We start from the raw sequence: 126086 nt of genomic DNA, 5'->3' as shown, positions 1-126086 counted from the left end.
GCAGTAGTGACCTCTGCCCTTGGCATTTACTTTTTCTTCCAAGAGACTTAAGATGTATTTGCTCTAAAACTGTATTAGAGACATGTTCAGCTCATGGTTCCCTAATTTTAAAACAAAAAAAAATATTTTTTAATGTAAATAAGGTTATTCTGAACTTTTTTTAAAATTCAGTTATACAGAACAAGGAACCCTGTTTTCACAGGGTTTGCCTTCTAATAAGAGGCTAAATAATTGACTTGTCTTCTCAGATAAGGTTGGGTACTGATGACTTCTTCCTAAACAAAATTGTGTTTGGTTTCTTTCCACAAAGGCTTTTTCAGGATATCTGATACAACTTTCTGAACCTTTTCTTCTGTTATGTTTTAGTTGATGTTGGCAATTTAATGACAAATAATTTCCTTATTCATGACCATCCATTCACTTTGGGAAAAAAACTTACAAAGACCTTTCATTAAATCATTCAATCCTCTCTCCCTAACAATCAAATTATTTTACTAAATCCTTCTCATGAGTGTATAGCCAAATTAATTGTTCAAAGAAAAACAAATTTTCGCTATTGACTGTGTTAAGTAAATGAAGTTAGCATGTTTGTTCCTGGAACCGTTACTATGCTGCTGCTGTGGCTTAGTCGCCTCAGTCATGTCTGACTCTGTGCGACCCTATGGTCTGCAGCCTGGCAGGCTCCACTGTCCCTGTGATTCTCTAGGCAAGAGTACTGGAATGGGTGGCCATGCCCTCCCCCAGAGGATCTTCTTGACCTAAGGATCGAACGTGGGTCTCCTGCTTTGCAGGCAGATTTGTTACTGCTGAGCCACCAGAGAAGCCTGCCATTAAGTAGACACAGTAATAATATATACTGAGGTTATTGTTGCTATTCAGTGAGCAGTCATCTCATGTCACCTGTTCTAAGCACTTCACATACTGTATCTTATTTAATTCCCACCTCAATCCCTCAATAATTATATAATGGTTGTAACATTTCACCTTTTTCGGCAAAGGAAGAAAGTTGTGGAACCAAAAGTGAAACCTAGATCTATCCAACTGCAAAGTCACATTCTTAACCCAAGTTGTCTCTTTCCCATAGATAGGGAAAAACAGATTGTTCCAATAACAGAGACCTGATCTTTAAGAGAGGCTTCCCAGGTAACTTAGTGCTTAAAGAATCCATCTGCAATGTAGGAGACACAGGAGATGAGGGTTCGATGCTTGGGTTGAGAAGATTCCCTAGAGAAGGAAATGGCAACTCACTCCAGTATTCTTGCCTGAGGAATCTCATGGATAGAAGAGCCTGGGGTTTACAGCACATGGGATCACTAAGCGTTGGACACAACTGAAGCGCCTGAGCATGCGCACATGCAGCTTTAAGAAACAACACTTTCACTTCGCATTTTCAAGAGCAATTTTTTAGTCATTTAAGCTGTATTTCAATTACAGCAGATAAATAACATTTTTATTTTGTCAGTAAGGACATTTTAAAGTTATAATTTACAGATAGCTTTAAGATTCACATACATTTTATCTGTTTCTCATGATGAGCAACAGGAAAAGAGCAGACAGTTAGGGTCCATATGGTGACTCTAACGCACTTGAATAATCACTTTTTGAATGGGCTTTTTTCCCAGTAAGTAGGAAAATTGAACAATTTCATTCTGACCTCTGCCTGACCCTGTTAGTTCTTGGTAAAATTCCTGACACATCAGTTAAATGACTGAATAAAAGCAGCAGGCAGGAGGAAGGCAAAAGCAGAGACTCTGAAATTCTGACAAATCAGTACATAGATTTTTTTAAGAGTTCAGAATGGCCTTTGTCAAGATTAACTAGAAATGTCTATCCAAATACCTTGAAAAATTTTTTTAATTGAGTTATTTGTCTTTTTATTATCAAGTTGTAAGGCTTCTTCATATTCCAGATACTAGTGCCTTATCAGATGTATAATTGGCAAACTTACTTTATATTTGGAAAAACTCCAACTTATCTATTTTTTTTTTAATCTGTCGTTTTGTGTTTTGAGTATTGTATCTAAGAAACCATTGCCTAATACAAAGTCATGGGGTCTTATTTATTTATTTTTTTGAGTTTTGTAGTTCTGCCTCTAACATGTAGGCATTTGACCCATTTTGTATTAAGTTTTGCATATGATGTGAAGAAGGGGTCCAGCTTATTCTTTTACATGTAGACATTTAGTTGTCCCAGCCCCATTTGTTGAAATTTCCCCATTGAATGATCTCAGCATCATGTCTATATCAATTAACTATGTTATTGTTGTTCAGTCACTAAGCTGTGTCTAACTCTTTGTGAACCCATGGACTGTAGCATGCCAAGCTTCCTTGTCTTTCACTATCTCTCAGAGTTTACTCAAACTCATGACCATTGAGTTGGTCATGTTATCTAACCATCTCATTCTCTACTGCCTTCTCCTTTTGCCTTCAATCTTTCACAGCATCAGGGTCTTTTCCTGTGAGTTGGCTCTTCACATCAGGCGGCCAAAGTATTGGAGCTGGAGCTGCAGCTTCACCATCAGTCCTTCCAGTGAATGTTCAGGGCTGATTTCCTTTAGGATGGACTGGTTTGATCTCTTTGCAGTGCAAGGGACCCTCCTTGCCATCTTCTCCAGCTGCTGCTGCTGCTAAGTCACTTCAGTCGTGTCCGACTCTGTGTGACCCCATAGATGGCAGCCCACCAGGCTCCCCCGTCCCTGGGATTCTCCAGGCAAGAACACTGGAGTGGGTTGCCATTTCCTTCTCCAGTGCATGAAAGTGAAAACTGAAAGTGAAGTTACTGAGTCGTGTCCAACTCTCAGCGACCCCATGGACGGCAGCCCACTAGGCTCCTCCACTCATGGGATTTTCCAGGTGAGAGTACTGGAGTGGGGTGCCATTGCCTTCTCCAGCACCACAGCTCAAAAGCATCAATTCTTCAGGACCCAGCTTTCTTTATGGTCCAACTCTCACATCCATACATGACTACTGGAAAAACCATTGCTTTGACTATATGAATCTTTATTGGCAAAGTGGTGTCTCTGCTTTTAATATGCTGTCTAGGTTTGTCACAGCTTTTCTACCAAGGAGCAAGTATCTTTTAATTTCACGGTGGCAGTCACCATTTGTAGTGATTTTAGAGCCTAAGAAAATAAAATGTATCGCTGCTTCCACTTTTTCCCATCTCTTTGCCATGAAATGATGGGACTGGATGCCATGATCTTAGTTTCTTAAATGTTGAGTTTTAAGCCAGCTTTTTCACTCTCTTTTTTTGTAGTAAGCTGTGAAATCAGGGAGTATGAGACTTCTAACATTTTTGTTTATTCTGTATCACTTATACTTCTACATAAATTTTTGGATTAGCTTGTCAATATCTGTGGGGAAAAAAAAGCAAATGGGATTTTGACAGGAATGGTCTTGAATTTGTAGGGTCAATTTCGGAAATATCACCGTCAAGTCTTTCAATCCACAAACCCAGAATATCTAACTATTTATGTCTTTTATTACTTTCAAAGTTGTCTCATAGTTTTCGGTGAACAAAGCTCACAGTAATTTTGTTGAATTTACATCTACATAGCTTTTTGTTGTTACAATAAATGGAGTTACTTTCTTAACTCAATATTTGCACTATTCATTGCCAGTGTATAAAATATAATTGATGATCTTATTTCTTGCAAACTTGCTGACCTCACTTATTAGCACTGACATTTTTGTTTGTTTGCTTTGCAGATTTCTGCAAAGTTTCAATAAGACGATCATATCATCCACAACTACAGTTGTACTCTATACTTTCCAATCTAGATGTGAAGCGGTGAGAATAGATTTACCTTGTTCTGATCTTAGGTGGAAAAGCTTTCAGTCTTTCACCTTTAAGTTTGATATTAGTTCTGGACTTTTTGTAGATGCACTTTACTAGGCTGAAGAAATTCCCTTCAACTCCTAGTTTGTAGAGTGTTGCTATTATGAAAGAGTGTTGGATTTTGTCAAATTTTTTTCTCATCCACTGTGGCTTTTCACATCTATTGTGGTCATGTGGTTTTCTTCTATTTCTACTGACATGTTGTATTACATTGATTTTTGTGTGTTAAATGACATTTGTATTCCTGGGGTAAATTCCATTTGGTCGTGGTATATGGTTTTCTGAGTATGTTACTAGATTCAGTTTGCTAGTATTTTATGGGGTTTTTTACACCTATATTTAAAGGGATATTATCCTGTAGTTTTCCTTTCCTTGCTATGTCATTTTCCAGCTTTGGTATGAAGAGAATAATGGCATCATAGAATTAACTGGGAAGTGTTCTCTTATCTTTTAATTCTTAAAAGAGCTTCTGAAAGATTCATGTTTACTCTTCTTTAAATATTTGGTGGAATTTGACAATAGAGTCATCTGTTCCTGTATTTTTCTTTGTGGAAAATTTTTCTGAAATACTAGTCAATCTTATTTCTCATAGGGCTACTCTACTTCTTGATTTAGTTTTAGCAGTCTGTATTTATCTAGGCATTTATCCATTTCATCTAGGTTATCTAATTGTTGGAATACATTTTTTTCATAGTATTCTTTTATATGCCTTTTTGGAATAAATAATTTAATTATACATGTTTTAAATCTAAAAACAAAATACTGAGATACTTGTCACTTTTTATTAAGAAGAGCCATGAGATATAGAGACCACTCTGGCAGAATCCAATGCAGAGTAATAGTAATAATAACATATACAATATATATTAAACAGCAATAAGAACTGAATCCAGAAAAGCCTTTACTGCAGTGGATAAGCATGGCAGCAGGAATTTATGCTGCTGCTGCTAAGTCACTTCAGTCGTGTTCGACTCTGTGTGACCCCACAGCCGTCAGCCCACCAAGCCTCCTCTGTCTCTGGGATTCTCCAGGCAAGAATACAGGAGTGGGTCGCGATTTCCTTCTCCAATGCATGCAAGCATGATCAGTCGCTTCAGTCATGTCCAACTCTGTTCCACCCTATGGACCACAGCCCACCAGGCTCCTCTGTACACAGGATTCTCTAGGCAAGAATACTGGAGTGGGCTGCCATTTCCTTCTCCAAGCAGGAATTTCTAGGTACCTGCATAATATACTGTGGGAGTTTAGCCTATTTTCAAGTAGCATTTTTTATAATGGTTGACAGCATGGTAAATATTTGAGTAGGAGTAGAGGCTTAGATTTTGGCCCAGATTGGGGACTTAAAATATATGCTTCCACACCTGTAGTACTCAATGCAAGACAGAACATCATTTAGAACTGTAACCAAGGTGAAACCACAGAGCAAAAAATCATATGAAATACAGCCTATAGAAACAGAAAGAGAAGTTGGACTCTTAGAATTGAGATGACAGGAAAAAAACTCAAGAATTTTGGACCTCATTTTAGGTTTGGGCCTCCTTGGCTAACAGGGGACCTGGGATATAAAATATGTCTCAAAATTCACCATCTTCCTTCAGTTTCCACAGAGATGGTAGCTGTGAAGACAGTCTATTCTTCTATTATGGATCAGGAATTCCATATGCCACTATCACCTTAGTTCAGAACAGTCGCTCAGTGGTGTCTGACTCTTTGTGACCCGAAGAATTGCAGCATGCCAGGCTTCCTTGTCCATCACCAACTCCTGAGGTCTACCCAAACTCATGTTCATTGAGTCGGTGATGCCATCCAGCCATCTCATCCTCTGTCGTCCCCTTCTCCTACTGCCCCCAATCCCTCCCAGCATCAGGGCCTTTTCCAATGAGTCAACTCTTCACATGAGGTGGCCAGAGTATTGGAGTTACACCTTTAGCATCATTCCTTCCAGGAACACCCAGGACTGATTCCCTTTAGGATGGACTGGTTGGATCTCCTTGCAGTCCAAGGGACTCTCAAGAGTCTTCTCCAACACCACAGTTCAAAAGCATCAATTCTTCGGCACTCAGCTTTCTTCACAGTCCAACTCTCGCATCCGTACATGACCATAGGAAAAACCATAGCCTTGACTAGACGGACCTTTGTTGGCAAAGTAATGTCTCTGCTTTTCAATATGCTATCTAGGTTGGTCATAACTTTTCTTCCAAGGAGTAAGCGTCTTTTAATTTCATGGCTGCACTCACCATCTGCAGTGATTTTGGAGCCCAAAAAAATAAAGTTGGACACTGTTTCCACTGTTTCCCCATCTATTTCCCATGAAGTGATGGGACCAGATGCCATGATCTTCGTTTTCTGAATGTTGAGCTTTAAGCCAACTTTTTCACTCTCCACTCTCACTTTCATCAAGAGGCTTTTAGTTACTCTTCACTTTCTGCCATAAGAGAGGTGTCATTTGCATATCTGAGGTTATTGATATTTCTCCCAGCAATCTTGATTCCAGCTTGTGCTTCCTCCAGCCCAGCGTTTCTCATGATGTACTCTGCATAGAAGTTAAATAAGCAAGGTGACAATATACAGCCTTGACACACTCCTTTTCCTATTTGGAACCAGTCTGTTGTCCCATGACCAGTTCTAACTGTTCCTTCCTGACCTGCTTATAGGTTTCTCAAGAGGCAGGTCAGGTGGTCTGTATTCCCATCTCTTTCAGAATTTTCCACAGTTTATAGTGATCCACACAGTCAAAGGCTTTGGCATAGTCAATAAAACAGAAATAGATACTTTTCTGGAACTCTCTTACTTTTTCCATGATCCAGCAGATGTTTGCAATTTGATCTCTGGTTCCTCTGCCTTTTCTAAATCCAGCTTGAACTTCAGGGAGTTCACGGTTCACGTATTGCTGAAGCCTGGCTTGGAGAATTTAGAGCATTACTTTACATTCTAGGAATCAGCGAACTAACATGGACTGGAATGGATGAATTTAACTCAGATGACCATTATATCTACTACTGCGGGCAGGAATCCCTCAGAAGAAATGGAGTAGCCATCATGGCGAACAAAAGAGTCTGAAATGCAGTACTTGCATGCAATCTCAAAAACGACAGAATGATCTCTATTCGTCTCCAAGGCAAACCATTCAATATCACAGTTATCCAAGTCTATGCCTCAACCAGTAACGCTGAAGAAACTGAAGTTAAAACGCTTTATGAAGACCTACAAGACCTTTTAGAACTAACATCCAAAAAAGATGTCCTTTTCATTATAGGGGACTGGAATACATAAGTAGGAAGTCAACAAACACCTGGAGTAACAGGCAAATTTGGCCTTGGAATGCGGAATGAAGCAGGGCAAAGACTAATAAAGTTTTGCCAAGAAAATGCACTGTTCATAGCAAACACCCTCTTCCAACAACACAAGAGAAGACTCTGCACATGGACATCACCAGATGGTCACCACCAAAATCAGATTGATTATATTCTTTGCAGCCAAAGATGGAGAAGCTCTATAGAGTCAACAAAAACAAGACCAGGAGCTGACTGAGGCTCAGATCATGAACTCCTTATTGCCAAATTCAGACTCAAATTGAAGAAAGTAGGGAAACTTGCTAGACCGTTCAGGTATGACCTAAATCAAATCCCTTATGATTATACAGTGGAAGTGAGAAATAGATTTAAGGGCCTAGATCTGATAGATAGAGTGCCTGATGAACTATGGAATGAGGTTCGTGACATTGTACAGGAGACAGGGATCAAGATCATCCCCATGGAAAAGAAATGCAAAAAAGCAAAATAGCTGTCAGGGAGGCAGAGAAGAGATAAGAAAGCCTTCTTCAGTGATCAATGCAAAGAAATAGAGGAAAACAACAGACTGGGAAAGACTAGAGATCTCTTCAAGAAAATTAGAGATGCTAAGGGAACATTTCATGCAAAGATGGGCTCGATAAAGGACAGAAATGGTATGAATCTAACAGAAGCAGAAGATATTAAGAAGAGGTGGCAAGAATACATGGAAGACCTGTACAAAAAAAGATCTTCACGACCCAGATAATCATGATGATGTGATCACTAGTCTAGAGCCAGACATCTTGGAATGTGAAGTCAAGTGGGCCTTAGAAAGCATCACTATGAACAAAGCTAGTGGAGGTGATGGAATTCCAGTTGAGCTGTTTCAAATCCTGAAAGATGATGCTGTGAAAGTGCTGCACTCAAAATGCCAGCAAATTTAGAAAATTCAGCAATGGCCATAGGACTGGAAAAGGTCAGTTTTCATTCCAATTCCAAAGAAAGGCAATGCAAAAGAATTCTCAAACTACCGCACAGTTGCACTCATCTCACATGTTAGTAAAGTAATGCTCAAAATTCTCCAAGCCAGGCTTCAGCAATACATGAACTGTGAACTCCCTGAAGTTCAAGCTGGTTTTAGAAAAGGCAGAGGAACCAGAGATCAAATTGCCAACAACCGCTGGATCATCAAAAAAGCAAGGGTGTTCCAGAAAAGTTTCTATTTCTGCTTTATTGACTATGCCAAAGCCTTTGACTGTGTGGATCACAACAAAGAGTGGAAAATTCTGACAGAGATGGGAATACCAGACCACCTAACCTGCCTCTTGAGAAATCTGTATGCAGGTCAGGAAGCAACAGTTAGAACTGGAAGTGGAAAAACAGACTGGTTCCAAATAGGAAAAGGAGTACGTCAAGGCTGTATATTGTCACCCTGCTTATTTAACTTCTATGCAGAGTACATCATGAGAAACGCTGGGCTGGAAGAAGCACAAGCTGGAATCAGGATCACCGGGAGAAATATCTATAACCTCAGATATGCAGATGACACCACCCTTATGGCAGAAAGTGAAGAGGAGCTAAAAAGCCTCTTGATGAAAGTGAAAGAGGAGAGCGAAAATGTTGGCTTAAAGCTCAACATTCAGAAAACGAAGATCATGGCATCTGGTCCCATCACTTCATGGGAAATAGATGGAGAAACAGTGGAAACAGTGTCAGACTTTATTTTTTTGGACTCCAAAATCACTGCAGATGGTGAGTGCAGCCATGAAATTAAAAGATGCTTACTCGTTGGAAGAAAAGTTATGACCAACCTAGATAGCATATTGAAAAGCAGAGACATTACTTTGCCGACTGAGGTCCGTCTAGTCAAGGCTATGGTTTTTCCAGTAGTCATGTATGGATGTGAGAGTTGGACTGTGAAGAAGGCTGAGTGCTGAAGAATTGATGCTTTTGAACTGTGGTGTTGGAGAAGACTCTTGAGAGTCCCTTGGACTGCAAGGAGATCCAACCAGTCCATTCTAAAGGAGATCAGCCCTGGGATTTCTTTGGAAGGAATGATGCTAAAGCTGAAACTCCAGTACTTTGGGCACCTCATGGGAAGAGTTGACTCATTGGAAAAGACTCTGATGCTGGGAGGGACTGGGGGCAGGAGAAGAAGGGGATGACCGAGGATGAGATGGCTGGATGGCATCACGGACTCGATGGACGTGAGTCTGAGTGAACTCCGGGAGTTGGTGATGGACAGGGAGGCCTGGCGTGCTGAGATTCATGGGGTCGCAAAGAGTCGGACACAACTCAGTAGCTGAACTGAACTGATCTTACTAGCATATGAGATGAGTGCAATTGTGTGGTAGTTTGAGCATTCTTTGGCATTGCCTTTTTTGGGATTGGAATGAAAACTGATCTTTTCCAGTCCTGTGGCCACTGCTGGGTTTTCCAAATTTCCTGGCATATTGAGTGCAGCACTTTCATGGCATCATCTTTCAGGATTTGGAATAACTCAACTGGAATTCCATCCCCTCTACAACCTTTGTTCGTACTCAAGGCTTTTTTCTCTCCCATCTTAAAACAAACAGGAAATAAGCTTTATTAGACTACTCACATAGTCTTTCAACTATGTTCCTAGTTTCTGCACTCCACCAAGGCCAAGCTTCCTGAAATAATTTGCTACCCCCAGTTCTTTCTCATATATTTACTTTGCTGCTGCTGCTAAGTTGCTTCAGTAGTGTCCCACTCTGTGCGACTCCATAGACAGCAGACCACCAGGCTCCCCCATTCCTGGGATTCTCCGGGCAAGAACACTGGAGAGGGTTGCCATTTCCTTCTCCAATGCATGAAAGTGAAAAGTGAAAGTGAAGACACTCAGTTGAGTCCTACTCTTCATGACCCCATAGACTGCAGCCCTGCAGACTCCTCCCTCCATGAGATTTTCCAGGCAAGAGTACTGAAGTGGGGTGCCCTTGCCTTCTCCGATATTTACTTTAGTGTATTTCAATCCTGCTTTCAGCTTCCTCTTCCCAACTCTATTGCAATGGTCCTTCCCAATGACCTTATTACTGCTTAGGTTTTTCTTTTCGTGGATATCTTTTCAGAATCTCCTTGGTTGACCACACTCTTCTTACCGAAAAACTCCCTGGTGTTCTCCTACTTTGCTAGTCATTCTTCTTCAATTTCTTTTACCATTTCCTCCTCCTCTGACCTTTAAAAGATGAACTTCCTCAGGTTTTGATTCTAGATTCTTTTTTCTTATCAGGCTTCAATCTCTTCTAGGAAACGTATGACTTTAATTATCTACATACCAGGGACTCAAAAATGTATCTCTCACTTCACCTTTCTTTGGTTACCATGCCTGGTTTTCTTACACTTTTCTCAACCATATACAAAAGAGAACCATTCATTTTTCACTCTAGTGCTTCGCTTCTCTTCTAATGTTTACTACCTGAGTAAATAGTAGGGCCCTTACCAAGTTACTCATTCAGGAAAACCCTTCCTCTCCATCTTTTCCAGCCAAGAACAAAGTGCTGTCTAAACCTTATAAGCGTTTTTCAGATCTTTCCATTTCTATCTTTAATACCACCTCCCTGGACCAAGAAGATGTCATTCACACTTTGGTTACTGAAGTACACTTTTTACCAAGTCTCTTCACATCCACTTTTGTCCCTTTCAATCCATTTTCCAGAAAGCTTTCAAAGTAATCTTTTGAAACTGAAAATAGCAGTCTGTAATACTCCTACTTAAAACCCTTCACCTTCTTTCCATTACACTTAGGATAGAGAGCAAAAGGCACAATATGGTCAATAAGGTTCTACACTCTCTACTTCTATCTACATCTTCCATCCTGTCCAGATCCACTTTTCCCTTACCACAGTTCAGCCACAACAACCTTCTTTCAATTTTTCAAAAATGTCATTTTTTTTTCTGCCACAAGGTCTTAGTACCGGCAGGAAGTCACACTCTCCTCTCCCAGCCCCCCATCACACACACACACATTTCCTCAGTTAAAACCATCATTTCCTTGGCAAAATCTCTGACTTTTCCATACCGGATGGGTCCTCCCATCAGGGCCTCCCACCGTGCCATATTTTTCTGAATGGCACATATCTTAACTTGAAATCAATTACTCCTGTACGTTTTTGTGCAGTGTCTGTCTCCGTTGCACTATAAGGTTCACTATTCCTGTAAGGTTTATGTTTGTCTTGCTCATAACTACATCCCCGGCAACCAGAAGAGGTCCTAGTGTATATATAACAGCCTTCCACAGAATATCTAATGATTAAGGCTCCATTTGTAGTCCTGTTTGCGCTTGGATGTCTTCCATTAGTATGACTAATTTAAACTCCACCTGCTAGAGGCAAGAAGGCTCTGAACTATTCTAGACATAGAATAGGGCTATTTCAAGAAAAGTGGAAGGATGCCTAAAACTAGGCAGGGCTGAGAATCTCAGAGCCCAGAGGAAAAGAGGACAAAAGAAAACAAAGGCTGGCATATATTATGTTTCATTTTTCATTGTTCTCCTAAATTAGGAAATAGCTGGCATTGAGCGTGACTTTGAATTAATAGGCAAACTAATTGATTATATATATATATATATATATATATATGAACATCTTAATGTGTATATAGACCAAGCAATAAACTATATTATGCTTGCTATCCTTGAGAAAGAATGTTATTATCTATAGGGAAGAACAGTGTTGAAAACCAAATGATGTCAGAAAAGGAACCTGGCAGGCATCCTGCAGTTCACTTAGAGCCTGAATCAAGGCTTCTCCTAGAGAAGCTCAGGAGCAGAAAGCAGTTTTTAATGAGGATCTCTTCAAATAAAGAGCTTCCCTATAAGTGTTTTTCTCTTTCTCCTTGTGTGTGACTTTGGGATTTGGACTGCAAATTAACTTAAAGATTTTGTCCCTTTGTAAGTGTCTGACTCATAGAGTAATTCATATATGTTTGGCCATTCCTGACTTTATTCCTGTTAGGAACTAATCTCAGGAGTCCTAGTGAAGAGAAACTAAAAAGCCTCTTGATGAAAGTGAAAGAGGAGAGTGAAAAAGTTGGCTTAAAACTCAACATTCAGAAAACGAAGATCATGGCATCTGGTCCCATCACTTCATGGGAAATAGATGGGAAACAGTGGAAACAGTCTCAGACTTTATTTTTGGGGGGCTTTGAAATCACTGCAGATGGTGACTGCAGCCATGAAATTAAAAGATGCTTACTCCTTGGAAGAAAAGTTATGACCAACCTAGATAGTATATTCAAAAGCAGAGACATTACCTTGCCAACTAAGGTTCGTCTAGTCAAGGCTATGGTTTTTCCTATGGTCATGTATGGATGACCATACATGAGAGTTGGACTGTAAAGAAGGCTGAGCGCCGAAGAATTGATGCTTTTGAACTTCAGTGTTGGAGAAGGCTCTTGAGAGTCCCTTGGACTGCAAGGAGATCCAATCAGTCCATTCTGAAGGAGATCAACCCTGGGATTTCTTTGGAAGGAATGATGCTAAAGCTGAAACTCCAGTACTTTGGCCACCTCATGGGAAGAGTTGACTCATTGGAAAAGACTCTGATGTTGGGAGGGATTGGGGGCAGAAGGAGAAGGGAACGACAGAGGATGAGATGGCTGGATGGCATCACTAACTCAATGGATGTGAGCCTGAGTGAACTCCGGGAGCTGGTGATGGACAGGGTGGCCTGGCATGCTGCGATTCATGGGGTTGCAAAGAGTCAGACACGACTGAGCGACTGAACTGAACTGAACTGAACTGAACCCTAATTCAGCTTTTTCCTTTCTCTTGCTCTGAGATCTGGTTTCTTAAAATCTGCCTCACTCTGCAGTGGAGTTAGGAAAATACTTTTGAGAGATCATTCTTTTGTTCCTACAGTTCCCATCATTGAGGAGATTCTTAACCTTCATTTAACCTACCTTGTAAGTTCATTTTTTAAAAAACAGAAATCCAAGATTGTATTTTTCAACTAACAGTTATAAAATCTCCTAAGGGAAGAATAAATTGTTTCTTTTCCATATATTTATAGTATAATATAATTCTATGTGTTACTGCACTTGTTGCATAATATTGGTTGCTACTTAAGTCAGCGTCTGGATCACTGTCTAAATCTGAGGTGCTTGAAGACAAGGATAGTTATTCCTTATTTTTTGCTGTAATATATATCTTCCAGCCTGTGGTGAAAATTAAGCAAGAAAATATGAGACGTAAAAAAATTAGCATGGTTCATGTCACATAGTTTGTGGTTATAAATGTTGGTCAAAGTGAATTAATGAATTTCACCATTCATTATCTTCATTAGATGATCCTATTTACTAAGAAAATTAATTTAAGAAAACATTATTCATTATAAAATGTACTTAAAGAAATATGCTCATTTTTATCCAGTCAGGTTCAATGTTCTTTTGTCACTTACCTTAGAAAAACAATGAATACAATTTGCTCTACCATGTAATATTGGGACTTTGAAGATCTAGACTCCAGTCTTCCCCATGTAAGATGCTGAGATTAATTATATCTTAGATTCTTTCTCCTTAAATATTCTGTGCAAAATTTTGCTAAACACTTTCTTATAAGCTATTTTGTCATGCAAAATCATCTTAAAAATAATGCTAAATTCTTGTCATATATTTTCATACCCAACATAGTACTGAACACAATAACAGGTCCATAGTAGCCTCATAAAAAATCCATCAATTTAAACTATGAAAACATCACTGTTTTGTTTAACTTAGAATGTGTATTGTGTTAGTCACCCAATCATATCTGACTCTTCGCAACCCCATAGACTGTCGTCCACAAGCCTCTTCTGTCCATGGAATTCTCCAGGCAAGAATACTGGAGTGGATAGCCATTCCCTTCTCCAGGGGATCTGGATCCAGGGATCAAACCTGGGTCTCCTGCATTCCAGGCAGATTCTTTACTGTCTGAATTTCCAGGGAAGCCCTTAACTTAGAATGGTTACTATTTTTTCTCACTAAATCAATTTTGTGTGTCTGTGTGTGTATTCTAGTTTATTATTCTTTTTCTTCCATTTACAGTAGTGACTTACTCCTTACCACAATATGTCACTTTCCTCTCCTTGACTGAGTCATCTCCTCCCCTTTTGTTGAATTCCAGGAAGTCTTTCTGGGTGGCTAAACAAATGTAAGAACTTATGTAAGCCTTAGTCAAACCAACAAAAGAATTTGTCTCATTTTAACTGGTGACCTGAAGATTTGAATGGAACACAGTCATTCAAACTTGCTTGGCTTCACATAATCCATTTTACTCAGTCTTAGCTGATTCACAACGCTACCTTGCCACCTACAAATTTCCTTTTATTTCTCATTACAATATTTTTCAAGATTTCACTGTGAGAAATCTTCTATGCTATCAATACATTAAGTAATGGATGAAATTAGATGTTGAACAATTCAGCTTTATTAACTAAATTCTTGATGATATTAGTGTACAGAGAACTTCAGTGCAAAGAACAGTTCTTTTGGAAGAAGATGCCATTATCATAATGAGATTTCTTCCTCTGACATAAACCATTAGGTGGAGTCAATATTTATGAAGCTTTTATCCTGACTTGTATAATTTGTAACTCCTGCTTGGGTATGACTTTTCAGCTCAGCTATTCTTAAGTCCATTAAGTACTATAACAGGATGAGCTCAGATTTATTGCCACTACTGAGAGCTTTTCTAAGATGTGTGAGTTGAGAGGAAAAGAGTCTTTGGGAAGTGAGCATGTAGAAACAATCAATTTTGTTGACTGCTGGGATTCACCTCCATACACATCTTCATCAGTACCCCTTGGAAGAAATATTTTCTCTGGGAATGGAGAACTTAAGAATTGGACAGTGGTACCTAGGAACATATTCTCTTTATAAAACAAACAAAAAAAATCTCACAGTTAATTCACAAGTACCTATTTAACCGCAACCATGTAAACATCAGTGAGCCAAGTGATATAAAGGATAAACATGTTAGGTAGGTAGAATAGGGAAAAGTAGTCCAGAATAACGGTGACTAAAAGAAAAGGAAGGGAAAAGCCTGCAAAAATAGAACAAAGGAAGGTCCAAGGACCAGAGTGAGGACCTCGGGTAGAACACACAGCACTCCTGGCTAGCCCAATTTACAGAGGGCAGGCCCCGGGGGAGGAAAAAACATTTAAAAAGAGGAGCCAAAGGGCCTGGTCTCTCTCTCTCTCTCCCCCACCCCGACACGCACTCGCTCTCTGTCTCTCTTTCTTTCTCTCTCTCTTCTGTTCGCACCTTTTGGGTTGGCATGCCCTCATGCCTCGAGGATATATTCTCCTTTATTTTCTAAATAAAACTGATCTGTCCAAGATCTATGGACTGTCCAAGAGCTGTGCCGCGCCGAGGGCTTTAACATCCGTCGCTTCAAATTTTTGTTAAGACGAGACAGAACCGAGCAGATTACACTCCCCTGACGAAATCATTTAATAAGCTGTGCTACATAATAGTAAGAACCTATCACTAAGATTCAGAATGCCTAAGTTCAATCTGTGATGCACTATTCATGAATGTCACAATGCCTGGTGAATCCTGATTTCTTTATCTTCTTCCTTATCCACTCTTCTTCCCAGTATTTCAAGCTGATGGTACAATAAATAAGCAACTGTTCATTGTCCATGGGACATTACACATATGATACAGACCCGCACCCAAGCCACCTGGAGTTATAGCTTTCTGTGTAGCCAGAGACATTACTTTGCCAACAAAGGTCCATCTAGTCAAAGCTATGGTTTTTCCAGTAGTCATGTATGAATGTGAGAGTTGGACTATAAAGAAAGCTGAGCACCAGAGAATTGATGCTTTTGAACTGTGGTGCTGGAGAAGACTCTTGAGAGTCCCTTGGCCTGCAAGGAAATCTCACCAGTCCATCCTAAGGGAAATCAGTCCTGAGTGTTCATTGGCATTACTGATGATGAAGCTGAAACTCCGATACTTTGGCCACCTGATGCGAAGAGCTGACTCATTTGAAAAGACCCTGATCCTGGGAAAGATTGAAGGCAGGAGAAGAAAAGGATGACAGAGGATGATATGGTTGGATGGCATCACCGACTCAAGGGACACGAGTTTGAGTAAACTCCGGGAGTTAATGATGGACAGGGAGGCCTGGCCTGTCACAGCTCACGGGGTTGCAAAGAGTCAGACATGACTGAGTGACTGAACTGAACTGAACTGAACTAAGACATAGAATAAGATGAGACATACTTGTTTAGGGCCAACTTGGTGAAGGATCTATTGCAGAAAAGAGACTTAACTGATGGCTTTCAAGTTACATCTAGTAAAGTTCCTGAGACAGCCTTCATCCAATAAAGGGATTCAAGAAATAATTGTGTTGGCTTCCTTGGCCTTGATTGGGATAACTCGGAAGCATGTTCTTCACTGACAGCCCAAGTTCCCTCTTAGATTATGCTCCAGGTGTCCACAATAGTAGCCTACTTGATAACATACTCTATCAGCCTTCTTCCTTTCCTAGGCTCATTACTCCTGTCCCCATTACTCTCTTCTGGTATTTCCTCCCAAATAAACTACTTTTATTGAATTCTTGTCTAAAAGTGCACTTCTGCTGAAAGCAAATTAAGACACCTTTAATGCAGAATATATATAATATTAACATCAAATATTAACCTCAAAACTCCATTGTACATAAATTCAATGAAAACAAGTTATGTAAATATTGTTTATCTTTTCCCTCACTTACCCTATAAAATAAAGAAGGACTACATTAACATAAAAACATAAAGAGCACAAATTTACTTCAGAGACATAGTCAACCTATTCACAGATTTCATCATCTATAGATTAGGTGTAATGATGATTTAACGCTAGCACGTTTACAACTTGCAGATAATCTGTTTGGGTTAATAGACATTTCTTATCTAAAATGTCCAATGGCATATTTGGTCCACACCGAATGGTTTTGGACAGGACCAAATGGTCATGCAAATATAAAAACATTTTGGCATGGACCAAATATCTAGTGGACCAAAAGTCTTAGGGAGTTTCCATGGTGGCTTAGTGGCAAAGAATCCACCTGCCAATGCAGGAGACTAAGATCTGATCCCTGGATTGGGAAGATTCCCTGAAGAGGGAAATGGCAACTCACTTCAGTATTCTTGCCAGGGTTATCCCAAGGCCAGAGGAGCCTGGGGGGCTACAGTCCGTGGGGATGCAAAAGAGTCAGATATGACAACGAGCAAACAATACAAACAACAACAAAGTATCTTACAGACACTTTGGACAGGACCAAATGTCCTGCAAAGATCTGCTTGTCATGCATTTTTTCAGTTTAGTCTCTGTCTTTTCTTGTTTTATGCCTTGGCCCAAATTTAAGTCAGAAATATACAATAACCACTAGATTTGTATCAGTTTCAGAAATTGCCTAAAGCGTGATAGAGATATTGATAAGTAGACAAAAGATCTGCTTTCGGGTTCTTTAGCTGCTTAAGCACTAAATCGTCCCCTCTGGTAAGGATGGGGAAATTTCACGCTGGAGGTTGCTGCAGAATTCTCATTAACTAATTCCCTGAAGAAGCTTTGCTTCACCTCTGGCAGACCTTTTCTCTCCAGCACATGAGAGATGGGCTACTGACAGGAATGAGAGTGCACCCCACGTAATTAAATGAAAGAGAGGTTCATAGGAATTATGTGAAGAGAAAGAATCAGCAATCTTCATTCCCTAGTTTAATCAGCTAATGAATGCCTGGACAGGCACCGAGTCGCTTTATTGATGCAGAATTCCATTCGACCACTCTGTTTGAATACAGAATCATAGATTCTTGGAACCTTCGCTTGCTTTGAATGCTGAACCTGACCTAGTCTAACCTGCCTCAACCTATCCCTATAGGTTCTTTGCTGACTACATTTCCATATAACCTCTATATGCCAGTACACTGTGTTTTAGACCAAGTATTTTACAGAAGATAACTTGCAGCAAGATTACATGCCGATGTTTTATTGGAGGGTACTGAAGGGTGACAGAATATGCCACTTTAAAATATGCCACTTTGACATAAGGATTATTTTGAGCTAAAGACACTTGGAAATTGAAAGCAAGTGAAAGATGGATACTGCACCCTCCTCTTTTTCTTCCTGAAAGCAGGAAATAAAACCCCCGTATGCCCTCCTCATACCAAGAGGACAGTAACATTCTTATCTGAGAGAAAACTATAAAAATAAACCTTGCTAAACTAACAATTATCTTGCTGGTCACTTTTCTACTCAATTAACTACCCTAGCTCTAGCCTCTCTATTTTGCCAGGTTCTCATGATTTACTAGTCTTCATCCAATTCAGAGTAAATATGCATTCAAATCTAACAGCTTCATTGGGTCTTCAGTTACTTTTGAGGGCTCTCTAGCCTGTAAAACACATATTAAATTCATTTTTATACATTTCTCCGTTAATCTGCCTATGTCAGTTTAATTCTGAATCCCCGCCAAAAAGTCTAAGAGTCTTAGAGGTATTATTTTGACTCCCAAATGGTACAAAAAAGGAAAGTAAGGTATGGAAAGAGGTAAAGCAAATACAGAACAATGTGCTGCTGTGCTGGCCACAGTTTCCCATGACTCACCTGAGTCTGGCGGGTGAATCTGCTCTGAGTTCAAGGAAGCACTGCACTTCAAAAGAGTCCATGGTGGATCCAAAGGGTGAAAGTGAAAGTGTTCGTTGTTCAGTTGTATCCACTCTTGGCGACCCCATGGAGTAGCCTGCCAGGCTCCTCTGTCTATGAAATTCTCCAGGAAAGAATACTGGAATGGGCAGCCATTTCCTTCTCCAGGGGATCTTCCTGGTCCAGGGATCGAACCCAAGAGTCCCGCCTTGCCTGGGAAGGCCAAGGGATACACCTTTTAGATATTTGATGGTGGTTCAAATCTCTTCAATTCCTTTGGAATGTGATATTGTTTCTTACTTATAAGTGCTGGTAATGCTATAGGAAATTGATTTAAAATTATTTATTCTCTAATTGTTGCTGCTGCTGCTGCTGCTAAGTCACTTCAATAGTGTCCAACTCTGTGCGACCCCATAGAAGGCAGCACAACAGGCTCCCCCGTCCCTGGGATTCTCCAGGCAAGAACACTGGAGTGGGTTGCCATTTCCTTCTCCAATGCATGAAAGTGAAAAGTGAAAGTGAAGTCGCTCAGTCGTGTCCGACTCTTCGAGACCCCATGGACTGCAGCCTACCAGGCTCCTGCGTCCATGGGATTTTCCAGGAAAGAGTACTGGAGTAGGGTGCCACTGCCTTCTCCACTAATTGTTGCTAGTATATAAAAATACAATTGATTTTTGTGTGTTGAACTTGTACTCTATGCCTTTGTTTGTATTACTTCCAAGAGTTGCTTTCCTTCTACTTTCTATTTAAACAATCATGTCAAATATAACTAGAGTCTATTTCTTTTCCAATCTAAGTGGACTTTATTTTCTATCCTTACTCCACTGTGGAATGTTGCACAGTAAAATATTCAATAAAAACAAGGAGAACTAATATCCTTTCACTGTTCCCAGCTTAGAAGCAAACAGTGCAGTATTTCATGAACCTCTATTTTCTCTTATTTTTCATAAATACCTTTTACAATATTGAAGAGGCTTCTTTCTATTCCTGGCCTGGTAAGAGTTGCTTCTCTTAAAAGTATGAATTGGTTTCCATTTTCTCAAGATTATTGTTGATACTTTATATTGAGATGATCAAGATGTTGAGTTACAGTGACTGATTTTTAAATATTAAGTCAATTTTACCCTCCTAGAAGTAACCTCAATTGGTGTCTATGTGTTATTCCTTTTGTATATTTCTACTGACCTACTGACATTTTGTTGAGAATTTTTGCATCTATCTTCATCAGGGTTACTGGTCTAATCTTTACATAGTATCTTTGTCAGGTTTTGTATTCAGTGTTATGCTGCACACACAAAATAAATAGGGTCATGCTTCCACCTCCTGATTCATTCAAGTCTTCTCTTTTCACACTCCCACCTCCTAGTACTTCAATTTCATTTTTTCCATCTATTACTTCATGCTTTTTGTTATCATGAATCTTATTTTTAAATACTTTATAAACACTACCTATAATGAACTGTTTGCTTTAAGCAAACAGTTGTCTTTTAGAAAAATAAAGGGAAAAAGAAAAGAAGCTATTCTTCCTTGAACTTGAACTTCTTTTAGTATTTCTTGTAGTGTAGATATGATGGCTACACATTTTCTGAGCTTTCATCTTTCATAAGTTACCTTTATCTTATTTTTGAAGGGCCATTTTGTAACATATTGAATATTCATTTGATAGGTATTTGTTGTTATGACTTTACAGTTGTAATTTTTATTTTCTGACCTGTATTGTTTCTAGTTAGAAGTCAATCATCATTTATATACATTTTCCCTTGTATATATTGGATTGGCCAAAAACTTCTTTCAGGTTTTTCCATACAGTGTTATGGAAAAACCCAAACCAACTTTTTGCCCAGCCCCATAATATGTCATTTTTCTTTGGATGTTTTGAAGATTTTCTGTTCCTCTATGGTTGTCACCCATTTCTACTAAAGTGGTTTAAGTGCTTTTTCTTTGTATTTTTCCTTCTTGGGTTTTCCTGAGCTTCATGGACCTGTAGACTATGCTTTGAAATAAAATCTGGGTAATTTTCAACCATTATTTTCTCGGGGTGTTTTTTGGTCATTATCTTTCACTCCTATCTTGTGTCCTTAAGCCTCTGTGTTATAAACAGTATACTATTATTCCACTGGTAATAAGGGCTTTTTTTTTAAAAAAAAGAATCTGTTTTCTCTCTTTTTCTGATTAAATAATTTCTATTCGTCTGTTCTCAAGTTCACTGAGTCTGTATCTGCCATCTCCAATATATCATTAAGTCCATCAGTGATTTTTTTTTTCCACTTTAGAAATTGTAATTTTTGTTTCTAGGATTTCCATTTATGTTTTTGGTTTTTATCTGCTAAAATTCTATACTTGTTCACTGTTTTTTTTTTTTTTTTTTGTATAATTTTGATTTCATTACTGAGTTTCTGGGCTTCCCTGGTGGCTTAGTGGTAAAGAATCTGCCTGCTAATGCAGGAGATGCAGGTTTGATCCCTGAGTTGGGAAGATGGCCTGCAGAAGGAAATGGCAACCCAGGCCAGTATTCTTGACTGGGAAATCCCAGGGACAAAGGAGCATGGCAGGCTACAGTTTATGAGGTCACAGAAGAGTTGGACATGATTTAGTGACTGAACAACTGGGAGTTTCTAGCTATTTATTCATCATGACCACATAGTTTGCAAGTCCTTAAAAATAGTTCTCAGTTCAGTTCAGTCGCTCAGTCGTGTCCGACTCTGTGACCCCATGAATCGCAGCACGCCAGGTCTCCCTGTCCATCACCAACTCCCATAACTGCTGAAAATAGTCCTTTTATGTCCTTGACTGCTGAATTCAACATCTGGGTCATCTTGGTGTTTGTTTCCTCTGATTGCCTTTTTCTGGATTATTCATCACATTTTCCTACTCTTTTACCTGCCTAGTAATTTTGGGTGGGAAAACTTTTCTTTCCTCATGAACATTTTGAGTGATACATTGTAAAGAATCTGGGTTAAATTAACTGTTTTTTTTTTTTTTTTTTTTTTTTTTTAATGACTGTTGAGTTTTGTTTCAGCAGGCAGTTATATGCTAGAAGTTCTTTCTGTCAAAGCTTGGTTTTAGGGTGTGTTAGATTAGACACGACTGAGCGACTTCCCTTTCACTTTTCACTTTCATGCATTGGCGAAGGAAATGGCAACCCCCTCCAGTGTTCTTGCCTGGAGAATCCCAGGGGCGGGGGAGCCTGGTGGACTGCCATCTATGGGGTCACACAGAGTCGGAGACGACTGAAGTGACTTAGCAGCAGCAGCAGCAGATTAGATTAGCTACAGAATATTCTTTACAAGTAGGCTATCCATATAATTTATGGCCTCTTTGGTAGTTTTAGGACTTCCCTGGTGGCTCAGATGGTAAAGCGTCTGTCTACAAGGCAGGAGACCTGGGTTCGATCCCTGGGTTGGGAAGATCCGCTGGAGAAGGAAATGGTAACCCACTCCAGTACTATTGCCTGGAAAATCCCATGGACAGAGGAGCCTGGTAGGCTACAGTCCACGGGGTCGCAAAGAGTTGACACGACTGAGCCACGTTCCTTCATTCCTTCCTTCCTTGGTAGTTTACCTGAATATCAGAAGTGTTAATGAGATCTCTCCACTCTCAGTGTATCTTTTTAACATTTTCCTGCATCTGGTGCCCTCTAGAATGGCCATTCCATCCTCTATTTTGTGGATGCTGCTTTCTGTTAGGCCTCCTAGTGTTGGTTTCATCAGACAGATATGCAATGCTGGCTTTGACCAAGGACTTGGGAACTCCTGTGTGCAGTTTCTGCTTTTTCAATCCTCTGCCCCACAAGTTCTAATTGTGTCAGAAGCCCTGAACTCTATTTTATGACTCCCCAGAGAGAGTGCTGGGACTCCACTCCCTTTATAAAAGTTGGAAAATTGTACCAAATTAAAAAGTTAATAAGAGCATGGGAGCTCATTCACGTATTTGCCTTCTCCTAGGGATCATATTGCCTAAAGCCCAGGACTTTAAAACATTTGCCACATATGTTTTCTCCAACGTTATGCTTGTTTATGGAGGGAGGACATGCTTGGAACCATGACTCTATCTGAGTAAGAATGCAAGTCTAAATAGGCTTTTAAATTTTGAATGATGAAATATGTAATATTTTATATGTAAAAAAAAAAATAGAAAATATCACCACACCCGGACCAAAGCCAGTATTTTTCCATACTAGCCTCAAATATGTGGCTCAAAGAATCGAAACTTTACAGATATAATTGAAATACACTCTTTTGGTTATTTACTGCTGTATATACCATTCTGGGCTTCCCTAATGGCTCAGTGGTAAAGAATCCATCTGCAATGGAGGAGATGCAGGAGACTCATGTTTGATTCCTGGGTTGAGAAGATCCCATGGAGGAGGACATGGCAATACACTCCAGTATTGCCTGGAAAATCCCATGGACACAGGAGCTTGACAGGCTATAGTCAGTGATGTTGCAAAGAGTCAGATACAACTGAAGCAACTGAGCACAATATATCATTCTAGAGCTTCTTAATTTTAAACAATAACATTCATTTCTTTATTCGATATTCAGCAAATTGAGGGTTTCCTTGGTGGCTCAAACAGTAAAGAATCTGCCTGCAATGCAGGAGATGAGGCTTCATCCATAGGTCATGTAGATCCTCTGGAGAAGGAAGTGGCAACCCACTCGAGTATTCTCGCCTGGGAAATCCCATGGACAGAGGAGCCTGGTGGGCTACAATCCATGGGGTCACAAAGAGTAAGACAAAATGAGCAACTGTCACTTTCACTTTTTGACAAATTGCTCCAGATCAGTGAAGACAATTTATCTCTGTCGCACATGATTTTATCTGGAACGTCTCAACTGGATTTTGAAGATTCATTTTCAAAATGCTTGGCAGTCCTCTTGGTGTTAGCTGTCAACTGGGATCTCCACTAGGGGTTCAGGCTTGGGATCTTTGTTGCCCTACAGAGAGCCTCTCCACATGGCTAGATGAGCTTCACATAGCATGGAGCTGTTCAGATAGTCACATTCCTTATAAGGCAACTTACTTCTCTCAGAGTATCAAAGCAGAAATTGCCTAGTCTTAATGTCAGGGCTTTCAAGTCTCAGAATGTTACTTCTACTGCATTTTACTGGCCAATGTAGTCACAGATGCAGCCCAGATTCAATGGGAGGAGAATTAGACTCCATGTGTCAATGAAGGTCTATAATATCATCATGCAAGAGGGCATGTATGATAGGATGCAAGATTGTGGTCATTTTTGCAAATATAATCTACAACTCACAATCTTTCGCATTCCTTATTCCTTCCCCTCCTCCTCTACTCAGAGGTAGCCACTGTAATCAATGTTTAAACTTCTTATTCATATTTTTGTGCCTTTATTAAAGCTCTCTCTAGCATAGAACACCTTTCATGCTTCAAGCATTCTTTACATAGAGCCAAACAAAGTACTGAAGAAATTTCACAAGGTATAACATGACAGAAATTCCTTAGATGTATTTATCCAAGAATCTTCTAAGGCCATTACAGTGCTAACAACTTGAGTTACACATGTTTATCCTGTTTCCTTCTCTCAATTTGAATTTATAGTCTTGCCCTTTTAGTTATAGGTATCATGGGGAAAATAACATGGAGAAAGAAGATTCCTGAATTATGGGTCTCCTGCATAAAAACTGAGTATGCAATTCTTCTTTAAGAGTATATTCCAATTTTTTCTAGGTGGAAGATCTTTTTAATTTAGACCTTCCTTCATTCACAATTGCTTGCAGTTACTTTTGGTTGAAAAAAAATATATCCACAGAAAGTTATGCTGACCTTAGTAATGTTCATAAAAAATTTTATATATGAATCACAAATGTACCTGAGTTCATTAAAAAAATGGAATTATGTTTTATGAGAGATTTATTATTCATACAATTTGTAGATCATTTCACGTATATATATGTGTGTGTGTGTGTGTACATATATATAAATTAGTGGAACTAATGATAGTAACTCCATCACATGAGATTTTTCCCCCAGAGGCTAGGAATATTTTACTATAGCGCACATTGCTGTATCTTGCTTTAGCTCTGTCTTAGGTCATGATCCTCCTCCTTGCATGGGTCAGAACCTGTGCCAGTGTACTTTACATCCCTGGATGTGAAGCCTGTTGACATCTCACCCTAGTTGCTGCCAAGTCTCTTGGATGAGAATCCCTTGCTCTGGCTCCATGTAGACTCACTTTCTTCATTGTTGTCTCTTGCCTGCACTCTCGTGGCAGCCATGAAAAATCCCCCGAATGACAGGGGTATCCATACTTACTTTTTATGGTCCTTATTTTTTCACTTAAGAAATGTATTTGTATGTAAGAAATAAATGTCCCATAAGCAAAAGTTAGACTTCAGGACGTGGTTATAAATAAGTTAAAGTTTCCTTTTGGCAAAGTTAGAGTTCTGTCTTTTTAACCTAGTTGTTCCTCTAAATCACTTCAAGGATGATTACAATCTAGTAAGGTCTATATTTTTTTCTCTTAAAAGTCATTTTTGAAAAGAAAATATTAAGAAATTCACTTAAAAAATATTGTTTGATCAGCATTTTAATACTTCTTTACCAAATACTTTATTCAACAATGTATTCAATGCATGTTTCATGAGCAGTTATTATATGCCAACACTGTTCTATGTACTTAGGATTCACATAGGCAAAGATCCAATCTTCTCACCCAACTAGACAGATGTATTGAATAAACATATAAACCTGTAATATCTGCAAGAATAACTGACATGGAGAGGAAAAAAAAGAGTGGGCAGATATGGAATGACAGATAAGGTCAGGAAATATCTCTCTGAGAAGGTGGCATTTGAGTAGACACTTGAATGAAATTAGGGGAGCACATCATGAAGTTGTTTGGCAAGGGGTTGTGCAGGGTGAAGGCTTTCCAGGAAGAAGGACCAGTTAAATCAAAGGTATTGATGCCAGAATATGCATGGCCTACGAGGAACAGCAAGGTGTCAGGGTGAGAGAAGGCCTCTTCCTTTCTTACAAGAGCAAGGAAATGAAAGCAGAGTGGTAGGGGTGATTCCAGTAGATTATGGTATGCACTTTGGATTGTATTCTGAAGAAGATGGAATGCCACAGAGATTCAAGTGCAAAGGAATAACATTCTTTGACTCTTATTTGAAAATGTGGATGATTCTGAAGATATAGAGAAAAAACTAGTGGTTACCAGTGGGGAGGGGAAGGGAAAGAGAGGGGAGCAACACAGAGATGGGAAATTAAGAGCTACAAACTATAAAGTATAAAATAAACCACAGGATACATGGTACCACATAGGAAATGTAGCCAGTATTTTATAACAACTATAAATGAAGTATAACCCTTAAAACTGTGAATCACTCTATTACACACCTGTAATGTATAATATTGTATATAAATTATAACTCATCAAAAACTCAGAAAGCAGAAAAAAGAGATAAAAAGAAAGGTATTTGTTTGTGTGTTTTCATGATTGAGTCACTATATCCATCCTCACCTGAAATCTGTCCAGAGATGTTCAGTTACAGGAGCCAACAAGCTTCCTTCTCTCGTGCACATCAGTATGGGCTGCATTTTCTGTTACTTGCCACCAGGCACCTCCTGTCTGCTAGGAGCAACTTTCCATGTACATGCTGTCCGCAGTTCTCAGGCAGAATGCTCTCACCACCTGGCATCTCAGAACACAGGAAACAGCCCCCCACCCCCCACCCCCGAAAATGTGCAAACCATTTGAGGCTAGGTTTGGAGAGTTACATCATGTTCTGAGAGAGGAAAGACCACCTTTGGGGGGTACACTGTTCAAAATTCTGGAGGAATGGATCCTGAGAACTGTCAGAGAACATCACCTGGCATCAGCTGATCTCAGCTGCTCCCTGAGTAGTGAGGGCTGAGCGTCCTTCCTGAAACAGAGGGTCTTTGGCAAACTTGCTTCTGGATACCGATGTGTTTATGGTCATATCCATCAGTTGCCAGAAGCATGGGGAGGAAACTGATTCTGAACGCACAGTCTCGTGAACACCGACATTCTGCTTCAACATTTATTTCTGAAAATGTTTTACCAGTTTGTGCTCCTTTCAAGACAGTTTGGTTTCACGATGAACAGGACTACCTGGACTTCTTCTCTTCTCGCTTCTCTGAGGCTAGTGAACCCCAAGGGGTCCAGGGGTGAGTTCAGCTGGCAGGTACGGACCTTACATTCCAGTCCCAGTAAATCCTCTGCTAGGCACTTGAGATCTTTTAGGATTGCCGTAGGGTGGGCTTCCCAGAGCCTGTTCTCCCCAGTTGTCTTGATTGTCATCAGTTTGAAAGGAATTCTACTCTATTGACCATAAGCATCAACAGCCTGCTGCCAGACTGTTGGGATCTGCATCTTAGATCCCCACCAAGGACTGTCCAAATGACCTTACCTCTCCCTGCTTCAGCTTCCTCCTCTGTAAAATGGAGATAATAAAACCAAACACACACACACACACACACATTTTTAAATTTATATTTCAATGGGAGTGTGGCTTTGGTGCATTTTCAGCAAAGACTGAATTGGATACCTGGATTCAATCCACCATCTTTACTGAAACATCTCCATTCACTTTTTTCTTCTTAATAAATATATTTTATTGAAGTTTAATTGACTTACTATGTTTCAGATGCACAGTAAGGTGATTTGGTTATACATATACACATTAATTTTTTTCAAATTATTTTCCATTATAAGTTATTCCCTTTGTTGCTTGTTACATGTCCATTTTTTAAAAGCAGAAATCTAGCATTCTATTCATACTGAGTCAAACAGGTGGAATCAAAATGCCATATACTTTTTAGTTAGGAAAAAGTTCATGTTTTCTAAAATATAAATATTATACATACTTTATATATATATTACTCCTTTGAAGGAAAGTTATGACCAACCAATATAGCATATTAAAAAGCAGAGACATTATTTTGTCAACAAAGGTCTGTCTAGTCAAGGCTATGGCTTTTCCAGTGGCCATGTATGGATGTGAGAGTTGGACTATAAAGACAGCTGAGTGCCAAAGAATTGATGCTTTTGAACCAGGAGATCAGTCCTGAATATTTACTGAAGGACTGATGCTGAAGCTGAAACTCCAATACTTTGGCCACCTGATGCAAAGAGCTGACTCATTTGAAAAGACCCTGATGCTGGGAAAGATTGAGGGCAGGAGGAGAAGGAGATGACAGAGGATGAGATGGTTGGATGGCATCACTGTCTCAATGGACATGAGTTTGGGTGAACTCCAGGAGTTGGTGATGGATAGGGAGGCCTGGCATGCTGCAGTTCATGGGATTGCAAAGAGCTGGACATGACTGAGCGACTGAACTGAACTGATAAGTATACAAAAAACTTCGTAATCTGATTACTCTCTCTCAACTCTCCTATTGCTGCTTCCTTATGAATAACCTGGAAGTCAATCAAAAGTTCTCTTTTCCAGTCCTTGTTGCCCTTATTTTGTCAACATATTTGACACTACAGCCAATCAAACCTTTAAATGAATATGAAACTTAGCAGTTGGATACATGAAGATGGAACTCATGGAGAATTTGGGTTGAAAATATAAATTTTGGGGTTTGTCAGAATATTAGGTTGAACCACATTAATTGTCAATTTTTTTCAGTCAAAATTGTGCCATACTGGCAATTTCATTTACCCAAGGGTTAATAATTAAAGCAGAGACTGGATTAATAACTAGAAGTAATAAGAATAGTTAGGAAGGAATAGTTTGAGTACTAAAGCACAGTCTGAAACACTCCAGCATTTGAAGGTCTAGGAAATTGGGAGGAACCCATAAAGAAAGACACATGGGAGTGTGTATGTATGTGTGTTTAGTTTTGGTGTACATTCTAGGGGTGGTCAGTTGCCTAACTAGGAATACAAACTGAGGCGTTATAACCTAGGATTTTACCAGAAGGCTACACTTCAAAGAAAATTGTAATAGGAACATTAAGCTATTTTCAAAAAATTTAGATTAAAAACAGAAATTTCATAGCACAATATAATGAATATTAGGAATCAGTTTAAATTTGGGAATATTTGAAATATATAGATATGTGAATTGGTTTAAATATTTAAAAAAAATTCCCCACTCTTATTTGGGTAGGCTGTAAGAACCAACAGAGTCTTTCAGTCTTTAATTTGTACAGTGGTGCTCAAGGCATGATTCCAAAATAATGTGTGTGTTTGCACAAATCTTTTATGGACTGTGTAGTTAGAGGCTATAAAAGGATAAGGAATTGAGGCTTTATTAAGTTTTCAGAGTAGATTTTATGACTTTGTGCCTAAATGTGTGTATATATGAATTTAGTCTCAGACATACTTTTTTTATAACCTGGTAAAAACAATTCAGGTGGAGTTGCTAGCTTATGTGTGTGTGTTCAGTCGTGTCCGACTCTGTGACCCCATGGACTGTAGACTGCCAGCCTCCTCTGTCCACAGGATTTCCCAGGCAAGAATAATGGAGTGGGTTGCCATTCCCTTCGCCAGGGGATCTTTCCAACCCAAGGATTGAACCCTCATCGCCCGTATCTCCTGCATTGGCAGGCAGATTCTTTACCATTGCATGACCTGGGAAGCCTATAACCATCTCCAATAATTGGCAGATACCAGTATCCTGAAGAACTCTCAAAAGTGAGCTTACATTGTTTGAATCATTTTTTAACAACATGGCTAGTGGTGTAGATAAGTGAGGGAGATAAATGAGGTAAGTGAAAATACAAAAACTAAAACCAGCCCAAAACAAAAAAATGTATCAGGAAGATGAGTTAAATCATATCTATTACATGGGAATAGTAAGCCAATAAGAGGAAAGCTGAGAATTGACTCCTGGATTTGGCAACATGGAGATCATTGTTAATTCTAATAAAAACAGCTGTTTCTTGGAGCAATGAGGCTAAAAACTATGATTGAAATACTCAAGAAAGACCAAGAGAATAGGAAGTGGAGATCATATGAATAGATGCATATGTTTTATGGTCTTACAGTGATCATAAGAAATGTCAATGTTAAGGAAAACAAAACAATGACCCTTTGGCATATCTCAACTATACTAATCAGAGTCTAGGCAAAAGAATGCACACTCAAAATAGTTAAACTGGAAAGAATATAATTAAGGGATTATTTACAAAGGTATGGGTGTGGTTAAGGGAACCAGTAACAGTGTGAAGCTATTACCACTCTGGGCCTGAAGGGGCACTGTAAAGAAATGGTATTATGAGAGACTCATGAGAGCTGGAACTCTGGGAAAGAGGTTTCTAGACAGGCATTGTAGTCAGAGAGACACAGTATGACCAAAATTTTGGCCTAGGTAGCATAAAGGAAAGGCATGTAATATACACCCTGACATTTCCCTCCTCCTTTTTTTTTTTTTTTTTTTTTAATTTTTTGCCAATGTTGTGCATTGGTCTAACTCAAAAAGAAGCCACAGGGCAAGGAGACCCTGGTGATGTTTTCATAAATGTCACCCTCCCAGAGCAGAGCATGACGGAGGAATGAAGACAATGAATTTGGGGGAGGAAAACAGACAATACTGTTATTATAAATATTCTCTATGACCATGGGAAGTTAAAAAAAAGAAGTCAGAAAGCAGGCAACTTAAAATTCTCAACATAAAATTTTCTAATATTTCTATTTACACACTTAATTTGCTGGTGTTCTTTCTGCCTAGTAATAGGGTTGGCTAACCTTTTCTGAAAATGATCCAATAGTAATTATTTTATAATTTGAGTACAAAGAGGCAAGATTGAAAATACTATATTGTATTTCTATAAGCACTTAAATGTAATCATTTAAACACATAAAAAGCAGCCATTCAAATCCAGTGGCCCAGGGTTTGCCACCCTTTGGCTTAGAAAATCCTTTCTTAAATTTTTGCTAATCTTAAGTCAATGGCAAGTCCAAATAAACCCTCCTCCATGTGGCCTCTCATACAGTTACTCCTTGAGCTGTTGAGTGACAGAATATCAACTTTTACTAGTTCGAGGTAGTAAAATGTGCTAGCCTAAATTGAGAAGATGCTGGAGGTAAATACCAGAATCCAGAGCAGTGGGAATCTCAGGGACCCCCTGGTTTGCTACTATGGTAACACCAGAACACACCCTCTTCATCTTTACTGTCTCCTTACCTTTACTTCTGTCTTCAGTTTGGCCTCATTGTCTATTAAGAAGAGTCAACCCTCTTCACAAGAAACAATGCTTATCTGTCTTTCTTTATATAATAACCTCAGATAAGTATTCTACTTGACCTGTCTTGGTCACACACCCATCCTTAGATGAATGTATGTAGGTGAGGGAGGAAGCTTGTTGATGGTGGAGAGGTTGTTTGATCGCACAAGCTTGGGGGAGGAGGCCCCTTCCGAAGAGGACTTCCCAAAGGGAGGGAGAATTCTGTTGCCAGGAGATGCTATTTCGGGGAAATAAAAATGTCACAATTGTAGACCAATGTGTGACATGCCAGAAGAGGGAGATGTCTGACGCATGTTGTTATCACCCACAGTATCTAACATTGGACTCGCTAGACATTCGTGCATTTTTGATGAATGAATGACTCAGTTCCCTCAACTGGTTGTGAACATTCTCTTAACTCGCCTAGCTTCTGATCAGCGGCTCCCTAGTTCTGTACATTGTAGTAGAGAGTTTTTAATGACCAAACATCATCTTTCCTCTAATCCCAGGAGACAGAGTGTCCCAGAGAGCCAGGCACACAGGAAGCATCCTGTGGAAAGAGCCCAAGAATGGGGACTACACCGGCGACAGAAACGACTGTTGTGGGGGATCCGTGCGGCCTTTTGGCCGAGGCCTTCAGGACACAAGGCCCCCACCGACAGACGCGACCCTCCCTTGGGAGGGAGGCAGGGCGAGGGGGCGGAGGCCCTAGCCGCCGGCGAGTCACTCGGCACAAAGGAGACAGCAGGGAGGCGGCCGCAGGAGCCGATCTGCGCTCGCCAGCCACTTGAATTGCGGTTACAGACCTGCAGCTCCCCTCCCCCTCCCCACCCAGGCCCGCCCGCCCGCCCGCCTTTCTGTCTCCTTTCTCCCTCCGTACTGGCCGGCCCGGGTCCATTTCCGGGCTCCGGGTATTCGGTATTGATCAGGGCCGGGGGCGCGGGAGCAGGTGGCTGCGGCGGCGCAGCCTGCTGCGCCCGGGTCGGTCTCCCGCCGCCCTTGTCGCTAGCCCTTGCACGGCGGCCCGCCCCGTCCTCCGGGCCCGAGCGCTGCCCGCTGGACTTTGCGCCGCGTCGGGCGCTGCTGCTGCTGCGCGCCGGGCCGTGCTCTGTGCAGGCGGCTGCCGGGAAGCCGGAGGCGAAGTGCAGCCCGGACCCCAGGCCAACATGGCTGAAGTCACCATCGACCAGTCCAAGCTGCCGGGAGTCAAGGAAGGTAGGGGCCGGGCCGTGGAGCGCGCGCCGGGCCCCTCCGGCTCCCAGCGCCGGGTCCCTCCCGAGGGAGGAGGGCCTTCCTAGTCTCGGCGGCCCCCGCGGCCTTCGCTTGGCGCCCACCGGGTGCCGGCCCGCCGTGGCCGGGAAGAAATTGAATTCCGGTTCTGCTGCGGGACCTTGGGCAAGTCACCTAAGTTCTGAGCCCGTTTTTCTCCACCGTCGGGAGATGGGGGGAGAGGCCAACACCACTCTCATCAAGTGGTTGTGCAAAGGTTCTCCAGAATAGCCGTGCCGTTAGTGAAAGCTCCAGAGCTGGGCTCCTCTGACTTAACTTCTCTTCTTAAAAATTCAGGCCCAGCCTAGCTGGCTTGAAGGCTAGGAAGTGGGGAGTGGTTGACGTTCAGTTCCTTGTGGAACCTTTGTTTTGAAACTTGACTCTTTCCCTCCTTCTGTCTACGTTTCCTAGCGCTGCGTCTGGCTGGCTGACTTTCCCACCTTTTTCCAGGTTTAAAAGTTTAGTCTGGGCATTGCCCAGCGCGAGCAGCCAGATGGGAAGCTGCTATAAATAAGCATTTTCTCACAAAAAGCAGTAAGCGAGGGGAAGCAGGGGACTCATTGTGCTCTTGAATTTTGCTAGTTTCCTATACTGATGTCCAGATGTAAGAGCTTGATTACTACTGGTCTGGCTTGACTTCTAGCAAGAAGCCCATTGACTTCTTGCCTCTTGTCTTCATCCTAGACCCTTTTTTTTTTTTTTTTTTTAAACTGAGCTCTTTGGTGCTGGATCGCTGTAATCTTTAGTAATCTTAGGCTGTTATTTGTCCCTGGGAAGCATAGAAGTCCCAGAGTGCTATCCCGGCTTGCAGAGGTTGCCTTTGTAGTGGATGTCATTTGTTTCAGCTGACTCTTGTGGTCTTAGTTGTCCTGGGAAGGTGGAATTGAAAAGGATCTTTGCTTTCTTGGAATTGTGTGTTTGTTTCATTGCCAACCTGATTTGACTCAGGGTCTTGTGGCTGCTAGGGCTGAACCCAGGATCCAAAGAAAGCTTGACTGCTTTAGGCCCCAGAGTTCCAAACACCAGGAGACAGTCGCTGGTTTTGTGTAGAATTTTTAATGGGTTTGGGCCTGTCCTGTTGTTCCTAAAGGATGTTAGAGTTTTTTAGGCCGGAGACTTTTTATCAAGTGGTGTTTTTCAACCCTTGAGTTCCCATCTTGGTTTTGGTAAAGGTTCTTGCATTCATATGTAAATGATTTTTTCTTTGCATGGTCTTGTCTGGAGCTGAGTGGTAGGAAAGGCAAATTTGCACTTTGAAAGTCCTAGTCTTAGAGATTGTCTTTAACCTTTGTGGTATGAAGTTGTGCGTGTGTGTTTATATATATCCTTGCATATATAATGCTTCCTTGAGGGGTGTGAGGAGTAGGGTAAGAATTGGAGTTCAGACACAACCTCAGTTTGTTAACTAGGGCTTCCCTGGTGGCTCAGTCGGTAAGGAATCTGCCTGCAGTGTGGGAGACCTGGGTTTGATCCCTGAGTTGGGAAGATCTCCTGGAGGAGGGCATGGTAACTCACTTCAGTTTTCTTGTCTGGAGAATCCCCGTTAACAGAGGAGCCTCGTGGGCTACAGTCCACGGGGTTGCAAAGAGTCAGACACACTAAGCGCAGCACGCAGTCATGTAGTGCTATGGATTTACCTTGCTCCGTGTACATGTTAGTGACCTGAAACAAACCTGAAACTCTTTCTATGTATGCATTTGTATTACTCTTAGTTCTTTTGGTTTCTAACCAAGACGTGAATGGTTTATTCCAGTATATTCTTTTCTCAAGGGTTTCAACAAACACTTTCCATCTATAAATGCAAGATTTTTCCATTGCTAAACTCTGGAGTTTAACTCATTTGGATTGGTTTTCGTTTTGCACAACTTGATATGAGGCAGTCCAGTTTATATAATATGGTAAAGTGGTATGGAAATTTATGTAGCTGTTTCATTAAATGAGAATTACATATATTGATTCACTTTGAAGGTGGTCAGAAATTGTTGAGAGATCATTGTTTTTGTAAGCATCTGATTTTTCTGGTTTAAAGATCATCAAAGGAAATGATACACTATACTAGGAATGTCCTAATGGCGGTGTGGTTTTTGTTCTGGGAAGTATTCACATCTAATAAAGTATATCTTTCTCTAATATAACTCTTGATTATAGTCTGGTTGCTCCCTAATGATTTTTTTTGGACCCTAATTAAAGAAAATAAAGTTGGTGACCATGATTGGGTAAAACATACACAAACATTGAGACTGTTCTTAATATTGAAACTCCAACTCAGTTTGAAAAGGAAGTTTAGTAATAATTTGCTTAATATTCTGGCATAGATTTTTAAACTCCAGTTTTGAAAACTCTCTACTTCTTGTATTAATGTAAACCTTTGTATACAATTACAATTTGGAATCATTGGGCAAATTCCAGTAGAGACTGAGAATGCGGTGGATGTCTGCCCCTTCCCACTGTCCTTTTCTTTAGGAAGGGACCGGGCACACTGGAACTTTTTTGTGAACGGCTCAACAGAGGTCATGGTAGCAGCTGACTTTAGGGAAGGAGGGTATTTGAAAACTTTTTTCTTCTAGGTTAAAATCTAGCACTTGCTTAGTTTTAAGATGGTCAAAGATACTCATCATTTGGACAGACTTTAAAAAAAAAAACTACTTCAGTATTTTTACCTTGGGAAATCTGTCTTAAATAGGAGACAGATGTGTTTGAGTTCATTTGTAGTGAAAAGAATTAAGTCAAGAATTAAGTCTAAGATGAATTTTAACACACATCATTGTTTCTGGGTTAAAAAGGGTGTTTTTTTTTTTTTTGAACATCTGCATACTTTTTGTAATGGAAATACTGTTGCCATTGTTTAGAAGTAATGCTTTATTTCTTCGGGAACATTTGAGGTTCTCTGCTACAAGATTTGAAATAATTCTCAACCATTTTTTTTATATCAGATGTATATTTCAAATACATCATGCAATTTGTGAATGCTAGACAAAAGTATTCTCCAGTAGAAAAAGGTTCCAACAATATTCCAATTTTTTTTTTTTTAGTTTAGATAAAAGCTTTTTTTTCCCCCCTTAAAAAAAAAAAAAAGCACTTTTATTAGTTAACAAACTTAGATTTTTGGTCAGTTTTAGCCTCTTTGCTGAATTTTCTTTCTGAAACCACAATCCAGACTCCCCACTTTTTGCTCTCTCCAGTCTGATTTCCATCTCTGTGTGTCCGACTCTTTGTGACCCCCAAGGACTGTAGCCTGCCAGGCTCCTCTGTTCATGGGATTTTCCAGCCAGGAATATTGGAGTGGATTGCCATTTCATCGTCCAGGGGATCTTCCTGTCCCAGGGATCAAACCCATGTCTCCTGTGTCTCCTGCTTTGACAAGGGGATTCTTTACTGCAGAGACACTGGGGAGGCCGCTTCCATAACTCTACTTGGTTTTAATTGCTCACTGCTAATCTTGCTCTTTCCTATATTTAGCAAAGTTTTCACATTATCTTAAGATTTTGGTCTGAGAGATGTAGACTGTGCATCAAAGCCATTTCTAGACTCTAAAGTTTATTAACTTTTGCAGTTTTTTAGTCATTAGCGTTTTCCCACTTTTAAACATTGAACACGAAATATACAATCTACAGTCCTCTCATCTACCAGGCCAACCTTCTTTCTTCTTTCCTCTCAGCAGTAAGGGAATTTATTATGTATTTTGTATTTTTACTGTCCTTCAAGTGGGAAGTTCCAGCATCTCCAAAGTTAGTTTACTCACGGTTAGCATCTGATGACCACCTGTGCACTTGTGGTAGAGACATTTCTTGAAATGAAGATAGCTAGCTATTCTGAGAGCAAATTCTTTTTCTTTAAAGATCAAAGTTAATGCATTTTCAGAAATATGCCTAGAAAGCACTGATTCATTTTAGGTCCAGAACACCATAGTGGCAAGATGAGGGTAAATTAAATTAATGGCGTAAGTCCAGAACTTTAAGCAGAAAGATACAAAATTATGTGTGTTACAGTAAGTTAGTCAAATAGTCCCAGAGATCCAAAGCATGTGGCATGCCCACAAGACACATAATGTGATGGAGGTCTCTAAGAGGTCCGTTTACTGGCTCTCAGACAAACTCAGTTTCTCTTTTCCTCAAAATTCCATAGGTTGTTTTGGAGGGTAGGGGGTGGTTTTTTTTTTTTTTTTAATGAGACCACTGCTAAATCTTGACTTAGGTATGTGTCTTGTTTTTCTTTACCTTGATCTGGCTTCAGATCTTTCACATAGCTGGCAAAGACTCAGCAGATATGTGAATGTGTGAATGAATGAATGAGTAAATCATGACTACTAGATGCTCTCTTGTTAGTTTAGAAATCCTATCTCTGGCGTAATTTCCTGTTCCTTCTCAGAGCATAACCTCTTAGAGGGCAGAGATAATGCCTTTTAACCTTGACATCATGTATCTTAGTGCCACTGTTATATTTATGAAAATGTTTTATGTATTTTTTCTAGTGTTTTTTTTTTTCATAGATATGTGTTATAAATGGAATCCATACAAAGTTATGGATAACATAGATAGTAAAAAAAAAAAGTCATTGCATGCTCTTCCTTATGACTTTGAAGGTAATCATTATTAAGAATAAAATTTTAGTAAAAACATTTTAAAAAATGCTGTTTGGTGGTTTGAATTTTTTTTGAGTAATATGTTTAATTTTTTTTCCCCCTGAGGTAAAATACAAAGCAGTATCATATAATTTGGAAGCTGAAAAACCGTAGATACATATTTTTTAGAAATTTATGTGTGTCACCTATTGTGTGAGGGTAGTTTCACAGTAAAAGGTGCCCTGTAGTGTATGGTGTGATCTTGACTGTGCTGGAAAGGCAGTCCTGTAGAGTTCAAGAGTTGTTCAAAGAGTTGTAAAGAACTCTTGAAATTCCACCCAGAATGCCTCTCACATTTGCTATATGCAGGTATGTAGTACCTTCTTAAATAAATACAGTGATTTTAAAAAACTGAAATACCTGCTATTTGTAAAATAAAGATTATTTTAGTGATTCAAGAAATGCCTTTTTTTTTTTTTTTAAACTGACAAGTACATAAAGGCCAACTTCTCCCTTGTGGGAAACTATTAGAAACCACTGCTCCGCCAGATTTTCCAGATGAAAATCTGAGAGCCAGGATGGGGAAGTGAGTTGTAATAAACCCCTTAGACTTAACGTATCTAAAAATTGCGATATGGGGCCTAAATTTAGAGAAGTTTAAAATTGAGTATTCCACAGCTCAGTCTTCCCTCCTCTCTCCTTTTTCACCTTCCTCTTCCTTTCCCATCTCCTCCCTTTCTCTCTCTTCTTTTGTTCCCTCTCTGTGTTCTTCTCTCTTTTCAAGTATTCTGTAGATAAAAAAGAATCACTCCTGAGGTATTTCCTTAATGTGTGTGTGTGTATGCGCGCCCGCTCAGTCACTCAGTTGTATCCTTCTCTTTGCGGCCCCATAGACTGTAGCCTGCCAGGCTCCCCTGTCCATGGAATCTCCCAGGCAAGAATACTGGGTGTGTTGCCATTTTCTTCTTCAGGAAATCTTCCTGACCCAGGAATCGAACCTGCATCCCTTGTGTCTCCTGCATTGGCAGGCGGATTCTTTACTGCTAGATCCACTGGAGAAAAACAATGCTATAAAAATAATGAGTGGCAAAACAATTTCAGAGCTTTTTCTCAAGTTGTTTTAGCAATAATGTTTGATATGAATGTTAAAAAGTTGACCTAAGTTTTATTTTATTTTTTAATTAAAAGCTTTTTTTTTTTTTTTTAAGGTGTTTGTTTTGATTCAGCAAATGAATTGCTGCATGAGCTATACAGGAGGTCATATTCCTGCCTCAGTGGTTTTTCCGACAGAAGATGCATTTCCTCTCTGGTATACTCAGCCTGGAGGGGCTAATATTTAGAGGCTTGAATATTTTAAGACAGTTAAACATAAACTGTGGAAATAAAACCATGATCTTTCCTCAGTTCTCTTTAGAGATGCAGAGTTTTGATTGAGATAAGTGAATTTTTGCCTCAGTAACAGAAAACAGTGTGACACCGCAAAACTTTAGTAAACTTTTCTTGAAATCCCAGTATTTTAAGTAAAGGAGTGTATTTTACAATTAACTACCCCAAACTATAGGGGAAAAAAATAAACCTTATCACAGCTATGTTTGCAATTTCAGATGTAGCCACTGAAAGGATTGTTGGGTTAATGCTTTGAGCTGATGACCTATTTAAAAGTGTCCTGTGCTTCAAAACTGTAAAATTAGGGTGCCCTAGATCCTAATTAAGAACTACAAAGGATAATTGGTTTTATATACCGTGGGGTTATATAGACTGTTTATTCCCAGATGTTTGAATTTAGAAATCAGTACAGGAATTCCTAGATACTGTGTGCTGTTCGTATGCTGTGCTTAGTTGCTCAGTTGTGTCTGACTCTTTGTGACCCCATGGACCCCCCTGTAGCCCACCAGGCTCCTCTGTCCATGCGGATTCTCCAGGCAAGAATACTGGAGTGGGTTGCCCTGCCCTTCTCCAGGGGATCTTTCCAATCCAGGGATCGAATCCAGGTCTCCTGCATTGCAGGCGGATTCTTTATGGATTGAGCTGCCAGGGAAGCCGAGATACTGTTGTGTTGGCCAAAACAGAAGAGTTTTTCAGTGAGCTGGTACAGAAAACCTGAACAAACTTTTTGGCCAACCCATTGATTATGTTCTTTGCAGCCAAACAGGGAGAAATTCTGTTCAGTTAAGTTCAGTTCAGTCACTCAGTCGTGTCCGACTCTTTCTGCCCCCATGAACTGCAGCACGCCAGGCCTCCCTGTTCATCACCATCTCCCGGAGTTCACTCAGATTCATATCCATCGAGTCCGTGATGCCATCCAGCCATCTCATCCTCGGTCGTCCCCTTCTCCTCCTGCCCCCAATCCCTCCCAGCGTCAGAGTCTTTTCCAGTGAGTCAACTCTTCGCATGAGGTGGCCAACGTACTGGAGTTTCAGCTTTAGCATCATTCCTTCCAAAGAAATCCCAGGGTTGATCTCCTTCAGAATGGACTGGTTGGATCTCCTTGCAGTCCAAGGGACTCTGAAGAGTCTTCTCCAACACCACAGTTCAAAAGCATCAATTCTTCGGCGTTCAGCCTTCTTCACAGTCCAACTCTCACATCCATACATGACCACTGGAAAAACTATAGCCTTGACTAGACGGACCTTAGTCGGCAAAGTAATGTCTCTGCTTTTGAATATACTATCTAGATTGGTCATAACTTTTCTTCCAAGGAGTAAGTGTCTTTTAATTTCACGGCTGCAGTCACCATCTGCAGTGATTTTGGAGCCCCCCCAAAATAAAGTCTGACACTGTTTCTACTGTTTTCCCATCTATTTCCCATGGAGTGATGGGACCAGATGCCATGATCTTCGTTTTCTGAACGTTGAGCTTTAAGCCAACTTTTTCAGTCAGCAAAAACAAGACCGGGAGCTGACTGTGGCTCAGATCATGAACTCCTTATTGCCAAATTATTATCAGACTTAAAAAGAAGGGAAAACCACTAGACTATTCAGGTATGACCTAAATCAAATCCCTTATGATTATACAGTGGAAATGACAAATAGATTCAAGGGATGAAATCTGATATCGGGCCTGAAGAACTAGAGGTAGTGATCAAGACCATCCCCAAGAAAAAGAAATGCAAAGAGGCAAAATGGTTGTCTGAGGAGTTCTTAACAAATAGCTGAGAAAAGAAAAGGTGTGAAAGGCAAAGGAGAAAAACAAAGATATATCCACTTGAATGCAGAGTTCCAAAGACTAGCAAGCAGAGATAAGAAAGCTTTCCTCAGTGATCAGTGTAAGATATAGAGGAAACAATAGAATAGGAAAGACTAGAGATCTCTTCAAGAAAATTAGAGATTCCCGGGGAACATTTCATGCATAGATGGGCACAATAAAGGAAAGAAATGGTATGGGCCTAACAGAAGCAGAAGATACTGAGAAGAGGTGGCAAGAATACACAGAAGAACTATACAAAAAAGATCTTCATGACCCAGATAACCACAATGCTGTGATCACTCATCTAGAGCCAGACATCGTGGAACGCAAAGTCAAGTGAGCCTTAGGAAGCATCACTACAAACAAAGCCAGTGGAGGTGATGGAATTCCAGTTGAGCTATTTCAAATATTAAAAGATGATGCAGTGAAAGTGCTGCACTCAGTATGCTAGCGAATTTGGAAAATTCAACAGTGGCCACAGGACTGGAAAAGGTCAGTTTTCATTCTAATCCCAAAGAAAGGCAGTGCCAAAGAATGTTCAAACTATTGCACAGTTTCACTCATCTCATACGCTAGCAAAGTAATGTTCAAAATTCTCCAAGCCAGGCTTTAACAGTGTGTGAACTGTGAACTTCCAGATGTTCCAGCTGGATTTAGAAAAGGCAGAGGAACCAGAGATCAAATTGCCGACATCCACTGGATCATCGAAAAGCAAGAGTTCCAGAAAATCATCTACTTTGTTGACTACACCAAAGCCTTTGACTGTGTGGATCACAACAAATTCTGGAAAATTCTTCAAGAAATGGGAATACCAGACCACCTGACCTGCCTCCTGAGAAATCTGTATGCAGGTCAAGAAGCAATGGTTAGAACTGGACATGGAACAACAGACTGGTTCCAAATAGGAAAAGGAGTATATCAAGGCTGTATATTATCACCCTGCTTATTTAACTTATATGCAGAATACATCATGAGAAACGCTGGACTGAATGAAGCACAGGCTGGAATCAAGATTGCCAAGAGAAATATCAAAAATGTCAGGTATGCAGATGACACCACCCTTATGGCAGAAAGTGAAGAAGAACTAAAGAACCTCTTGATGAAAGTGAAAGAAGAGAGTGAAAGAGTTGGGTTAAAACTAAACATTCAGAAAGCTAACATCATGGCATCTGGTCCCTTCACTTCATGGTGAATAGATGGGGAAACAATGAAAGCAGTAACAGACTTTATTTTTTTGGGCTCCAAAATCACTGCAGATGGTGACTGCAGCCATGAAATTAAAAGATGCTTGCTCCTTCAAAGAAAAGTTATGACCGACCTAGACAACATATTAAAAAGCAGAGACATTACTTTCCCAACAAACGTGCGTATAGTCAAAGCTCTGGTTTTTCCAGTAGTCATGTGTGGATGTGAGAGTTGGACTCTAAAGAAAGCTGAGAGCTGAAGTATTGATGCTTCTGAATGGTGGTGTTGGAGAATACTCTCGAGAGTCCCTTGGACTGCAAGGAGATCCAACCAGTCCATCCTAAAGGAAATCAGTCCCGAATATTCATTGGAAGGACTGATGTTGAAGCTGAAGCTCCAATTCTTTGGCCACCTGATGTGAAGAACTGACTCATTGGAAAAGACCCTGATGGTGGGAAAGATTGAAGGTGGGAGGGAAAGGGGACGACAGAGGATGAGATGGTTGGATGGCATCACCGACTTGATGGACATGAGTTTGAGTAAGCTCCTGGAGTTGGTCATGGGCAGGGAAGCCTCCCATGCTGCAGTTGATGGGGTCACAAAGAGTTGGACACGACTGAGTTGATGAAAGTGAAAATGGAGAGTGAAAAAGTTGGCTTAAAGCTCAACATTCAGAAAACGAAGATCATGGCATCTGGTCCCCTCACTTCATGGGAAATAGATGGGTAAACAGTGGAAACAGTGTCAGACTTTATTTTTGGGGGGCTCTGGAATCACTGCAGATGGTGAGTGCAGCCATGAAATTAAAAGACGCTTACTCCTTGGAAGAAAAGTTATGACCAACCTAGATAGTATATGCAAAAGCAGAGACATCACTTTGCCGACTAAGGTCCATCTAGTCAAGGCTATAGTTTTTCCAGGGGTCATGTATGGATGTGAGAGTTGGACTGTGAAGAAGGCTGAGTGCCGAAGAATTGATGCTTTTGAACTGTGGTGCTGGAGAAGACTCTTGAGGGTCCCTTGGACTGCAAGGAGATCCAACCAGCCCATTCTGAAGGAGATCAACCCTGGGATTTCTTTGGAAGGAATGATGCTAAAGCTGAAACTCCAGTACTTTGGCCACCTCATGGGAAGAGTTGACTCATTGGAAAAGACTCTGACACTGGGAAAGATTGAAGGTGGGAGGAAAAGGGGACGACAGAGGATGAGATGGCTGGATGGCATCACTGACTCGATGGATGTGAGTCTGAGTGAACTCCGGGAGTTGGTGATGGAGAGGGAGGCCTGGCGTGCTGCAATTCATGGGGTCGCAAAGAGTCGGACACCACTGAGCGACTGAACTGAACTGAGTGACCAAAGTGACTGATTATATTTAATAGGACACCACAAGCATGCATTCTCAAAAGAAGTGTTTTTTTTTTTTAACTCTGTCATTATTGCAATAATACAAACGCACACATTAAGATAGGTAGGTCTTCATATGATATTGGTAACCATACACTGACATAAAAGCACTGAAAACTTTCTAATGAACCAGAGCCAGTATAAAACCAGTCTCGCTTATATATCAGTGTTTTTTTCTTTTTAGCCAGGTTCATTGATGTATAATTCATGTACAGTAAAGATTCTTCTTAATGTGCAGTTCTGAGTTTGACATGTTTGGTCTTGTAACCACCACCAGCAGTCAAGATACAGAACAATTGCATAACCCCCAATTTGTTCTACCCCTTCCTCTCCACCCCAACCAACCGCTGATTTGTTTTCTGGCCCTGTACTTTTTCCTTTATGAAAATGACATATAAATGGGATCACACAATAAATAGCTTTTTGTGTTTGACTTGTTTCACTTAGCCTAATACATCTAATACCATGTGTGTATCAGTAATTTTGTTCCTTTTCATTGCTGAATTCCAATGAACGGCTCTACCACATTTGCTTATCCATTCACTAGTTGATGAATATTGATATGTTTTTACTTTTGGTGGTTATAAATAGTCTCTATAAACATTTGCATACAATTTTTTTGTGTGTGTGCATGAATGTGTTTTCACTTCTCTTGGGTTAGCACCTGTGCTTAGTTGCTCAGTCATGTAAGACTCCTTGTGACCCTTTGGACTGCAACCCGCCAGATTCGTCTGTCCATGGGGATTCTCCAGGCAAGAGTACTGTAGTAGATTGCCATGCCCTCCACCAGGGGATCTTGCCAATCCCAGGGACTCAACCTAGGCCTCCTGCATTGCAGGCTAATTCTCTACCCATTGAGGCACCAGAGAAGCCCAAGAACACTGGAGTGGGTACTCTTATCCCTTCTCCAGGGGATCTTCCTCACTCAGGAAACAAACTTGGATCTCTTGCTTTGCAGGCGGATTCTTGACCAGCTGAGCTACCAAGGAAGCCCTGGGTTAGAACCTGGGGTAGGATTACTGGGTTGTATGGTGAATATATGTTTAACTTTATAAGAAACTACCAAATTGTTTTTCAAAGTAGCCGTACCATTTTGCATTCCCGCAAGCAGTGTATGTGAGCTCCAATTGCTCTGCATCTTTGTCTGCACTTTACATTGTCAACATATATTTTAAAATTTTTTTAGTGATTTTCTTAAGGGTTTAAATTCTGGTTCTGTTTTTTTGTAGCTGTGATCTAAATTTTAACAGTGTAATATTGCCTCATGTGGCTTTAATTTGCATTCTGTAATGACTAGTGATTGGAGACTCTTCCTGTGCTTATTTCCTATTCTTACATCATTTGTTGAAGTGAGTGTTCTAAAGTTTGCCTTTAAAAAAACATCAGGCTGTTTTCTTGTTATTGAGCTTTGAGAACTCTTTATATAGTTGAATTCAACTCTCTTTCCAGATAATAACTGGATTTCCCTGGTGGCTCAGCTGGTAAAGTGTCTGTCTACAATGCAGGAGACCCGAGTTCGTCCCTGGGTCGGGAAGATCTCCTGGAGAAGGAAATGGCAATCCACTCCAGTACTATTGCCTGGAAAATCCCATGGACAGAGAAGCCTGGTAGGCTATGGTCCATGGGGTCGCAAAGAGTCGGGCATGACTGAGCGACTTCACTTTCCAGATAATATTTTGTAAATATCAGTGGTCTTTGAACCTTCATGCAATGTTAGGAGCTTTGCTATGAGCAGGTTCCTGCTGTACCAGCTGAATCTCTTGGAGATGGTCCCAGGAAACTGTAGTCTTTTATACCCAGATTATACATTGGGCTTACAATGGACATTTGGAATATACTGACTAAAAATACTGTGGCCACCGTAATGCAGGGATGCATCCTGCCCTACTTTAATTTTTTGTTTTTTTTCAGTAGCAACTCATTACCTTTATCAGGGTTAAAGAATGGCAGCATTTTTTTCCTTTTAGTAGTTGAAATTTGTTCCTCTAGGATAGAGGTTTGCAAACTATGGCCTGTGGGCCAGTCCAGCTACCCACTGCTTGTTTTTATACAGTGGAGCTGAATATAGACTTTTTTAAATGATTGAAGAAAAAGAGGAAGAAGAATGTTTTGTGACAGGTAAAAATGATATGAAATTCAAATTTCTGTGTCTGAAGTTTTATTGGGTCATAACTTTACTCATTTGTCTACATAATGTCTGTGGTTGCTTTTGTGCTGTAAAGGCTGAAATGAGTGAGTAACTACAGCAGAGACTATGGTCAGAAAAACTTTACATTGTTTACTCTCTGTTACTCTGTGGAGAAAAGATAATTTCTCTTGGACCATTTCAGTGAAACCTTTAAAAAACTTCCCTAATTGATATTTTTTTGATGCTTCATTAATCACTATAAACATCAGTTATCAAAACTCTTTTTTGATATAGTGGTGCATTGTTGGAGACTATTATTGGTTGAACCCATGTGACAGCATGTATTATTTTTGTAGTGACTTTTAAAAATATAGACTTACATCTGATTTTCATTCATTTTTTAAAGAAGAACATGTACTTCTTTAAAAATGTCTATGTACTTCAAAATTGATTATCAAAGTAGAAACCTTATGTAAAGTAAGAATAATCCATTTGCCAGTTCTGAGTAAGGGTCAGTGGGGCTCTCATGAGTGAAGTATATGAGTAAACAAGTTCAACTTTTGAAAAGTTTGCTTATGATTCTTAGTTTATCACTTATTACTGACTCTCTTCAAAACACACAGACCAACATCTGCATGAATGAAGTGCCACTTTGTCTCTTGGAAACTTGCATCAGAAGTACCTAGGTTAATTTACCACTAAACTTTGAAGGCTCAATGTGTGATGAGCATTTCCAGTTCTGATACAGCTTCTCAGTGATTGAAACCAGGGGAGTCTCCCCTGGACTTTTTGGCTTTTATTTTTCCAGTGACTCATAAAGACTGAGTCACTTTCCGTTAACATTACTCAAGGATTTTAATTGCGTTTAGTAAAAGCAGGGATGACTTACAAGGATATCTTTCCCCCTTCTCCGCCTCCCCATCAACAATTTTTTTTTTTTTTTGGTCTGTTGACTATATAGAGAGTCCATGGTTTGCTTTAAACTATACTCACTAATTTTTGAGTTGCACTTCCCATTAAACACTTTAAAATATTGGCTTTTTCTTTCATATTATGAAATTCTGAAAAATTCAGACTGTTAAGGTTGGCAAATACATTCAGAATTTTTTTTTTTTAATTGTCTAGATGGGAAACCAGAAGTAGAGGAGGACAAAGAAGGGACTTGATTAAGATTCATATCCTCCCATCTGCACATGTTCAGTTTGGTCTAACATCTGCCAGCATCTATTTTAGAAAGGATTTTGCACTCTCAGTGTCTGCCTTTACAAACGTTCCTTATCCTGTTAGTGATTGCTGGATTCTAACTTACCATATCTGCTTCTGTTATTTTCCCAGTTTTTCATGGTCAGACCTCATTATTTTATTTAAATTGGACTTTAGCTTACCCATGAAGTCTTTCTTTTTTTCTTTTCTCTTTGTAGTTTCCCCATGAAAACTCCAAAGAGCTGATCTTTGAAAAATTATTTCAGCTATGTGTGTGTGTGTGTTGGAGGGGAGAAGCTGGAGGTTTAGAAAATGGTTAATTAGGGAGCTCTTATTAATAAGACTCCAGTTTAACGTGCTTTTAATATGCCCAAATTCCAGGAACTTGGTTGCAGTGGCACTCAAGCTCCCCAAACTGGGATACCTATTGAGGTTTAAAAGGAGTGCTGCCAAATCATTTATAGGACAAACCCAGACACTTTGTGAGTAAAAAGGGCAATTTTAATAATTGTACCAGAATAGATATATAAGAGATTGCTGAAATACCACAGGCGGTTGGATATGATGATCAAGTGAGGTCCTTGTTAAAAAACCCTGTCTGGATATATAAAGTTTTCATTGACACTTAGAGCATAAAGAATCCCTCTCTTGCGTAGACTGTCTGGAGATTCTTAATGGGTTTTCTATTTCATAACTGATACTAAATCAAACATGAAGTCTGTTCTACAGAAGGTAATAGGATTAAAGTTTCATTAAGCTGTTCATAGTTGAGTCTCCCAAAATTCTGCTTTTAGTTAGTTTTCTTTTTGTTTCCTATTTATCTGTTCTCCCCATATATACCACCCGAAAGTGGGTAATGGGTGTTGAAAAGATTTGTGCAACCGAGGAGAGGTAAGAAATGCACACATTTCTGATTTCTACTTACTTGCCAGTATGTAACACAACTATCATTCTCTTCATTTTAAATGGAGTAGGAAGCTACCATTTTACTCTGTATGTTTCTGCTTATGTATCTTTCCAATAATTGAGCTCCTCCTAGAATTATTTTGCAGTATTTGCTCTAGTTTACTGATACATTAAATAATTTGTCCAGGTTGAAGTCAAGCTTGTATAAAATTTAGTTTAAGCAGACTAACTTCTTTGGAAAGAGAAGTATTTTGAACCTAGGCTTGTAAGACTTGGTTTCACATCTCCTCATTACTACTCATTTGATGTAAGAACTCAGAGAAAATGCTCCATGTCTTTCTTCAGTTTCCTTATCTGTTTATTGGCAATAACATTTACTATTTCTGATACGTGGATTTTCCATGAGAGTTAATTGAAGAAATGGATATGAAAATTTTTGCAAAATGCAGTCTTGTATATTCAGTCTCAATGATATTACTGTTCAAGTTACCCTGTAATACTCCCACTTCTCTTTTTTTCCAGACCATTGTTCTTTGAGCCCTAATCCTTGACATGATATTTCCGTCTGTACTATCCAAATATAGCCTGTTTCTCTCCGCTCATTGTCTCATCACCTCCTCAGGCCCAGTTCAAATGCTGATTCTCTGTTACATCTACCCTGCTTCTTTGCTGTGTGTCTCCTTAACCTTGTCTCACCCACTGTATTGGTCTGCTAGCTCTCTGTCAAGACAAGCTTGGCAGCATACGGATCTCAGTACTTCTTGGGGATCCTTATTCATAGGAGATACTCCAGAAAACTTGTCAGACTATCTGACAGGCCGTCGGACCTGAGCTAACTACACTAATGACCCTGGAATAAGAGCTGTGAGCATTTGCCTGAATACAGTGGGACTGGAATTGAGGATTAGAAGCAGTCACTTTCACTTTCAGTTCCATGAATTTTCCCCATCTCTCAGGTTTCTGTAGGAGGCTGATTGGTGTTAAGGTTAACTCAAGGCCTAAACACATAGTAGGTTCCTTTGGAAACAATGATCTTACCTGTTTATGGGTTGATTTTAGTTATGTATGACCATATTACTGTGTGTAAACTCTCCAGGATTGTGATATGGTATCATTTCGTTGCTGTTACTAAAGGATCCAGTTAGTTTCTTAGACGGCATTGGATTCTATTCAGAATTTTTATGTTTGCTATTTTCTTCCTTAGATTTATGCTTAGGAAGAGGGGTTAAAGTTTTAACAAAACAGGTCACATGTAACATGTATTTTTAAGTTCTTGATTATGGAGGTGATTGTGAAGAGTGTATGAGTTAGAAACTAAGAAGATGAATGTACAAATTGTAAACTTGCTATGGTTTATGAGATCAGGAGAGAGTAGGAAGGCACGAGCAAAAGAGCTCAAGAGTTTCTTGCTTTGGGGGTGGTATGTTTAATTCATACTTATTTGAGGATAGTTTTGTCAATTAGGACATACAGTTTAGTCTGCTTTAACTTCATTCTGATGTATTAGAAGTTAACCCTTTTAAAAACATGCTATGCTACAAAAACCAATTTATATTGGTAAGTAGATATTATAATGGTATTTTAAAATCATCAAAATGGCTTTGAATCCTTAAAAAACAAATGAAACAAGTGAATGCTATAGAGCAGAAAAGGTATTTGGACAGCGTGTCTTCCTGTTCGCCGATGCAGGCTGCCTCTGATTTTCTTTCACTTCCTCTGCAGGGGAATTACATGATAACCAAATATACTGTATTGAAGCCAACTTCAGTAACAACACATAGAGAAATAAATCCAAGGCATCTCGAATCCATTCTAGTTGAATTTAAATTTAGTGATCTTCAAGATTCCTGAGTATGGAAGGTATTCGTTTTCCCAGGCTGTGCTCTGATCACCTGGCCCCAGGTTAACCTTTTAGTAAATCGCACAGTCCACAGTTGAGTTCATTGGACAGTAAATGAATCTTAACATGGTCTCATTTTATCATGAAATTGAAGGTTCTGTGAGAACCGCTAGTTTAGACAGGATGAGTCTGCCTTTTTATGTGACATTCCCTGGTGGCTCAGATGGTAAAGCGTCTGCCTGCAGGAGACCCGGGTTTGATCCCTGAGTTGGGAAGATCCCCTGGAGAAGGAAATGGCAAACCTACTCCAGTACTCTTGTCTGGAAAATTCCATGGACTGAGGACCCTGGTGGGCTACAGTCCATGGAGTCACAAAGAGTCGGACATGACTGAGCGACTTTACTTTCACTTTTCAGAGTGAACAAAAGATTATTTTAAGATTTATTGGTTACTGGTGGCTCAGACAATAAAGAATCTACCTGCAGTGTGCGAGACGTGGGTTTGATCCCTGGGTGGGAAAGATCCCCAGAGAACAGAATGGCAGCCCACTTAGGAGTATTCTTGCCTGGAGAATTTCATGGACAGGGGAACCTGGTGGGCTACAGTCCCTGGGGTTGCAAAGAGTTGGACATGACTGAGTGACTAACACTTCGACTTTCAAAACTCCTGTGGGTGGTGGTGGTTTAGTCAGTCGTTCGTATCCGACTCTTGTGATCCTATGTATTGTAGCCAAGCAGGCTCCTCTGTTCATGAAATTTCCCAGGCAGGAATACTGGAGTGGGTTGCCATTTCCTTTTCTAGGGGATCTTCCCAAGCCAGGGGTCAAACCTGGGTCTCCTGCATTGCAGGCAGTCTCCTGCATTGCGGACAGATTAACCAACTGAGCCACCAGGGAAGCCCACTGTATAAATATGTAAAAGCAGATGTTTGCCCTTTTGAATGGCAGAAATAAGAAAACCATCAGCAACAGTGAAGAAAACAATATCTGGTATAGAAGAAAGTGTAACAGTCTTCCTGTATGGATAGTCTATATGGGCTGTACTTATCACGTTTTTAGATGATGTGCTTATATACTAGAGACAAACGTATATAACTTACACTGAATCAACTACACTTTATACTACTCTCTGTCTAAGTTGGAGGAATTATTAAAAATAATTTGAACTGTTTCCTTAATAGGTCAGGACATTGAGGTTCTGATTTGGAAAGTTCTGACTGGTATCTGGAATGAAGAACTGGGCTTTTTGTACTTCAGCCCTGGAAAGAGATATCTAAATGCATGTAGCGTTTTGGTATCTTACTAAATTTTTGTATAGTAAGATACCAAAATGCCATGTGGATTTGGCAGAAAGCTTTTATAATTCAAGGAACAGAAATTAGGAAAATTTATCTAGTTTTAGGCAGGCAGTATTTTAAATCTGCGTGTTAATATGTTGTTTAGATTTTGACTGGCTCTACTTCTACTCAACAGTCTGTTCTCCCACCATACCTGATGGTGATACTTTGATGATTCTTATATTTTGATAAACTGTAGCTACATGACTTTCACATAGAATTCTTCTTTGCTTTCTAATCCTTAATATTGAACTGAAAAAGGTTTGGTGTGGTGGAGCTTATTAAACATTCTAGGCATTCTGATTTTCTTTTAACTCGGGCCCGCAATGTGTATGTGTGGAAAATGTATTCTCCCTCATGAGAAAACCTATAATGTAGGAAAGAGCTATTGAAATGTGGTCAGCTGTTGATTATACTGTAATTCCTTGCCAGGAAATATTTCCATGCTTTCATAAGAGAAAGTAGTGATTGCTTATTCCATTATAGATTCTGTATTAGGGAAGTGATAGATCTGTGTTAATCAGTGAGTTAGTGGGACCTGTCCAAAAGAAATACTTAATAAAAAATAACTAATTATAAAAATTCATCAATTCTGATAAAAAAAAATGTTAGTTGCTCAGTCATGACCGACTCTCTGCAGCCTCATTGATTGTAGCCCACCAGGCTCATCTGTCCATGGAATTTTCCAAGCAGGAATACTGGAATGGGTAGCCATTGCCTTCTCCAGGGGATCTTCCCGACCCAGGGATCGAACCTGTGTCTCCTGAATTGTAGGCAGATTCTTAACCATATGAGCCACCAGGGAAGCCCCCAATTCTGATGATACCAATAATAATTGGAAGTTCCATTTGTTGAACTTCCTCTTACCGAGTGACAGATATATTCTTTGGCCCTTCATTACCTAATTTAGTCCTCACAACATTTATCTTCATTTCGCAGATGAGAAACCTGAAGCTCAAAGAGATCAAATAACTTGTCTAAAATCTTTTAGCCAATAGGAATGCAGTATTTGAATCCTGATCTGTATAGCTCTAAAGGTGTCTTTTTCTTTTCTGAAACACTTTTTAAACATTAAAAATCGATATCAGAACCATGATGCCATTTTATGTATTCTGTTTACTTTTGTGTGGTTGAAGAAACCTCAGCGTACTCCTTATTGGAATTTATTACTGAACTTCAATTTTTGCTTCTCTCTTCCATTCACAGAGTTTCCAGTTTTCTTTGGGAATAGAGGACAATCAAAAGTTCACATCTAATTTAAATACCACTAAGGTGAATACAGATTTCTTCCTCAAAAAGAAAAAAAAATAAAGTAAAATATCTCCTCTGATGAACTATCAATACACGGAAACCCAAAGTGATTGATAGAATCCTTTCTTAAAATCTGCACACAACTCCCTATTACCTGCTTAGGAAGTTTCTGGCTGTACTTTGGAACTCAGGCTCACTTCTTCCAATTTGCTGTTGGGTCCTTAACCTTCTTCTGTATAGAGTATTTCTAGGAAAAGAACTCTGATTTTAGTGTAATCCTGCTTATAAGAGAAATTTCCTGGTATTCCAAGGAGGCCATCCCCTAGTAAGTGTAAAAACAGTTGATTCTAGGAATGTACCCATGATCTTAAGATACTTTACCAAAAAACACATTTTTAGTCAGTAAACGTGACCAATTATTGAACATATGGCAGCATATCAGAGTAAGATTCCAGAAATCTCGAGATCATCCATTTGTGGCAGCCCACTCCATTACTCTTGCCTGGAAAATCCCATGGACAGAGGAGCCTGGTAAGCTGTAGTCCATGGGGTCTCGAAGAGTCGGACACGACTGAGTGACTTCACTTTCACTTTTCACTTTCCTGCATTGGAGGAGGAAATGGCAACCCACTCCAGTGTTCTTGCCTGGAGAATCCCAGGGATGGGGGAGCCTATTGGGCTGCCGTGTATGGGGTCACACAGAGTTAGACACGACTGAAGTGACTTAGTAGCATACTTTGAGATTTAGTGCAAGATTACTGGAAATGTGTGTAGAATTCTGACAAATGGTTATCACAGTGGAACTGTGAGTGTTGCAGTTTGCTTTATGGGAACAGGTTGTAAGAATATTTTCCCCATACCTACTTATCCCATGAGCAGTTTTTTTTTTTTTTAACTTTGAGTATTACTGTTCTCTCAAATTTTTGAAGCTGAAATGAATTTACTAATCCTAACATGAAAGTGCTAGCTTATGTATCCGCTTGCAGAAAAGTTGAAAGTGGAAATGTCTGACTCAAGGATAAATAAAACTTGCAGTAGCTAGTACTTAAGAAAACTTGTCATATGAAGCCAATACAGGCAAATGGTTTTTCTTCCCTTGGTGTAAACTTGTACTTAAGTTGGGTTGGTGTGATCTTTTGGGTTTTAATGGGCATGACTGGGTTTATCCTACAGAGGTTTAAGGAGATGGGTGGCTTTTCTTTCTAGGCTAAGGCAAACAGAGAAACCAAACCATTTGAGGCCTGCCAAACCATTTGAGGGCTTCAGTGCCAGGAAAAGTGCCTCAAATAGAGGAACAGAACATTGTAGTTTCTTTAGGGATACGCCTGGTGGGCTGCCGTCTGTGGGGTCGCACAGAGTCGGACACGACTGAAGCAACTAAGCAGCAGGAGTGAAAATTAAATAGTTTTTTTTTTTTTTTTCTATGAGGATATTCATAGTGGAAAATTGCTTTGAAAAAACTGTCTGCCACTGCTTATCTAGGGATATTTTACCCTTTTGAAGACCCCTGTAGTTATCAGTGGTCTGTTTTCTACATAAAAGGTTTATCTCTGTTGGAATAGTTTGTGAGTACTTTTTTTTTTTTTTTAAAGAAACTGACACAACATTGTAAGGCAATTTTCCACCAATTAAAAAAAATGTAAAAAAGTACAAATTTCCTCTGATGCTTAAGTACCATAATGGTTATTATTACTCATATTACAGGTGAGCAAATGTAAGTGATATTAATTTATTTGAAATTATTCATCTAGTGAGTGTTAGAGCTAGGATTAGAATCTAAGTAAGCATAGTCTTAGTTAAAGTACAAGTGTATGCAGTAGGTATTCACTGAATATCTCCTTACCAGGACTCTCTGCAGCACACTACAGAAAACACTGTTTAAGAGATTCATGTTTTCCTAAGTGTAATTTGATAGTCATCTTTTTTATGTTTAAATATGAAATTTTATAAGTCTATTTGGAAATCAGCTGAATCATTTTAAAGCAGGAGTGCTTCTTTTTAAATCGTTTTTGTGTAGTGTACACTTAGCTGCTTTGTAAATTCATATTTTCCTGAATGGTTCTGAAGTGAAGCACCCTTGTAAAATGTAATTTTTCTTTAAAAAGGCCACCAAAGATAGTAAATTTAAAAGTCTTCTGTGGTTATGATTAATTTAATTTTATAAGACAGTTGAAATTCACAGATGCGTTTTTTTGCTAATGAGAACCCAGCATTCTTCGATGAATAATCAGTAAGGTATTAGAGATCTGATAGGTTTATTCAGTAGCGGTTGTATTTCACAGAATCAAATTACTGTAACTGTATTGAATTAACAGCTCACTTTCCTTTCCAGGAGGATATTTGTTCACTTTGTTTCTGTGACTATATCTGTGTAGTGATTACTTGATAAATGTAGAAAATCTCTCTTTTTTTTCATGCGGCTGAGGTTAGCAAAACTACCATCACGTTAAGGCTGAGGAAAAGAAGCATAAAACACTTTAAAATTAAATCAGTAGCTACTACAAGACTAGAAATACATTTAGGATCGTTGATTGCCCATACTGGCAAAGTGAATTATATCTGTTGGTTAAAACGTAAGCATGCATTCTCTCTCTCTTGCTCTCGTGTACACACACACACACACACACACACACACACACTCTCACGCACACGATTAAAATGGTTTTAGATGCTGCTGAGTGGTCTGGTTGTCTAAACCGATACTGTCCTTTCTATTATGCTGTGATTATTGTTCAGAGCAGGGTTGTCCAACAAATCTTCCATGGTGATGGATGTGCTCTGTATTTCTCACTGTCCAAAATGGTAAGCTCCAGTCCTATGTGTATTTAGCACTGGAAGTGTGGCTAGTGAGACTGAGGAATTGGATTTTTATAATTTAATTTTAGTTGATTTAAATAGATAGCTATATGTGACTAGTAGCTGCCGTAAACAATGTGAAAACATTTTTTTTTCTGACCCTAGTGGATAGAATAATGGATGGATAGAACATACAGAATTGGTTCAGTTTAAGGAAATCTTTTCTAATACCTGTTCCATCTGATGCTGGGCTGTCTGAACGCCTCCTGACTTGGGTTTTGGAGAGTTGTAACTTTTCTTGGGTAACTTTTTTATTTTGTTACTGCCAGTACAGAAAGGTTTGGCTTCAGAGCACCATTCCATAAAGTTTATGCCTGTAGCCCAGGAAGCTTGTGAGGTACTTTGTGGGTATTTTTTTTTTTTTGTAATCATTTATGGTAACTTGAGTCAGATATTTCCTAATGGAAAGTCTTCCCTCTGTCTAACAGTTCTACCGGGATGAGTAAAATTTGCTGTGTTTTCACGCTGCTACCTCCTTCCCTGTTTTCATTGTCCTTTTTTTCAGTATTTTTCTCATCGCCAGTCTTTTTCTCATCACCAGTCTTTCTCCCTGTCATATGGAAATTTCTGACTCAGCCATTTTCACTTTTCCAATAAGCTACCCAGTTACTCTGTGGTCTCTGATAATGATGTAGATGGTTTGTGATATTAAAGTACTGCTTCTGATTTGAGGACACATTATCTCAGCATTTTCAAACCCACTTGCCTGCAATCTAGTGTGTCTGTGGTTAGCTATAATATATCTCCTTGCCAAACAAGTGGTTTGGGTTACTGAGGTTTTCATTTAACTTTGAATTGGGGGAGATTGAGGGGGGCAGAGAGAAACTCAGGAACCTATTTTGATAAATTGCATCAGTTAAATGTTTGGATTAAATCACTTATTCTGCTTTTTTAACATCTCTTTACTGAGCTCAAGTTTGTGCTTTTTATTGAAGCTGTGTGTGTATGTCTGTATATATGTAAACACAAGTTTAAAACTCAAACTGTGTATGAGTCTATTATATAACTTAATGTTTGCTACTAAAGTTCCAGTGTGTTAACTGACCTTGCTTTCATTTTTGGTGCTAGAAAAGCATTTCTCTTCAGTCAGGAACTGGTGTTTTTTTCTCCTTTTTGAGAATGAGAACTGAGCATCTTTTCATATTTTCCTGATTGCTTTGGTTCTCAGGAGGATCAGATACAAATCTGGAGCCTCATGTAGATTTTGTTTTTGTTAGCATACTTTTTTCCTTAAAAAAAAAAAAGCTTCTTCTCTAATCTTAAGGAAACAGTATTAAATAATTAAATTGAGTAAATAAACATTGCTACTGCAACTCATTTTTTCCTCTAGTAAATATTTGCTGCTTCACCGTTTAGATGCTTAAATAGGATTAAAAACATATAACTATCTTTTTATTATGAAATTTTATAAAATACTATGAAAGGGATTGTGAATAATAAGATTCCATTTCATGACAGATAAACTAGAAAATAAAATATAAATACGTTTTAGAAGAAAAATAAGCTACATTATAGTCCTGCAGTACATAATGAGTGTTAGGACTTTGATGTTTATTGTTTCTAGTATTTTCTAAATGGAATTTAACTTGAAAAACCAGGTATTTCAACCGTAGTCCATGTACACTGTGGCGCACCTGTGTGCTCAGTCATGTGTGACTTTTTGCGACACTGTGAACTGTAACCTGCCAGGCTCCTCTGTACATAGAATTTCCCAGGCAAGGATACCAGAGTAGTTGCCATTTCCTAATCCAGGGGTTCTTCCCAACCCAGGGATCAAACCCGTGTCTTCTCCATTGGCAGGCACATTCTTTACCGCTGAGCCATCTGGGAAGCCCCCTGCTCTGTGGTATGGGCATATACTAGACAGAGGCTCAGAGATCAGCCTTGGGCTCTGCTCTTATTGTGTCTAGTGCCTTCAGGACTTCCTTCACCTGGGCATAGCTCATGTAATATGCCACGTGAATAGTCATCTATCATGTATGCAAAATAACAGACTTCTGAGTGCCAGCGGTTTTTTATGAAGCATCCACATACATTCTAGGAAAAGGTGAGTGCTCTGAGGCTGAAACTAGGACCAGGGAATGATACCTATAGATTAGCAGGAAAGTCCTTCCACAGACAACTTTGTAGTTGTTTGAAAGCTATATGGAAAGGAGGTGGGCTTCCTGTGGTTAAATATTTAGGACGAGTCCAAATGATTATTTGGACAGGATAAAGTTGGACATGGCAGCTACTCACACTCTTTCTGATAATCGGTTTTTATAATTTTAAGAAAGTGATGAATCAGTCAGCACCTTTATATGAACAGTGACTGACATTTAGAAATATTTGAGGAAACTTGGGAACCTCAACCCATCATCCAGGAACTTTATTGTTTTCCTTGGTATTTTGAGGGGATTAAAGCCTCTTGATATTCTAAGATATTTTGGATTTCTGACCAAGGTGGTGACTTTGTAGATCAGATACTTGGTGGAGCTTTGCAGAAAATCTTGAGTTACACTGTTCTGGTCTTTGTGTGTGTGTGTGTGTGTTTTTTTATATATATATATATAAAAGGGTAGGTTTCTGTCTTTCTGTAATGTTTATGGAAGGATAATTAATTTTGAAAACATCTTTCTGTTACTAGACTTCTTATGACTCCCCCTCTATCTCCTTTTTTTTTTTTTGTCTGTTTTCCATTCACCTTATACTTTATTTATTAACATTTTCGAATCTTCAGGACTATTTAGGAGCCTGCGGCTCCAGTATTCTTGCCTGGAAAATTCCACGGACAGAGGAGCCTGGCGGGTTGCGGTCCTTGGGGTCACAAAGAGTTGGACACGGCTGAGCGAGTGAGCACAATTGTAGAGGACTTCTGAGGACATGAGACAGTTTTTTTCAAACGAATAACTCAGGGGATTAGCTCCAGATTCTGAAAATTCATGCCAGCTCTTTAGTGCACAGAGTGTTCTGCTTCAAAACACCATGTACAGCCTATGTACCCTGTCAGGTTGTTTAGTCTAACAAACATTTCCTCATGTACACACATTTTTTGTAACCTTGAGGTCTAATCTGAAAGTGCCACATATTAAACTATGTGATTCTTGGCATGTTATCCCAACTTGCAGAGCCTTATTGAGTGACGTGCTTAATTGTCATCTGAAGGAACCAACAATTAACCACCTTTCTGAGTGTACAACTTTTCTAGGTATCCTAGGAGTCTGTCAGGTCATTATCCTTTCCATTATAATACATCTGAAATCTGGATGTTGGGAAGAGAAACCCTTGACTGTCACTTGAGGCTGTGTGGGTATATGTGAAGCTCCTTAGCTTTGTTTTGGTGGAGACTCAGGATGGATGTGTGGGTATATGTGAAGCTCCTTAGCTTTGTTTTGGTGGAGACTCAGGATGGATCACACCTCCAAAAAATACCCAGTTTCATGGCACATCATTTACACTAGTCATTTTTCTCAGGATCCATCCTTTCTATAGGGATTTATCAGAAAACTATCATCCTAGGCACTGGGATAAATGTTAGCAAGAAGATCATAAGATTTTTCTCTGCCTTTCAGGATCTTGAATGTTTGCTGGGAAAACAAATGAATACATGTATTTATAATATGATTAGTCCTCTAGTGTTATGTTTATTACATATTATGAAATCATTGGGGAAAAGAGCATAAGTAAATCTGCTCGGTTTTGTAAAGTGTCAGTTGTGATGGTTTTGGTTGTATGTCCTGTAGGATTGGGTGCATAAAGAGGTGACATTTGAGTGAAGTTTTTCTGAAGGTTGATTATGAATTTTTTAGAGAGTGGGAAGGTGCCACGGGCAGAAGGGAAAGGGTCCCCACCCTCACCATGTATATAGTGGTCATTGAATTCCCCTCAGACTTGTATGGCTCTCCTGTTGGTATGTGTTTCACTCCCACACTGACCAACCAAGAAAAACTCAAACCAAAACCAATAACCATAAAAATCCCCAAACAATTGAAACATTGGTTAGTGATTCTTGATGCCCTGATCAGTTGTACAATATGTGGAATGAAAATCTTTGCCTTTCACAAAGTAATTGCAGAAATCTCTATGTACTTTGTGGGTAGTTTAGTAAGTAGGGGTAATTATATCAAGGATAGTAAGTACAGGAAGGTGGGTCTGATTTAATTACCATATTTTATAGATTTCTGCTGAGAAGGACCCTCTGTCTCCCAGACAGCTGGAGTAATCAAAATAAATTGGAAAGAACAGGGGATTTGGAGACGTGAGATCAGAAAAGTAACACTTCCTACCATTGGCTACTTTTGACCAGGAACAAAGTAAATGAAAATGGAGCAGCTGTGCTGTTAACATCAGCCAAAATTTGGTGCCACTGTGTTCTCTCTGTTATACTGTACCTCAATTTTGTTCATTACCACAAGATGGAAATTAGAATCACTAAAAGTCAGAGAAGGATCAAAGGTTTCAGTTACCATTTATCCCTAAAAAAATCAACTGCTCAAGCATTATTTAGATACTATTCTAGTTGTTTCCAGCTTTCTATCTGAAAGTGGGAAATTTCACTTTTCAGAGTGACCCAGGGACTCAACATTATTTTGAGGCTCCTAATTTTGGGGTTATTTGGGGGCTCATAATTGAGGCGAGTGGTTAGGAGAGTGTTTCCATTAAGAGACAAAGCTGAGCATCTCTAAGAAGCTGATGGTGGTGGTGATGGATGGGGGTTGGTTTTGGAGTTGATTTCAGTGGTGGTGATGTCGCTGTCACCTTACTGCCTATACATAAACTTTGCTGGAATCGAGAATATGGAAGAATTGGCATTAGGATGAGGTCTGTTCACAGTTTACCTGCATCCCATTTCTCTTCTACTGAGGCAGTTTTATTAAAACTTTAAATACAGGGTAGAGACTCTTTAATGGTTTAGAGACATTTCTCTTGTAAGGCAGTGAACTAGGGCAGTGAACAAGAACTTAGCGATTTACATATGCTATCATTTCTTAAAATTGTCTTTAGCAACTATTAGACACATTAGTTTGAATTCATTGATACTGTCTTACCAAAGGAAAGGAAATCCATTGATTTTTGGATGGAGATGGGGGAAAGTTGTTAGATCCCAAAGGGAGATTTTCCTTGGAATTTCCCACTGCAGTTACTACCTAGGGTTTTTCTTATAGGTCATCTGTGAAGCACTGTACAAATGACAGGAATTTTTTTTTTTTTTTTTGTCCTTGCTTTTCAAAAGTGAACATAGGCCAACTGTAATTGTTAGTGAGATAAAGTAAACTATGTCCCATTTTTATTGCTCTGTTTTAAGACTTGGAATCCACCTTCTGACCTGAATTTTATTTCGTCCTCAATTTCAAAGAACCTAACTCATATTTGTTTTATCTTAATTAGTATTTAATAATACCACTCTTTTCTGACATACTTAAATACAAACCCATTTCTTCTACGAGTTCTTTGAACAGAAGTGTTTGAGGCGAGAATAGTTCAGTTTGGTTTCCAGTTCATTTGCTCATTTGCTGTGTTGTTTTGGTCGAGGCACTTTATTTCTCTTAACCTTAGTTCCCTCATAAATAAGGTGAGGATACTGACAAAACCTCTGTCTTCAGAAGGTTAGGAGAGGTAGGTGTGGAAGTGCATTGTAATCCCCAAAGTGCTCTATCAGTGTCAATTGTAGCTGACTGTTACTACCCAACTTTTCAAGACAAAACATCTTCCCCATGCATAGAATGTGTATCCATGTGTGCAGAAAAAAGGAGAGCAAGCCTAAACCCAGCTCTCAGTATTGAGTATACATTCCATCTGCTACTAATAGCATTTACACTAAAACAGAATAATTCACAAAATTATACCAGAAAAGGTAATGCAGACAGTTGAAAGATACAGTTTCTAGTGAATGTATTACTAATCTAGGCATTTTTATGTGGGAGGAAGCTTGTTAAGACTGAGTCATAGCAATTGCATTTTCAGAATGTTTGCAATGTGGGTAAAAAAATGACAAAGGGGAATGATTTCTTTACTCCTGTTTTAGTTTGTATAGTTAAATGGTCCCTCTGCTAAGAATGCTTACTGCTTAAACCTTTCTTTGACATTGGCTTTGAATATTAGCTACTGTAAGGTTTCCTCTTACAGCTCTGCAGGTCACCCCCACTCCTTGCACCTGTCCCTCCCCCTCACTCCCCTTCATAACAAGCGTAACTGCTCCATTTTTCTGCCTCCAAAGAATTTCCTATAGGTTTTCATGTATGTTTGCGTCACTTAGTCATGTTTGACTCTTTGTGACCCCATGGACTGCAGCCCACCAAGCTCCTCTGTCCATGGGATTTTCCAGGCAAGAGTACTGGAGTGGGTTGCCATCCCTTTCTCCAATAGGTCTTTATAACCTTTATCAAATTTATTTTTTTGTCTGTTAACCTGTTACTTCTACCTCTTTGATGACTTATAAATGACTTAACCCTTCTAATAATAGAATTCAGCAAATGTTTGTTCAATAACTGTGTTAACAGGTGAATACTGTGCCATTTATTTATTTAAGGGGATCCACAGATGAGTGAGAATCATCTTTCTTTTCGAGGGAAATAGGTGGGAGGTCTATAAATCTTACTTCCCATTTATGGGACTTGCTTGCTTTTATGTAAACTGTTCCACTGTATATATGTACATGTCTGAATTTTAAAAATCACTAAAACTCTGTTCTTTTCATGGGAAAGGAAGAGGTTTCTAGTTTTTATTTGAATGTCTGGATAATTTTACAAGCCTCTATGATGCTGTCATCAAAAACAGAGCTTAATTCTTTCTATTCATAACATATTGTCTTCATCCTTTGTCTATGGAACTCTGACTTTTTTTGACCAGTTTTTCTTCCTTTTTTCCCTATTAATGAGCATCTCAATCTCTTGAAGTTTTACTTTATGCTACATCCAGCACTAATCGGGTGGAATATATAGAGACTGCAGGGTTGGATGAGAATGGAAAATGATGCGATTGGCTATTCATGGCAAAAAAGATAGCCTGAGATTAGGGTGAATGAGAATGAACATGGGAGGGAAAAGTTTGAGAATAGGGAGGGTAAAAGCCCATGGTCCAGTGGTTCCTCTTAAATGTGCCTGCAGGGAAACAGTCAGATAAGTTGATGCTCTTTATTCTCAGTACAGTTTCTAGCTGTTTGCTTCAAAGTAGGTTAGAGGAGGAGCAAAGATCCTGTCTGAACTTGTCCTGACTGAGAAGTGTTTTCTGTAATTCCCAACCTGGTTACTGATTCACAAAAGTGGCTGGTTGTGTGACTTTCCCATCTTGCATTAGAGTAGCAATGCAAAGAATGCAGAGGCTGATTTTGAAAGGGACTAGGGAGGATGTATAAGAAATTATGGATTAAGCAAGTAATATTTCAGTATAAATGAGATGATGATTTGGAAGTTTTTAGTAAACCTTAAAGGCTAACTCTCTGTGTATTGCAGTATAGCCTCATGCAGTTAGGGATGTGTGTATGTGTGTACATTTTGTAGTCATGGAAGATCTTCTAGGTTCTTTTCTAGCTCAGGCTGTACCCATATTTTGTGGGTACCAGTTCAGCCTCTACTGTAATAAGACTGAGTCAAATGACAATAATTGAATATATTTCAGCCTTACTTTTTAAACATTAAGAAATGATTGAGAGGAGTCATTATTAAGTTAATCATAAGTTCATAAAGTCCTTGGCTTATTATGATATGTCAGTGATGTCATCATGTTTATGGTTTAGCAATGTGTGCTGCTACTAAAATAAAAGATGTGAATTTTATAAGGTTTTATATTGTTTTTATATTAACAGTTTTAGTTGTAGAATTTAAGTGTAATATATATAAAACATCACAAAAAGTACAGAAAACATAGAAAATAAATATATATAAAATATACCATAAAAAACCCAGGAACCTACCACCTGAATTTAATAGATGTTAATATTTTGCCTTATTTGCTTCAGTCTTCTCTGTTTGTAAAGCAGTGCAACAGGGTATGTGTTAAAGGCACACTTGCTCATGTACTTGTGTCTCTAGGGGTCACTACTTTTCTTGATTCAGTTATATCACTGCTGCTGCTAAGTCACGTCAGTCATGTCTGACTCTGTGCGATCCCATAGATGGCAGCCCACCAGGCTCCACCATCCCTGGGATTCTCCAGGCAAGAACACTGGAGTGGGTTGCCATTTCCTTCTCCAGTGCATGAAAGTGAAAAGTGAAAGTGAAGTCGCTCAGTCGTGTCCGATTCTTCGTGACCCCATGGACTGTAGCCCGCCAGGCTCCTCCGTCCATGGGATTCTCCAGGCAAGAGTGCTGGAGTGGGCTGCCATTGCCTTTGCTACAGGTATATGTATCCATAAACATATTTTTAATGTCATGCTGACTTCTTCACATGGTTATCCACATGAAAACTGCACTAATTTTATAATTTTTATTTTATTCAGCATAATATTAAAAGCATAGAAAATATATATTGTTGACATAACTTTTTACCCTAATAACATAAATTGAAGTGGCTTTTAAACTTTTTTGAATGTAATTGCAGAGTGATAATTTTTTACATTGTGGCCTAATCCATGTTGCATATGCATGTATGTGTATGTAAAGCTGAAAAAAATTTCTCCAAACCATAGTTTCCTCTACTCTGTGTGATATACTATATTTTCCAGGTTGTTCATTCTGAAATGCTTGTCCCAGGCTCAATAAATTGCTTTTATAATCTAATAATAGGTTGCCATCCATGGTTTGAAAAACATTAGTTTAAGATTAATCTAAAAAATTAGTCTTAATCTAAAATTAATACTGCCTTTAGTTTGCAAATAATAAAAGCTTTTGTAGTTTAATAAATGTACTTCAGATAGTAAGGTAGTGTGACTCAGCGATAAAGAAACCACCTGCAGTGCAGTAGACACAGATGTGGCTTCAATCCCTGGGTCCGGAAGATCCCCTGGAGGAGGAAATGGCAGTCCACTCCAGTATTCTTACCTGGAAACTCCCACGGACAGAGGAGCCTAGTGGGCTACAGTCCATGGGGTCACAGAGTCGGACACAACTGAACAACTGAGCACTCATATTAAAATAGCATTCTTCTGCCAAGAGGTTTGATTGCATTCATTTTGGCTAACTCATTCTGAATATTTGTTTTCTATGAACTAAATCCATGCATGTCTAGCCATTTAATTAATTGATGTTAATTAATAGCTAAGTGTTTTAGAGAAAGCATGTTAGTCCTTGTATCTCCTTTCAGTCTGTCCTGACCGTGGTCTACCATGAGTCCAGGAGGGCTGTCATGGTGTCAAGAACAGAAGGAATTCTTGCTTGCCCAAAAACTGACTCCCAGCCCTGCCACCAACAGTCTGTGTATAAACCCTTAATAAGTCCTTTCTTCCTTGTGGGCCTCATTTCCTCACCTATTAAACAGAAGGTTTAACTAGCTCTTCTTAAAAGTAGGTTCATTCTGTGAAATATGGAAGAACTTTGACCTGGGCCTCAGTTATTAAAATTTTATGAGAATATATCTGGTGTGAAAGAATAGGACTTTCTATTGAAATTGCTGGTTTTGAGGTTGTGTTTGAGCCAGGGATCAGCAGGTGATATTTGGTTTAATATGTTGAGTCAGAAATGACTTTCCATCATAAAGCCTTTTCAGAGTAATCTGATGTCTCCAAGCTCTGCCTACTTTTTTGTTTCATTATCTCTCAATGAGAGACAGGGCTGTGTGAATGTGAATGTAAACGTTTATAAGTGCTAAGAATGGCAAAGGAATATTTCTGCATTCTGTTTTAATTAAATGTCCTCACAGACAAAACCAGAGCGGCAGGACAAAATCTGTAAACTCTGGTAGAAGCCCTGGAGGACAGGTTCCTGAGTTCTACACATGGCAGGCATCTGAGGCTTTGGGAACTTTGCTCTTTAATGTGAGGTACATGTTTGGAACAGAATAAGGGTATATCACCTAAGCCACACGTCCTTAAACAGAACAGTATTTTTCATAACAAGAGTCCTTCATGTGTATGTTTGCTTTAAGAAACAGTTTAAATTACAGTCTGGGTGGAATGAACCTTTAAGACCATCTCTTCCTGTTGGTGTGTAAAAAAATAGTCCAGGAAATACTCTGCGTGGCTGTCCAGGTGGAGGCAGATAGTGGCAGATGCTTAGTTCCAAGGTTCCTACTGTCATTTGGTTTGCGGATTCTTTTTAGGTAGCTCTACATTTAGAGAAACCTAGAGAACCAGTTCTAACTCATGGGTGAGAGTGTAGACCACTGAATGTAACTGCATTTTAAGTTGAGATATACTCTTGCCTGAGGGGCTAATAAAGGTGTGTTTTTCCCTGAGAGGATTAGGATAAACTAAGTCTCTGGGAGAGGATCTGCGGCGTAAGCTGTGTGTGTGTGTGTGTGTGTGTGTGTGTGCGCGCGTGCAAGCGCTCAAGTCTCTGGGAGAGGATCTGCGGCGTAAGCTGTGTGTGTGTGTGTGTGTGTGTGTGTGTGTGTGTGTGTGTGTGTGTGTGCGTGCAAGCGCTCAAGTCTCTGGGAGAGGATCTGCTGAACCGCACTCAAGTCTCTGGGAGAGGATCTGCGGCATAAGCTGTGTGTGTGTGCGTGTGCGTGTGCGTGTACATGTGTGTGTGTGTGTGTGCAAGCGCTCAAGTCTCTGGGAGAGGATCTGCTGAACCACAGATGGCTGAGGCATAAGCTGTGTGTGTGTGTGTGTGTGTGTGTGTGTGTGTGTGTGTGTGTGCGTGCGCGCATGCGCGCACTCAAGTCTCTGGGAGAGGATCTGCGGCATAAGCTGTGTGTGTGTGCGTGTGCGTGTGCGTGTGCGTGTGTGTGCGCGCGCGCGCTCAAGTCTCTGGGAGAGGATCTGCTGAACCGCGGATGGCTGAGGCATAAGCTGTATGTGTGTGTGTGTGTGTGTGTGTGTGTGTGTGTGTGTATGCGCTCACGTTCAGTTGTTCTGTCGTGTGTGTGTGTGTGTGTGTGTGTGTGTATGTGCTCACGTTCAGTTGTTTTGTCATGTCTGACTGTTTGTGATCCCATGGATTGTATGTAGCCCGCCAGGCTTCTCTGTCCAGGGGATTTCCCAGGCAAGAGTACTAGAGTGGGTTGCCATTTCCTGCTCCAAGGGATCTTCCTGATCCAGGGATCAAACTCTCCTCTCTTGCATTTCCTGCATTGGCAGACGGGTTCTTTATCACTGTGTCACCTGGGATCACTGAGGCATAGGCCAGATTTCCCTTGATCCTTCTGACCATGGAAAAACCAGATTTTCTCCGCTGCAATATGTAAAACATTCTTAACTCTTTTGCTGTCACAGCAGTACTTTCCCTCCTTTTATAGACATGGATTAGAATTTCTGGACCTCATCCTTAGGCCAGGGTCTCACCGTTATCTTGTTACTTTGTGGTACACCTGTACTTGGCATTGAGCAGATACCGTCTGGATTTGTGTGAATGAAGACTTTTTACCAACTAATTATTCTTTTGTACATTGCCAGTTATAAAGTTGATCATCCTGGAGTACTAGAATGGACTCTTTGAAGTCCTGAACAAAGCCTCTTTCTTTTTATGCTGAAGTGCTACTAACGAGCTTTCCTGTCTGCCCTTCTCCCTCGTGCTCTGCAGTGTGCCGAGATTTTGCTGTCCTGGAGGACCACTCCTTGGCCCACAGCCTGCAGGAACAAGAGAGTGAGTAATAGCCCCCTGCAAGCTCCTCCAGTTTTCTTTTTTAGTGGTAGCCTTGAGGCAGATTTCTTAGGGTGAGGCGGGGAGAAGACAGAGTCATCAGGGTACACCACCCATCATCCCAAGGGATCTGTCTAGGCAGGTGACACCTCGGTGAAGAATGCACTTCTCGGTGTTTTGAAGGGAGACAGCTGCTGGGGGTGAGAAGACCACTGGGTGTATTGGAGGAAGAGAGGGACTTGAGCCATTTCCTTTGCTTTAATGCTGTAGGAGGGATACAGTGGTTATATGGGGATCAGGAGTAGGTAGAAGGCTGGCATAAGAATAGGGGTCCAAATACCTTTACCTAGATTGGTAAAGATACCAATTGGTAAACATACCTATTGGTATCTAGATTGTAGGGTTTTCTGAATATTTATGTATGTAATTATGAAAAGTAAATCTAAGTTTTATGTGTTATACAAAAGTACATATATGTGAACTTTTAATTTGTGTGTCAGTATAAAAATCAAGTGTTGAAAAATGTAGTTTTCAAATGAAGTGGCAACTTGTGGAGCAGGAGGAGCACCGGCCCTGGCTTTAGATGGTTTGAGTAGAAGTTTAGGCATTGCCACTGCTGACCAAATACACATGACTTAACCTTTCTGATTCTCTTTTTCTTTAATGAAAAGATGAGAATGCCAACTCCTATGCTGCATATTATGCAGCATTACTGAGAGTATACGTGGCAATGATGGCTGTGAAGTTCTTTTTAATTGAAAGACTCTTAAGTTTATTCTTAAAAGTTTGTTACGGATAAGCCAAAGCATTGTAATTCCTCTCTCTAATCTTCCTGTCCAGTTGAGCATCATTTGGCATCGAATGTTCAACGGAACCGTTTGGTCCAGCATGATCTGCAGGTGGCTAAGCAGCTTCAAGAGGAAGATCTGAAAGCCCAGGCTCAGCTGCAGAAGCGCTATAAAGACCTGTGAGGACTTGGGGAGTGGGAGAGCATTGTGCCAGGACTGGTTTTCAGGGAAGAGGACTTTCTGTCTGTCCCTTTGATTCCTTTCACTATTAGATTATAAATCCTACAGTGACGATCCCATAGTTTTTTTTTGATTAAAAAAAATTGTCTTTGTTGTTGGAATTCCTTTCTAGGTTTTGGGGCATGCAGTTTCTGGTAGGACTTAACACTTTTCACTGATGGCTTTGAGCCAGTTGGTCCAGCTCTGTGTCTCACTTTTCCTTAACTGTACACTGGGGAAATGATCTCTGTCTCCTCTGCCTCCTGTGGTTTTGGGGGGAATCTAGCAAGATACTGGATGTCACAGAACTTTCTGAAGTCTCCTGGGTTCCTTTACTATTTCCTAGTAACGTTTGTTGCTCTTATTTTCCTTGAACCCCTTACCTTTTGGGGGGAGGGGCATGCCACTTGACTTGTGGGATCTTAGTTCCTTGAGGAATCAAACCCATGCTATAGCAGTAAAAGTGCCAAGTTCTAACCACTAGACTGCCAGGGAAATCGAGAACCCCTTGCTCTTTATATAGAGGCAGAATCTTTTGGAAAGTTCTGAATTGTACCCTCCATTCTCTTCATAACTTCAGTGTCTGACCAAAATTATTTCTCCATCTCCTCCTAAATAGAGAGATCGTGTCTAAGGTCTCTTCCATCATAAAGACTTTTTAAACTTATTTTTTAATGTTTTGAAAGCTCACAGAATACATCTCTTCTTAGAGAGAGGTTCCTATACTCCAATCTGTAGTGGTAGACTTAACTCCAAAATCGTTTTGAGGAGGAAGGAGTAAAGGAAGAAGTGAAGGGACCCTTCTATTTACTTCATTTGTCTTATTTAAATAAATGAGAGAGCCTATTACTTTTGCCATCTTTGAGGAAGGGTTTTTCTCTTCTGTTATTTGCAGAGAGGACTTTATTCATTGTTTTATTCAGTTTTCTTATTTTGTTCATAAACATTCTTATTGGCTCTTGCTAAATAACCCTTTCAACCATGAAAGGCACCAGAGAACACACATATGAATAAAACATAGCCATTGTTTTTAAGGGACTTAGGGAAAAAACTCTGAGCACTGCCAAGGTGACATGCAAATTCATGAAGAATTCTGTATTTTTAAAACTAGATTAATAAATACTTTTTGGTAAGGTGAAAAAAGTGAGTGAATGAAAAGAGGATATAGAAATAATAAATGAGTAGATTTTTATTTTCAATTCTGTGGTTTGAATGGTTCAGAATCCTATAATATTATATCTGTAACATGAAGTCATTAAATCCCAAAACTTTTGTAGCTAATGAGACGACATGAAAGGGCATGATTCACTGGTTAATAGTGGCAGGACCGGAAGTCAGGTCTCCAGGTATCTTGTCCAGTAGTTTTCCTGCTAGTGACTAAAAAAGCTTGCCGTTTCCACTTCCGGCCTGCGCTCTCTCTCACGTGTTCCCTTCCCCCTTTCCTGTCCGATGTGCATGTTCTGCGTGTACGTACACATCCCTGTATGTGCACCCGTCTACTTTCATCTCCAGCTGTCTATTTCCAAACATGTTGAAAAGGACCATTTCCTTATACAAATAAGGATAGTGTTCATCCCCTCACTTTTGTTAGAATAAAATGTGGGGATTTCTGTTCCTCTAGAGAAGTTAGGATATTACCGCCACCCCCACCCCCAACACTTTTCAGGTACAAAAGGCTGCTTTCAAACAGGGAGTATACAACCAAGACTAGATTCGTTGATACTCTTAAGTTCACCTGGCAGGGCAAGAATCAAAGGGAATACAGGTTTAGCAAGTGAACTGCTTGTATAAGCCACAACTGTAGTTTTGTTCCAGCATCTTTTACATAATAAGCTCTAAGCATATGTATATCTCTTTAGATAACAACTAAAGGTTGTAAGGGCCATGTAAACAGTGGCTCCCCAGCAGTATCACACTCTATAATAGAGTTAAAAGCTGCCTGTTAACTTTTCCTGGGTTCAGGAAGATCCCCTGGAGGAGGTCATGGCTACCCAGTCCAATATTCTTGCCTGTAGAATCCCATGGACAGAGGAGCCTGGTGGGCTACATTTCATAGGGTTGCAAAGAGTTGGCCACAACTAACGCAACTTAGTCTAGTCTGACTGTTCCTGAAACCAAAATACCATCTTTGTGATATCCAAACCCCATTTCTTGATGAAACTGCTATTCATTTGTGCTGTTTGAAAGGACGTGTTTCTCCCCACAAAATGATGTGTCTGGTTTCTCCCACCAAAGTATATTGTGGGGTTCTGAGCGCAGGACGGAGATTTATTTAGTTTTGTGTCCTCAGTGTTGAGCATGGTGCCTGGATGACAGCACATGTTGTGTGAGTCTTTTTTGAATGCATGAATGCCAATACAAAACAAAACTGTGGTAGCAGCAGTATTACAACCTTTGGTTGCCTTAGTGGCCTGAGTGTTAAGAAAACTGACATCAGCCACAGAGGTTTCTCCTGGCACCTGAAGCTGTGGAATATACATCCACCTCCCCGTTTTTAAAGTTTTATTGAAACTGGAAAAAATGTACTTAATTAAAAATTTATAAAAATTGTTTTGAAGTCATACCACCACCTCTAAGTGACCACAGTATTACTGACATTTTAGTGAATTCACTCTTACTTTGTTTATGTGTACTTTGTGCATACTTGGATACTTATGGATCTCATTCTCATAGTGTACATCTCCTTTGCAGAATCTTGAGGGACTGTGGTGGTGGTGTAGTCGCTAAGTCATGTCTGACTCTTGGCAAGCCCACAGACTGTAGTCTTCTAGGCTCCTTTGTCCATAGAGTTCTCCAGGCAGGAATACTGAAATGGGTTGCCATTTCTTTCTCTAGGGGATCTTCCTGACCCAGGAATTAAACCTGGGATATGATCATACAGAAAAGGCCTGGAGCTTTCCATTATAGTATCCAGGGACCACATTCTGATCCTACCACTTATTTTCTCTGTGACCTTAGGGAAGTGATTTTACTACTCTGGGCCTCAAGTTTTTCTAGCTATAGGATGTGACGGTATTGACCTCTTTGCATCATTATTGTAAGAATTAAGTGAGATAAAAATATGCCCTGGCTCATAGTGAGTATTCAGTAAATTGTGTTGTGGTTTGAAAAATCATTCCTTGTGTGTTCCTTTGTTTTTTCCTTTGTTTTTTTAGTGAACAGCAAGACTGTGAAATTGCTCAGGAGATTCAGGAGAAGCTGGCTATTGAGGCAGAGAGACGACGGATTCAGGAGAAGAAGGATGAGGTACAACTTGTTTAATGCCCCTCCACCCCGTGGAGGAGGGCTGCTCAGCTCTGACTCTCTGTATTCACAGGCTTAGTGTAGGGTTGCTGGGTGGGCAGGAGAGCTTTCCCTTTTGGGGGGTGCATAGTCCAAGTGTTGCCCTGTCCATGGACCACCGTTTATTGTCCTTTGGTCGTTGTTTAAGTGGTAAAATCTTAAAAGATGATAATGGTTACTTTGACAAAAAGTGTGGATTCATTTCTGTAGGGCTGCCGTAACAAATCACTGCAAACATGGTGGCGTAAAACAATAGAACTTGATTCTCTCACAGTTCCGAAGGTTGCACATTGAAATTAAGGTGTTGGCAGGGCAATGCTACCTACTAGCAGAGATCCCTTCTTTGCCTCCTCGTAGCTTCTGGTGGCTCTTGGCAGTCTGCATTCCTTGCCTTGCGGTTGCATCATAGCAGTCTTTACCTTTGTTGTCACATGGCTTTTTGTCCTTGCATCTTCTTGTAAGGACACCAGTCATTGGATTGAGGGCCCACCCTAATAGAGGATGATCTTCTCTTAAATAATTCTATCTGAAAGACCCTATTTTTAAATAAGGTCATGTTCTGAAGTTCTTGATATAAATGAATTTTAAAGAGGTAATTCAGCTCCATACAAGATATCTGTGTATGGGTTATTCCCACAACTTTAGGGAGAGCAAACCTTGAATGTAGCCTGAACAGGAGTCCTGGACTGGTCTTTGCTCTCCCTCTCTTTTGTTAGTGGGTTCACTTTCCTATGATACCCTGCCTCAAAACAGTGATCCATTTAATTCTGTATATATATTTTAAATTGTATTGTTTTTAAGCTGAAAATGACTAAAATTAGCAGTAGTATATGGTTTGTGAAAAGACTTGAATTTGTACTCACTGATCATTGCTTTTGCGTTATGTTTTCAGCATTTCTTACAAACAATTCCTTTTTCATTGTGTTGACTCTGTGTCTGGTTTTTTAATACCTATTCCCCTATTCTTGGCCCTTGTCTTAACTTATAATAAAGAAAATGATTTATCATTTTTAATAGTAGAATGACCATATGATATTTTGTGTACTGAGAAATTTTGTGTACTCTCCTGGGCACACTGGCACATACAATCACCCTATTAAACAGATATTTCAGGGTTATCAGTGAACCAGCCTGCATCTTCTCTTTCTCCTACTGAGCCACTCTGTTCCTCTGGAACTCCTTGTTCAATGCCAGGCGAGTGTGAGACACCTGGTGTGAGTGTATTTAGCTATTTCTTTAAGAAACAAACCATGATTATGTGATGATCAGAACTGTAAGTAAGAAAGAGGGATTCCTTTTCATCCTTCTGTTGTCAACACAGGAGCTCTTTCTTACTGCAGGATGTGTTGCTTCTCTATAGTCAAGACTTCCTTGGAGATGAGTCTGGAAGCTGAAAGAAGTGATTATGTTTTATAGACAGGAAAGCTTCTATTTTAAAAATCACAGAGTAATGAAGTTGGCTTCTTATAAATGCTCCTGGTGTCCTGTAATATTTTTTCTTTCCGTTCAGGGGAAAGCAGTATTAGGGAAAACAGATGCCTGTGGAATCTAAATAGCAATCACAATAAATAATCTCATTGTTACACTATATAAAGTATGCAGTGTTGTGAATAACTGCATTTCTCAGATGAAGAAATTAAGTCTTAAAGAAGTATATGAATGACTGGTCCCCGGCTATAGTAAGATGCCAGGGAAATGTCTCTGCAGTTCTGACTGCCTCTGACTTGGGTATACTGTGACACAGCATAGAACATGTAAACTATGGAGTTTGAATCTTGTCTGTTTAACTTTTAGCTGAGACTTTCATCATCTCATTTAGCCATGTAGACCCTCAGGTTCCAAACTGAAGAAGTTATGATAACTACGTTACCCTAAAGGGCTGCTGTGAAGTTTAAAATCATGTATTTAAGGTCTCTGCTACATATTAAGTTAATAGTTGTTCCTTCCTCTTTGCTTTCTCGCCAGGTGTTTGCCCCACCATTCTCCCTTTGTAGCAACTCTGATTTCTCTAATAGAGAGATATGTGCTGAATTAATAGGTGGGGGTGAAATAAGCAGAGTTAAGTGTATTCCAGTATGGTATGATTTGAGGAATCTTTAGGGGTTTTCTTGCCTTTACAGGCCTCCTATTACCTCCACTACTGTTTGACCTACTGAAATGTTTCCCCTTGTCCAACACAATGGAGAGATGAGATGAGAAATCTAGTTGTGGAGGTTTAATGAGACTAGCCTTTAAAAACTCAAGACCTTTTTTTTTTCCAGACATTTTTGAGTTTCACTGATGCCTTAGTTTAGAATATGGCTGTCCTGTCAAGAAGTTCTTTAATTGTAGAGAAATGTGATTTCCAGCTGACTAGACTGTTTTAATATTAAATAAAATTTGCATTAAGTTTGATGTTGAAGGATGTGTGATGATGCTTATTTGTTTAATTTAGTCCAAGGCGCCTCATAGGGGAGACTGAAACAACAGTGCTAATTTTTCTGGCCAACTTTGCATTGCCTGTTACTCGTCAACTGTCCGGATTCTTTTTTGTTGTTGTTGTTACATTTTCCCTCTTTCTGTGCTCTTCTGCTTCCTTGTAGAGTCTGTTTAACTAATAAGTTCTTATCCAGCAGCAAGGCTGTGGAAAACTCCTCTCTGGATTTTCATCCAGATCTCTTTTTACAGATTTTTGGAGTTAACTCTCTTTTGTAGCTTATAATCATCCAGAACAACCAGATGTAGAATTCAAGATTCTTTCCTCTTGGGATAGATACTTTTTTTCTGAACAACATTGTTCATGAGAAGTAGAGTTATACGACTTTCTGTGGGTGAGTTAGCATGTCTAACTTTGTGGTATAATTTTATTGTGTTTTTTAACAGAGCACAAATGTAGGCAGGTAGCATTTCCACTGGGGAGACAGATGTAGAAGAGTTTAAAAAGATCTGTACTCTTACCACCATGTGGCTTCTTCCCTTCCTTCCCTCTTTTTCCTCTTTCCCTCCTTCCTGTCTTCCTTGCTTTTTTTTTTTTTTTAAAAAACTCTTACATGGTGTCTTGAATATCATAGTAGTAGCGTTTCTTTCGTGGCGCCCTATTGAAGGCACATGTAGCCTTTGGCAATACTGGACTGAGTTTATGGGAGTACTTACCTCATAATCACATGAGTTTGTGGTTAATATGGGTGGACAAATTTTATTGGGATCTTTCTCTTTGGTCACAGGTTTAGCATTTGTCAATATTGTTTAATCAAGCCAAGAAATGTGTTTTTAGTTGATTTAATTTAGTTATTCTTAAACAACTAAAAAAAAAAATAACTTAAAACTCTTAAATAGCTAAAGACAGTTCTAGAAAAACATCTACTTTTGCTTTATTGACTATGCCAAAGCCTTTGACTCTGTGTATCACAACGAACTCTGGAAAATTCTGAAAGAGATGGGAATATCAGACCACCTGACCGGCCTCCTGAGAAATCTATATGCAGTTAGAACTGGACATGGAACAACAGATTGGTTCTAAATCGGGAAAGGAGTACATCAAGGCTGTATATTGTCACTCTGCTCATTTAACTTATATGCAGAGTACATCATGCAAAATGCTGGGCTGGATGAAGCACAAGCTGGAATCAATATTGCCAGGAGAAATATCAATAACGTCATATACTCAGATGACACCACCCTTATGGCAGAAAGCGAAGAAGAAATAAGAGCCTCTTGATGAAAGTGAAAGAGGAGAGTGAAAAAGTTGACTTAAAACTCAACATTCAGAAAACTAAGATTATAGTATCTGGTCTTAGTACTTCATGGCAAATAGATGGGGAAACAATAGAAACAGAGAGACTTTATTTTTGGGTCTCCAAAATCACTACAGATGGTGACTGCAGCCATGAAATTAAAAGATGCTTGTTCCTTGGAAGAAAAGATATGACTAACCTAGACAACATATTAAGACAGCATATTAAAAAGCAGAGACATTACTTTTCCAACAAATGTCTGTCAAGTCAAAGCTGTGGTTTTTCCATTAGTCATGTATGGATGTGAGAGTTGGACTATAATGAAAGCTGAGTGCCAAAGAATTGATGCTTTTGAACCATGGTGTTGGAGAAGACTCTTGAGTCCCTTGGACTGCAAGGAGATCCAACCAGTCCATCCTAAAGGAAATCAGTCCTGAATATTCATTGGAAGGACTGATGCTGAAGCTGAAGCTCCAATACTTTGGCCACCTGATGTGAAGAACCAACTCATTAGAAAAGACCCTGATGCTGGGAATGATTGAAGGCAGGAGGAGAAGGGGATGACAGAAGATGAGATGATTGGGTGACATCACCGATTCGATGGACAGGAGTTTGAGTAAGCTCCAGGAGTTGGTGATGGACAGGGAAGCCTGGCGTGCTGCAGTCCATGGGGTCACAAAGAGTTGGATGTGACTGAACTGATCTGAATTTATTCTTAAATAAAGCTCTTAAGTACTTTGTGTATATGTGAATATTGTTTTACATACGTGCCTTTGAACCTAGGTACAAATATGTGTGAATGTGAAACTATTTTAGGGAAAGCCTATTTTTTTCTTAAATAAATAGTATCTTGGCCAACCATGTAACAAAAAATCTGTGGCACTAATCCAACAATTTGGAGCCATTTATAATGTGAACTATTCAGGGATAAACATAGTAACCACTTTACATTAAAAATTAATCTAGTGTGAGCCATGGTACGTTTTCATAGCATTCTTAATTTGATTAGAAATTCATGGTCTAAAAATATATCTATGTAAATTGGTAATATCTAGGAAATATCTCAGGTAGTAATAATTTAAACTATGTAATTTTTTTCCCTATGTTATGGCACTTTAAAAATAAGTTTACACATATATAGCCAGACAGGGAGTGAGTGGGAGGCCTCTGGTTGATAAAATTATTCTCTCCTTTTATCCTAGTTATATTGGTGTTTTTACAGCCATGAATTTGGTACTGTCTGTTCTTCTGGTCTTACAGAGTAACCCTTTTAGGATTATACCTGATTTACATTTCCTACTGAGTTAGATGTTAATACAGTAATTGCTAGGTAATAAAAAAGTTTAGCAATCTAATGGAATGGATTTCCTTTTTTTAACTCTTCTGATAGTCATTTGACAGTCACATTTTCACATCTCCCTTAGATTGTCTTTATACCCAAGATTTTCTCATTTTGAATCGCCCTACTATTAGGATAGTGGTGAAAACTTTAAGGGAGAAGTAACCCTCATATAAAATTGTATAAACCATAAAAGTACCCAAAGGGATCCAACAGTTTAGTAATTTGTCTTCTACTTAGGAAAGTTGCATGGGGCTCCTCTGCACCTTACTGTGTGAATGTCTGTCTTAGAGCACTCATCTTTGCATGTCTTATATTATGTTAATCATTTTGCTTCTAGCACTGAAATGGACAAGAACATTAATAATGACCATGTATCTTATTTCTCTGTAGGAGGTCTCTAGCAGAATATGTGAGCCATTGAAAGGAATCAGTGAATCTTTTTTTCTTGACATGGCATTCCTGTAGCATTCCAGGAATCCTTAACTCTGCCTTTACTTATGCTCACAGCTTCCCATTTTCCAGAGATGAGTGTTAATTCAATAAGTGTGTTTACTTAGTCTTCTGTGGGAGGAGAGGAGGGAGGCTTAAGAGGGAGTGGATATATGTATAATGATGGCTGATTAGTCGTATGGCAGAAGCCAGCACAACATTGTAAAGTAATTTTCCTCCAACTAAAAAATAAATTAAAAAAAGAGAAAGTCTTCTGCACAACAGTTATTTCTCATAGTAACCCAAAGTAAGTCTACCAGATTAATATTATTAATTAAAAAATAATTGAATGTGATTTCAGAAGGATTTTGGAGTTCTTTTAGATTTGTTTTTTCCCCAAGTTATATTTTGTCAAACACTAATTTAGTAAGGTTTATATATGTGTATATATTTTATGTAACAAAAAGACCTCTGTCACAAAATAAATTTGGAAATTCCAGGGTTGCAAGAAGATAACATTACTTTTCTTTCATTAGGATGTTAACATGAGCCAGTGTGTTTAAAGAATTAGATATAATACATGTTTTCTGTTTTTTTTTTTTTTTTTTGTAAATCTTTGATACCCGTGTTCTCAGAAACAGCTTGGGAAATGCTGTTGTAGACTAACCTTTAACAGGAAGGAAGCAGAGTATCAAGGAGGTTGTTTATGTCAGGGGTGACTAAGCTGCATCCAAGCATGGTGACTAATAATTGCTGTCTTTAGCTTGTTTCAGGGGAGTTGTTTTTTTTTTCTTTGAAATCACCTAACTAAACCTACTGTGCAGTAATGTTGGAGAGCAGGGAAGAGAGCTGACTTGGCTGAGCCGTGGTTTATAGTATAGCAGCAGATTTCCGTTGAAATCCTTTTTCCTTTCCCACCTCAAGTACAGCTAGCTGTTCTTACTCTTCTCAGCCAGAAGAAGCTTACTCAAAAAAAAGGAGTTGAGATGTTAAAAGAACAAAGGTTTGGGTGCTGAGATGCATGACACATTGTGATTATTATTTTTCTGCTTGGTTAAAAGCACTCTTTTTGACCAGCTAATACATTGTACAAAACGGGTATCACTTTGCTTCTCTTTGGTTCATTTTTGGCTCTTCACATTGAGAAAGTGCCCTATTACTAGGTATGTATTAGGAATAAATTTGATAGTAGGAAAGCAATTATAAAGTCCCTGGAGGGCAGTTTAATAATTTTGGCTGGCAGTTGGACCTGGTGATTTTCCTTTATATTTTTATTCAGTTACATAAAGGGGGTCTTTTTGTTTTCAGTAAAACAAACCCCTTAAGAAAATGTAGTGTTGGGTGTTCAGTCAGCATGACAGTTGAGGGAAGTGTTTACATTTTCTTCCTGCTTTCCTAGTAAGATGTATATGGATTTAGGAAATTCTGAAGTAGATATTAGTGTAAGGAGAATAAATTATCTTGTCACACCCCTCCCTAACTGATTACTGTATTGCTTTGTAACCCATCAATGTAATGAACCTGGCACAGAGGAGGGCACCCAGTAACATTTCCAGAATTATTACAGTGTGTACTGGGATGTTAAGACATTTGTCTTTTAAGGTTCACTAGTTCAGACTCTTCATTTTATAAATAAAGAATTCAGGCCCAAAGAGATTCATTTTAATAGTTAATGTTTTTCTTCCAATGTCTCTGAAGCATCTCTGACTTGAACTGCTGCTGCTGCTAAGTCACTTCAGTCGTGTCCGACTCTGTGTGACCCCATAGATGGCAGCCCACCAGGCTCCCCCTTCCCTGGGATTCTCCAGGCAAGAACACTGGAGTGGGTTGCCATTTCCTTCTCCAATGCATGAAAGTGAAAAGTAAAAGTGAAGTTGCTCAGTCGTGTCTGACTCTTCACAACCCCATGGACTGCAGCCTATCAGGCTCCTCCGTCCATGGGATTTTCCAGGCAAGAGTACTGGAGTGGGGTGCCATTGCCTTCTCCTGGAACTTATCAAATATATGTATGTATTTACACAGTTTCATGAGAAATTTCCAGCATCGAAGTCGGTTACAGAATATATGTTAATAACAAAAATTTGAATTTAGGCCTATTTCGTGAACATTAGAAGCCACGTACATGGATGTGTGTGTCCTTACACGCGTGCTCAGTCACTCAGCCGACTTGTGTCCGACTCTTTACAATCCCATAGTTTGTAGCCCACCAGGCTCCTCTCTCCATGGCATTTTCCAGGCAAGAGTACTTGAGTGGGTTGCCATTTCTTCCTCTAAGGGATCTTCCTGACCCGGGGATGGAAGCCAAGTATCCTGCATCTCTTGCATTGGCGGGTGGATTTCTTACTGCTGAGCCACCTGGGAAGCCCTCCAAGTATACTGATAACCTCTGCTAATTCATCTAGCCTCAGCATCCAACTTATTTCTACACTGATATAAGAGAAATTAAGTCATTCCGATGAATTTTATTTGCCTTGAAGTCTTAGTATATTCTTCATTTGACTTATTCAGAAAAATGCAGAAAGAATGGTGATTAATTCTTACCTCAGAAGTAAGCCCCTCAGAACTGCCTGGGATTTTTATTACCATTTGTATCAGTGAGTATGGTTGCTATATTTGTAAGATCTTTAAGAATCTAGTAACATCTAGGGATCTTCTTTTTTTTTAAAGTGTACGTAAACAAAGTTTATGTGCTATTTTATTGGGCCTTTTATAGAAATAATCTTCAAGTTCCGAACTCTATCTCCAGCTCAAAATCTTTAGGAACTTTTCATCCCTTACATTATAGACTCCAGACAGGGAGGAGGGAGGGGGTTCAGGATGGGGAACATGTGTATACCTGTGGCGGATTCATGTCGATGTATGGCAAAACCAATACAATATTGTAAAGTAATTAACCTCCAATTAAATAAATTTATATTTTAAAAAATTGACTATAAAGAGTGCCTAGCATCCAGCCTCTGTCTGTTAAACCTCATCTTTCTCTAACACCCCACGTGCTATTGGTTGTTTTCTAGAGTGATGTCCATTAAAATATTTATCACTTTGCTCGTGTTGTTCTCAGCAAAGAATATCTTCCATTGCCTGTTGGAATCCAGTTCTTTGTTTAAAACCTAACATTAATGTAAAGCCTTGAACCAATTCATATAAGCAGAAGTAGTATTCCCTTTTTTGTGCACTCATAGGCATTTCCCCCCCCCTTTTTTTTGAGACATTTACAATTTGATTGTGTTATAGTTATTTGTGTATTGCTTATTTTCAAAGTGGGGTGGTGATTTTTTAGGGGATGAAATGAGAATGTTATTTGCCACTCAGCAGCTACTGAAAACTTGCCTGGAGATGGAACATAGGGGAGACAGGAGGAGGACTGTTTTCTGTTTATTTTTTTAGTTAAGACAGCCATCCTCTATCGCAAAGCTAAATCACAATCAGCTGAAAGATTCTTTAAAAAACTTTTTTTTGATGAAATAAAATCACTGTATATATACATTACTATATATAAAATAAACAGCTAATGGGAAGTTGCTGTATAAAACAGGGAGCTCAGTGTAGTGCTCTGTGACAACCTAGAGGGGTGGGGAGGAGGTTCAAGAGTGAGGGGACATAGATATGCTTGTGGCTGATTCATGTTATTTTATGGCAAAAACCAACACAATATTGTAAAGCAATTATCCTCCAATTTAAAATAAATTTTAAAAAAGGTTATAGATTATGACAGTCTTCCTCATTCAGACTAAGTGAATCATCATCTTGGAAAAAGGGCCCATAAATATGTGTTTTAAAAATTCTGTTCCATAACCAGTTTTAGGAATATTATATTTGAATATCTTCAGGTTGAGTTAGATTTAAATTTAGTTAAAAAACCTTTCTCCCTCATCTGTATCTTACGCGCTTCCTGTTAAGCAGTCGTCTTTGACATTTGGACAGGGTGAGCATAATACCGGAAGGTCTGGAAAACCATAGGCAGAGCCGCGAAAGCCTGGGAGTGGAATGTCAAACCACTGACCAGTAGGGTTGCTGTGTGGCATCTCTTCTTTCTCTGAAGTATTTACTTTTCTTCTCTCTGTATTTGCAGGACATTGCTCGACTCTTGCAAGAAAAGGAGTTACAGGAAGAGAAAAAGCGAAAGAAACACTTTCCAGAGTCTTCTGGAGTCAGTGCTTATGGTGATAGTTACTATTATGAAGATGGAGGTAACAGTTCCTGTCTTTAGACTCAGTTGCAAGACACCCTTTAAATTTGTCTGTAAAGGGACTCTAGGGCCCATTTGGATTTGTGGTGAAATTTTATCTTATCTAATGAATCCATCTGTTCTTTAGATGGATGACTAGAGTCATTTTTATGGCTGTAAAATGTGAATATAGTTTAGCAAAATCTGACATGTGTTCTTTTGCACTGTTGCTACTTAGAATGTTACATTACATTCTAAGCACATAAACTAGGGTACGGAAAAATGGCAGAGGAGTCTCTGCCTCAAGGAAGTCCGGGCAGTACTGTTTGAAGCCTCAAAGTGGCATAAATGATAAAGGAGGTGCAGCATTTATAGATTACTGGATACCAGAGCTTTTTTCCCATGCCTCTTATCTTTTAAACCTAGGCCAATGGATCATCCTGCTGGAGACAAAATTGAATATTATGATTTTCTGTTGAGTGTTTGCTTTTGATGCTTCTTTGCTATTTCTACCATATAGAAAGTTCTCTAGAGACCCCTTCTCTAGTGCTTGCTTCTGCAGTGTGGTGGTGATGTGCTGGTAGTAGCGCTTGTGGTAATGGTGATTCTTTATCTTAAAAGTGTGTTGGGAAATGAGTATTTGCAAGTATTATTTACTTCTTTTTAAAGACATGTCAAAGGAAGGATATCTCGTATAGTTTTAGTGTCAGCGTTTAACTGTAGTTCAGCTTGGAGACCATGTGCTGTGCTGTACCTAGTCTCTCAGTCGCATCTCTGTGACCCCATGAACTGTAGCCTGCCAGGCGCCTGGGGATTCTCCAGGCAAGAATACTATAGTGGGTCACTGTGCCCTTCTCCAGGGGATCTTCCCAATCCAGGGATCAAACCCAGGTCTCCCGCATTGCAAGTGGATTTTTACGCTCTGAACCAACTTGGCTTCTGTGGTAGCTCAGTTGGAGACCATACTTAGGATACCAAATACCAACCAAATAACATCTAAAGGCAGCTTCTAGAGAGTAAAGATTTTAAGATGAGTAATCCCCAAGGCCCCTGAAACTTAATTGTCTGTTGCTTTTCTATAGTATCATAAAATGTAAGTAGGTATTTTTCTTTGGTGAGTAGAATGAAAAGTATGTGTATGTAGATAATAGGACTATTATAGTTGAGTCTTCCAGTCGCATTGTTCCAAATCTTTCAAAATGAGTAGAGCTCAACTCTTAGTAAGCAGACTGAGCTCAACACTTAGTAAGCAGACTGATTCTCTACTTGTGGCTAGGTGTGTTCTTCCACATGTGAAATGCTCAACTCTTTTTGATAGCCATTTTCCTTATCTGGGTTTTTCTAATAAAATCATGTGGTATATCATTCAAGAAGAAAAACTGCCAGTATTTTTCTCTACTAGAGATCAAAAGGTAAAGAGTTACTCATCAGCTTTAAAATCTTAAGAGATATGATCTGGTGTTTTTTTGTTTTTTTGCCAGAAGGCACGTTCATTGCAGATAAAAATATAACCATTCTAAACTTGAATCTAAAAACATTAGGTTGGTAAATAAGTACACAAAAGTACTGATTTTAGCAATCCTCTTTTAAAACCTTACAGTTACTTGAATTGGGAGTCAAACCTGGTGGTTTTGACCAGAGTATTGTCATTGTGATTTATCTCTGTAGACTGTGTTAACAATTCAGTAGATTTTCAGGGACACCTAAATTTTAAAAAAATTTGTATTTAGTGCTTTTGTAAAGTTACAGAGAATGCTGTATGTGCTTTTCTTGGAGTTGGGGCGGGGGATTGGGAATAGGATCTAGGGGTCTCCTGAGTGTATACTTGTAAAGTACTGTTGGAATTTCTCCTCGGTTGTGTTGTTGCTGGGAGATGATACGTTGCTGAACATGTGATCTTCGTTTCTATGCCTTTGAGTTAGACCAAGGTGAATTCCACAGAAACCACATTGTAGTCCAGCTGACATTTACAAAGCAGCTGTATGTTCTTTGCAGTGGTCGTTTCCCAACACATAAGGGATATTCTTGAATTGTACTTCTCTGCCTTTGCGTGCAATATAATTTTTGTCTGTCTTACATAATAATCACAGCGAATCATATGGAAGTGGTCGCTTTAGCTTTAATTTTACTTAAACTTTAATAAATTAATCTTTAAAAAGTAATCATTTATAGATTTTCTACAAATTTGGAATTATCCAAAACCCCTGTCAGATTTATATCAACTGAAATTGTATATCTTATTTATGAATCCATGTTTCTCTTTCAAAGCCACTCAGCTGTATGGCTGGCATATTAGAGATTTTTTTTTTAAGTCATTGTCTTTGGAGTCATTAGACCTTGATTCAAGTTACATCCCTTCCTTAGAAAAATTGTAATATTAAGGAAGTTATCCACTATAATCACTGTAAGCCTTTTTCTCATTTGTAAAATGGAGATTCTAAAAATATATCCTTCACATGGATGTTGATTAAACAATAGAATTTTTGTGAAGACTTATTAAACTTTAAAGTACTATTATTTGTACATATATTAATGTAAAGTGGACTTCCCTGGTGGCTCAGATGGTAAAGTGTCTGCCTGTAATGCAGGAGACCCAGGTTCGATCCCTGGGTTGGGAATATTCTCTGGTGAAGGAAATGGCAACCCATTGCACTACTCTTGCCTGGAAAATCCCATGGATGGAGGAGCATGGTAGGCTACAGTCCATGGGGTCACAAAGAGTCAGACATGACTGAATGACTTCACATTTCACTTTAATGTAATATGTGTATTAAATAACATTTGGTCTGTTTAAACAAAAATCATTTTATTTTGAAAGACAAACATGGAAGAATACAAAATGTTTGCAAATATATGTGTATGTGTGTGTGTGTGTATATATATATATACACATGCATACATATATATATATACGTATATACATATGTATGTATTGCCTGTAAGGAAGTTAATTATATTTGCCAAATAACTTGGTCTCAAGAAATATAGAAGTCTCAATCCTTAAATGGACAGGGGTTTAAAGGATTCAAACATTCCTCCATCCGTGTCTTCTTTTTTGCCCCAGGTTTAAAGATATCACAAGTGATCACAATAAATATTTTTCCCTATCAACTCTATGAAAATGTAGTAATAGCCCAGTTCCAGTTCTTGCAACACGCTTCCCTAAAGTACAACTGTTAATATCTGTTAACATATTAAAAGAAGTAAAAATAAAACAATCATGACTTCGCAAGTCCATGTGAAAAACAAAACCTTTCTTTTCTCTGTTTGGGTTTTATAGGCAGGCTTCACTCCTGCAGTTTTCTGTGGGAACGTTGGTATTAACACTAAACCATTGTTTCCTCCTTGTGATCATTGTTTAAGTAGCTGGTCAGTATTATGTTAATTCATAGAAGTAGTAAATAGATTCTTTCTCAGTTGTCAAGATACACTTAAAATAATAGTTTGCGTAAAGCATACTTTTTTATTACAGAGAGGAATTGTTCTGTTTCACTTTTGCTTTATGTAAAAAATAAATTCTGTCGTAAATTATGAAGGTAAATACCTCTACAGACTTTTTAGAAGACAAGTTTTAATTTAGACATCGTCTTTGAAACAAATGTTCTTTTCTTCTGGAAAGCTCAGAAAGAAACCATTTAGAGTTTTGAGTGCAAGCTTTTTTGGCATCATTGATGCATTTAACACATATCCATATCTCCCCTTCCTGAATTCCCTCACTAGATTAACAATAACAAACATTAACAAAAGCAAAGAGCCCAAAACCAAACCAAACAAACAAGGAAACCCTGATAAATAAGGAAAGGTATGGTTATTTATTTTTTCGACATTCCATCCAGTTGCAAGAGCTGCTTCAAATGCAGTTCAGCAAATGACTAATTCCAATGGGGAATCTTGGCTGTTTTAGCAATTTTCCATGGAATTAGGATTTCTTTTTGTTATTTCCCCATTATAGTAAAAATCTTTGGAAATGTTAAATATGCTCTTGGAATATGCGTTGTTAATTCATTTCCTTTGTTTTCATAGTTTGCCTGTTCCTAAAAAAGCCCTGACAACAAAGCACCGTGTATGTGCTGTTTCTCTAGTTTGTGTTAAACTTAGGAACTTGTATATTTAGAACTTGTTGTATTTCTATATACAGAATACAGTATCATAAAGTTTTTTGAAATGGGTTTGGGAATTGGCTTCTTTTTATGTATTCCGTTATGGCATCTATTTTTAATTATTTTCCTCTGCACAGCTTCAAGTAAGATTTGAAACAGAGTCATCCAAAGATAACAGGGTCATTTACTCACGTAAAATTCTCCTTTGCTCCCTCTTCTTCCACACTGAACTGTAATTTTTCTGGGGATGTTTGCTTTGGCCACCTAAGGGGAGAGGATGGAGGAATACAAAATCTGTGGATCATCTGTCTGAACCAAGTAGAAACTAGCAATATTCTGATCTAAATTTACTGTTATTTCCAATAAGAATATTTGAAAGTCTCTGACTGGAATCACAAAGTATAGTTCTTTTTCTATTACTGTCCTCCCCCACCATATACTAGTTCCAAATTGATTTTATAAATAGAATAGAACACTTAATGACTGGAATTTCTGTTATTGGCAAATATTAAAGCACTGTGTTAATCCTTCCCTAATCATGATCAAGCTCTTCTTTCAGATTTATTTCATTTAATTTCATTTTAGTTTTATTACCTTTTTGGCTATGCACCTAGAATCCTTCATGTATGCACGGACCATTCCGGCAAATACTCATCCATTCATTTCAGTTTGTTAAACTGAAAAAATGGTCCTCTTCATTTTAAAGTATATTAAGCTTGAGGCCTGTCTCCATCCTGTAGTGAGTTCATACTCAATCATTAAGCTAACCTGCATTTGTTTTTCACGTTCCTCCACCTCCGCTCAGACCAGCCACGGTCAAGGAGGGCAAGGGAGTTGGGTTCAGGAAGCTCAAGGCCTTGTAGACTCCAACATGAGGAAAAGACTGTGAAGCACAGGAGGGAGAGACCTAGACATCCCCAGGAGAACTTGGGAGGACCGGAAGAGCACTGTTCGTCAGAGAAACCTCCGTCACCTTCTAGCTCGGGTCAAGTGAGGGATGATCCCCAAGTTAACACTGAGCCCGAAAGAAAACGCTGTGGCCACGAGAGGCTCCGGAGACCTCCCCTCCCCAAGATCAGCGGTGAGGTGTTTCTGAGCACCGAATCGGATGACTGGGAGGCTCACTCTAGCCATCGAACTCGGAACTGGGAAAAACAGTTCAAACAGCAAGACCAGCTCTCTCCCAAAACCTCACGGAGCGCGGGGCTTCCCTGCAAGGAAGCCGTTTATAGGAGGGACCATGGGCAAGGTGAGCACAGAGAGAGGAAACGCAGGCCCCGGACCCCTCCCTTCTCAGAGAGTGAGGAGCAGCTCCCGCTCCGAGACACAGGTAATGAAGGCCAGCCTGGTCGGAAGTGCTGCTACCTTGTATATACATGCAAACAAATGTATCTGTTAAGCACCGTAGACAACATGGCCCTTCTCTCTGGTTTATGCTTATGGCTTTGAAATAAATCCTGGACCAGATATTATAAAAGGTATTTACTTAATCTCAAATCTCAAGAAGGAGGATATCTGTACCTTTTCCCTTCTGCTTTCTAAGAGAATACACACTCCTTGCAGGGTTCTTCCAGCCCCACAATTGCAGTGGAGGTACTCGTCCCAGGTACAATTTTTAAACTGCCAAGACCTTACATCAGAGATTCTGATACTAAAGCAGTGCTATTGAGTTTCTGATTTTGATTCCATGAACCCAGAAGGTCTAATGACACCACCTTCATAATATCTGCCTCCAAAGACTTACAGGGCTGGAAGTACTGGATTTTCTTCACCTCATCTTTCTCAGTTGTGAAGTGAGAGATGAGACAGACGGTCTTTTAAGATAGTGTTTTTCAAATAGTGAGCCTGTAGTGTGTTTTCGTCAGAATCAGCTGGGCTGTCTCCTAAAAATGCAGATTTCTGGACATGTGTTATCAATCCCTTGAGTGCAGCCTGGCAGCTCGGGCTTGTTTTACCAGGAGGTGATTCTTGTGTACTTAGAGTTTGAAAACAGTTGTTTTGAGTTCCTTCCTGTGCTTTAACCAGCTTCAGCTCTACAGCTGGCGCTCTGAAGCACCAGTGTCAGCTAAGTTCTTGGTACTTACTTAGGAATGAGGTGAATGAGCCTCCAGTTTCTGGCATCGCTGAGGCCCTACTCTGAAGCCCGTCACTGACATAATAATGGTTCTCTCCATGCCTTTCTGGAAACTGCTGCTGTGATGTTTTTCCATATGGCTGTACCACTACAAGTCGTAGCACTGGCTGTCTGGTGTTTCAGTTAGACCGTACTCATCTCCCTAGTTTTGTTTTGCTCTTATGGAATGTTTACAGAGACTCAGGGGTTATTGAGGGGAAAGTACCAAGGAGGCGACTCTTCTTACTTCCTTCCATTTACTGTTGCCCAGCCAACCTCTGCTTCTGGTTTGGAGAGTGGTTTCTAGGTTGCAGGTTCATGTTGATTCTTCTGGTTCCCCCTATCATTTTATCTCTTCGTGTCATGTTACTCCTTTAAGTTTCTAAAGGGCTTGGTGATAAAGAAAATCCAGGTCAGCAAGTATCTGTATGCCGCAAATCTTCTTGCCTCAGGCTTTATGTTCAGGGATAGATGCTTGGATCTGAGCCTCAAACAGTTCATGAGTCAAGCCACAAAGGTGGATATGTAAATAAGCAATTGCAAATTTGATACACTTTGAACAAAGAGCTCTGGGGCAGTAGAGGAGAAAGTGATAAAATCTACCTGGAGTATGTTTTTAAAGTTATTTTATATCAGATTTAGAAAGACATTGGAGTCCAAAAAGTATCAGGGAGGAAGGGTGATTTCCTCTGTGTTTCTGATTTTGTGACTGCTACCCGCTAAGTGTGCTCTGAGGGCTGGTTAACCTCTATGGCTTTTTTAGTATGCTCAAGGGTATTTTAAACAGACTCAGAAAGGGTGGAAATAATATGAAAGAAACTCAGTGACTCACAAACCCTACTACTGGAGTTGTAGGCAAATGTTTTGTTCCTTTTAATTTAATAGCATAAGAGTTTTAAAAACAGTGTGACTAGGCAGTTACTAAAATGGCAGCATCATAGCTGCTAGCATCTGTCATCTTATTTTCAGCTTACTTTGCAGATTTCACCTACAAAGACTTTGTTGGCATTTGATTTTGTGAGCCACCCACCACCCTAGAATAGGTCAGAAGATTACATTAAAATATAATCATGTACTGGTGTCTGTTCTTGCTGTTGTAAAAGTTCTTAAAGTTGTTAGCATAGGCCAAAGTTTTGTTTAACCTAATAATGAAGAAAGCAGCAGGACAACAGAGAGCTAGTTCTAAGAGCGCTGGTTTGTGGGACGATCCGTTGAAAAAGGAACACAGAATAAAACTGCTAAATTAAATATATGATTGGCTAATTTTCTAAAGAGCAGTAAATCCATACTACCTTTGAGGGTAACATTGCTATTGGGCTATTAGATTGAAACAGCTTATTAATTTTCTGCAGTTTAACTTCCAGCCTCTCAGAGCCATTAAACACCATTCTATGATATTTCCCAAGACTGGCTTCTTACAAAATATACGTGAATGGTATCAGGATCCATGTGTCATCATATTGGCTTATTCCATAGTTTGAGATAAGTTTATCTTGAATACCAATACTTTTAGCAGTTTTATTTTATCAAAATTTCTTTAAAGGTAAGCTTTGTTTGTTTATTGAGGGAGGTTCTTATTTTCTCAAACTGGAGAATGATGAACAGAAAAAGATAAGCAAGAATTTGATTGAAAAGTCATTGTGGAACTGTTGAAAATATGGCTTACCTGGTTTTTGGAAAGCTGGTTTCCAGATTGTGTTTAGGTTACCAAAATGAAGACCACCATTTTCTTAATTTCTTTGAATTAACTATATTTAATAACATTTAGAAGCATCTCTATTTTCTGTAATGATGGGCTTACAGTGTACTATCTGAAATTCCTTCTTAGATACTTAGAAAAGCTCTTTTCACCTTTGGTATGAAATATGCTGCAGTTAGTCTGCAGTCTTGTCAGTCTAGAAACCTAGTATTCCAGGATGTAGAAATTTTCTGCTTAACGAGATCTACACGTTCCAAACAGAGAGTTCAAATAAACTCTTCTCTCTCCCTCTAAATATTTAACCTAGGAGAAATTACCTTAAAATTTAACAACATTTATTTTTATTGGGGTATATTTGACATATAAGTTTCAAATGTATATTTGTATATATTGCAAAATGATCACCAGAGTAAGTCTAGTTAACATCATCACCATACTTAATTACAACTTTTTTCTTGTGATAAGAACTTTTAAGATATATTCTCTTAGTAGCCTGTAGATGGACAGTATAATACAGTCTCCATACTGTACATTATATACTTATTTATTTAATACCTGGAAGTTAGTATTTTATGACTTTCTGTACCCATTTTGTCTATCCTCTCATCCCTCCTCTGACAATCACAAATCTGTTCTCTGTATCTTTGGGCTCAGGATTTTTTGTTTTGTTGTTATGTTTTAGATTCCATGTATAAGTGAAGTTATATGTTATTTACCTTTCTCTCTATAGTCCAGCTCTCACATCCGTACATGACTACTGGAAAAACCAAAGCTTTGACCCACACGCACCTTTGTTGGCAAAGTGATGTCTCTGCTTTTTCATATGCTGTCTAAGTTGGTCATAACTTTTCTTCCAAGGACCAAGCGTCTTCGTCTTTTAATTTCATGGCTGAAGTCACCAACTGCAGTGATTTTGGAGCCCTAAGAAAAGAAAGTCTGTCACTGTTCCCATTGTTTCCCCATCTATTTGCCATGAAGTGATGGGACCAGAGGCCATGATCTTAATTTGATCAGATGTTGAGTTTTAAGCCAACATTTTCACTCTCCCTTTTCACTTTAATTGAGAGACTCTTTATTTCTTCTTCACTTTCTGCCATAAAGGTGGTGTCATCTGTATATCTGAGGTTATTGATATAAATCCTGGCAATCTTGATTCCAGCTTGTGCTTCATCCAGTCCAGCATTTCTCATGATGTATTCTGCATATAAGTTAAATAAGCAGGGTGACAATATATAGCCTTGATGTATTTGGAACCAGTCTGTTTTTCCATGAGAGTTGGACTATAAAGAAACCTGAGGGCCAAAGAAGTGATGCTTTTGAACTATGGTGTTGGAGAAGACTCTTGAGAGTCCCTTGGACTGCAAGGAGGTCCAACCAGTCCATCCTAAACGAAATCAGTCCTGAATATTGGAAGGATTGATGCTGAAGCTGATACTCCAGTATTTGGTCACCTGATGTGAAGAGCTGACTCATTGGAAAAGACCCTGATGCTGGGAAATATTGAAGGTGGGAGAAGAAGGGGATGACAGAGGATGAGATGGTTGGATGGCATCATTGTCTCAATGGACATGAGTTTGAGTAAGCTCCAGGAGTTGGTGATGGATAGGGAAGCATAGTGCAGTCTGTGGGGTTGCAAAGAGTCAGACACGACTGAGTGACTGAACTGAACTGAACCTTTCTCTTTCTTACTTTACCTACCAAGGTGCCTTCAGGGTCCATTCCTGTTTTTGTAAATCAGTCAGTTCAGTTCAGTCACTCAGTCGTATCCGACTCTTTGCGACACCATGAATCGCAGCACACCAGGCCTCCCTGTCCATCACCAACTCCCAGAGTTTACTCAGACTCACGTCTGTCGGGTCAGCGATGCCATCCAGCCATCTCATCCTCTGTCGTCCCCTTCTCCTCCTGCCCCCCAGAGTCTTCAATGAGTCAACTGTTCGCATGAGGTGGCCAAAGTACTGGAGTTTCAGCTTTATGGCAAGATTTAATTCTTTTTATGGCTGAATAATATTCCTCTGTGTGTGTATGTGTGTGTGTAAATCTCACATTTTCTTAATCCATTTATCCATCAATGGGCATTTAGGTTGTTTCATGTCTTGGCTATTGTAAATAATAATACAGTGAATATAGGGTATACATATCTTTGAGTTTGTATTTTCATTTCCTTCAGATAAATTCCAGAAGTAGAATTACTGGATTGTATGGTGGTTCTAATTTTTTTTTTTAAATTTTTTTGAGAGACTTTTATACTGTTTTTCATAGTGGCTACACCAATTTACATTCTCACCAACAGTGCACAAAGATTTTCTTTTCTTCACATCCTTACCAGCACTTGTTGCTTCTTGTCTTTTTGATCATAGTTATTCTAAAGATGTGCCATATGATACCTCATTGTGGTTTTGATTTGCATTTCCCTGATGATACAGTGATGTTCAGCACCTTTTGTACCTGTTGGCCGTCTGTGTGTCTCCTTTGAAAAAATGTCTGTTCAGATCCTCTGCCTATTTTTTAATCAGATTGTGTTTTTGCTATTGAGTTGTATGAGTTATTTATATATTTTGGGTGTTAAACCTTATCAAATATGTGATTAGTGAATGTTTTCTCCCATTCTTTTTTTCTCCCATGCCTTTTTGTTTCGTTGACAGTTTCCTTTGCTATGAAGTTTTTTAGTTGGATGTAGTCCCACCTGCTCTTTTTACTTTTGTTGCATTTGATTTTCATGTTGAATCCAAAAAGTCATCTCTAAGAAAAACGACAAGAAGCTTACTGCCTCTGTTTTCATCTAGGAGTTTTATTGCTTTGGGTCTTATGTTGAAGTATTTAATCCATTTTGAGTTAATTTTTGTGTATGGTGTCGGTAGATGGTCAAGTTTCATTCTTTTGAATATGGCTGTCTAGGTTTCGTGGCGGTATTTACTGAAGAGACTGTCCTTTCTCCATTGTGTATTCTTACCTTCTTTGCCATAAAACAATTGACCATATATGCATCTGGGTTCTCTGTTTTGTTCCATTGGTCTGTGTATCATTCTCTCTCTCTCTCTCTTTTTTTTTTTTTTGGCTGTACAACTTGCAGGGTCTTAGTTCTCCAAGCAGGGATTGAACCCACACTCTCAGTAGTGAAAGCTCGGTGTCCTAACCACTGGAACCCCACAGAATTCCCGTGTGTCATTCTCTTTTTAGCTGCCAAGCAGTCATAGACTTACACCCTTTCAAATCAATTAAGACTCTTCATTTTACCATTGCGTTTGAATGCCTTCCAAACATCCTTTACTGATATTAAAGCAAAATATTTTCTTAGTTAGTTTTATGATATAGAGTAGGAGGCACAGCCATAGAGAAAGTTTAGTTCTCAAAATGTGAGTGCATTTCCACTGTGTTTCTTTCACCACATGGCTTACTTGAAGGAACAGGGTGTGATCTTCCCTGTTGTCCTCAACTAGGCTTTGGACTGCTCTTGGAAGTGTCATTTTCCTGTAGATGGGCAGGAAGTGATATTGTTAGTCACTCAGTAGTATCTGACTCTTTGCGACCTCATAGATAGTGGCCCACCAGCCTCCTCTGTCTGTGGAATTCCGCAGGCAAGAATACTGGAGTGGATTGCCATGCGCTTCTCCAGGGGATCTTCCCTACCCAGGGATCGAACCCAAGTCTCCTTAGTTGCAGGCACATTCTTTACCGTCTGAGATACCAGGAGGCTCTGTAGATGGGCATATGGTACAGAAATCTATTTTGTCCATTGACTTTTCCCAGTGCTCATCTAATTCTATTATTTTTCCCTAAAATCTTCCTTTCTAGTTACTACCAAACTAATCATAATTCAAGGAGGTTTATCTACTCTTGGGAGTGAGTATGCCACTGTTTCCTGATTGAAACCCAGGAAGAAACCCAGGTTCACTAGTCTTCACTTGTGGTAAGGCACATGAGCCTGTGGCTTTTGGTTTTACCACAGTGCTGGATTTAAAGTTCTATAAGACGCTGCACCAGATAAGTAAACTCCTCATGTGCCCAGAATTTAGTTGTATTTTTTTCCTTTACTTTTTCCTCTTTTATTTAAAGCAAGTGAATCATGAAGTAAGGCATTTTGAAAAAAGTATGTTCATGTACAGTTAATTTGATGGACATAATGCACTAGTAGCTGCAGAAGTGATACACCCAGTCCATCCTAAAGGAGACCAGTCTGGGTGCTCATTGGAAGGACTGATGCTGAGGCTGAAACTCCAGTACTTTGGCCACCTCATACGAAGAGTTGACTCATTGGAAAAGACCCTGATGCTGGGAGGGATTGGGGGCAGGAGGAGAAGGGGATGACAGAGGATGAGATGGCTGGATGGCATCACTGACTCAATGGATGTGAGTCTGAGTGAACTCCGGGAGTTGGTGATGGACAGGGAGGCCTGGCGTGCTGCGATTCATGGGATTGCAAAGAGTTGGATACGACTGAGCGACTGGACTGAACTGAACTGAACAAAGGCCAAATCTCACCCATGCTACATGTATTAGGATCTCAGGGGTTTGGTTTAAAAATGTTCACGTGTATTTAACGTATTCCAAGTGATTCTGATGTATAGACATGATTGAGAACCACTAATATAAAGAAATAGGCAACTAGGAGTAAATTACTTTTCCTCCCTTTAGTGACACAGTTACTGAAAGTCACTGTTCCAGATGGTTAATCTTGTTCACTGCATAAAACATTTGTATTATTTTTGAATATAATACATTCTTGAATACATTGTTGAAAAATTGTAGTTTATAAAGGATATCAAGAGGGCAGTACACACAATTTTGGAAAAACCATTAGCATTCACCACTTAAGAGTTTTAAAAGGAATATATGCTGCCCTAGTGGCTCAGATGGTAAAGAATCTGCCTGCAATGATTCTTTATGTTTCTTTAAGGTAGGAGACTCAGATTTGATCCCTGGGTCAGGGAAGACCCCCTGGAGAAGGGAATGGCAACCTACTACCAGTATTCTTGACTGGAGAATCTCCTGGACAGAGGAGCCTGTTGGGCTACAGTCCATGGGGTCACAAAGAGTTGGACACGACCAAGTAACTAACACACATAACATTTCAAAGTAAAAAGTCAAGGTTCCCTACTAGTCTCCCTGTTCCTTTCTCCTCAGAGCAAATAAAACTCAAGGTCATTGTGCTCTCTGACATTTCACTTATGTTACATCCTCCTTAAAATTTAACAACATTAAACTGATCAAAGCACTGAGAGAGATCTAAAGCAAGTGAATTTGGAGGCTATCAGAGCAAAACCCAGGGCACAGCCATTGGTTGGTTAGTAGGCACTGCCACAGAACTCCCAGGCGATGCTGTTCGTGTCCCCTCTGAAGTGAGGTCTGCAAGGCTGAGGCAGAAAAGTGCAAAGCCTCTCAGCTCCTGCAGCCTCACAACTTGGTCTCTTCAGAATTGCAACTAACTTTCTTTTCTCCAAATTCTTTTTATTTCAGGGACTTAATCTTTTTTCACTTCCTGTTTTACAAAACCTTCACTTAGAGTTCTTTGTGTGGTTTACTTCTGTTGGAGAAACTGGGAGGCATTTTTTACCAGGCAGGTTTGGGTGGGTAACTGTGTTTAAATGTGTGGATTACCTGTATCTCCTCTCCCATGCCTAGGGGAAACAGTTATTTCCATCACACCCTACACTGAAGTTTAGAGTCGACACAGTATTGTCACAGTTAGATACGAAGACAAACTTCTTTTTCTTATATGTTGCAACTTCTCATGAAATTACTCAATAGCCTTATTGCACTGACTTTTTTCTAGGAATGAAGCCCAGAGTGATGAAAGAAGCAGTTTCTACTCCGTCACGAGTGACCCACAGAGATCAGGAATGGTATGATGCTGAAATTGCCAGAAAACTTCAAGAAGAAGAAATTTTGGTGAGCAGAATTTAACGCAAGATTTTAGGTTAATCAGGTTTCTCTGTGAATTAAATCAACCTTGGCATTTATATAATAGGTGTTTTAGTCCTTTCTGTTGAGAAACTGTTACCTTTTTTATGGATGTAAAAAGCAAAACAACAGGGATGAAGTGTCCAGTTTTATTCACTAAGTTAGCATTCAGTTCATTTCAGTCCAGTCACTCAGTCGTGTCCAACTCTTTGTGACCCTGTAGACTGCAGCACGCCAGGCCTCCCTGTCTATCACCAATTCCCAGAACTTACTCAAACTCATGTCAATTGAGTTGGCGATGTCATCCAACAATCTCATCCTTTGTCTTCTCCTTCTCCTGCCACCTTCAATCTTTCCCAGCATCAGGGTCTTTTCAAATGAGTCAGTTCTTCACATCAGGTGGCCAAAGTATTGGAGTTTCAGCTTCAACATCAGTCCTTCCAATGAATATTCAGGACTGACTACCTTTAGGATGCACTGGTTGGATCTCGTTGAAGTCCAAGGGACTCTCAAGAGTCTTCTCCAACACTACAGTTCAAAAGCATCAGTTCTTCGGTGCTCAGTGTTCTTTATAACTCAAATCTCACATCCATACATGACTACTGGAAAGACGATAGCTTTGACTAGACGGACCTTTGCTGGCAAGGGGATGTCTCTGCTTTTTAATATGCTGTCTAGGTTGGTCATAACGTTCCTTCCAACGAGTAAGCATCTTTTAATTTCATGGCTGCAGTCACCATCTGCAGTGATTTTAGAGCCCCCCAAAATAGAGTCAGCCACAGTTTCCACTGTTTCCCCATCTATTTGCCATGAAGTGATGGGACCAGATGCCATGATCTTCGTTTTCTGATTGTTGAGCTTTAAGCCAACTTTTTTTTATTTTTTTGAAGTCACTCAGTCGTGTCTGACTCTTTGCGACCCTATGGACTATAGCCCACCAGGCTCCTCCGTCCATGGGATTCTCCAAGCATGAATACTGGAGTGGGTTGCCATTTCCTTCTCCATTAAGCCAACTTTTTCACTCTCCTCTTTCACTTTCATCAAGAGGCTTTTAGTTTCTCTTCACTTTCTGCCACAAGGGTGGTGTCATCTGCGTATCTGAAGTTATTGCTATTTCTCTCAGCAATCTTGATTCCAGCTTGTGCTTACTCCAGCCCACCATTTCTCATGATGTGCTCTGCATATAAGTTAAACAAGCAGGGTGACAATATACAGCCTTGACGTACTCCTTTTCCTATTTGGAACCAGTCTGTTGTTCCCTGTCCAGTTCTAACTGTTGCTGCCTGACCTGCATACAAGTTTTTCAAGAGGCAGGTAAGGTGGTCTAGTATTCCCATCTCCTGAAGAATTTTCCACAGTTTATTGTGATCCACACTATCAAAGGCTTTGGCATAGTCAATAAAGCAGAAGTAGATGTTTTTCTGAAACTCTGTTGCTTTTTCCATGATCCAGCGGATGTTGGCAGTTTAATCGCTGGCTCCTCTGCCTTTTCTAAAACGAGCTTGAACATCTGGAAGTTCATGGTTCACGTATTGCTGAAGCCTGGCTTGGAAAATTTTGAGCATTAGTTTGCTAGCATATGAGATGAGTGCAATTGTGCGGTAGTTTGTGCATTCTTTGGCATTGCCTTTCTTTGGGATTGGAATGGAAACTGATCTTTTCCAGTCCTGTGGCCACTACTAAGTTTTCCAAATTTTCTGGCATATTGAGTGCAGCACTTTCACAGCATCATCTTTTAGGATTTGAAAGAGCTCAACTGGAATTCCATCACCTCCACTAGCTTTGTTTGTAGTGATGCTTCCCTAAGGCCCACTTGACTTCACATTCCAGGATATCTGGCTCTAGGTGAGTAATCACCCCATCGTGATTATCTGGGTCATGAGGATGTTTTTTGTACAGTTTTATGTGTATTCTTGCCACCTCTTCTTAATATCTTCTGCTTCTGTTAGTTCCATACCATTTCTGTCCTTTATTGAGCCCATCTTTTGCATGAAGTGTTCCCTTGGCATCTGTAATTTTCTTGAGGAGATCTCTAGTCTTTCCCATTCTGTTGTTTTCCTCTATAACTTTACACTGATCACTGAGGAGGGCTTTCTTATCTCTCCTTACTATTCTTTGGAACTCTGCATTCAAATGAGTATATCTTTCCTTTTCTCCTTTGCTTTTCACTTCCTTTCTTTTCATAGCTATTTGTAAGGCCTTCTCAGACAGCCATTTTGCTTTTTTGCATTTCTTTTTCTTGGGGATGGTCTTGATCCCTGTCTCCTTTACAGTGTCACTCACTTCCGTCCATAGTTTATCAGGAACTCTGTCTATCAAGTCTTTCAGAGATGGCAATGGCAACCCACTCCAGTACTCTTGCCTGGAAAATCCCATGGACGGATGAACCTGGTAGGCTGCAGTCCATGGGGTTACTAAGAGTCGGACACGACTGAGTGACTTCACTTTCACTTTTCACATTCATACATTGGAAGAGGAAGTGGCAACCCACGCTAGTGTTCTTGCCTGGAGAATTCCAGGAATGGCGGAGCCTGGTGGGCTACCCTCTATGGGGTCGCACAGAGTCGGACACGACTGAAGCGACTTAGCCGCAGCATCTATCAGATCTAGTCCCTTAAATCTATTTCTCACTTCCACTGTATAATCATAAGGGATTTGATTTAGGTCATAGCTGAATGGCCTAGTGGTTTTCCACACTTTCTTCAGTTTAAGTCAGAATTTGGCAATAAGGAGTTCATGATCTGAGCCACATTCAGCTCCTGGTCTTCTTTTTGCTGAATGTATAGAGCTTCTCCATCTTTGGCTGCAAAGAATATAATCAATCATCAGGGTCTTTTCAAATGAGTCAGCTCTTCGCATCAGGTGGCCAAAGTATTGGAGTTTCAGCTTCAACATCAGTCCTTCCAATGAATATTCAGGATTGATTTCCTTTAGGGTGGACTGGTTGGATCTCCTTGGAGTCCAAGGGACTCTCATGAGTTTTCGCCAACATCACAGTTCAAAAGCATCAATTGTTCGGCGCTCAGCTTTCTTTATAGACCAACTCTTACATCCATACATGACTGCTGGAAAACCATAGCCTTGACTAGATGGACCTTTGTTGGCAAAGTAATGTCTCTGTTTTTTAATATGCTGTCTTGGTTGGTCATCTTGTCTAGACTAGAGATCTCTTCAAGAAAATTAGAGATACCAAGGGAACATTTCATGCAAAGATGGGCTTGATAAAGGACAGAAATGGTATGGACCTAACGGAAGCAGAAGATATTAAGAAGAGGTGGCAAGAATACACAGAAGAACTGTACAAAACAGATCTTCACAACCAAGATAATCACGATGGTGTGATCACTCACCTACAGCTAGACATCCTGGAATGTGAAGTCAAGTAGGCCTTAGAAAGCATCACTATGAACAAAGCTACTGGAGGTGATGGAATTCCAGTAGAGCTATGTCAAATCCTGAAAGATGATGCTGTGAAAGTGCTACACTCAATATGCCAGCCAATTTGGAAAACTCATCAGTGGCCACAGGACTGGAAGAGGTCAGTTTTCATTCCAATCCCAAAGAAAGGCAATGCAAAAGAATGCTCAAACTACTGCACAATGGCACTCATCTCACACGCTCAAAATTTTCCAAGCCAGGCTTCAGCAATACGTGAACTGTGAACTTCCTGATGTTCAAGCTGGTTTTAGAAAAGGCAGAGGAGCCGGAGATTAAATTGCCAACATCCACTGGATCATGAAAAAAGCAAGAGAGTTCCAGAAAAACATCTATTTTTGCTTTATTGACTATGCCAAAGCCTTTGACTCTGTGGATCACAATAAACTGTGCAAAATTCTTCAAGAGATGGGAATACCAGACCACTTACCTGCCTCTTGAGAAACCTGTATGCAGGTCAGGAAGCAACAGTTAGAACTGGACATGGAACAACAGACTGGTTCCAAACAGGGAAAGGAGTACATCAAGGCTGTATATTGTCACCCTGCTTATTTAACTTCTATGCAGAGTACATCATGAGAAACGCTGGACTGGAAGAAGCACAAGCTGGAATCAAGATTGCTGGGAGAAATACCAATAACCTCAGATATGTAGATGACACCAGCCTTATGGCAGAAAGTGAAGAGGAACTAAATAGCCTCTTGATGAAAGTGAAAGAGGAGAGTGCAAAAGTTAACTTAAAGCTCAACATTCAGAAAACGAAGATCATGGCATCTGGTCCCATCACTTCATGGGAAATAGATGGGGAAACAGTAGAAACAGTGTCAGACTTTATCTTTTTGGGGTCCAAAATCACTGCAGATGGTGATTGCAGCCATGAAATTAAAAGACACATACTCCTTGGAAAGAAAGTTATGACCAACCTAGATAGCATATTTAAAAATGGAGACTTTACTTTGCCAACAAAGGTCCATCTAGTCAAGGCTATGGTTTTCCAGTGGTCATGTATGGATGCGAGAGGTGGACTGTGAAGAAAACTGGGCACTGAAGAACTGATGTTCTTGAACTGTGGTGTTGGAGAAGACTCTTGAGAGTCCCTTGGACTGAAAGGAGATCCAACCAGTCTATTCTAAAGGAGATCAGCCCTGGGATTTCTTTGGAAGGAATGATGCTAAAGCTGAAACTCCAGTACTTTGTCCACCTCATGCAAAGAGTTGACTCATTGGAAGGGACTCTGATGCTGGCAGGGATTGGGAGCCGGAGGAAAAGGGCACGACAGAGGATGAGATGGTTGGATGGCGTTACCGACTTGTTGGACATGAGTTTGAGTGAACTCCGGGTGTTGGTGATGGACAGGGAGGCCTAGCGTGCTGCAATTCATGGAGTTGAAAAGAGTTGGACACGATTGAGTGACTGAATTGAATGAACTGAGGTTGGTCATAACTTTTCTTCCAACTAGTAAGTGTCTTTTAGTTTCATGGCTGCAGTTATCATCTGTAGTGATTTGGGAGCCCAAAGAAATAAAGTCTGCCACTGTTTCCACTGTTTCTCCATCTATTTGCCATGAAGTGATGGGACCGGATGCCATGGTCTTTGTTTTCTGAATGTTGAGCTTTAAGCCAACTTTTTCACGCTCCTCTTTATTATGCACTGTATAATTTGGTAAAGGTAGACGCTTTTCTGTCTAATGATTGCTGGGAGAAATATCAATATCCTCAGTTATGCAGATGAACTGAACTGAAAGACCTGTCCCGCCAGATTGTCTCAAGCATAGAGTGCCTTACTCTACCCTGAACTCCCTCAGGTTATGTTAAAGGTCAACAGCTGCCACAACAGAGGGTTTAGTCTTTACAGAGGCAGATGGCGCTTACCCTATTTGTCCAGTTGTTGGCAACAATTTTGGAAAGTCCCAGCTTATATTTGACAATATATATATGTACAATGGAATACTGTTAAGCTATGAAAATGAGGAAATCCTTCTGTGCAGCAGACTGTGACTGAACTGAACTGGCTATTGAAAGTATACAAACTGATTGTCATCTTCAGGGATGTTGATCACAATTGGTTTCAAATACAGTGGGTTTTCTTGTGTGTGTGTGTGTGTTTTTTTTTTTTTTAATGTAAGCTTTTTTGTTTTTTTTTTTTCCAATGGCCAACTTAGGTTGCACTTAAATTTTGCTTTTTTGCATTTTCTGTACCATAGGCCACCCAGGTGGACATGAGAGCAGCTCAAGTTGCTCAGGATGAGGTGCGTTCATGTTAATTTGTTTAGCCATTATTCTTTGGAAATACCCCAGTAATTTTCTACTTACAGCTTTGCAATTTTTGTTTAGGAAATTGCTAGACTCCTAATGGCTGAAGAAAAGAAAGCTTACAAGAAAGCCAGGGAGCGGGAGAAATCATCTTTGGACAAAAGAAAGCATGACCCTGAGTGGAAGGTAGAGTCTGTTTGTCTTTAAAGAGAAATGCAGGTAAAACTATAATGGGGAGTCCTTTTTAGGGTATGCTCACAGATATTTTTAGGGCATATAAATTATCTGTTTCTCGTATGTGAATCTGACTTATAAGAGTTGTTTCACCGTGAAAAATCATATTGAATTCTTGGAAGTAACTATGTAAAGAAGTTACTTATGAGGTTGAAAAACTCATTTCCTTCATTTTAATAGCTACTGAGAGGTAGGTGCCTGTGGCCACAAGCAGGCATAGTTTTTTACTCTGCTTGCTTTCCAGGAAAATGCTGTGTTTCCCACATGCTCTTAGATTTCCACAGGGGCCTTTCGCTCTTCTTTGGACTTTTCTGTTTGCTTATATTGTCCTTCCTTCTTGGTCCTATGCCAGCTGTCTCTCTTGCCTCTGGCATCACTTGATCCATGGCAGATGGACAGCCATTCTTATCACCAGCCATCATTGCTTATGAAACTATCTAGCATGAGCTTCAATTGTTACCTTCTTCTCGTTAATCAGAAATAGCAGAGACAAAATAGACAGCGACTGCTGTTCATTCTGACATAGTCTAATTATTGTATGTGGTGACTGCAAGTTTAATTGAACAGATGTTACTCATTAGTTTCTGTGTGCAAAGCACCACTCTGGACTTACAGGGAGAGACGAAGATAGATTTTCCTCAGAATAATGTATAATGTTGGGAAGAAGACAGACTATAGACAGCTAACAAATGTGAGGTCAAGCTGGCTGAAAAATGCATAATGGAGAAACAAAAGGAGCTGGAGTGATGATTTATACTGTAAAGGCTTTTAGGGAGGCAGTCCGTACTGGGCCTGAAGGATGCAACCAGGTGTGTGTCCATGATATGGTTGAGGTTGCGCTCGGTTCTTCTCCCCGCTTCCCTCCCTCTCTCAAACAAAATCCTCCCTTGGGCTGCTGGTCCTGTCACAGTCTCAGCATATGTTTCGAGAAAAACAAAGAGGAAGTATTATAATAGTATTTCTCTACTATTGCCTGTGGCTCAGTTGCGAATCTAAAAGCAAATGAAAATATTATTTCCCTGTTATCTATTTACCCTGTTCGTAATTCAGGATTTCTCCAAACAGACATATATCATTTTCATAGAAGGCTTCCCAAATGCTCTTGTTACGTAAATTAAGCTGCAAGTAATTGCCCAAGAGTTCCTCAAGTTCTTTGTTAACTCAGCTATACTGGAAGTAGGTATTTTTAAAGGTTACACATCAGGAAGGGAAGAGGAAGAAGGTCACATTTCTAGCAAGCATCAGGACTTCTGGTATTTTTAGGAATGTCAGTGTGGCTGGAGTTGTTTCTCTCCAGAAAAGTTGGCATGAATATGCCTTATTTCTGGGCTTGAAAGTTATCATCCCTAAGTCAGATGTTAAGAAACAAGTTTAATAGCATGAAGCTGGATTCGATAGACTCTGGGAGTCCTCCAGTTCTGTTACTGAACCAAACTTGGATCTGCTTGCTCTTGCACAGTAAAGCAAATCTACTGATATACTGGGTTGTGGTGAAGCAAAGTGTAGCATTTATTGTAAGGCTCCATACATGCAGTCAGGGACAGCTAGTACTCAGAAGGCCCGAACTCCCTGGTGGGTTTCAGGAAAGCATTTTTAGAAGATCTGGAGACTGTGTACTTGTGGTCATCATGTAGTTCACGTCTTCATCTGGTGGGGGTTTTCACATCTGTAAAACCACTCAGGAAGTGAGCACCATATACTTTTATGGAAGTACTTCATACGAGAGCTGAAGCAGAGGATATGGGGGAGGGGGAGGCTTGAGAGATTCGTGCCCAGTTACGGTTCTTGACAGCTACATGTGGCTGCCTTGTTACTAATGGGTGACCAAGCGTACCTCTGTGGTAGAGCCTGTTTGTGAGGGTTTAGTCCACTCATCTGGTTGTACTGACAACCTGCAACACTCTTTCATAACTGTAATTTTTAGTCTCTAAGTAACTGTTTAAATATATTTTATGTTGCTAAGCTAGGTGTAAGTAACCTAAAATTACGAAAGGAGAGTTTGACATTATTTAGATAATCTATAAATCTAATCTTTCTCTGTTTGCTGTTCTCTGGGTGTGTGTGTGTCTTTTTTCTTTCCCCCTTAGCCCAAAACAGCTAAATCAGCACACTCAAAGTCAAAAGAGAGTGATGAACCTCACCGTTCTAAGAATGACAGACCAGCACGGTAAGATGACACCTGAAAAGGGGAGTGAGGATCTTGACCTTGGGGTGAGCAAGAGATACTGGCTGCCTGGGAAGAGTGTTCGTTCCTTGGAGAGGAGATTAGAAATCTGCAGTTGTGAGGTGGTATCAAGTCTCGCAGGATTATTTTCAAGCTTTGTTTTCTGTTTTAAATTGTGTTGAACAAGTCAACTCAGGAAGATGGGGAATTTTACAGAAGCTGAGGTAAGGAGAGATGCACTTTTTTGTTAGGACCAGTTCTTATTTCTGGAGTCACTGAATTGACTGCCCTCAACTAAGAAGGGATGAGATTAACCATTTGCTTAAGTAAAATCTCAGGTTTTAAATGTTTACTGAGTTCCATGATCACATGGGTGTGTGCATGACATTTACACATGTCTAAATTCATTTCCGTGTGAGTCTCAGTGTCCTTGGCAAATATTCATTTCAGTCATTGCAGACTGTTCTTCATCCCACTGCAACAGGTAGCTGTGGCTACAGTATATGTATACTTTCTAACTTCTCTCAGGCGGTCTGGGGTCATGGTTATGGAGCAACTGCTACTTTTCCACTGCAAATTGTCAACATTTAAGTCTTTGGGAAGCAACCTTTATTTTTTCTTTATTGCTTTCTGTTGCTTTTGAAGGAAAAACTGATTGGAAGAGGAAAAGAGAAAGTTAAAAAGAAAAAGACAAAAGTTACACTAAATCTAACATTTGAAAACTCTAAATTATCGAAACTTTGTACAGTATTTTGGTCCTGATTATTAATGATATGTTTACTAATTATTAAAGGATAAGTTTTATGACATTGAAAAATATACACTCTTGTTGTCACTCATTGCTCACGCTTAAACTACTAGACTTATTTCTTTAAATAGAATGTATTTCGTGTTCTTGAAAAGCCATACTCTATTTTTAAACTCATGGGCTTTCAGAAGATAAATACCTTTCAGAAAATTATATCAGATTGTAAAACTTTTAGGGCACAGTAGTGTATTTTGTCTAATTGTGCACAATTGGTTCTTACAGCTTTTAGTTACACACATGCCAAATGTCTTTTAAAGCAAATTTTAGATTTAGTTCAGCTTTATTTATATCCCTGCACAACATCCAAGTAAAACAAGAAGAACTAATCTGTTCTCAGTAGGTAAATAGGTAGGAGTTGCTTATTATGCCTTTTTTTTTTTTAATAAAGGGAATTAAAATCATCTTTAGAGTTATTTTGCAGCCTTTGAAGTCCTTGGACTTTTTAGAACACCAGTATTTTTGACAGCATATGATAGAACAGTCTGAAACATCTATTTAAAGGATTTATTAAAGTTGAAAGCAACTTTCTGAAATGTAAATGGGTTCTCTTAAAAATATTTGATATATTGAAAGAATGAATAATCAAATGATCCTGTGTTAAAACTGGCCTTTGTAAATGAATGAAAAGTGGCCTATGACTAGTAAAACTGAAGTTATTTTTTGACTTAAGAATATTTGTCTATAACTATTAAAAATATTATTTTTAATCAAAAAATAAAGTACTAAAAGAAAAAAACCTTTTTTGCAGAAAGACTCTATATATGGCAAAACAAAATGAATAAGACTTTTATGAAATCTGTATTTTCATAGTTAAAACTTATAGTTTATGATCTTTTTATAGATAACTTGTACAATTAATGTTAGAAGGTATGCTTTGTTAAAGTTAGATTCTGTGGTTTCCTCTTTCAGATTTAATCATGGTGGAAGATGAGTTAACCATTTGTACAGAAAGATGGTTTCAAGGATTGAGAAACTTGGAGCTTGCTAGTTCAAGATGTTTACTTCAGTTTAGTACCAATAGTGGTACAGGGGAAACAGATTCTCATGGAGAGCTTATAACAGTCATGGTTAAAAGTCGTTTTCGTTGTCCATTAAAGATTTCTACTCTAAAAAACAGAAAACTAGTTGTCAATCTGAATTAATTCCAATTCTTTGTAATTGGAAAAAGTTTTAACCTAAGTTCTAAACTGTTTTAACTATAGGATTTTATATTAATAATGCTACTTGGTATTTTGTTTTTGTATTTTCTCTTAGAAAAACTTAAGGATTTTATAAATATCATTTGGTTCCTACAGTGTTCTTATGAATATGAAATATATTTTTCTCCACTTATTCATTTATCCAGTATTTATTGAGCTCCATAATAATTGCCCAGACCCAGAGTAAGTGGCAGTCAACAAAAATTTTCTTGCTCTTAAGAAATTTATAATCTAAACAGAAAATTATGCAACTAACTACTATGATTGTGTTAAATGCTAAGGATGAAAAATGCAGGTTGTTAGAAGAGCATAAGGAGACATTTAACCTAGTCTGGGTGTCTGGGAAGGCTTCTTGAAGAAATGAGTTTTAAGTGAATTCTGAAGTATATTTGGTTTTATCACTAGCTTAAAGATATAAATCATTTCATAAGAACAGTTGGAAACAGGTAATCCTAATACATCAGAAACTATAAAACAAACTATTAGTTAGCAAGATTTTTCCAACTTTGGATTTAAATACCCTGAGCTGAAATAACTGTCTCCAGTGCAACAGATAATTTGGTAGAACCCCTGGAAGCATTAACCCAAGATTTGTTCTCCACATGAGCAAAAAATTAATAAAACAGCATACCAGATAACTGAGGGCATCCTAGGCTGATCTGTTTATCCTCATGGGGGCTATCCTAGAGGATTTGTTGACATCCTAAACTTTGTTCAACACTTCAGCATCCCTTTCCTTGGTGATGAGTTTTTCTGACAGTACCAGTTGGCTTGTGTTTCTCTAGTATTTGGTCATCTAATGAGGATAATAAAAAGAGTAAAATAGAGACCCTGCCACCCTGATTATAAATCCTGTTTTCTTGAGTATAAGTTACTTCTTTAGTTAACAATCTTAATTCTGGAGTCAGATTGCTTTGTCTCAACTTTACCTGCTAAGACTTATGTTACTTTTTAAAGGTGAATGTTCTAAATGTCTGTGAATAATGAAAGAAAAACACTTATTTAATTTCTAATATTTATAAACTAATGATTCCATGCTCTTAACACGCAATTTGAGCACACTTTTGGGAAACACCAAAAAAATGAGAGATTTTGTTTTATAGCTTTATCAATGCCAAGTGTCTGCAAAAATCTGTTATATAATTAAAATAATAAAAGTTTGGAGTGTTAAAAATTTCCCTTTTTTTTTTTTACAGTTGTCTTGTTTTGACATGAAGTTGCACATGTATTATAACTGTCCTTTCCTTCTCTAAGCTCTACTCTGCCACCTAGTGGTTTAACGAACTTTGCTCTAAATTTCCTGTATTGACCAATGTCCCCTCTCCCTCCCCTCTTAGCTGCTACCTTCTCTCCCTTAATTACTTTCTCCCCCCATTCTGTCTTTTCCTTTCTTTCTCTTTTTCTTGATGAAACCTGCGAAAACAAAATATATTTCTCATTAATGGCAGTGATCATATCTATTAATCTTTGTTTATCTATGCCTTAGCACAGTGAATGAATGTGAATGTATGAGGCGCTCAGTCGAGTCCGACTCTTTGCGATCTCATGGACTGTAGCCCGCTAGGCTCCTCTGACCATGAGGTTCTCCAGGCAAGAATACTGGAGTGTGTTTCCATTTCCTTCTCCAGGGGATCTTCCTGACCCAGAGATCGAACCCAGGTCTACTGCATTGCAGGCAGATACTTTACTGTCTGAGCCACCTGGGAAGCCCACCAGTGCCTCACACTTGTTAGATCCCCAGAAGATACTTGTTTTTATTGAATTATGTGCATCAAAACAAACAAAAGTTAAATAATTTATCCGAGGTTATACAACTGGCTAGGAACTACCATGAGGATTCTGAAATATTCCGGCTTTGCATCTCCACTGAAACTATGTTTTCTAAGAGATCCAGTGAGGGGTGGAATTGTAGTCATCACTACATAGAGTGTCTCTTTAAATCTTGACTTTTTTTAGGCCACCACCACCTGCCATGACAGATGCTGAGGGTTTGGATTACACTCCTTCTGGAAACCAGCATAATTCCACACGTCACTACTCAAAGTCAGAGTCTTCTCATAAAGGTAAGACAAATGTATATGGTCAGCTGTAAGATCGTTTTTAATAATCGCCATGCTATAGTGGAAAAGCCAGGTGCTATATTATAGATCACTAGAGTGGAAAAATAAGTTAGTCTTTTGAGCAGATCATTATATTATTCTTCATTTATTAGAGGGCTTCTCTGATAGTTCAGTTGGTGAAGAATCTGCCTGTAATATAGGAGACCACGGTTCGATTCCTGGGTTGGGAAGATCCACTGGAGAAGATCATTATGTTCAGTTCAGTTCAGTTCAGTTCAGTTGCTCAGTCGTGTCCGACTTTGTGACCCCATGAACCGCAGCTTCCAGGCATCCTGTCCATCACCAACTCCCAGAGTCCACCCAAACCCATGTCCATTGTGTCAGTGATGCCATCCAGCCATCTCATCCTTTGTCGTCCCCTTCTCTTCCTGCCTTCAGTCTTTCTCAGCCTCAGGGTCTTTTCAAATGAGTCAGCTCTTCGCATCAGGTGGCCAAAGTACTGGAGTTTCAGCTTCAACATCAGTCCTTCCAGTGAACACCCAGGACTGATCTCCTTGCAGTCCAAGGGACTCTGAAGAGTCTTCTCCAACACCACAGTTCAAAAGCATCAATTCTTCGGTGCTTAGCTTTCTTTATAGTCCAGCTCTCACATCCGTATATGATTACTGGAAAAACAATAGCCTTGACTAGATAGACCTTTGTTGGCAAAGTAATGTCTCTGCTTTTTAATGTGCTGTCTAGGTTGGTCATAACTTTTATTCTTCATTTATTTTAAAAAAAATGATTTAGAAACAGAAAGCAGACACCTTAAATTGAATGGAAGATTTTCTGTGTGCACTTAGTTGAGCTTTGAACAACAGTTTTGAACTGCTCGTGTATCCATTTATACATGGATTTCTTTTTTTTTCTTCCTGTAGTGAGTACTGTAGTACTACACCATCCATGTTGGTTGAGCCAGCAAACAAATGTACAGAGGGCCTCTGTAAATTGTACGTGGATTTTCACCTATGCAAAGGGTCAGTGCCTCTAACTCCCCTTGCATTGTTCAGGGGTCAACAGTATTTATTTGCATTTTCTCCAAGGAGAGTTCATAGCTTTTATCAGATTCTTAATAGATGGCTATGTCCCCCATTTAGATCTGTTGGACTTTTACTGTCCTGGCTATTGTTTCCCATCTGCCCATGACTCTCTTAATTAGATTAAAGTACACAGATACACATACACATCCCCAGAAACACTTCACACAGAAGAAAAATGGGGCAAAGAAAATGAGGAAAGAACATGAGATCTAAGTTGGACCAGATCTTTAAAATGAAAGGAATAATCAGGTCTGTCTCCTTTACCAACGATAGGCATTGACTTAATGTGTAATTTTATGACAGTCATAAAATGAGATAATGAAAATGGAGTTTCTCATATTAATTTGCTCATCTAAAAGTATAGGTGAGTTTCATGGTGTCAGCATTGTCGGAATTATATAAGTAAAATACATAAAAGCAGATTGCAATGGACTTCACAAATATTAGATCTTATTAGTTGGTGTTTTTTATTTTTTATGTTTTTTGAAGATTTCTTAGGTGATGTTTTCATTATCTTTTCCCAAATCTAATGATTACCTTTCCAAGCTTACTTAAATTTTCTTTTCTGCAATGACATACAAGATACCAGTGCACAGGTGCCACTCCAGACTCATTAAATTAGGATTTTTGAGGACATGTTTTGCCAGGCATTCTATTTTTTTTTTTTAAATCTCTCCTTGTTATCCTCCAATTAAAAATAAAAATAATGAAAAGCTCTCCTCCTGCTCCCCTATCATCCTGCATTTATCCAATGTTGAAAATAAGACAAAAAGATGAGGTTAGTTGAACATTATCAAAACAACCCATACACTACGATTTTCATCAGTTGGTGACCTTTTCAGCATCCCTTGTTTATTTCTTTCTCAAATTATATACAAGCATTACTTTTAGGAGGTGCATTCCTGTCCTTGCCATACATTTTATATGTAATACTAGACCAACACATTGATTACAGTTTCCCTAGGTACCTTGGTTCCAGATTGGTTCCAGAATTCCCAAGGATTTCAAAATCCCTGGATTCTTAAGCCCCCTTATATAAAATGTCATATTATTTGCATATGACCTACTTACACCCTCCCCTAAACTTTAAGTCATCTCTAGGTTACTTATATTAATAATGTATAATACAGTGTAAATACTTTGTAAATACTTCAAATGTATGTCAAATTCAAAACTTGAGCTTTCTGGGATTTTTTTTTTCTGAATATTTTCAATCCATGCTGGATGGAGAACCCACAGATACGGAGAGCCAATTTGTATGCTTACAACCAAGAACAAACAAAACACATGAACCATTTGAAATGCATAGAAATATAGATAACATTGTTTTATTTGAACAGGGAGAAAAACAGCACCTCAGACATTTTTTCCTTAATCGTTTTTCTTCCTTTTTCCTTCTCTCCTCAGGTTTCCATTATAAACCGTAAAAACCTAGGAATCTGCCTTGAAAACGGACTCACTGTAGCAAAATTACTGGATGATACAGAACACATTCCACGCTTATTTTTTTCTTCCTCTATTTTGTATTCCTGAGATTTATCCTCAAGTGTTTTTTGGACCATGAGTATTTTTCATTCATTTAAAATATTTTGGTTATTCCTGATCACTTGGGCAGTACAAGAAAATCTAGCTTCTGAATATTGGCCATCTCTATGGAGCATATACGTCCTGGGGTATAGTATCTAAGAGCTCTATAAAATGCCATTTTCATTAGGTATGGAGTATTGATATTTAATGAATAGGCTTTACTTAGCAGTTAGGATTTTGTGGAGGTAATGATTGAAGTAAAACATAATGTTTGGATGCAATGCAGAATAAAAGAATATAAGAAATAGCCTTTTTTGTGCATTAGTGTATGATACATTAAAAGATAAGAGACTTTTGCTTTTTTTTTTTTTTTTTGGCTATTCAGGGTAAGAAAAAAATCACAACCATAAAGTATTTAAAAAGAAAAATAAAAAGGAACAGTTGAAATATGTAACTGACTATAAAGACTGTAGAGGTTTTATGTATCCTTACACACCCTTCTGGGAAGATTTGGCCTAGATGTCATTCACTAACACCGTCTCTGCTATTGCCTCCACAATAGCAAGAATGCTAAAGCGTCTGGGTGTTGAACCATTTTTTAGTACTTATTGGCAAAAATTTAATTCTAAGAAGTTTTAACTCAAGTCTGCAAGATCAATTAAAGATGAAAAATTTTGTATCCCTTCTCTTATTTTACATTTATGTATAAAGCCAAGGGAATTAGAATTGGAAAGATGTTTATGTAAGTAATGACGCTGTCATTTTCTCTGGCTGTAAGATTGAATTTTTCCTCTTGCATAGAAAACATAGCAGCATTGGTTGGCAACCTCTCAAAAAAATGTTGTATATCTGTCAATAAGCAGATTAATTGGACTCGAAGTTGATAAAGAAGTTCTTCATCCAATTATTTGGTCCTGCACATACATTAGTGACACATGGGTGTTGGATTCCTTTGTGCCAGACCTTAAACCCCTCTTCAGGAAATCTGGAATTTTTGTTAATCTTCTAGCCTCATGGAAATGCTTTTTTTTCCATACCAGTTAGTTAACATAAATATCAGTCATGTTGCATATTCAGCATATTTATACTTGAGAAAAAAGTTGCTAATCCATTCCTTTCTGGCTGGGAACTGCCTTCTGTTGGCCTTATCTTTTGAAATAGTCTTTCTAGTTGGACAATATTCATGAAGTTTTTTAGACTAGCTTCTCAGAGGATTTGGGTTTTTCATTTTGAGGAATAGGTTTAATTTCATAGTTTTTGGATTGTATGAACTTAAGCAAAGGATACTTAAGAGTTAAGTTTTGAGAAAATAATAATCTAGAAATAAAATCCTTAAGGTTGTAGTCATTTTGGAGAAATAGGTAAAGGGAAAAGAACATAACTTTGCATGTCCAGGATGAAATGACTGAGGAAGAAAAATCTTCAGTTAAATAGGCAAGAGGAGACCAAATGGAGGTGCTAGCCTTAAATCAAATTCCAGAAGATGTTTTCAATATCAAAGGTTAGGCCTTTTGATTCATAGTAATGCTATATTTTTCTTTGTCTGCCCTGTGATTTGCTTCATGTTTTTAAAAGTTTTTTATAGTAGCTTTAAAGAAAAGAAAAACAATGTATTTTTATTTGAAAATCAGGCAAATGGGCAACATCATTTGCCATATTTTTATTTTATAAATGTTTATTTTTCTATCTCATACAATCATCAGTTCTTCTTTTCAAATTCTCCATTTATCCTCTCATGTACTACTTCATGCAATCATATTTATTACTGTAAAATGCTAACTGGGTGTATTTTACTCAAAAAATGTCAGGTCACTTTACACATAACCAGGATATTAGTGTTTCAGCTATGTTAGTAAGTGACCAAAGGTAGTATTTCCCTCATTACACACCATTCAACATCTGTATTGAAAATTCATTATTTTTTTTAATGTTTTTTAAAGATCAGAGTTTTTAAATATTTTAATTTAATTAATTTTTTTTTTGTAAAGCAAACATTTTTTAAAGAGTATCAGAGTAATTCTTTTCCTGTGAATAAGAAGACGCATCAAACAACCAGTTGAATTCCTCTTATTCTCATTCAAATAGTGTAATTGTTAATTATTGTTGATTTTGAGACTGTAGGAGCAACTGTGTGTGTCCATGGGATTTTCCAGGCAAGAATACTGAAGTGGGTTGCCATTTCTTACTCCAGGGGATCTTTCCAACCCAGGGATCGAACCTGGGTCTCCTGCATTGCAGGTGGATTCTTTACCACTGCGCCACTGGAGAAGCCCCATTTAGAGGCAACTAGCACTTTATTTTAAGAAACTGCCAAACATCTTCACTGTGTTCTCTGCTTTCCACTTGTCATTTTTATATAAATATGGAAGCATTTATTTTACTTCTTTTCCTACTGCTGGAACACACACAGTTTAATTTTTAGATCCATAGTGTATTATACTTTAATGTTGTGATGTAATCATTCTGGCCTTGGAAAATCTTCCTGTTTCTATACCTCTGTTCTCCCAGGGGCCAGACCCCATTAACATCAGTGTTACTGAATGAGCACAGTGTGCTGCGGAGCCTTGTCATGAGGCTGCTGGACATGGACACCGCATCACCCCAACCTAACTTTTTTTAAGTCATCACCTGGAAGCAAGGTTAGAAAAGGGTCAGTTTAAATGTTCTGAGTTGAAAAAAAATGTGACTGTATTGTCAAATTGTTGTTAGACATAATTTTATTGGGTGACGGGACAGTTGCTTCACATGCTTTAAAATGACATTGAGATTTTTAGAAGGTGACTTTGCACACAGTGACTTAATATTTATCAAGTGAATTTACAATAACCAGCCGCAGACGAACTGCAGAAAAGACTTCATGGGTTTTGATCATAGGGAAACATCTGAAGTAGAAAAGATACGGATAGATGCTCCCAAGAGGAAAACCTTTCTAGAATAGCAGTGGCCACTTGGATCTAGATCAACATATTCCAAAAAGCATGACCTTGGGCCTTGTGCTCCACTGAACTCGCTTGAGAAAATTAGGAACCAAACCTGTTTTCCCCTTTTTTTTTCGTGGCCTGCAGCAGAACTGGACGATGAATAAATCCATTGCTGACTTTGTCCATACCCTTCGCACAATGTCGGGACTTTTCAGTATAAAACTTAACGTTTAACTGATAATTATTTTTCTTTAATGCTGTCTGATACTCTCCGAATTTTGTCTTGTGCCAAATTGCTGTTTAGAAATCTCTGGTATAATATGGTGCATTCGGTTTACCACATGAGTGGTTAACATTTTCGGGCCTTGATTTTTCATGAGTGTTGCCTTTATATAAAAATCACGTTGGGGGAGATTACTCATTTATTCAGTGTTGATTTTCTTGAAAGGTAACTGGTGATTGTAATGTCCTCAGCCTGTTAAAGGCACGAGACTGCCATGTAAGCAGCTTTCTGAAGAACTGAGAACAAAACAGAAGTTGCTCTCAAAGGCTTGTTTCCCTTTGGTTTGTGTTGGGGACTTCAATGCAGAAAGGAAACCCTTCAGGTAGATGTCACTGTTACGTAGTGTGTCATATTCTGATAACATCAGTTTTTTAGAACCAAACATACAAAAATAAAAACCTGCTGTTTGAGCAAAAAGAAAAAAAAAGAACGTTTTTAATGATACTTTGTCTACTGCTTACAGCGCAGAGTCAGAGGAGTGACTAGATAAAGTGTTTTTCCTTCTGTCTGGTGGTGCCTGTGTCTTAAAGCCATAACTGCTGGTCTTACTGGTGATAGGATCTTTTTTTTTCCCTCGTCTGTCGTAGGTGGCCTACGACACCAGAGACTGTCCTGATAGTGCTGTGAGGGGCGCAGTGTCACCCGGGGTTCTCCAGCAAGAGTCTCTGTCATCCCTGGCGGTACATAAGATTTTCAAAGGGAACAGCTGGGGTTGCTGTTGCCCCTGATGTTTAACTCTCATTAGAAGTGGTAGATTTATTTCTAGAGAAGTCAAGAACGGAAGGGTAAAGAAAGAAACCCTCACTTGTGCAGAGTCACTTCTCTTATGAGACTTACACTTACGTCAGCAACGTCTGTGAGGAGCAGTATTGCCTTAAATTAGTTTGATTCTGACCGAGGTCAGTGTACTGTATTTCCTATAGATGAGTGACTGTCAACTCTCCATTGAGGTATCAGATTCACAGGTGAGCCCCAGACCTCCTTGTCATCAGACGTTTTGGACTTCCACCGAGCTATGGGTGACGTATGCACTGATAGGCGTGTCATTTCATTTCAAATTGCCTCTCAGTCTGTGAATGAGCAGTGGCATGATCAGGAATGCTGGTGGTTGGAGAGTGAGAATTTCCTGAGCGTATTCTTCAGGTGATCACTTCCTGAATAGCTGAGAGTTGACTGTCTTCATTTCCTATGGTGTTTGTGTAGAAGATGTTTCCAAAGGTTCTGTTATGCAGTGAAGTCAGTTATTCTGTAAAAATTTTGCTAACACTCTTATATATTGAAATGCATACATACGTTAACAAAAAAGGAGAAAACCGAAACAAAACAGAGACATTTACTCAAATGGGAGATTTGTTGATGTGAAAAGTGTTTCTGTTTTATTACTTTCAAGAGAAAATCAGAAAAACTTTTGCTAGGGTAGGGAAGACACCAGAGTGGTTTTTTAGGTTTGCATTTGATGCCACAGAGTAATACAATGTCATCTAAGTAATCATGTTGATTTGTGGAAATGTCTGGTCCTAAAGATCACTCTTTCTGCCCTTAAACATTTGTGAACACTGCCTAGAAATATGTTCCTAATAGACTTACATGTTTTTGTGTATTCTCAGCAAACTAGAAAATGTTTTTCTCACTTTTGGGTTAAATGTGTATAGCCTAAGGAGCTGGCACTGTGCTGATTTCAGCATTTCAGATAAGGACAGAGTTAATTGTATAACTTAGTGCCCCGTGACTCATTGCTGAGGTTCATATAGAAAGAATGGAAGAATTGAAAGACAGGGTCTGAGTGACATTTCCTTCACAGAAGAGCAAGGATTAAGGACAACAAAGAGAAAGGTGAGAGGATATACTGTTACACCTCATATGCTTGGGAGAAGCTTTTGTTGCCCTGAGTTTTGGACCATAACTGCTAAAATAGTTTCTAGCTGTTAAATATAATGGGAAGGTTTTTGATGTTAGAATTTTTAAAATTTCTCATTGAATTAGCTGCTAGAATCCTTGTAGGCTATAACTTCAGGTTTGCCATCAACTGAAAGCCAAATGTCTTTTCCCAGCTATAGCTGTATTTTCTACCTGCCTCTTAAAAGCAAGGTAGTATTTGTTCATGAAGTATTATGAGATGATAGGGTATAGAAATGATATTCCAAAGTGAGAATTCTCTGTAAATGCGGTGGTCCTTAAGAAGAATCCATCCCAACACACTGTTGTATCCTGAGAGGTGCTGAATTACAAAGTACAGGAGTTTTTCATATGAATCAAGTTGCTCAGGAAATTTGAGGTGCGCTGTCATTTGTCTCAAATTTTGGAAAAGTACGCTCTTGAGAGAGATTAATAACTGCACAGTGCCCAAAAGGTTTTGGATGCTTTGGCAATAAAGCCCTTTGACATTTAGAATGTGGATGTTTAAACAAGTGAGATGTTATCCCAAGCACTTACCAGTTTGTAGCCAAGCCCTAGGGGAAAGGCAGCTTTGACATAGTTATTTCACAGAATTGAACAGAACCTTAATGGAACAGAGTTACTGGCCTCAGTTCAGAAAAAGAGGAGGCCACCTCAAATCACATGCCTGTCTAGAGATTAATGAAACTGAGAGACACTGTGGATGCCGTAAAGGTGCCTGATACTGGGTGCTGGCGGGTATATGTGCATCCTTCTGGACGAGGCTTATGGAAACAGACGGTTTCAATTCACCTTCATACAGCACGCCTTCCTGCTCATGACCTCTTTGGAGAAAGTGAGAAAGCGTGGTGCTGGAGACGTTCTCGTGTCTTGGGCGGCTGAGGTGGTGATGCCTCTCCAGTACTCAGGCCTCCCGTCAGTGCCACTTACACATCTCCATCTATTCATCTATGCAAGCTTGTGTTTCAGTGCTTCATTTTTTACACCTTGCATCCCATTTGATTCCTTTAACGTCAGGCTTAACATTGATATTATGAATAATTTTTAAACCAAAGTATTGTATAAGTCTGTGTGCTTGTTTTCCTGAGTGATTGGAGGCAAACACCAACCTTGTCATTTTCTCTTAATAAAGTCACTCATTTGTTGCATCAGTGGTCTCTGTCTCATGTTTTCTTTACTGCATTCAAGGACTTGGGGAGTTCTGGGAACATTCATTTGTTTTTTCTTTATAAAGTTAACCCTAAAATGTCATTTAATAACAGTAGTTTTTTCTTTTACACTGGTTACTGTAGCCATATATAACATTATGCTGATGCCTGTGTGCTGTGCTTAGTCACTCAGTTGTGTCTGACTCTGTGTGACCCCATGGACTGTAGCCTGCCAGGATCGTCTGTCCGTGGGGATTCTGCAGGCAAGTATACTGGATACTAGAGTGGGTTGCCATGTCCTTCTCCAGGGGATCTTTCCAACCCTGGGATCAAACCCAGGTCTCCCACATTGCAGGCAGATTCTTTACCATCTGTACCAGGGAAGCCCAAGAATACTGGAGAGGGTAGGCTGCCCCTTCTCCAGGGGATCTTCCTGACCCAGGAATCGAACTGGGGCCTCCTGCATTGCGGGCAGATTCTTTACCAGCTGAGCTACCAGGGAAGCGTATATTGATGCCTAGTACAGTAACTCAATGTATTCAACTCAATGTATTCAACTCAATATACTCAACAAGTATTCCCAAGTCTAAATCCATTAGAGAAATGGCTTTGTTTTGTGTGTGGTGGTTGATAGCTTGGTTGATTTATTTGAGAGAAAAACAGATGCGTGAATGTTCACACAATAATCCGAATGATTATACTCCATGAGGCCAAAAACAGTCTGCACCACACATGTATTCCATGGATGTTGAAAATAGGCATCAATAATAACTAACATTTATTGAACATTTTAGCTTTATGAGGTGTGTTTCTTTATCTAATTTTGTTTGCTGGACTAGCCATGATGTGGAAACTGATTCTGCAGAAATTCGGCTGGTTACTTAAAGCTAAGACACAATTTTCAATGACTATTAAACTGATTTAAGAGAGATAACTATTCAAGTTTCCCTGGACCAGAACCTAGACTACACTTTCTTCTTTGGCAAATGTTACAGGGAGTCTAAGTGATCTCCATTATGTATTTATACTACTGTGAAAATGTGCTAAGGAAACCCAATCCAAAATTGGAGTTGGGAAGCCACGAGAGGAGGGCTCTCACACGTCCCACGCGTTGCTGCTCGTGTAATTTAGCAGGAAGAAGGAAGATTTCCTCTCTCACTTGGCAACTCTAAGCTGCCCTATGCTTCAGCCAATGAGAAGACACCACCACTTTGAAATCTCATTCTCCTCAAACAAACTTTCGTTTGAAACAGCCCTTCACTTTGTTCTGCTGACTTGCTTATGTTTCAACATAGCTTGCTTGTCCCAAATTGCAAGTCCTTTTCCCAAATATACTCATTTTTGCGTAAGCAAAATTGCTCTTTGCTGTGTTTTAACACTGTGTCAGTGCCAGACACCCAAGGAGCACCAGTGATGTGCAGACGTTACTCTTCATTTTTCAAGTTGAAGAAATTTGGTGTGCTGATTCAGCCTTCAGTTTCTAAAGAATGGATGAAGCTTGGTAGGGATAAAAGTTTGCATACCTAGAAGACAATTAAAACTTTAAGTGCGTAATTAAGGTAACTTCATGTAATCTGCAGCAGGAGGTACCCAGTATTCTTGGGTAGGTCTCGTGCATATGCCTGGGTCTGAGTGTCAGGCTCTGGCCACGTGGTGTGGAGAGGAAGCGCACGAGACACCCCATCCTTTAAAGGCATCCAGAAGAACCATAGCCACCTCCTACACTCTGGAAATTTGGAGACATCTCTGAGAGGACATTGGGCTATGCCATGTTAGGGTAGGGATTTGAAAAATCTCACCCACATACCAAGAGGCAGAAAGATCATGTGTTTTCCTCCCTGTTTTATATCTGAGTCAGATTCTTAAACAAACATGAACTGAACACCGCAGCAAAGCCACGATTAAAGAAATCAACAGGAGTAAGGAGACCTGGGTCCTAGTCCTGGCTTTGCTGTGAACTTCTCAGGGCCTCGGGACACCACTTAGCCTTTCTACTGATAAACTTGTTGCAGTGAGGGTTGGTAATCTGTAAGCACTCCTTCAGTTGTAACATTCTAGGATCCCGTTAGGATGTGTCAGTTTCCTTTCAGATGCTCCTGAAAGAGAAGAATCTCATGCACTACTGGGGGCCTGGAAAACCACAAACTTCCTAGGCATTCATTTGAAAGGCCTCATTTCTGACTTTGTACCCTTTAAAAAAAACTGTGCTTATTTTTGACAAATACTATATGTTTAAGAGGTACAGTGTGACGTTTTGATGTACATATACACTGTGAAATGATCACAATCAAACTAGCGTAACCATCACCTCTCATAGTTAACTCTGTGTGTGTGTGTTGAGAACACTTGGGATCTACTCGTGTGTGTGTGTGTGTGTGTGTGTGTGGAGAACACTTGGGATCTACTCTTATAGCAAATCTCAGTATTGAGTTTCCTTACCAAATAAAAAATAGAATAACTGTTGTTCAGTCACTAAGTAGTGTCTGACTCTTTGCAACCCCATAGACTACAGCACGCCAGGCTCCCCTGTTCTCCACTATCTCCCAGAGTTTGCTCAGATTCATGTCCATTGAGTCAATGATACTATCTAATCATCTCTTCCTCTGATGCCTTCTGCCTTCAGTCTTTCCCAGCATCAAGGTCTTTTCCAATGAGTCAGCTCTTCACATCAGGTGGCCAAAGTATTGGAGCTTCAGCTTCAGCATCAGTCCCTCCAATGAATATTCAGAGTTTATTTCCTTTAGGGTTGACTGGTTTGATCTCCTTGCAGTTGGAAGGGACTCTCAAGAGTCTTCTCCAACACCACAATTCAAAAGCACCAGTTCTTCAGTGCTCAGCTTTCTTTATGGTCTAACTCTCACATAACAGTACATAACTACTAGAAAAAACCATAGCTCTGACTATATGGACCTTTGTCAGTAAAATAATATCTCTGCTTTTTAATACACTGTCTTGGTTTGTCAGGCAATGGTTTTTCCAGTAGTCATGTATGGATGTGAGAGTTGGACTGTGAGGAAGGCTGAGCGCCAAAGAATTGATGCGTTTAAACTGTGGTGTTGGAGAATACTCTTGAGAGTCACCTGGACTGCAAGGAGATCCAACCAGTCCAGTCTAAAGGAGGTCAGTCCTGGGTGTTCTTCGGAAGGACTGATGCTAAAGCTGAAACTCCAGTACTTCAGCCACCTCATGCAAAGAGCTGACTCATTGCAAAAGACGCTGATGCTGGGAGAGATTGGGGGCAGGAGGAGAAGGGGATGAGATGGCTGGATGGCATCACCGACTCGATGGACATGAGTCTGGGTGAACTCCAGGAGTTGGTGATGGACAGGGAGGCCTGGCATGCTGCGATTCATGGGGTCACAAAGAGTCGGACACGACTGAGCGACTGAACTGAACTAGTTTGTCCTAGCTTAGGAAGCTGTCAAAGAAATTAAGGTTGAGTCAATATGTCCCCAGTCAGCCAAAGAGAGGGTAGTTTGTGCATCAACAGGGATAATAACTGAAATGGATAGAAACATATCAAATATGTTTAAACCAATGATTTAAAATGATTTTATCTGCTTAAAACGACCCACACTGATCACCTGTGGCAGATGCTGTGGTGGTTTTTGTTCAGCTGCTAAGTCATGTCCTACTCTTTTGCGACCCCATGGACTGTAGCCTGCCAGGCTCCTCAGATGCTGTGGGTCAGTTTGTTATTTTGAAAACTAGTGAATAAGATCAAGGATTTATTCTGCCAATTTTTTTAAAAAATTAAGATCTATACCTTGTTGGTGAATAAATGACTTGTTGATTATGATAAACTTCCCTTTATAGAACATTTTAACTATTAGTCAAATTTTTAAAAATGACAGAATGATATTATAATCATTTTGCAACCCTCAAAGAATTAATAGATCTATATAATGATCACCAACATTTGGTATTTTAAAAGGAGGAAAAATTAGGTATTATATCCTTCCAAATGAAAATAACAATATTATCAACAAAATTACCAAGTTTCTGTGTTTATCTACTAATATATAGGAAGTATAAGGCATTGAGGACCATTTTAAATAGCAACATAAAATTGAACTGCAAAATTCAGACTGATAAACTTTATCAAGCAAATAGCAAAAATTCTTCAAAATAAAATATGCTTGTGAGGACAATGGAGAACTGGGAGGGTATAAGATGCAAGCAATACTTCAGTTGAAAATAGACTGAAATCTATAAGGTGATACGGGAAATGTGAACACTGGATATTTGTTGATATTAGGAATTTAGTATTAATTTTGGTCAGATAATATTGGGGTTGTGTTATAAAGAAATTCTTTTATTTCAGAGATAGACACTGAAATATTAATAGATGAAATGATATGGTGTCAGGGGATAGGATATAAATGAGGTATAAAAAAGAAATGATTGGCCACATATCAATAACTGGGAATGGTAAATCGGGTTTATTATGTTATTCTTTCTATTTTTGCATTTCTTTTTCTTGGGGATGATCTTGACCACTGCCTCCCATACAATAAAGGACAGAAATTGTATAGACCTAACAGAAGCAGAAGATATTAAGAGGAGGTGGCAAAAATACACAGAAGAACTATACAAAAAAGAGCTTAATAACCCAGATAACCACGATGCTGTAATCACTCACCTAGAGCCAGACATCCTGGAATGTGAAGTCAAGTGGGCCTTAGGAAGCATCACTACGAACAAAGCTAGTGGAGATGACGGAATTCCAGTTGAGTTATTTCAAATCCTAAAAGATGATGCTGTGAAAGTGCTGCACTCAATATGCCAGCAAATTTGGAAAACTCAGCAGTGGACACAGTACTGGAAAAGGTCAGTTTTCATTCCAATCCCTAAGAAAGGCAATGCCAAAGAATGTTCAAACTACTGCACAATTGTACTCATCTCACATGCTAGCAAAGTAATACTCAAAATTCTCCAAGCCAAGCTTCAACAGTACGTGAACCATGAAATTCCATATGCTCAAGCTGGATTTAGAAAAGACAGAGAAACCACAGATCAAATTCCCAATATCCATTGGATCATCAAGAAAGCAAGAGAGTTCCAAAAAAACATCTACTTCTGCTTTATTGACTATGCCAAAACCTTTGACGGTGTGGATCACAACAAACTGGAACATTCTGAAAGAGATGGGAATACCAGACCACCTGACCCGCCTCTTGAGAAATCTGTATGCAGGTCAAGAAGCAACAGTTAGAACCGGACATGGAACAATGGACTGGTTCCAAATTGGAAAAGGAGCACACCAAGGCTGTTTATTGTCACCCTGCTCATTTAACTTATATGCAGAATACATCATGCAAGATGCCAGACTGGATGAAGCAGAAGCTGGAATCAAGATTACTGGGAGAAATATCAATAACCTCAGATATGCAGATGACATCACCCTTACAGTGAAGCAGAATTAAAGAGCCTCTTGATGAAAGTGAAAGAGTAGAGGGAAAAAGTTGGCTTAGAATTTAGCATTCAAAAAACGAAGATCGTGGCATCTGGAAATTCAACATTCAAAAAATGAAGATCATGGCATCTGGTCCTGTCACTTCATGGCAAATAGATGGAGAAACAATGGAAACAGTGAGATACTTTATTTTGGGGGGCTCTAAAATCACTGCAGATGATGACTGCAGCCATGAAATTGAAAGATGCTTGCTCCTTGGAAGAAAAGCTATGACCAACTAGACAGCATATTCAAGAGAAGAGATACTACTTTGCTGACAAAGGCCTGTCTAGTCAAAGCTATGGTTTTTCCAGTAGTCATGTATGGATGTGAGAGTTGAACTATAAAGAATGCTAGCACCGAGAATTGATGCTTTTGAGGTGTGGTGTTGGAGAAGACTCTTGAGAGTCCCTTGGACTGCAAGGAGATCCAAGCAGTCCATCCTAAAGGAGATCAGTCCTGAGTGTTCATTGGAAGGACTGATGTTGAAGCTGAAACTCCAATACTTTGGCCACTTGATGTGAAGAACTGACTCATTGGAAAAGACCCTGATGCTGGGAAAGACTGAAGACAGAAGGAGAAGGGGACAACAGAGGATGAGATGGTTGGATGGTATCACCGACTCAATAGATGTGAGTTTGAGCAAGCTCCAAGAGTTGGTGATGGACAGGACAGCCTGGCATGCTGCAGTCCATGGGGTCACTAAGAGTCGGACATGACTGAGCAACTGAACTGAACTCTCTCTATTTTTATATGTGTTTGAAAATGTCCACAATAAGGGGCACTAGTGGTAAGGAACCCACCTGCCAATTTAGGAGACGAGACAGTGGTTCAGTCCCTGGGTCAGGAAGATCCTCTGGAGGAGGGGAAGGCAACCCATCCCAGTTTTCTGGCCTGGAGAATCCTGTGCACAGAGGAGGTTGTGCCGGTTATAGTCCATAGGGTGGCAAAGAGTTGGACATGACTGCAGCAACTCGGCACACATCAACGTCCATAGTAAAGTTTTTTAAATGACAAGGAAATAAGTTTTGAAACAAAAACTATGAAGAGCTACAGTAAAGACGTATACATGCTGCAGGCAAAAGCGAAAAGATCTTGGGTGAAAAGTCAGAAATACAGAAAGGAATAAACATATGTGAAAAGTATATATTTGTTGGTAAATATAAGTGAATGATGATCATCAGAAGCAATAGTAAGGTATCTTGGCAGTTTAAAACATAAATATGCAAAAATTGTATATGAATTATAAAAATGTAAATGGAGTTAAAGCGCCATAAAGCAATATTTCTCAAACTTTCAACATATGAATCACCTTGGGATCTTGTTAAATCATTTGATTTTAATCAAAAGGTCTAGAGTGGGACTGGAGATTTTGAATTTTAACAACCTCCCAGGTGATATTTATGCTGCTGGTCCCAGAACATACTGAGTAGCAAGGTAAAGTTTCTGCAATATCTTGGAAGAGTAAAAATGCTAACTTTTATTAGACTTTGGTATGTCAAATATGCTTGCTGTAATCTTTATTATAACAAAAAAAAAGTAGTAAAAGAATGTAAGACTACTAAGATAGAGAAAATACTGAAGGAAATGGAAAAATAAAATATAATCAATCTAAAAGGAACATGGGAAAAGTGAAATAATTAGAAGGCCAGCAGTTAGATGGTAAATTCAAACCAAAACATTTCAGTAGTTTGCGAAGTGAACTAAACTGTGTGTTTGTGAACTAAATGTTCCAGAGAAAACCCAAATTTATGCTGCTTATAAGAGAAATATTTGAAATATATGATTCAGAAAGATTGAAAGTAAAAAAAAAACAAAAAACAAAAGATGTTCCATGAAAACACTAACCAAAAGAAAGCTGTGATAAATTTCAGAAAAAGCAAACTTTAGTAAAAATATTACCAGCAAAAAAGAGGAACATTTTGTAAATATGCAAACTTCACTTTACTAGGATGATTTTGACAAAATGATCAGTGAAATTTTCTAACAGTTAAAGCTGTTAGGCTGCCTGAGGAATAGTAAGTTATCTACCAAGTTATGGTCCAATCCCAGTGAAATTACTTTCTCCAAACATGCAGGCTGTTTTATAATTCTATTTTAGATGTAAACAGAATCTTTCTAATACAAACAAGTTTCTCAAGGTGAAATAGGCTACACTGAGAAATAGTGATTTCTAACCAAATACAACCCTGGCTAGGACTACATCTTATTCTTGCCTAGCACAGTATCTGACATAGAGTAGGAACTCAGTGTAGAAGTTTTCATGGTGAATTGATCCATGGAAAGAAGACTCATAAGGCCCTCTCCAACTTTGACATTCTTGGGACCCTCATAACTATGCAGAGTGTTAAAAAATTATTAAAGAAGACAATTTAGGTGACACGAACTAAGTAGACAAACTATGAAGCAGAGTCTTCTTTTGGAGAACTGTAAAATGGGGTGAAAGGCTGGAAGCGTTTATAGGATGAAGAATAAAAGAACAAGGGAGAACAATGCCAGCATCATGGTTGAGTGAGGCATTTCCTTTGTCCCTTTCAATCTACAACCAATAGAGCATCCACAACTCAACAAAGGTTCCTCCACCCACCATACCAAGATGCTAGAGAATTCCACACATCTGTACATCCAAAGGTGGGTGGAACAGAGGAGATAAAGCCAGGGGAACACTGGAGGCTGTGCATGTAGCCTGGTCCCCTGGACATGGCAGATGAGCCTGCAGCCCCACAGAACCCAGGATCAGCAAGAAGAGTGGTGTGCAGTCCCTCAGCCGTAGTGGTGCCTGTGGCCACAAGTGACTGAAAAGCAGAGGTGGGTGTCAGTCGCTCAGTCCTGTCCAAGTCCGTGACCCAATGGAGTACAGTCCACCAGGCTCCTCTGTCCATGGGGATTCTCCAGGCAATCATACTGGAGTGGGTTGCCATTCCCTTCTCCAGGGAACTTCCCAGACCCAGGGACCAAACTTGGGTTCCCACATGACAGGCAGATTCTTTACCATCTGAGCCACCAGGGAAACCCAGCTGAACAGTAGAGGTAGTGGCATCTGATACCACATCTTTTCGACTGTGGAGGTGCCCACAGATTCGGCCCCTGACTGGCCTGCAGTGTGGCACCTGGGAAGCTGACAGCACTGGTCAAGGCAGACCCTGGCTCCCTGTCTTCCCATTTCTCTCCCCCTGTGGCAGCAGGAACTGAAACTGAACAGATCTTTAATGCTGCCAAAGTGCTCACCACCTGAGTGCTCCAGGCAAAGTGCCAGCATCCCCAAAGGCACCAGCAGTGCTAATCAAAGCACTTGACCAAGCCTCTTACAGAGGCGGAGGAGGGTGATGCAGCCAGAAACAGCTCAGAGAAGAGAAACCGAATGCTGTGCTATAGTGCCACTCACTGGGAAATAAAAGAAAGCCCTCTCATTCCCAACCCGTTGACTCTTTAGAATCAAGTTAGGAAAAAAAGAAAGCTTTATCTCTAGAAATGCTACTTTTGTAGTATTTAGTGCTTTCACTACTTTAAATGCACCAGCAAAAGAACAACTCATCAAACACCATGAAGAACCACAAAAACGTTGTATCACAAAAAGAAAATGACAATTCTTCAGAATTCAAACTTAAAGTCACAAAATATTAGAATCTGTTAGAGAATTCAAAAGTAGCTGTCATGAAGAAACTCAACAAGCTGCAAGGAAACTCAGGAAAGGAATTTAATGAGCTCTGCTGCTCCTGCTGCTCCTGCTGCTGCTGCTGCTGCTAAGTCGCTTCAGTCGTGTCCGACTCTGTGCGACCCCATAGATGGCAGCCCACCAGGCTCCCCTGTCCCTGGGATTCTCCAGGCAAGAACACTGGAGTAGGTTGCCATTTCCTTCTCCAATGCAGGAAAGTGAAAAGTGAAAGTGAGGTCGCTCAGTCGTGTCCGACTTTTCGCGACCCCATGGACTGCAGCCTACCAGGCTCCTCTGTCCATGGGATTTTCCAGGCAAGAGTACTGGAGTGGGATGCCATCGCCTTCTCCATTAATGAGCTCAGGGATAAAATTAATGAACAAGATTAATTGATGAAAAAATTAATTTCCAAAGAAATTACAGAGGCGGAGGAGGGTGATGGTAAGAAAATTAATTTCTTACCAAAGAAATTAAAATTCTGAAAAAAGAACCAAACAAATTCTGAAGCTGAAAAGCTTAATAAATGAGATGAAGAATTCATTTAAAATCATTGGTAACTGAGCAGGGGATTTGGAAGATGGACATAGTGAGCTTGAAATAGAAATGATGCAGGTAGCAGGGAAATGACAATTAAGATGTAAAAACGTGAGAAAATTTCCTAAGAACAATCAACTCTTTTAGAAAGGGCGACACTAGGGTAATGGGTAACCCAGAAGGAAAAGAGAGCAGAGAGTTTATTGGACTAAATAATAGCTGAGAACTTCCAAAAATGTAATATTTTAACCTTAATTTTTCCGATAATAAGTTCTGGATTATGGTGTGTATTTTATACTCACAAAATCTGTCAATTCATACATTTCAAGTATAGGAATCGGACTTGGCTAGTGGCTCCTCCAACAAACAGCACAGGTCTATTACATAACATCAGTTCAAACGGAGACTAGGAGAGTCCCATTTTAACATGTTAACTAGCTCTTATACAGCAATGGAAGTGAAGGCATTTTGGAAATTATAAAGTGATTGATCAGTAACAAATGGTGTTTTCTAACCTTCAGTTCAGTTCAGTTCAGTCGCTAAGTCCTGTCTGACTCTTTGTGACCCCATGAACTGTGCAGCATGCCAGGCCTCCCTGTCCATCACCAACTCCCGGAGTTTACCCAAACTCATGTCCATTGAGTCGGTGATGCCATCCAACCATCTCATCTCAGCTATTTTTGAATTCTAACCTTCACCAGAGATACCAAGGGAACATTTCATGCAAAGATGGGCTCGATAGAGGACAGAAATGGTATGGACCTAACAGAAGCAGAAGATATTAAGAAGAGGTGGCAAGAATACACGGAAGAACTGTACAAAAAAGATCTTCCCGACCCAGATAATCATGATGATGTGATCACTAATCTAGAGCCAGACATCTTGGAATGTGAAGTCAAATGGGCCTTAGAAAGCATCACTATGAACAAAGCTAGTGGAGGTGATGGAATTCCAGTTGAGCTATTTCAAATCCTGAAAGATGATGCTGTGAAAGTGCTGCACTCAATATGCCAGCAAATTTGGAAAATTCAGCAATGGCCACAGGACTGGAAAAGGTCAGTTTTCATTCCAATCCCTAAGAAAGGCAATGCCAAAGAATGCTCAAACTACCACACAATTGTACTCATCTCCCATGCTAGTAAAGTAATGCTCAAAATTCTCCAAGCCAGACTTCAGCAATAAGTGAACCGTGAACTCCCTGATGTTCAAGCTGGTTTTAGAAAAGGCAGAGGAACCAGAGATCAAATTGCCAACATCTGCTGGATCATGGAAAAAGAAAGAGAGTTCCAGAAAACATCTATTTCTGCTTTATTGACTATGCCAAAGCCTTTGACTGTGTGGATCACAATAAACTGTGCAATATTCTGAAAGAGATGAGAATACAAGACCACCTAACCTGCCTCTTGAGAAATCTGTATGCAGGTCAGGAAAGCAACAGTTAGAACTGGACATGGAACAACAGACTGGATCCAAACAGCAAAAGGAGTATGTCCAGGCTGTATATTGTCACCCTGCTTATTTAACTTCTATGCAGAGTACATCGTGAGAAATGCTGGACTGGAAGAAACACAAGCTGGAATCAAGATTGCTGGGAGAAATATCAATAACCTCTGATATGCAGATGACACCACCCTTATGGCAGAAAGTGAAGAGGAGCTAAAAAGCCTCTTGATGAAAGTGAAAGAGGAGAGCGAAAAGTTGGCTTAAAGCTCAACATTAAGAAAACGAAGATCATGGCATCTGGTCCCCTCACTTCATGGGAAACAGATGGGGAAACAGTGGAAACAGTGTCAGACTTTATTTTTTTGGGCTCCAAAATCACTGCAGATGGTGACTGCAGCCATGAAATTAAAAGACGCTTACTACTTGGAAGAAAAGTGAAGACCGACCTAGATAGTATATTCAAAAGCAGAGACATTACTTTGCCAACTAAGGTCCGTCTAGTCAAGGCTATCGTTTTTCCTGTGGTCATGTATGGATGTGAGAGTTGGACTGT

General features: G+C 39.4%; 1 protein-coding gene and 1 non-coding gene across 14 annotated transcripts; both read left to right on the top strand.

Annotated features, from left to right (window-relative positions):
- Window positions 1–27980: 27980 nt before the first annotated feature.
- CCDC50 (coiled-coil domain containing 50) lies at window positions 27981–114446 on the top strand. 13 transcript variants are annotated; one of them, XM_042233142.2, is made up of 13 exons: window positions 32011–32120; window positions 65627–65689; window positions 66527–66653; window positions 69849–69939; window positions 79532–79649; window positions 84533–85057; window positions 93313–93428; window positions 99079–99123; window positions 99209–99313; window positions 101449–101528; window positions 105489–105595; window positions 106510–106608; window positions 108079–114446. In XM_042233142.2, the coding sequence occupies exons 1-13, from the start codon at window positions 32072–32074 to the stop codon at window positions 108096–108098; spliced, it is 1545 nt and encodes a 514-aa protein (XP_042089076.1). In that variant the 5' UTR covers window positions 32011–32071; the 3' UTR covers window positions 108099–114446. The 13 variants fall into 13 exon arrangements, with proteins under 13 accessions (XP_042089073.1, XP_042089072.1, XP_042089077.1 ...); XM_042233151.2 differs by lacking the exon at window positions 84533–85057; XM_060404746.1 differs by lacking the exon at window positions 106510–106608 and having other exon boundaries at window positions 84533–84976.
- On the top strand, window positions 82174–82245 carry TRNAY-GUA (transfer RNA tyrosine (anticodon GUA)). The gene has a single exon. It is a non-coding gene; the product is annotated as a tRNA-Tyr (tRNA).
- Window positions 114447–126086: the final 11640 nt, after the last annotated feature.

The sequence above is a fragment of the Ovis aries genome, chromosome 1 (genome assembly GCF_016772045.2).
Source record: "Ovis aries strain OAR_USU_Benz2616 breed Rambouillet chromosome 1, ARS-UI_Ramb_v3.0, whole genome shotgun sequence".
NCBI classification, from domain to species: Eukaryota; Metazoa; Chordata; class Mammalia; order Artiodactyla; family Bovidae; genus Ovis; species Ovis aries.
Note: the sequence above shows the minus strand (reverse complement) of the source record. Positions and strands in the feature narration are given on the sequence as shown.

Bases quoted from the DNA above. Each gene is read 5' to 3' on its own strand.
- CCDC50 (XM_042233138.2), top strand. From the start codon at position 31,284: ATGACTCAGTTCCCTCAACTGGTTGTGAACATTCTCTTAACTCGCCTA. The intron at 93,429-99,078 runs GTGAGCAGAATT...TCTGTACCATAG, and splicing joins TTCAAGAAGAAGAAATTTTG to GCCACCCAGGTGGACATGAG. The intron at 106,609-108,078 runs GTCAGTGCCTCT...TTCTCTCCTCAG, and splicing joins GATTTTCACCTATGCAAAGG to GTTTCCATTATAAACCGTAA.